The sequence below is a fragment of the Leishmania major genome, chromosome 32 (assembly GCF_000002725.2).
Source record: "Leishmania major strain Friedlin complete genome, chromosome 32".
NCBI classification, from domain to species: domain Eukaryota; phylum Euglenozoa; class Kinetoplastea; order Trypanosomatida; family Trypanosomatidae; genus Leishmania; species Leishmania major.
This window is the reverse complement of record NC_007273.2, coordinates 392480-495840: the sequence shown is the minus strand read 5'-3', so window position 1 is coordinate 495840 and position 103361 is coordinate 392480. Positions and strand designations below refer to the sequence as shown.

General features: G+C 59.0%; 29 protein-coding genes across 29 annotated transcripts; all 29 read right to left on the bottom strand.

Moving 5' to 3' along the window:
* Positions 1–245: 245 nt before the first annotated feature.
* Positions 246–2549, bottom strand: LMJF_32_1270 (conserved hypothetical protein; the record flags this gene model as incomplete). Its single annotated transcript, XM_001685391.1, has 1 exon — positions 246–2549. One exon carries the CDS (start codon positions 2547–2549, stop codon positions 246–248), a length of 2304 nt encoding a protein of 767 aa, XP_001685443.1.
* Positions 2550–8306: 5757 nt separating this feature from the next.
* On the bottom strand, positions 8307–9743 carry LMJF_32_1260 (conserved hypothetical protein; the record flags this gene model as incomplete). The annotated part of the gene is made up of 1 exon (XM_001685390.1): positions 8307–9743. One exon carries the CDS (start codon positions 9741–9743, stop codon positions 8307–8309), a length of 1437 nt encoding a protein of 478 aa, XP_001685442.1.
* A 1033-nt stretch (positions 9744–10776) lies between these two features.
* On the bottom strand, positions 10777–12006 carry LMJF_32_1250 (putative ubiquitin hydrolase; the record flags this gene model as incomplete). The annotated part of the gene is made up of 1 exon (XM_001685389.1): positions 10777–12006. One exon carries the CDS (start codon positions 12004–12006, stop codon positions 10777–10779), a length of 1230 nt encoding a protein of 409 aa, XP_001685441.1.
* A 1678-nt stretch (positions 12007–13684) lies between these two features.
* Positions 13685–16468, bottom strand: LMJF_32_1240 (conserved hypothetical protein; the record flags this gene model as incomplete). Its single annotated transcript, XM_001685388.1, has 1 exon — positions 13685–16468. The coding sequence occupies one exon, from the start codon at positions 16466–16468 to the stop codon at positions 13685–13687; it is 2784 nt and encodes a 927-aa protein (XP_001685440.1).
* A 1212-nt stretch (positions 16469–17680) lies between these two features.
* LMJF_32_1230 (putative ADP-ribosylation factor GTPase activating protein 1) lies at positions 17681–18889 on the bottom strand (the record flags this gene model as incomplete). The annotated part of the gene is made up of 1 exon (XM_001685387.1): positions 17681–18889. One exon carries the CDS (start codon positions 18887–18889, stop codon positions 17681–17683), a length of 1209 nt encoding a protein of 402 aa, XP_001685439.1.
* A 1279-nt stretch (positions 18890–20168) lies between these two features.
* LMJF_32_1220 (conserved hypothetical protein) lies at positions 20169–22562 on the bottom strand (the record flags this gene model as incomplete). Its single annotated transcript, XM_001685386.1, has 1 exon — positions 20169–22562. One exon carries the CDS (start codon positions 22560–22562, stop codon positions 20169–20171), a length of 2394 nt encoding a protein of 797 aa, XP_001685438.1.
* A 1168-nt stretch (positions 22563–23730) lies between these two features.
* Positions 23731–26136, bottom strand: LMJF_32_1210 (conserved hypothetical protein; the record flags this gene model as incomplete). The annotated part of the gene is made up of 1 exon (XM_001685385.1): positions 23731–26136. The coding sequence occupies one exon, from the start codon at positions 26134–26136 to the stop codon at positions 23731–23733; it is 2406 nt and encodes an 801-aa protein (XP_001685437.1).
* Positions 26137–27213: 1077 nt separating this feature from the next.
* On the bottom strand, positions 27214–28038 carry LMJF_32_1200 (putative proteasome regulatory non-ATP-ase subunit; the record flags this gene model as incomplete). The annotated part of the gene is made up of 1 exon (XM_001685384.1): positions 27214–28038. One exon carries the CDS (start codon positions 28036–28038, stop codon positions 27214–27216), a length of 825 nt encoding a protein of 274 aa, XP_001685436.1.
* Positions 28039–28775: 737 nt separating this feature from the next.
* On the bottom strand, positions 28776–30476 carry LMJF_32_1190 (conserved hypothetical protein; the record flags this gene model as incomplete). Its single annotated transcript, XM_001685383.1, has 1 exon — positions 28776–30476. The coding sequence occupies one exon, from the start codon at positions 30474–30476 to the stop codon at positions 28776–28778; it is 1701 nt and encodes a 566-aa protein (XP_001685435.1).
* A 1240-nt stretch (positions 30477–31716) lies between these two features.
* On the bottom strand, positions 31717–33699 carry LMJF_32_1180 (conserved hypothetical protein; the record flags this gene model as incomplete). The annotated part of the gene is made up of 1 exon (XM_001685382.1): positions 31717–33699. The coding sequence occupies one exon, from the start codon at positions 33697–33699 to the stop codon at positions 31717–31719; it is 1983 nt and encodes a 660-aa protein (XP_001685434.1).
* A 786-nt stretch (positions 33700–34485) lies between these two features.
* On the bottom strand, positions 34486–35730 carry LMJF_32_1170 (conserved hypothetical protein; the record flags this gene model as incomplete). The annotated part of the gene is made up of 1 exon (XM_001685381.1): positions 34486–35730. One exon carries the CDS (start codon positions 35728–35730, stop codon positions 34486–34488), a length of 1245 nt encoding a protein of 414 aa, XP_001685433.1.
* A 1681-nt stretch (positions 35731–37411) lies between these two features.
* Positions 37412–38557, bottom strand: LMJF_32_1160 (long chain polyunsaturated fatty acid elongation enzyme-like protein; the record flags this gene model as incomplete). The annotated part of the gene is made up of 1 exon (XM_001685380.1): positions 37412–38557. The coding sequence occupies one exon, from the start codon at positions 38555–38557 to the stop codon at positions 37412–37414; it is 1146 nt and encodes a 381-aa protein (XP_001685432.1).
* A 4816-nt stretch (positions 38558–43373) lies between these two features.
* LMJF_32_1150 (conserved hypothetical protein) lies at positions 43374–44291 on the bottom strand (the record flags this gene model as incomplete). The annotated part of the gene is made up of 1 exon (XM_001685379.1): positions 43374–44291. The coding sequence occupies one exon, from the start codon at positions 44289–44291 to the stop codon at positions 43374–43376; it is 918 nt and encodes a 305-aa protein (XP_001685431.1).
* A 1546-nt stretch (positions 44292–45837) lies between these two features.
* Positions 45838–47892, bottom strand: LMJF_32_1140 (conserved hypothetical protein; the record flags this gene model as incomplete). The annotated part of the gene is made up of 1 exon (XM_001685378.1): positions 45838–47892. One exon carries the CDS (start codon positions 47890–47892, stop codon positions 45838–45840), a length of 2055 nt encoding a protein of 684 aa, XP_001685430.1.
* A 1398-nt stretch (positions 47893–49290) lies between these two features.
* Positions 49291–54114, bottom strand: LMJF_32_1130 (conserved hypothetical protein; the record flags this gene model as incomplete). The annotated part of the gene is made up of 1 exon (XM_001685377.1): positions 49291–54114. One exon carries the CDS (start codon positions 54112–54114, stop codon positions 49291–49293), a length of 4824 nt encoding a protein of 1607 aa, XP_001685429.1.
* A 1414-nt stretch (positions 54115–55528) lies between these two features.
* On the bottom strand, positions 55529–56542 carry LMJF_32_1120 (mitochondrial carrier protein-like protein; the record flags this gene model as incomplete). The annotated part of the gene is made up of 1 exon (XM_001685376.1): positions 55529–56542. The coding sequence occupies one exon, from the start codon at positions 56540–56542 to the stop codon at positions 55529–55531; it is 1014 nt and encodes a 337-aa protein (XP_001685428.1).
* A 1004-nt stretch (positions 56543–57546) lies between these two features.
* On the bottom strand, positions 57547–58509 carry LMJF_32_1110 (putative mitochondrial carrier protein; the record flags this gene model as incomplete). The annotated part of the gene is made up of 1 exon (XM_001685375.1): positions 57547–58509. The coding sequence occupies one exon, from the start codon at positions 58507–58509 to the stop codon at positions 57547–57549; it is 963 nt and encodes a 320-aa protein (XP_001685427.1).
* A 1439-nt stretch (positions 58510–59948) lies between these two features.
* On the bottom strand, positions 59949–63062 carry LMJF_32_1100 (putative exportin 1; the record flags this gene model as incomplete). The annotated part of the gene is made up of 1 exon (XM_001685374.1): positions 59949–63062. One exon carries the CDS (start codon positions 63060–63062, stop codon positions 59949–59951), a length of 3114 nt encoding a protein of 1037 aa, XP_001685426.1.
* Positions 63063–64714: 1652 nt separating this feature from the next.
* On the bottom strand, positions 64715–69601 carry LMJF_32_1090 (conserved hypothetical protein; the record flags this gene model as incomplete). The annotated part of the gene is made up of 1 exon (XM_001685373.1): positions 64715–69601. One exon carries the CDS (start codon positions 69599–69601, stop codon positions 64715–64717), a length of 4887 nt encoding a protein of 1628 aa, XP_001685425.1.
* Positions 69602–71718: 2117 nt separating this feature from the next.
* LMJF_32_1080 (conserved hypothetical protein) lies at positions 71719–72285 on the bottom strand (the record flags this gene model as incomplete). Its single annotated transcript, XM_001685372.1, has 1 exon — positions 71719–72285. The coding sequence occupies one exon, from the start codon at positions 72283–72285 to the stop codon at positions 71719–71721; it is 567 nt and encodes a 188-aa protein (XP_001685424.1).
* A 1343-nt stretch (positions 72286–73628) lies between these two features.
* LMJF_32_1070 (putative small nuclear ribonucleoprotein) lies at positions 73629–73874 on the bottom strand (the record flags this gene model as incomplete). Its single annotated transcript, XM_001685371.1, has 1 exon — positions 73629–73874. The coding sequence occupies one exon, from the start codon at positions 73872–73874 to the stop codon at positions 73629–73631; it is 246 nt and encodes an 81-aa protein (XP_001685423.1).
* A 1657-nt stretch (positions 73875–75531) lies between these two features.
* On the bottom strand, positions 75532–77337 carry LMJF_32_1060 (putative dynein; the record flags this gene model as incomplete). Its single annotated transcript, XM_001685370.1, has 1 exon — positions 75532–77337. The coding sequence occupies one exon, from the start codon at positions 77335–77337 to the stop codon at positions 75532–75534; it is 1806 nt and encodes a 601-aa protein (XP_001685422.1).
* Positions 77338–78888: 1551 nt separating this feature from the next.
* LMJF_32_1050 (vacuolar sorting-like protein) lies at positions 78889–79503 on the bottom strand (the record flags this gene model as incomplete). The annotated part of the gene is made up of 1 exon (XM_001685369.1): positions 78889–79503. The coding sequence occupies one exon, from the start codon at positions 79501–79503 to the stop codon at positions 78889–78891; it is 615 nt and encodes a 204-aa protein (XP_001685421.1).
* A 1777-nt stretch (positions 79504–81280) lies between these two features.
* On the bottom strand, positions 81281–83095 carry LMJF_32_1040 (conserved hypothetical protein; the record flags this gene model as incomplete). The annotated part of the gene is made up of 1 exon (XM_001685368.1): positions 81281–83095. One exon carries the CDS (start codon positions 83093–83095, stop codon positions 81281–81283), a length of 1815 nt encoding a protein of 604 aa, XP_001685420.1.
* A 647-nt stretch (positions 83096–83742) lies between these two features.
* On the bottom strand, positions 83743–84408 carry LMJF_32_1030 (conserved hypothetical protein; the record flags this gene model as incomplete). Its single annotated transcript, XM_001685367.1, has 1 exon — positions 83743–84408. The coding sequence occupies one exon, from the start codon at positions 84406–84408 to the stop codon at positions 83743–83745; it is 666 nt and encodes a 221-aa protein (XP_001685419.1).
* A 785-nt stretch (positions 84409–85193) lies between these two features.
* Positions 85194–87629, bottom strand: LMJF_32_1020 (putative protein kinase; the record flags this gene model as incomplete). Its single annotated transcript, XM_001685366.1, has 1 exon — positions 85194–87629. One exon carries the CDS (start codon positions 87627–87629, stop codon positions 85194–85196), a length of 2436 nt encoding a protein of 811 aa, XP_001685418.1.
* Positions 87630–89524: 1895 nt separating this feature from the next.
* On the bottom strand, positions 89525–90796 carry LMJF_32_1010 (conserved hypothetical protein; the record flags this gene model as incomplete). Its single annotated transcript, XM_001685365.1, has 1 exon — positions 89525–90796. The coding sequence occupies one exon, from the start codon at positions 90794–90796 to the stop codon at positions 89525–89527; it is 1272 nt and encodes a 423-aa protein (XP_001685417.1).
* Positions 90797–94495: 3699 nt separating this feature from the next.
* LMJF_32_1000 (putative chaperonin containing t-complex protein) lies at positions 94496–96112 on the bottom strand (the record flags this gene model as incomplete). The annotated part of the gene is made up of 1 exon (XM_001685364.1): positions 94496–96112. The coding sequence occupies one exon, from the start codon at positions 96110–96112 to the stop codon at positions 94496–94498; it is 1617 nt and encodes a 538-aa protein (XP_001685416.1).
* A 1073-nt stretch (positions 96113–97185) lies between these two features.
* LMJF_32_0990 (conserved hypothetical protein) lies at positions 97186–101721 on the bottom strand (the record flags this gene model as incomplete). Its single annotated transcript, XM_001685363.2, has 1 exon — positions 97186–101721. One exon carries the CDS (start codon positions 101719–101721, stop codon positions 97186–97188), a length of 4536 nt encoding a protein of 1511 aa, XP_001685415.2.
* Positions 101722–103361: the final 1640 nt, after the last annotated feature.

Below are 103361 nucleotides of genomic sequence, written 5' to 3'. Positions count from 1 at the left end.
ACTGCGGTGCGCAGGCAGCGCAACCCACTCCCTCAAAGGCATTCCTCCTTTCCAGTCCGCCCCGTCCTCTCCCCACGCTCACACCAGCAACCAAAGACCAATCAACACGTTGCTTAGGGCGAGGCGCACGCCTCCACACTGACAGAAAAATCGACGCCGTCGGCCCCTCGTCTCCGAAAGTCCTTATCCTAGTCTTCTGGAAAAGGCGTCCGTGCCGCGGTGCCGCGTCTTCGTGCGCCGCCTCCTCACGTGGAGGCGACCGAACGCTCTCCGCGGTACACCTTCAAGCTCAGCCGACATCGAGTAAAGAAGTGGTGCTTGTTGCACCACTCAAAGATGACTGTCCCGATTGAAGGACTAATGTAGTGGCCCGCCTCATTCTGCACGCGTCGACGCGGCACCAGCGACAGCATCGCGCCGTCGTTGCCGGCGGAGACGAAGACAGCCGAGAAGAACACATCTTGCTCGTGCTTCACCGCGAATTCCCAAATAATTTCGCTTCCAGCGTCCATTGCAAAAGACAGCTTGCGCGACTCTCGCGCCTTGAGCACAAGCCTCTCGGCAGTGTAGTGGAAAGGGTGAAAGAAGAGCTCCTCCTCACCCAACTGCTGCGTCACCTGCTCGGTGCAGGTGTCGCCGCATTGCGTCGTAACGCTCGAGGGCGCGTCAATGCAGCTGTGGCTGAGCGTCGTGGAGCGGGCGTCGTCCGGCGTTGCATCCATGGGCGAAATGCAGCCTCCGGGACACTGGCACTGGCCACCCAGCTCCTGCGGTACCAGATCGCTGCGGATGCACTCGCACAGCGTGGCAGCCGTGTTGCTCTTGCTACAAAACGTCACTTTCTCGCGCGCCGCTCTGGACAGTATGCCGCGCAGCATCAGGTACGATAAGCTCACAACGTTCGTGCAGTTAGTAACATACACATGATGCAGCAGCTCCGGGAAGTCGCACATGTTCATTCGAACAATCGAACGCACCATAAGCAGCAGCGGCCTGTAGAGATATCGTCGAACCTTTAGCCCAGCACAGTCGATGACAACAATACACGAGCCGACAAGTGGCCTTCTGCGAAGCATGGCACCGGTGCTGCTGGCTGGGCATGACTCACCCTGCTGGCGCTGTCTACTCCCGCGCTGCGGCTGCGGCAGCCGTTCATCGCGAACCTCATCCCCCTCACGGTTTCGGCGGTTGCAGTAGCGTATGAGCTGCTCCAGCACTAGTAGAGCGTACGTGCTAAAGAGCAACGCCAGTGCACACGGCTCGGCATCGATCGGGGTCAGCGCAAACAGCTCCTGCATCAGCTTCTTCGAATGCATTCTGCCAAGGCGGCAGTACATGACAGGATGCCCCTCAAGGTCCCAGTAGTGGAATGCGAATGGCGCGTGCTTGGTAATGACTGCAACAATCGGCCCCAATAGCCTATGGACGTTAAGGCAGTCGGCGTAAAAGGTGCTGGGTGTTGCCGTCAACGGCCCTGCCACACCCGCCGCGTTGAGAGGTTTCTCCTCCTCTTTCATTGCCGGTGTCTCATAGTTCTGCTCGCGCGCGCCGCTGTTCCCGCAATCGCTGCCGCTGCACGTGGACAGGATCGAGTGTAAGCCACGGTGCCTCCTTGTTTCGGATGTAACGGTCGACATGTTCCGCAGGTGAGAGCCTGACGCGTTTGACGGGGAGCCGGTGCCTTGATGACGGAGAAAAGGAATGAGGGACATGAAGGAGCGCCACCTGGATCCGTCCCTTTTGTTTTCATCACTCTTGCGCCGGTGCTCCTTCGGCGAGAGGGAGCTCCTCTGCAACGCGGCGTCTCGCTCGCGTTCTGCAGTGCCATCTCCCTCAAGGGTCGCCTTCCCGTTTGCAGGACCGATGGGGAGCGTGGGCGAGGAGGAGGCTACTTGCGGCGCACTCATGGCGGGTTGTGAAGACAGGCAGTCGCTGCCGTCAGGGCTCAGTGGCCTTGAGTCGGCCGCCGCGCCAGTTGTCATGAGACTGGTGTAGGGATCCTCGTAATGCGCGTTGCCGTAGTCCAACTGCTCATGCTCCAGTCGAAGTCGACCCTCGGGGTCCAGGCAGGACTTGCCGGAGGAGATGTTGCTAATAAACGGCAGCCGTAGCTCATAGCACACCGTCCGCTGATTAAATCCGCGCATGGGAATAATACACGGGAACAGCGCCATATTGTTGAGGTTGTGCTTCCTGCGCCGCTCGGCGGATCGCATCATTTGCTCGAGAGCCCGTCGTATGTTCATTCCAGTGGCCTTGAGGAACCGGTACACAATGTAACGCGCCTCGCCGGGCGTCAGCCCATAGGAAAAGTCGGCGAGGTATTCCATGGCAGCTGCGCTGTCCGCGGCCGCGTCCGTGGGGGTCGTCGGCGTGTTGTCATTCACCGTAGACCTCTTCAAGAGTTGCTGGAGGGTCTTGATCGCATCCGTTACCTGATGCTCATCCTCGTGATTGAGGTCGATGCTGTCTGTGGCGGACGAGAGCAGGTCGCTATCCTTGTAGGAGGTGTGGAATCGCTCGACCGCCGGTGACTGTGTGCCGTTCATCTGTGAGCGAAGTCGAGCAACACACGAATGTTAACACATCCGATGAGAATAGGAAGGCGGTGCTTCTTGTCGAAGAGGCTCGCATACCGTACCTCGTCCCCTCACACAGACACACCAACCCCACCACCGTGTAATACGCCAGTTGGTAGCAGCAGCACGGAAGCGCCGGTGGCGCGGGAGAAGAATAATACTAAGAAGCGGAAAGAAAACAAGCGCGCACACGCGCGCCTGTGCGCACAAGCGGGACGAGACCAAGTAGCGACAGAGAACGACAAGGAACGCCGCACCGGTTGTAGTAGTGACACAGAGGGAGTGCGCAGCGCAAATATGAGTGGCTAGCGCGAAGGCTGAACAAGTTCATGAGAAAGGCGAAAGAGAGAGGAGGGCAGGATATATATGCGGGTTGAAGCAACGCTGTGGTGCCGTCTCGCACGTACGAGAAATAGAAAAGGGCGAGCGGAGCACAAAAAAAAAGCGAAGAGGAAGCACAGACACCACCCAAAGAGCCGATAGATGCGATGAGAGAGCACAAGTGAGAGCACGACACGACCTTGCAGACCGCTTCTGCTGTCATTGACTCACAACTAACGAATTGGTAGCAGACCCACTTGCCGGGCTATCCATCTCGCACCCGTGCGAAGATCGTCAAAAGAAAAAACAAGAAGGAGAAGAGGGTGGGAAAAAAGAGGAGGGAGTAAAGGCACGTAAAAACAACAACTAAAAGAAGATAGCAGAGAGGCGACTGCTGAAAGAGAGCCACATGCAGACGGTGACAGAATACCACAGAGAACGTTGGCGAGCTCGTCACAGAGGACACCGTGATCAATGCAGGAAGGAGGCAAAGGGTTTTTTCGCTCTGCCGTGGCCTCTGCAGTGAGGAGGCAGAGAGGAATGGCTGCAAGGCAGCCAGCAAGTCAGACAGTGATGCGTCCTCCAATGCTGCTTCGCGCGTGCCCCTTTAGCAGATATGTGGGAAACAGAGACGAAGAACACCTGTCGGCCCATGCGAATCGGCCTCCCTATACTTGGTTTTCATTTTTTTTTACGAGCAGGTGGCCCACGTCATTGTAAGTATAGGGCAACGCAAAGACAGGGCGGGGCTCGGGCACGGAGAGGCTAAGCAACGGCGTCCCCACGCAGAAAAGGCGCGAACAAGAACAGCGCGCGCGCGCATTGCAGCAACGACAAAACAAAATCGATAAGCAACCAAACAAACGTGAAAGGGAAGCAGCGCCCAGTCATCCGTAAAAGGGCCCCACACATCGGTGTTGAGAGCCAAAAGCAATGAACACATTGACTGCAGCTGCACGTCAGCCACGCTTGAGCAACACTGCCGTCGCTGTACATAGTCACCCCTTCTTCCCTAGAAGCCGGGGCCACGGAGAAGCCATGGGCCGGAGAGGACACGCACGCATACACTCTCAGCCGAAGAAGAGAACACCGACAGCAAAACAAACACAAAACGAAATGTGACAACAAGAGAAGCAACGCACGAAAGGGCACACGCGTGGAGAGCTACCATCCTGCACCCCTGCCGCGCGTCATGGTGAAACGCGGAAGCCGAACGCTTGGGCTCGTCTCGGAAAGCCATCTGACATTCTTTCATGAGCGCGGGTCGCGCACACAAAACGCGAACAGAAAACAGAGACATGTGCAGGCGTCCACTCGGTTCCTCATAGGGTACATGTCCCTCTTTTTTTTCGCACTAGCGCTTCTGTGCACACACACACACACACACACACACACACACACACACACGCACATACACGCGAAAAAGTCGCACCACGGAGTTGAGGAAAGGAAGGAGGGGGGGGGGAGAAGGAGTCAGTGGCGAAGCACGTAGACGGCGTCACAACTTTCCACGTGAACAACTTGGCGAGGCACCCGTGCTGCAGGACTAAATTGTTTGCGAAGATGTCCACACAGAGACACACATCAACACCCCAAAATGCAGGCGCGGTAAGGAGACCTTTCACAGGGGCGACAAGCAACAGCCGAGTCCTGATGCAAAGAGGGAACACCACGTCCGCAGCTGCATACAAAGCACAGCGAGGACACTACTCAGCGCTAAGCACGTCAGCCTCCTTTGCCCCCCCCCCTTTGCACCCACACACGTGCCGGCACGCGCTTCAGTATGAACCACGCCTTGCGGTTGTCCCAAGTGAATGCCAGCACGCCTAGCTCCACAGCAACGTACGAGCCTGCGTCCTCTGTCGGCGTGTCCGTCCACTAGAGATGGTCCGCAGTGTGCCCGTCGCGCACCGATATCGCAGGTGGTGGCTCGCCGCCATTGTCCAGCTTCTTTTCAATTCGGTGCTCTACAGACCGCTTCATCATCTCCGGCGTCTGTTGCACATTCCAGTCGCGCACCAGAATGGGGCGAAAGCAGGGCACACGATTCTGGTTGTGCGTCGTCGGCGCGCCTGGCGAGGTCGGGAATTGCGGATGTCCGGCCGCATCACCTGCCTCGGGGAAGTACCAAAGGTCTTTTGCATGCGATCCGCCAGCTCAGTGATTTTGTCCTCCCGCTCTTGTGTGAGACGCAGGTGGCGGTGCATCTTCTTTCCGGGCGTCGCCGTCACGGCGTGGGCGCACCTCTCGGAAAGGTAAGCTCAGCTTTGTGCGTTGATTGATCGCTGGAGGGGAGAGCGACGCGCTGTATGATGAGCGACGATGCTTGTACCTGCCGCCCTGCCCTGCTCCATGTGCATGAATGGGTGGTGTGGGGTGGCAAGCAAGACTACTTCTGCGGAAGCGTGAGGCGGTGTGCCCGCACAAAGTGGGGAGACGTCAGAGAGCACATGAAGGAAAGAACGAGAGAGACAGTCGACGGAGAAGCGAAGAAGGCGCTGGACAGCGAGGACTCCTTATTCGTAATTTTGAGCGCCGCGGCCTCGTTGAGCCCCCGCAGCACACAAGTGCGGTCATATTGCCCGTACGCACAAGAGTCTGGATGCCTCTTCACAATATGGTAGACGGGGGCGTGTCCCGACAGTCCTCTGTACGGGTGAGAACGTGAGGTTCGGCTTGCCCTACTGACGCACGCCGTGACAGTTTTCAGGCTCATCGCTCGCTGTATCGTCCCTGCGTGACCGAGGATATAGAGAACGACTCTCCGCCAACTCGGCGGTGGACAGCGAAAACTCAGGGAGCCTGCTCGCCTCTCATGCGGCTATTTTTGTCGAGTTTAGCTCGTCACAGCGCCTCGTTTCGTTGCGGGAGCAAGGCCGTGGTAGCCCAGAGCGGTGCCGCACAGGACGGAACAGATCACAAGTGGTGCCGCCTCCTTTTGTGTTTTCGTTTCATAAGCCATCGTCTCTTCTTGTTTTTCCCCTCCTCTCCATGGGGAAAAACAGAGAGCCCGTCGATTATCTTATGACTTGGTGGGGAGGATGTACGTCGCGTTGCGTCGCGCTCTCCTTCGGCAGCCACAACTGCATACATGCGGGGTGACGCGCACACACATATATACACACGCCGAGATATTCGTCGAAAAACACATTTTGCGCACAGGCCTACGTAGGTTCGTGTGCGCCAAGCATTCACATCATTCAAAGGAGATGCCCGCACGATACCACACCCACCCGCCCCCAAAATGAGATAGACGGACAACCACCCGCACAATGAGCGTCTATCCTCTCCTCCCCCGAACTCGTGCTGATCGCACGAGCGAGGGGGCGGGCTTGAGGAGAAGTGCGCAAACACACAAACAAAACGAAATAAAGTTGATACGCACATCTTTCGACGCCCCCTCCCCTTTAGCCCCCGCCCCGAATCCCAAAACAGGAGGAGAAGGAGGAGCGGTAATCATGCACAAAAAAAAACGTAAAAGGATGTGGAAAGGAAAGGAAGCCAACGGGACATAATGGAGGCGAGTCGAGCAAAGAAACGAAATCGGAGCCAAGGAGAGAGAGAGAGAGAGAGACGGAAGGAGGGAAGGAGGGAAGGACGACGTATAGACAGACAGACAGAGAGAGAGAGAGAGAGAGAGAGGAGAAGAGGAAGGAAAAGCCTCAACAACTGTGAAGTCGTGTGTGCGTGCGTAGTATGAAAACGGTGAAGTGCCGCAAAGGACCAGCAGGTATCAAGAGAACGAGATGCCCTTCGTTTGCGACACCGCCGCATCGTCAAGTACTCTGGTCATCATGCCCCAGATGTTCGGCGCGGGAGGACGCAAGTATGCACGCCGGCACACACGTCGAGAACAGGCCGAAAAAAAAAAACAAGAATGATAAAGATGAATGGGTATGCACATTATGAAGACATGGAGAGACGCGGATGCGGACGGAAGGAGGTCATAACAGTAAAAAAAAAACACGAAACGAATACATAATCACAAAAAAATACAGGGCATTCGCCAACACGTACACATACGGGCACGAGTATGGATCAACGATGGTACGCATGGCCACGCACACACAAAAGCTGAAGAAAAAAGAAAGGGGTTGCGTAAGCACATGAGCAGCACACAACAAAGCAAAGAAAAAAGGAGTATACACAGAGAACGGCACACGGGCCCAAGGACGTACATTTCGCCTCTTCAGCGTGTCATTCCTCCACGAGGAGTTCGAACAGCCCTGCCGTCTAATCGAGGTCATGCGCCTAACAAGAGGTTCTCGTCCCTTCTTTGCATACGTGATGCGCACCAGGCGTCAGACGGAGACTTGGGTGCATCGCACGCCTTCATCCAAGCCAGTTGCCTCCAGGGTCCTGCTCGAGGGCGGAAAGTGTCGGCGTCTGCCGTGCGGGGAATAGGGGCTGGGCAGAGGCGCGTGCCGGATGAACTCCAGGAGGCACTTCGCAAGCTGCAGACCAGGGCGCTCGGGGAGCCTGCACACCCTGCTGGAATGCCACGCATCCCCCCACTCGACTCACTTCACGCTGCTGCGTTTCGTAATCCAGCTGGAAAAGTAAAGAGCAAACAAAAAAAGATACTGCAAGCTGCACGGAACACAGCACACGAAGCCCCCACACCCCCGCCAAAACAAAACATACTGCCACACCTCATATCATACATTCCCACCCTTGTGCGCAGAGCGAGAAGGACGTTTGCAGAAAAGATCACACACACACACACGCATAAAACAACAAAACAACGGGAAGACTCACACGCGCACACCGCCAGCAAACACACCGGGCACACGTACACATGCACACACAACGTATCCCACTCCGAGTTTTTCACCGGTTCATGACAAAACGCCTGTTCACCGTATGCGTGTGTTCTCATGTGCTAGCAGCGAAAGCAAACAAAGGAAAATACGCCGCAACAGAAATGAAGAGGTCATTGTGAAGACGTAAGGCGAATGAGGAGGAGGGACGCGTGCAGAAAAGATGAGGTGTGTTGGTGTGCGCACGTGTAAGACGGCGGTTGTCGTACAAGGAAGTGCGGTACAGCGAAAACGGTCAACCTTGCAAAACTGAAGGGGGAGACACACCTAAACAAAGGGGAGGCGAGGTAGGACGCCGCAACGCACCCCGTGGTCAACCTGTGGAAAAAGGCCGCCCTGGCTTGAGCGCGGCTCGCTTGTCTCAACGTGCACCTCCGTCTCCAGCTCTTGACTGAAAGCGTGTCGCGTGAAAGAGTGCGGAGGTGTAGCTGGCCCCCCGCGAGGGTGGCGCTGAAAGTGCCCAATGAAATACACACCCGCACACACATTACACACGCAGACACCTTTACACGGGAGAGACCCGAAAAAGAGCTCAACAGCGACAGAGCAGAGGAAATACACGCCATGCATTGCGTACTGGACTGCTTTACTCAACGGGCGACTCCATCATCGCTTCCGACTTGTAGACGCGCATCTGAATGCCCTTGTCGCTCACGATCGACTTCGAGTTGTCCCAGACGAGCTGCAGAATGCCGTCCTCCGGGGCCATGTAGCTGTCTGCGCCGTCCTTCAGTTTCTCCTGCTTCACCACCGGGTTCTCGGTCGTTGTGCGCTTCACCGACGTGTCGATGCGCACCCTCACCTTTCCACCCTTCGACTGCGCCGTCACGCCCTGCTGCTTCGGGTAGAACAGGACTGAGAAGCGCACATCGGTACCCTTCGTCGTCGAGAACTCCCAAATCACCTCCTCGCCCTGCTGCAGCTCGAACACTCTCTCGTGCTTCTTCCCAGGGCCCACGCTGATGTTCTCCGTGGTGACGTCATCCTCGTCGTCAACCTCCTCGGTCGTGAAGACGGCGTTAGGGTTGTAGGAGGCGATGCAGCCGCCCTCACATTGGCAGTGGCCGCCGAGAAAGGCCGGCACACGCTCCAGACCGATGACGCTGTCGAGCGCCGCGGTCGTGTTCTCGGGGGACACAAATGTGATCTTCTGCTGCACGCCCTCGCCTATGGCGGATTTCAGGAGTCTGTAGGCAAACTTCACCATGGGCGGGCAGTTCACGACAATGATGCGGTGGATGCAGTCCGCAAACACGCAATGCATCTGTTGCAGCGTCGCCTTCGTCTTTTCCAGCAGTTGTCTGTCGATAATCTTATAGCTTAGCCCTTTGCAGTCCACGACGACGGTGCAGAAGTTGCGGCGCGGTGCGCCCATGTCGATCTCAGGTTGCGGGTGGGCTGTGAGAACGGCGTCCTGGTACCTGCAGAGTGTCCACCCCGTCTCGATGATGCCGCCCCCAAAGAGTTGGAAGAACTCTTCGATCGTGGTGCCAACCGGGACATGCGGCTTTAGTTTCCGGAGGACCGAGCGCGTTTCCATGCGCCCGACGAGCCAGTAGACCACCGGCAGGCCACGGCGGTCCCAGTAGTGAAACCCGCCATGCACCAGTGGCGTCATCGTCTGCATGCACCGGTAGAGCGGCGTGTTCGTTGTTCCGAATGGCTGCTTTGTCCAGGCCGCCACGTTGGCCTGATCGTAGCCACGAATCGAAAAGGCAGACGGCAAGATCCAGTCATTGCCAATGCGGAATTTCTCGAAGAAGAGGCACGCATCCTTCGCCATCTTCACCGCTTTCTCCACGTTCCAGTGCCGCGCGACGAGGAAGGCGTATGCCAGAAGACGAAGGTCATTCTGCGGGGTGGGCAAGTCCGCTGTGCCGCGATCCAAGGCGCGCTGGAAGAGCAGCGGAAACGCTGACTTGTGCTGCGCCCTCAGCGTGTCCAAAACCTGCGTGATGCGCTGCTCTGACGCGGCGGTGATGGGCTGGAAAAGCGGCAAGGGCTCGAGGGCAAACGTGGACATGGTGCCCTCACGGGATGGCAAAGCGGGAGGTGCACCACGTCGGTGGGACGGGAGAAGGCGAAACCCGCGGCTGCGCTTCTACCTCACCGATGTCTGTGGTCTTCTGCGGCTGTTGTCTTCGAAGTAGGAATGAAAGTGGTGGTGATGTATGCGTGATTCGACAGTTGCTGTGACGACAACACCAGGCAAGCTCGAGCAGACACGCACACACACACACACACAAAGACTCCTTGAACTACGGTTAGAGCACGCACGCGCAAAAAAAAAAAACACAGAGCGGGAAAATGTGGAAAAGACGGCGGTCTAGGGTCGAGGCGATCTGATGGGCCAACAATCAAGCACGGAGAAGCGAGAACATGTGCGGCACAGTTTTGCCGTTGGCGTCGAAAAGGCGTGTGCGTCGGATACAATAGGCGCATGAAATAATGGGGGCAGGGAGGGGGAAGGAAGGAGAAGTGGAGACAGTATAGACGAAATTGATGAACAGCAGCGAAACGCAGAAACACTTCTGCACACACACACACACGCACACACGATTCTGTGTGCAGAAGGCCTGTTGACCATAACGCTCGCTGCGGCAGAGCGAGCGAGCGAAACATCACTCCTTCTCCTTTTCGTGATTTCATGTGTGGAGAGAGTAGCGAACGAGCTGCGAAGCGAGCCGAAGGGAAACGTAAGGAAAGCGGTAGCTTCATCCCTCCCTAAGCAAGAGCGCGGTGCGTTGTCGAACGCGACGGTGCAACGAGATGTTGAAGCTCGAAATACAGGTACACAATGTATGTGGCCGATAAAGCAGCCGCGCAGGCCCGTAAACGAAGAAAACCAAACCTTTTTTTTTGCTAAGGGACGAAGACGCGCACACAGGACGTCCACACCACAGTTGGACAGCGACGAGCACAGACACGTACGCGACGCGCAACAAACACAACAGCCATCGCAAAAAAAAAAGCACACAAGATAACAAAAACAACAAAAAAGTACAACTGTTGTTGTTCAAGGTTAGAGGGTTTGCGGCAAGCGGGGAAAGGGGACATCAGCTTGTCTTCTGGTAGACGAGAAAGTACACGGTCTCCTTCTCCATGTTCTTTGCTGGACACACGGAAATGTTGGCGTCATTGCAGAGAATCACTGTCGCCGCGCCAGGCGGCGAGCGCAGGATTGCAGTATCCTTGTTTCCCGGCTCACTCGCCTGCACCTTCAGGGCAGCTGGGGTCGCAGCGTGGTGCATCAAGTAGGTGACATAGTGCCCCCGACTAACGGCGTCACCGCGGTGGCACACAACCGACAGGAGACGGTACATTCGCTCGGTGTTGCCAAGTGTATCATCAGCGCAGATAGTACGAGGAATCAGCAAGGTGCGCGTGACACGCACAACATTGTCGAGCTTCACGAGCTCGCCCTCGCGCGTCACGGCCCAGCGGCGCAGCTGCAGAAAAAGAATGGAGGGTAGATGGCCGAGGCGGAGCGTCTTCTTGAGGTTTTTCTCGTGCTCGCTGTCATAAATGCGCTCTGTCATGAAGGTGCGCTCGAGAGCTTGCTCAACAGTACACTCCGGCGCAAAGCCAACGTCGACGGGGAGACAGTAGTACCTCTCGATGAGCACTGACACGCGGTTTCGCTGGCGCTGCTTCCCTTGCAAGTGGCTCTCCAGCGTTCCGCCAAAGATACTTGAGAGCAGTTTTGACTGCCCTCGCGTATCCTCGTGCTCCCGCACCGCCAGTTTCTCCTTTCCCTTCACAAAGGTCCAGCCCTTCTTGGGAAAGGTCGAGGTGGTGGCGTCGTCCGGAGCATCGGTGCGGCCACCACCACTGGCGGTGCTCGCCGTGGCAGCAGGGCCAATCGACCCCATTTCACTCTCCGTAGCCGCTTCAGAGGCGTCGGCCTGCTGAAACGCTTCCTCGAGACCCACCAGCTCTTCATGCACACGCTCCAGCAACTTCTGCAGAAACTCCTGCGCATCCTCCTGCACAGAGCCGTCAAGGATCCGCTGCGAGGCGGGCACCACGGCCGACCGAGGAGCGCCGCTGTTACTGTTGTTGGCGCCAGCAGGCACGCGTGGCATCAACGTTGGGGCTATCATCGCTAGCCGCGTGAAACCGGGCTTCCAGTACTGAAGTGTCCACTTTCCAAGGGTCACCAGGGTCGGGCACAGCTGGCGTGCCTGCGCATCACAGCTGACGGAGACGGTCAGTTGCGCAAAGGAGGGTATGAACATGAGTGCCTGCAGCATCGAATTCATGAAGCAGAAGTTGCTGTTATTCATTATCCCACGCGGGTACGGCAACTCGTTGAAGGATTGTTGAAGCGTGAAGGGGCGCCTTTTCTCCTCCCGCCTTCGGTGTCGACCAGCACCGCCCCTGACACTGCTACCGTGGGAGCCACATTCACTCACTCGAACTTGGTCGTACAGCTCTCGCAGCGGCGCGCAGTCGGTGTAGACGTTAGGCTGGCGTGGTGGCTGAAACGGTGACGACGACGCCGCAGCCTGCGTAGCTGTGACGCCACAGCCATTGGAAGAGGCGAGCGCCGCTGCTTCCTTGGCGCTGGCACCATTTTTGCTTACACCCTCCTGTTCTTTGTTCCGTGGTCGGTTTGATTTCTTCTGCGCCACCTGTGACCCCGGTGGCCCACCCATCGGGGCTGGACTACACCAGAAGTGTAGGTTCAGCGTACCGGCAGAGGGAGAGAGAGAGACACACACACACACAAGAGGGCGGCGGTTGACCGCCAACCGCCCAGTACGCCCGTGTCCGCCCTGCTACACTACAAAAGACCGTTTACGGTGCACTTGTATGGCTGCACGCCTCTCGAGTCCTTGTTTCTTTTTTGTTTTCTCTTGCGTGTGCGGACCCGTATGTACGAATGATACCGTCCACCGCACATAACTGGTGTAGCAGGCTCACATCGGCGTTGGCACAAGCGTTTTGTGCACCCAGATACACAGAGACCCGCACGTACACAAACACACCATCCACCGCGGGCCAGAGAAGCACGCAAGCACATCACACAAGAAAGGGGAAGAAAGGCGCCTTGGAAATGCATGTCCGCTAGAATAGAAACCGCGGATTCACATCCGTGACAAGAAGGATACGCACGTCCTCCTTGAAGCACGTGAATGGGAGGGGACGGTGTGTGTGTGTGGGGGGGGGGCGGCGACTTCAAGTCGTCGTTTCAGCAAACCTGTGGAACTGCGTTCAGCAAAGGAAGCTGCACATGACCGCAGAGCGAATTCCTCGCACCGTCTTGGGAGCCCCTTGCCTGTCTTCGGTGTCAGCACGCTTGCGTTCGTTTTTTTTTTGGCAGGGGCGGAGAGAGGGTGTCCGACGGTGATCCACACCTGTCAAGGGCTACTCCCACGAAGCAGCAATAACAGGCAGCATGGATGCAGAGTCGGCGGTGACCTCTCTGTCTCTGAGCCATCACCTCTTTCCTCTTCAGTTGGGGTGTGCCGTTCACGTTCTCGACTTGATCGAAAGAGTGAGAGGGATGACACCGTACACGCACGCTCCTGACCCAGCGCAGGCACGCCCGAAGAGGGATACATCACGTCATCGATGGAAGGGCCCGAGGGCGTGAAAACGCCGGTCGAGCGGCGCAGAGAATGCATAAAAGGTCATGCCGAGCAAGACCCGAACACACACACACACATATATATATATCAACATACAAATGTCGACATCCGCAACGACAACTGCAGACGCCCCATCAGGCACAAGGACCCACCGCCGTTTTTCATTCCTCTATTACCGAAGCTCCAAAACGTGCGCCCTGCGGCAGACGCTGGCGAGGAGGCGTCGGGAGGAGGGAGGAAGGGAGGGTGAGTGGGGTTCGATAAGGGGCACTCGGTTCCACACCGCTAGGCGTCCGAAATGGCACCGCGAGGACTGTCGTCTTGGGGGGAGGGGGGGGGAGTAGCCATTGCATTCCTACCCAGAGTGCGTTCAAGCCCCTCCACCTTGTGCTGCGGAACCGAGCTTCTGGCCAGACTGTACCATACGTATTAGCGTTCCAATGTGCTTCTTTAAGTTCGCGGTACTGGTGGACAGCTCGAGCGTGTTACTAGGCACCTTCTTTGCCTTCACGTTCAGCACCTTTGCCAGCACCGCCTCCGTTACCTCCTCCCAGCCTCCGTCGTTTTCATCAGCGACGGAGCAGCGGAACAGCGTCGAAAGGGTCTCCGCGTCTTGCGGGGCAAGCGGTGGAGATTTGATCTCCAGACAGAACCAGAAAAGCTGCGCGCAGCAGTTCAGCATGGCCGAGGCCTGTCGCAAACGTGTCTTTGCCCGCGTCACTGCGTCTGCCCTCTCCCGGAGCAGCTTGTAGCCTTCTTGTAAGAGCACGCCCAACGCCGTCGCGTCAGCTGGGCTGCGGTCGCGGAAGCGCGCCAGCAGTCGCTTCTCCACGGCGCGGAAAAGTGCGGCAGCGTCGTCGAGCGCCGCCGAGGCGGCCACCATTTCCCGCCGAATCGCCCAGTGCGTGTCCACCACCGCGAGGAAGTCAGGCACCGGCAGATCATCCGGGACCTCGAGCTTCAATGCAGCGGCGCCACCGCAGCAGAGTCGTACGCGTCGCGTGAGCTCCGCAGCAAGCAGCCACAACCCCTCCATCGTGGATCCCTGCAGCTTAAAGCGCGCCGCATTCTTGGACACGAGCACCGTTGCATCCGCGCCGTTCAGGTAGTGCAGCGACAGGACGTTCACCGTCACATGTCCGAGAGGGGCCATGTCCGCAAACACGTCGATGAGCGACGGCGGCTGGGTCTGGTCGGTATTGAGCTGCATCGAAAACGCCGTGTTCTTGATAGGGGCGACGGGGCGAGCCACCAGTGGGAGGGGCGCCAGCGCCACGTGTTGCACCGTCTCGTACTCGCGTCGTTGACCGCGGTACACCGCTACAACCACCACATCCAGCGATGAGGGAATGATCAGGTCCCTGTTCTGAAGGGCGCGGGCCGTGAAGGTGCGCTGAACACTGCTCTCTGGCGTAATCTGCTCGATGACGCACTGAGACGGCGTCACCAGCAGTGGCGGTACAGCCTGCAGCACGAGAGAGACCGCCTCGACGTGGTTATGGAACGTCTGCAGCGTGACGGTGAGCTCGGCGCTGTTGTCAGTGGTGCTCAGGCTCGAAAACGCGCTTGTGATGGATAGTGACGTCGCGACAGCGGCATTGCTGGGACTCGGCGGTGCTGCCGTCTGGATGCCTGACGACGCTGCCCCCTCCTCCGCTTTGCCGGCACCACGTTTCTTTGTGCGTTTTCCACCCGTGGACGACAGCGACATGGCGGGGATGGCGAGCGGGTCATCCTCGTCGCCGTCCTCAGTAGCGCTTGCAGCATTGCCCGAGCACTCACGAATGAGCTGCTCATACTGCTTCAGGTCGTTCACAATCTCTGTGTAGGGGATGGACTTCGTCTCCAGCGACTCCGGTAGGTGATCGACGGGGTCGGTGCCAAGGTAGTTGATGCTAAGGGAGCTGTCGGAGGCCAGATTTACAATCATGCCTTCAACGCCGCACAGCGTCGCGACCGTGAGCTGCAGCGGCGCGGCGCCACTGGCGACAGCGGCGCTCCACTGCAGCTCCGCGTCCGAGTAAACTTGCACAAGACCGTTGAAGGTTCCGACGAGTAGGTTGTCGTACGGGATGCCTGGCAGCGAGTATACGCACAGGGTCGACGCCTCCACGTCAAGTCGACGGAGCATGCGCGGCTCGCCGCTCTCGCTCAGCACGTACAAGACCGAGGTGCAAAGAACCACCACGTCGGCCTCCTCACGCGTCAATCCACGCGTAAGCCGGCATACGGCGATGTCGACCGCGTCCTCGCCCAGATTGAATGTCCACAGCGGGCAAAGGCTGGAGGAGCGACTTGCGGCCACGGCGCCCGCCGTCGTCGCCGCCGCCGCCGCCACATCTTCCGCGGTACTGTTCAAGACCAGAGAGCTGAAGCTGTAGCTTAACAGAAACATGGACATGTTGCACGTCAGCAGGGCATCGCGGTGCATGCTGTACTGCATCGGGCCGGGAATAAGAAATTGATTCTGCGGCAAAAAAGTGCGGTATAGCACGCCGCCGTAGTCCAGAATCGTCAGCAAGCCATCCATCGACTGAACACAGACCATTTTGTAGTCGCTGTTGCCGAAGCAGCCACAGGCAAAGTTGTAGGCAGTAGACTGAAGGTGAGCCTCGCGCTGAACCGTTAGGGTGTAGAAGGCGCCGAGCTCCTTGAGCGACGAGAAGGCGTCCGGCACATTGGAGCTGCTGCCGTGCGGGGAGCGGTGGGGCAGCTGCGCGTCCGCGGTGGACGACGACGTCACCTCCGCAGCGAGCTCGTTGCCGGCGGCGTCGCTGCTCGTCGGGTTCGGCGCGTTCATCGCATTCGCGTTGTCGCTGCCGTGCGCGGCAATCTCGAGGAACATGAGCGTGCGCGGAAAGAGCACTGCCAGAATGTTGGGCGGCACGCCAGATTTGAAGGGGCGGAAAGGGCCGCAATCCAGCTGCAGGATAGGTTTGTCGTACTTCTTTTCAAGTAGCACATCGCCGGGCAGCATTGGGCCCTGGGTGGCACTCGGGTTCAGAATGCGCAGCATGCCTTGGTAGGATCCCAGTACAATCTTGTCGAAGAGATTGCTGACATCTGGGTCGGCGAGGACCATGGCGGAGGGGCTGAACTCCTCCCCTGGAAAGGAGGTGTACCAGAAGTCGCGCAGCTGAAACAGTGAGCCCATCTTCTTGGCCAAGCGCACAGTGACCCACTAGAACAGGCGAGCAGAGGCGTGGAATAGCAGAAGCAACAGCAGCGAGGAAAGAATGCAGTCTTTAGCGGTGCTGCTGCGTGTGCTGCTTCTCGTGCCCGTGTCGGTGTTTCAGGGTAGGTCATAGACGTACACGTGCGCAGAGAGAGAGCGAGAGAGACTGAGGGCCACCACTTCGTCAGCGTGGCTGCTTCCTACCATACTCTTGTTGTTTTGGTCGTGCGTGCGTGTGTGTGTGTGTGGGTGGGTGTGCACACCGATGGATGAATGGCTGCCGACTTTGACGAGTGCAGCGCATGAGCTGCTCACAGGGCGAAGAGAAGAAGCGTGATATGATAGAAGAGCGCAGAAGTATGTTTATATATATATATATACATACATGTGTGTGTGTAGATCATCATATCGTGATGGGATGGCTGTGAACCGAATACGCGATCATGTGGGGTGGGTGGCTTTCGCTGCTGCGGTACACCTCTCGCTACTTTATCGTCTGCCGCTTCCCAAACGGGACACACGACAGGGGGCTGTTCATCTGCGAGCACAGGCAGCCAGTCTCTACGACACCGGAGGCGGCGTAGCCCGTCTGCATCATCACGAACAACAGTTGTGGCGCTTCTTCTTTTGCTCTCGTAGCACTTGGAGGAAGAGGACGGGTGTGCCTTGTTACCTCTCCGGTGCCTTTCCGTTTGTTGTTTTCTCAATACACTACTCGGATGCCTGTCACACGGACGAGGGCAACAGCGGCTTTCGCGACAGCAACGGGGAAGGGGCTGCCACGGTTCACACAGAGAGGAGAAATCGCTGCCCTACACGACACGCGGGTACACGGGGAGAGATATGCAAAGTAGAGATGAAACACATCGAGCAGGCCATGCACGCATACACATACACTGACTTGGAGGTAGGAGGACGTGCACCCAGCGGCCGGCGCATGCGCAACCCACCTTTCATGTGCACCATGATGTATGCACGCACCGCGTTGCTGCAGAGCCCGCGCTCTGCTGTAAACTAAAGGAGCAGCCGCAGGAGGAAGACGATCGCGACGTGGCGCAGAGAGGGGGAAGCGACACACACACGAGAATAAAACGTGTATATGCACATACACATATATGTGTGTGTGCGTTCCACCCAAACCAGCAACACGCGGTCAAACTCCTGGTCCCTTTTCATGACTTGCACGGCGCATTAGAAGTTCTCGTTGTCCCAGGACCACTCGTCCTTCTTCGTCGACTGCGATGCAGGAGGGGAGGCACCACCACCACCAGCATCTCCACCGAGCGGGTTCACGGGGCGGCTCGATGTCGGTTGTGTTTGAGGAAGTGCGGCACTGGGACTGGCTCGACTGGGTGAGTCCCAACCAGACGAGGCAGAGGCAGTGACGCTCTCCGTTGGCGAGCTCTCGGATGCGCTCTGCCGCAGTACTCGCCCTTGGTATACTGTCGACGACTCTGGTGACGCGGCACCGACCGGCCTCGCTTGCACCGCGATGCGAGAGCCTGGGCCGTTGCCGCGGCTGCCTTCAATGTGGCCATATCGAGTCTGGCCAGCAGCACGGTTGTCTACGCTGCTCTCCGTCTGCGCCTCACGCGCGTTTTGGAGCATGCGGTCAAGGCCGTCGTCTTTGTCGCGGCCGCCGCCTTCCGCTATTCGCTGCTGCAGGTCCGCGGCGTAGGCAGACACTGTGGCAGACACGCCCGCCCACGTTTGCGCCAAGCTGCTGCGCATCCCCTCCACGTCAGCGCCCTGAACTGCTTTCGTGGCGTGCTGCGCCAGTTCGGCTGTCTTCTGCGACACAGCGCTCCACCCGCTGTAGAGCGCGGAGTACCACTCTCTGTCGCCTTCGCTGTTGTCTGACATCACATGCGGCTGCCCGTTCGAGCCAACACCGGCGAAGCGGTTCAGGTCGGTCTGCGGGTACGATGACGTTGGAAACGGCCCTGCGAGGCTCGCCGCGGCTTGGAGCCGCGTGTACCAGGCTGGCGGCTGCCAGGACGCCTCGCTGAAGGGTTTGCCAAGCGCCTCGGACTCGAGCATGTCTGCGTAGCGGAGAGCTGGAAGAGACTCGTAGCGGGCTTTCAGGGGGGTATTGGGCACTTTGTGCTCCTCAAAGTACAGCCGCGCGCGGCGGTTGCCGCCCAGCTCCATCTGACGCAACTTTTCCGGCTTCCAATCTACCCAGCCGTCCATAGTGGAGCTGCGGACAAACGAGAGATGCACACCGAGGCCGCGGTGCTGCCCGCTACAGTTTAGGCAAATGAAGGTGCCGTGCATGACATCGCACCACTGCGGGGAGGGGGCTCCGCACTCGAAGCACTGGCTGCACTCAGGGTCCTTGGCGAGGATGGCAACAAATGCCCGCTCATCCTTGGGACTGACGTAGCTGCGGCCAGCCATGGGCACAAGAGTAGCAGAAAGGAGATGCGTATGCTCCACAATGCACGTTGGGTGCGCGCCAACGGTGAAGGAGGAGCGGACTGGATGGGTGGACGCGTGGAGAGATTCCACGTGCCCGCATGCGACGTCGAGTAAGCTTGTGAGAGCAGCGAGGCAAGACTATTACCTGCCACACGATGGACGCACGCAATAGGTCGAAGATGATGTACAGCGAGTCGCCGACGCCGCAAACAAGCCAAAAAAAAGTGGGAGACTTAAAAAACAGCAAGGGAGACAAGATGATAAAAACCACACACGCACACACACACACACACACACACACCATAGCAAGTGACCCCTAATGAATGACAGTGGATGATGACTAGCGAAGCAACGAAACGAGTTATAGGGCGAGGACAAACATTCGCTTTCCTTCTTTTTTGTTATGCGCCTACGCAAGACTTTGCCGAATGCGAAGAGCAGCGGATGCGGCAAAGGGCGAGAGGAAAGAGAACGGGGTGCGAACTAAGCTCCACGTGCTGTAGAAGAGAAGGATAAAGGCAACAGAGGGAGAGAGAAGTGTGCAGCGTTTTGGAAGCATCGCGTAGAAGGATGCGTACCGCGCAAACGCACAACCGGACGGTGATGGTAGGCGCAAGGAGACATCTGACTGCTGTGTAGTTGACGCGCAGCCGACAATAGATGCGAGGACATCTATCTCCCATGCGCGGGGGGTAGGAGGTCTACTTGCAAGGGCGTTGGAGCATGAAGACGACCGCTGAGTCTCCTAACATCCGCAATCGGCAGCTAAACCAAGGCACTCTCTGCTTTTACTCACCGTGAGCGAGTAGGTGCACCGAAGTCACGCGTTCGTTGTTTCACTCGTTTTTTTGTTGCGCATTTTTTTCTGCTCCACTCATGCCGCCGCATATGTAGTGCGAGGCAGTGGCAGTCACCAGGGGTGTGCACGCCCGCATGTGCCGAAGAAAAGGGGGCGTTTATCATGAAACACTACACAGCCACAACCACTGATGGGTGCCACGAACGCGGCACACGGGCGCCACTAATATATACATTGGCTTGGTCGTAAGATGCAAGGCAGAGCCCGGTCTGTCAACGCAGCGCAAGATTGTTGATCGCTGTTTGTGGCGAAGCGAACGACTGACGTGCATGATTGAGTATTTGAGCTGCTCTCCGCTGCCCTCCCTGTGTGTGAAGGAAGCTGTTGTAATCCGAATGAAAACTGCAGAAGCGAGCCTTGACCCGTCGCGTAGATGGGCAACGCACGCGCGCCACCCCATCAGAGTTTCTCGTCCTTCTGCATGAGCTGCAGCTGCTCGGCTGTGGCCTCGCGCAGCTTTCGATTCGGTTGCAGTTTGCGCTTCGACTGCCTCCATTCCTTTCGCAGCTTCGTCAGTCTCTCCTTGTCACCCGGGCTACTAGACACCGGCGACTCGTCCTCGCCCTTCCTGACCCCCGGAGACGATCGACCGCTGCCGCCGTCTCCCGCGCCGCGCTGGAAGGCCGAGCCCCCTACCAGGCCCAGCCGTTTGCTTACTGTCGTCTCTCGCACCTCCAAATCACCGATGCGCGCCTCGTAGACCTGGCGCAGAAAGCCCACTTTCGAGGTAAAGTCCTCCTGCATCTTGGCGATCTGCTTCTGCTGGCGCTGGAGCTGCACGGCCTGGCGAGCCATTACAGCCTCGGAGGAAGCGTTCTCGGCACGAGCGCCGCCACGCGCCTCTGAGGACGTACTCGGGGTGCCCATCTTGGAGAACAAGGACGAGAACGAGTTGGCCTCCAGTGCCGTGATGCTCTCGTTACCGGAGACGACAGACGCGGAGCTCGGTGCGCCGCGGGTGCCACCGGGGCGGCCACCAGTGGGTTGCAAGGCCGTCTCCATGTTGTACTCTTGCCGCTCCAGCAGTGCCGCACGTCCGGTAGGGTCGCCCGCGATCTCCAGGGCGTCGGCGCGCGGCGTTGTCGACGCTGACAGCGTCAGGACTTTGAGGAACGCGGCCATCTCGTCGTCAAGCACCAACGCGCTCTGCAGTTCATCCATGTCGTCATGGATATCGTGCATCAGGTCGACAAAAGTCGAGACGGACTCGAACGGCAGCACATCGGGGTCATCGCTCCGTACGCTCGTGGGGGCGCTGACGGGCGCTGGCATGCCGGTCGTGCTGCTTGACCCTCGCGCGCTCGCCAACTTGGAGCCGCCGCGGCTCGGCGGCACTGAGGTGCGAAGTGGTGGAGGGCTGACGCCAGAGTGGGACGCTCGCATACTGCGGAAGCCAGGCGACAGCGCCAGACCCACCGGTGTGACACTGTGCACGCCTCCGTCAATTACCGCCATCTCGCTTTCCGCTGCCATAATCTGTGACTCCGTGAGGCCAGGTAGCGTGCGTGAGGCTCCCGCGGTCAAGGAAGGTACAGCAGTGCTGCTGCGGGCAACTTCAGACATTTCGCCCTCGCCTTGCTGCTGTTGCTCCGTCAAGTTGTATCCGCGCAGCGTCGCCAGCGTGTATCCACCGTGCCACCGCTGCGTTCTGATATTGCCGAAGCGATCGACAGAGGTGAGGTTGCCGCTAGGGAAGGTGACGCGTATGCGGCGCACCACCTCGGACGTGTTGTGCTGCAGCTGCGCGAGGATGGCACGGGCGTTGCGCAATTTCGCATTTTGCAGGTCGTACAGACGAATGTGCTGAAAGGAGAGGCAGAGAATTTTCTTGCGTTCCTGCAGCGCGTTCATCAGCTCCTGTGCCGTTTCCACCACCGTGTCCTTTACCGCCGTGAACCGGCCCATGAGCTGCTGGAAGTTTGCCTCCAGCATCTTGAGCTTGAATCGCACGGTTGGCTCGACTGCCGCGTACGCCTCGCCCGTCCGTCGTCCCTGGCTGCAGCTCAGCAGGACTTCCCGAACGTCCGTGATAAGCCCTCGTGAGCCGCGCAGCTGCTCGCTGAGGCTATCCATGGTTTGCCGGAACGTGATGCGTGCGGGGTTGAGACTCTCCTGCACCATCATCTCTCCCGTCACCTGCTGGTACGCGCTCTTGCAATGCCCCTCGAGTCCCGTGTTGAGTTGGTGAAACAGCAGCGCCATCTGGTCCTCCAAGGCAGTGCTTTGCTTCTTGAGCACCTTGTTGTGCGTCTCTAGCAGCTCCACCGCCCGTCCGTGATCGTATGCTACCTGGCCGACATTGTCGAGCATCTCCTTCAGCCGTCTCCGCTCCTCCTCCGACGCGCTCAGCTGCCTCTTCAGCTCACGGATCTCGCGCTGAAGCAGACGCACCTCAGCGAAGCGGAAGTGCTCGTCATTGCGGTCGTCTGCAAAAACGACGCCAAAAAAGCAGCTCAGCAGCCGACCAAGCTCAGCGGTGCGCCGGAACAGTCGAGAGGAGAGAAGCAGCAGGTCGGTGACAGGCAGCGACGACGGCATCTCACTCTCCAGATGGTACAGAATATCCTTGAAGCTGACCACATCGTAGACGTCGCCGGCCACGAGGGTCAGGCACGAATGGATCATTTGCCGCAGTTCCACAAGATTCGCGTACTGCTCACTCGCGAGCGGATCATAAGCGTATTCAAGACTGCTGCAACCTGGCACAAAGGACGCCTCTGTCTGCACCTCATGTTGCGAGCGCCGACGACCCATGAAGGTGCGCCGGCCTCTCGCGCCGGTCGTCTCAGTCATGGCGCTAAGATGACGATGGAGAAAAGAGGTATCAGCTACGAAGTAAAGCGTGTGCGTGTGTATGTGGTGTCGGCCTACGTAGATCCGTTTTACTTCCCATCCGACACCTCTCTGCCTCTCACTCTTTTCTCCTTCTTTGTCCGAAACCGTACAAGCCGTCGTGCGCACTCTGGCGACCAACGGGTGTTCAGTAGTCCCGCTTGAAAGCAAGAGGGCAGCCAAACATAATAACGTGCGCAGACGTCCTCGCTATAGACGGCAGCGCAGTGCCTCCACAGAAACACCGACACACACACACGCACGAAGGAAAGAAAACAGTAGACGGGGCGAGGGACAATCAGCCTCGTGGGTCGCGCCTGTAGTACGAACAGCCAACGAGTGAGAGGAGGAGGGAGAGGCGACACGCGAGAGATGTCAAGAGAGCGTTTGAAGTGCTTGAGATGTGCCCGTGCACGTGTACGACGGACAGCATCCGCACTTGGCTAGACTTGTGTGGGCGTGCGTGAAGCCTGGCAAATGAGCGAGAGGAGGGCGGAAGAACAGAAGGCCGATGCATCGGCGGTCCTCTCGACTGCGCCCCCTTCCGACATCGGCCACCCACTCTCTCAACCCTTTCCGTTTTCGCTCCCACCTGCGTTGACCGCCCGAGAGGGGCGCTCATCAACTTGTGGCGACACACGCACACACGACATCCCTCTTCACCAGACAACAACCCGAGAGAAAAAAGACAGAGATGAGGATCCAGGGCGAACAGTGCCAGTCACCGCGCTGATTGGACGAGGGGGCAGCACCACACTTTCGACGACGGGAATGTCCCCAACTGGCAGGGGCAAACCCATCATCACGCCGTCTCCGTGTGTCCCAGTGATTCGGAAAGGGAAAACGACCACAAAAAAAAGCGGAGTTCCATCTGTTTTGTTGACTCTTGTGCGTGCACAAGTAATGTACATCAAATAACATAGCACCACATAGGGATGCCCACCGCCCCCCCCCACACACACACAACAGACACACACCTACCCCCACAAGATGACCTTTCCCACGGGGAGACAAGCTCCGAGACGCGCGCAGGGTGAGGGCGGGAAGGGCCTGCCTCCTGTCCATTCTATCACCCTTGCGTTCGGCTTGTCATAAAATTGGGACGAGCACTGCGGCTTCTTCATCTCTTTCATCCCTCACCTCGCACCTTCATCTTCTGCAGCGTGATCGGCGGCGGCGGTGTGTAAAATAGGGCGCGAGAAACGACCTCCGCCAAGACCCGGCGTCCGTGCGCGTCCGCGAGGAAGACGGCCATCGTGCTCTCTGCTGGCGGCACTCGATGCTTCTTCATGTCGCTGAGCACATCGTACACAAACGGCTCCTCGTGCAGAACGAGGGTCTTCAAGATGCTATTGTAGCAAAGCACGTCTAGAGGAATGCAGTTCACGCAGGCCTGGTGAAACACCCGCCTTACCGCAGTGACGTCGCCTTGTCGACCGGCCACTTCGAAAAGCACATAGTAGGACTCGGTGCTCGCCTCTAGCTCCGAACTACATTGGATCCTTTGGAACAGCTGCTCCACCATATCGTACTGCGCGTGAGCGAGGTAGTACTGCATCAGAATCGTGTAGCATTCCACGTCCGCGGCTGGTGCGCTGCCATTGGCGGTGCTGCCGTACTCCGCGCTCAGTCGATCAAACCAGGCTTGAATGCGCGCATCGTCGCGGACCAGAAAGAAGCGCAGGACTGAGTGATAGAAGGCGACGGTGAGGGGAATGCTATTGTGCGTCACATCCTCCACGAAGGCGACTACACTGTCCACCGGCACATCCATCTTGCCTGTCAAAGCGTCGAGGCGAATGCAAAACGTCTCCTCGTTGGCGGCTGCGATGGAGTAGGGCTGCACCATCATCGTGTACAGACTTTCGGCAAAGGCGGCCTTACTCGGTCTCGCGTGGGCGTAGCGCAGGACGATGTTGCACGTATCCGTGTCGGCCCACGCGCCGGTCGGGTGAATGCCCAGGCGCATCTGCTCGTACTCGGAGAAGATAACCGCTCCGGCGTCCACCGCGCAGAGGACGCGGAGAAAGGCGTTCATGAGCGGCGTATCGATGAGGACGTCCCGCTCCTTCAACTCCGCGACCACATCCTCGGCCCAGTTAAGGTCCTTGGCTGCACAACATACCTCCAGGAGAAGCAGCCCCAGCGAGGCATTCAGCGTCATGCCGCTCTTCCGCATGTCTGCGCTCACCTCCTTCGCGAGTGTGTAGTGCTGGTAGAAGAGACACGCCTTCATCATCTGCCGCCAGGTCTCCAGGTTAGGTCGGACGGCATTGCTGCGCATGTTACCCACTTCCTCCTCGTCTTCTGCCTGGAGCGCCTCTTCCAAGAGTATGCCGGCATCGGCCCGATGCATGTCGTCGTCACTGCTTTTCGCTATCCCCCATTTACGTGACGGCAGAGAGAGTTCACGGCCAGCGCCTCTGGGCCTGTCCACGATCTCGCTCGTGTGCAGTACCATGTCGTTGTACACAACGAATACCCGCTCGTCCTCACAGCTCTGAAGGATGCTGAGCGCTTTGTTGTAGGTGTAGGTGTCCGGCCACACCTGGATGGAACGCATCTCGCGCAGGAGTGTCATGACGAGCTCGGCAATGGCCTGCAAGCCTTGAAGAATCTGCTCCCGTGTGCGGCGCTCTGCAGAGTAGGCGCCAGTGCCGCGCACGTAGTCGAGCCGCTGCTCACACACGGTGATCAGGTAGTTGTACGTCTCGACATTCGGGATGAGGCCCTTCTTCTTCATCTCCTCCACGAACTGGAAAGAACGGTCATAATCGCCATGGCGGCACGCCGCCTTCAGGATCGTGTTGTAGCTCCGAATCGTCGGCTTCAAGTTGAGATAGAGCAATTCCTGAAACACCTTCAGCGTCTCCTCGTACGGCGCTGATTCCATCATAACACTCATCAGGCAGTTGTACGTGTTCACGTCGCGCGGCACGTTGAGCTGCTTCATCTCCTCGATAAGGAAGGTTGCCTGTGCGACGTCACGGACGGCCGCGCAGTACCCCAGCAGGGTGTTGTACACGGCCGTCTCGGGCACCAGTTGAAACTGCTGTCGCAGCTGCTGGTAGAGGAGGAAGGCTCTGTTGTACAGCGCGCTGCGCTCGCACGCGCGGAACAGCAACATATAGCTCTCCATGTTGGGCCGCACGCTACTGTTCTCCTTGAGCCCCTCACTCTTGAGCTCATCGTAGAGGGTGAAGATGGCGCCATCGGTGAAACGGGTGACGCGTTTCATGAGCAAGTTGTACGTCTGCGTGTTCAAGGGAATTCCCTCAGAGTGCATGCGATGATGGACGAGGGCGACCATCTGCCGCGAGTCTTCATGCACTGAATCCTTGGCGAGAAGGGTGTTAAAGCTTGCGGTATACGGCGCGCACTCCATGACGATGTGATACGTCTCTTCGTGGTCGTCGTTCGTCGCGGTGCGCGACGCCTGCTCCACAACCGCTGCAGCCGGCTGAACGAAGCGGTCTTCGGTGCCGTCGCGGCGGCGAATGATCAGCTCCGCCGGTGGTCGCTTTGTGAGGTGCATGATGCCGTCACGCGTTCGAAATGCGGTTGAAATATCTCGTGTTGGTGTATGCGTTCTACGCAAGGGGGTGTACGTGCTTCTTGTGAAACACCGAGTAACGGTGTAACACCTACCGGCAGCGTGAAGTGCCTGTGCTCACCCGTTCGGGAGACGGTGGCAGCGTTATTTTCGCTTCGACAGCGAGGATTGAGGAGAAGGGAGGAGGTCGTCGTGAGATCCGAGAGCGGGAGAGGCGCGTAAAGCCCTAGTGGTGCACATTGTTTCAGCGGAAGACGCGGACGAAGGAGGGGGGGGAGCAGGTTAAGGGACACCACTGTGACATCCTTTCTTTTTCTAGTTGCTTGCTTTCCCTTGACTGCAGAGGCATTTTTTTTCCTTCTCTTGGGCGCCTGGAAGTGCCCTCATTGACTCAAACGTGGCACGTTTTGCTTGTGTGTGTGTGTGTGTGTGAGAGCAATGCAGCCGCGCAATGCTGCCGACCAAGGCTGTACACTCTTGCACGCACCTGCCCAAGCAGTACACAAGGAATGACTGTCACCACCGCGACATCATCCTTACACCCAAACACCGGAGCAGCACAAGATTCGGTACCTTCAGTTGCTTGGACACAGGCCTTTCAGACAACGCCGACAATGAAACATCTGCAGAGAAAAGGGAGTTGGAGCTGTCGAGCAAGAGGCAGCGGAAGGAAAGCGGTGCGCGCGTGCCGACACTCCTTCGCGAAATTCCGCACACACGCGCTCACTCCCCCCCCAAACACACAGACACAAAGCACAGCCTGGTTCGACGAGGTTTTCACGGATATAAGGTGGCCTGAGTGGGGGACGTGAGAAGTGGGAGGAGGGCCCCGCGTACACGTCGTCTCGCGCTCCTCAAAAGCCGTCTGAGGCGTGAAGGACAGCGCTGACACAAGGAGGAGAAGGGCATGCACTAAATACGAACCGAAGAGGAACCGCACCGATGACCTTCATTGCTTCCGTGCACGAAGCTCACCGTCTTCTCACCGCCCCCCTCCCTCTCATCAAGCCCTCGCACATCAATCAAGATGCGCAGAGCGCACACAATGCAGAGAGATGCTCACACAATGTTCTGCAGGTCGGCGACAAAGTTGATGTGCTGCTCTATCATCTCCTTGAAAGGGATTTCCTTTTGCAGCGTGTCGTCCTCGCGGGTGAAAACAAAGTGCGTGCCGTCCGCGGACAGCGCCCATTCCCGCTTCGCGCCAATCTCGCGCACCTTTGCCTCCGTGTCCACCATGAGAATCCGCTGCGCGGCCGGGATGGACAACTGCCTGTACGACTCAGGAATGCAGTTGGCGACCTCGTCTCGCACCGTCTGCTCCAGCATCTCCACGACAGGCAGGTACTCATTCGACGGCACTTTCTTGCGTGAAGTGAGGAGCTTGTTGTAACTACCTTCCATCAGGTACCGCTCGAGCCCGACGGCGAAGCGGATGTACAGGTTCGAGCCATGCGTGGCAAACGGAATTTTCTCCATCTCGGAGTGGAACTCAGCAATGCGGCTGCAAACAAGGAGGCGGATGAGGTTCAGGCCGAGCAGCATGAGGTACTGTGGCGACTCTGGCAGTTCATCGGCGCCGATGTCGCTGTAGTACAGCTGCAGCTGGTTGAAGTATACCTCGAAGGAAGCAAGGTCTTTTTGGTGCGCCGAGGCCAGGACGCCGAGCTCAAGGTAGTCACGTGCAAGCGACAGTTCCTCGCTCCGGGTGTTGCTGGTGGCACCAGGATTCAGGAAGCTGGGAAACACGATGATGCGACGCTTGATGTCCGCCAGAAGCTTGCTGCACTGGTCATCGTTTTTGGCTTCGTAGGCGGCCTTCAAGCTCTTCACATCCTCGGCAATCTTTCGCACGGTGATCGACAAGTCGCCGAGGGCGGACATGGTGCCCGGGGAGAGCACGCAAGGAAACGCGAGAAGGACGACGGAGGGACACACGGCGCGCGTGACGGAGAGGCGAAATGCAGAATTCGTGCGCCAACACAAAGTTCGCGAGCTCAGCGACGATGACGACGACCGAGACACGAGCACGAGCGACAGAACAGGATGAATAAGAGCTGCGCGCCAGTAGGACGAGACGGTGATATTGAGGGGTAAGAAAACCAAAAAAAAAAAACAGAAAAAATTCGATGAAAAGAGAGGGCGAGTGAGGAGCAAGCAAAGCCTCTTACCCCTTGCACACGGTGCGCCGGCGGCGAGGCAGATTATCGGCCTGGCTTGCGTTGGTGCATGTATGCCCCCAGCGGTTGAGACGCGATGCGAGCCCACAAAAGCATCGAACAGAAGAGAGTGAGAGACAGCACGGGCACTGCACGCTTTCCCTACCCACGCCCCTCCGCCTCACCGACCGCATAGTCCCACAGTTTCAGTTGAATGAATTGCCTTCTCCCAGGAGGACGAGTACATGGCCTCATATCTGCTTGCCGTTCTCTTCCTGATCAAGGCCGATGTCGGTGTCAGCTTTCCCTCCTTTTTTTTTTCGGTTAGTTCGTTTGCATAGCAGTTTCAAACAGATAGCACTGTAGCAGAGTCCTTCACGCACGAGATACCACCACGGTGGCGGCAGTCCTCCCAGCGCTACCACCACGAATACCTCAACCCACTAATGCCAATAGAATATCTCAATCAAAGTAGAGTGTCGGCCCGCAAGCTAGGAGGATGCCAGCACCAAAGCCCTCCTGCTCGCAACACAACTCGGCCGGCATCACGATTGGCACACCGCCTACGGCCGGTGCAGAAGCGGAGGAAGGCGCGGGCCGCCAACCTGGACGCCGTCGCTTGCATGCGGTCCCCGAAGTACCTTTGTCAGATCGCTCGACAGACTCACGAAAGCGTACACACTTCGTCAGCTTGTGGACGGTCACGGCGCTCTCCTCACGTGACATCGGCAGCCTTGGTGGCGGTGGTGCAGACGATTTGGGGGGCTGGTTCGTGATGTTCGTTAAGAGCGGTGACTCACAGGAATCTTGGGTGGACAGGCCAACTCTCCGCTCGGGGCGGCGCAGAAAGATCGGCGAGTTCTCCGTGAAGCACACAGAAGCCTCCCACATAACAGGGGCTACAGGCACACTACTTGGCACGGGCACAGCCAGACCAAGTGCACCGGACATCGTGGTGGAGTTGATGCCGACGGCGGCCGCACCAACAGACTCGCCGAGGTCACGAGTTCGCACCAACGTCCACTGCTTGGCAGGCGTCGCGGCACCCTCTCTCTCAACCTGCTTCTCCATCACCGACGGCTGCCCCGACATCCTCAAATCCTGAGATCGCCGTGCTGGCAGGCGAGTGTCATCGTCGAAGCCGCGCCCACTGTAACGGGTGTCCGATGGCGCCTCTAGCAACGAGTGGCGCAGTTCCTCGATCTGGGTTAGGTAAGACGAGACAGTGGTTCGTGGTGACAGAACAGCGGAATACCGCGAGGAGGCGAACGGACTCATCGCGAGACTAGACACCCGCTGGGCAGCGGTGTCGAGAGGCGCAGAAGCCGCCTTAATCAAGTCGAGCTCCGGGCCAAGTGTCTGTTTTTCCCCATCACTTGCCGGCGTCCCTGGCGTTGCGGCGGCCGCAACCACCATCGCATCGAATCCCTCCTCGAGCGGAACGCAAGATCGCTCCACTGAGAAGGTGGCGACCTGCGGGCTTCGGCTCGAAAACCGCACGTGACGAGCACCTTCGACGTCACCACGGCCGAGGCAGCTCATCCCTACAGGGTCACCGAATAGAGCAGAAATGCTGCTCCAATACGATCCAGCGGAAACATCAGCCGGACCTGCGGGGCACTCCGCCGCAATCGGCGAAACATCCGGAGAGTCACTTAACGGTTCTTTAGTAGCTGATACTGCTACCGCCTCCGGCACAGTTGCCGCGCCCGACGCGGAGGCTTTGTGCAGGCGAGACAAGCGAATCGCAAACTCCTTCGACGGAGACGGTCGATTCCGAGTGAGTTTCGAACGTGCTCCCAAGAAGACAGTGCGGCTGTCAGGGTTCTGAGGCGCAATTCGAGGACGCAGGCGGCGCCGTTCAGATGTAATGGTGAAGGCGACGCTCTCCGATGGTCCGATGCCACTCGGCGACGGCGTCTGCGATGCTGCACGGTGTGGTGGCCGCGCTTGCGCAGGTGACCCTCGAATGCGCAGTTGGGGTTGATCTCTCATCACTCGGGCGCCCTTGAAGTCTTGCTGGCGCAACATCGCGGCACGCACACGGCACTGCCGCTCGTACAGCTGCTTCAACTGGATCTGCTTCTCTTCGATTACACGCTGCAACTCCTGCTGGCGGGGTGCGAAGCCCACAGAGCCAGCGCGCCCCGTGCTGCAGTGCATCGTCTCACGGCATGTGAGACGACATCAATGGCAGGCTTCGATATTCGAGTACCCTCGTCGTAGCGCGCGCAGGCTTTTGTGCGTGGAGAAATGAGGGACAGGGGGGGGGAAGAGAGGAGAGCCAACAAGCGCAGAGAGTGGTTTAAAGCACCCCCACTGGTGTGTTCGTCTGATGCAGCCGCTAAGTTCCAAGCAGTCGGAGGCGCGGGGGGGGGGCGGGGGAACGGACGCAAGAAGATGTGAGTGGTAGTCGGTGTTGAATGGGGCCTTCTCCTTTCCATTGCCCTCTCTTTTGCTTGCCTTTTTTGTCGTTGGGCCCCACTATATGTCTGTCTGTACGTATTTGGAGGGGAGTCGTGGGGCCAAGGGAGAGACGGGGGGGGGGGTGCAAAGAAAAGAGGAGACGTGCGCGGCTGCTCTCTGTCCGACATTCACCGTTTCGCAGGAGCAGAAGCTGTCGCAAGAAAGAGAACACACATTAGCCTGAGCCGGAAGGGGTAGGTGCAGCACTTCGCTTGACGCCTCCAGCAGAGGTATCGACGCGGAGGAGCCCACATGTCGATGCTGACGGGACAACCGTGAGGCGAATGTTGGTCACCTTCGCCCCTCTCTTGTTACCGCTGCCTGAATGGCAAAAAAAAAAAACCAACGCCCCCTTCACTTTTCGCTTTGTTTTCGTCTTCAGCCCCCCCCCCCCTTCCCACTGCTTGGCGAGTTCCGTGACCGTATGTGTGTCCGCGTGTGTGTGTGTGGGGGGGGGTAGAAAGGGTGGAAGACGGGGAAGAGGATGACGCAGAAGTAGCACAGGGCAAACGCAAAACAAAAATATGCAAGAGACAATCACATTACAACAACAAAAAAACACACATCATGACGGCACATATACATACAGATAGACAGACAGAGGCGGAGAGATGGGATCTAGGCGTGGCGGCCTACGCGCCGCGAGCAACGAAAAGCAAAAAGGGGTCATATGGAGACCTGCGGGCTGTAATATGTACATCAAATTCGACATTGCAGGGAGGTGAGGGAACAGAGAGGACGACAACGAAGAAAAAACGACAACAACAGGCAGCGGCCTTTGCAAGATAAATCAGAAAACAAGGAATATGCTCCCCATAGAACAGCAAAATGTTTTGAGAGCTGGTTAGATTCATATGGGCAATGCCACGAATCGACGTCAGCGCAAGTGCCTTGGGCTTCTGTTAGCGTGTGTGCCAGCTCCTCTGCCCGCCGCGCATTAGCCACCGGAAGCACCAGCAAAGAGCCGCCCCTGGCGTTTGTGCAGTCGCTGCAACGCCGAGTCGCGCAGGAAGCTGTTGTACCTAGCTTTTTGTGTCTCTGACAAGTGGTACCGCTCATCCTTTTCTAGAATAACGCTGGTGCCGTCGCGTAGAGAACTGACCTGAGGCTGCGTATGCACCGTCGAGGAGGCGCCTGATACGGCTCTGTTCACGTCGGGCGAGGAGTGCTGGCGCAGGTGAACACAAGCGTCATCTCGACTGGGCTGCGAACGCACACCCGTAGGCGCGTGGTTCGCTACTGCACTCGCAGTCGTGTCCTGCGCCGCCTCCGCGTCCGTCTGAGTGGGCGTCTGCTCCGGTGATACCGCTGGTCCCGTGGCTGGCCAAACCCCCTGCACAGGACTGATTTCTTGCATGTGGGCTTGCGCAAAATGCCACCCATCACCATCTTTTTCGTCCCGCCGCGGATGCGGGTGTCGCAACGCAAGTCCGCCCGCCAGCGTCGCGGGGTTCGGAGACCTCGACACGGGTGGGGTCAGCTCATCCCTCACGGAGTAAAATTCCTCCGGCGATTTTAGTTCACTCGCTGCGATCGGGATGAACTGCTTGGTGGAGACATTCAGCGACACTGCGCTCTCTGGGCTGGACAAGTCCCTGCGGGGCAGCATCCGCAGTTGCTCCTCGAGCTGCTCTCGTTCCATGCTGTCGAGGGGGCTTCCACAGCCACCGTTGCTGTTCAGAATCGACGGGGTCGCAGCAGCCTTCACGCTTACGGAGTTTGTTAACCCGTAGGTGCGGCTGTAGCGGTCGATGTAGGCGACCACCACGGGGTCATGGGCCACGGAGCTGAAGGGACACCAAACTTCAGCGACATGGGCGCCGTCCACGCCGGCAGGCTCCTTGTACTGCACAAAGAGTTGGCGACCGTCCTTCATATCAAACTTTTCGCCAAGCACCGCAACGACGAGCCCGACTAAGCCGGCGTAAGTATCATCGCCCTCGGGGTTCCCCACCCCGCCAGCAGTGCCCCACCAAGCCGACGAGGCAGGCATCTTCGAGTCGACATCCACCTCGTCCCCTTCGTCGCAGGTATACGGAGACCAGAGTGGATCACACAGCTCCACGTGAATCTCCAGACGTGCTTCCACCTGCTCCTTTTCCAGCTGGATGCGTCCCACCTCCTCACGAGAGACAAATAGCGCGACAGCAGCTTCCCTTTCCGCCGTCGCGCTGCGGAGGGACGCCGCGGAGGCGGCGGTAGCAGACGACGCAGACTCCGCTGCTGCGGCGTGTGACGACACCAGTCGCGCCGACCGCTTCTGCGAGAGCAGGTGACCGCCACCACCATGCGGAGTCAACCGCCTAGCTGGTGCGCGTGGGATCGGCACCGCGCGCATGCCTACTGCTGCGCACGGGCGCTGCATACTGCTTCCTCGACCTTGGCCCAGTTGCTGTAATTCTTCCGGCGCACAGAGCAGTGGGGTTACGGCCCTGATTGACGCAGCCGAGGGGAGGCTTGATGAACCACCAAACCGGAACAGCAAGGGACTGCTGTCACCATTCTGCTGAAGCAATGCGCTCAGCTCAACCATCCATGTCCAAACTGCTTTCAAGCCCCTCGACGCCAATAGGGACCCCACCCCGGTCTCATTCCGGGAGCTAAGTGGGACGGTCAACGATGCACCATGCTGCATCAAGAGTGGGCCCATCACACCCATGTTTGGCGCAAAGGCGGCGGCCAAGTGCAGCGGTGTCGCCCCGTACACGTTGCGGGCATCCACCTCGACACCATGCTGAAGTAGAGCATAAGCGGCAGCTACGTTGCCGACAGTAGCGGCCCAGTGAAGCATTGTATTGCGACTCGCATCGCGCATGTGAACATCCTCACAGATGTCCAGATACCGGCGAAAAGGTTCTTCTAGCGGCGAGAGCAACAGTTCCAGCACGTAGCTGAACGCTGACGACCCGTCAGAGTTCATGGAGGTAGCGTTGGCGGTTGAGCAAACGAAATGGAAGACAGCGTGCGAGCAGGCGGTACCCTCGGCAAAAACAGACGACGCAGCCGTCTACGTGAGATCACGCATGTGCGGCGTTACCGAAGAGGAGGGTTCTTGCTGCCGCACACACGGGAGGCAGGGGCGCTCTAGGGAGGATAAAGAGAGCAATGCACACACGACAATCCGAAATCGCAGTGTACACGCAATGAGAGAGAGAGAGAGAGAGAGAGACAGAGGAAGGGAGGGTAACACAGACATGCCTTCACACAAGCTGCTTCAGTGTCCGTGATCGCCCAAGGAGGGAGAGCCGTAGGTGCTCGCCGTGTTGCGGAATCCCTGGAAGGCGTGAATACGCGTTGCTGGCCCGTCGCTCAGCATTTTGTATCGCGGGAACCGAAAGAGAGGGAGAGAGAGCACCACACACCGCTTGCTTTGTGTAGACAAATGAGCGAGCCTGGATGTGGTTCCGTTCGCTTTTTCGGTTGCGTGCTGACTCGCTCGCGTGTTGTTGGGATCACCCCCTCCCGTCCTCCTCCTTCTCCTCCTCCCTGATAACGGATGCAGCACACGTATCCCGTGTGGTGCGGGGCGTTGGTGATGGTGATGGGATCGGAGCAACTGGAACGCATACGCGCGGAAAACGAAAAAAGGACCGGAGACAGCAAAAGAGCGGAGGAGGGCGGTACCCCGGGTTCCCGGCAGCGGTGACGTCCATTCGGGGCAAAAAAGTCCATGGCGGGCTCAGACACTCTACTCACCCCCTCTCCGTTACACTGTGACCAGCATTACCATGACAGAGATAATCACAATGGCTGCAGGAAAGAGGAGGATCATGAGGAGTGGCAGTCCGCCAACAAAGGCGTAGAGTGTCGCGTAGACGGCGGTCGCAAGGGATGGCCAGCACCGCCATACAAGATACGAGGTAGGCGAAGCAGGAGCGTGTGCAGACATGCCCACTGGATGCGCAGACCCTCGTTGTCGGCTCAGGTGCTCGTCTTGCTGTCGCCATCGCGCCTCCTCGGCGATAGCCTCGGGGCTGTCTACCCAGGAATCATCACCTGGGGCCTCCGCGGCGTCGAGTGCCGTGGTGAGGTCGTCTGTGCGCATTGCCTGCTCCTCCCCCGCGCGCGCTGGCTCATCAGCGACAACTTCGCTGGACCTCGTAGTGCCCGACGAGGCGGCGCTGCAGAAGAGACGACGCAGGAGCGCGTACAGCCCGTGCAACGCCACCACCGCCACCCAAGTGATTGCAAGCGACGCAAGACACACGCCGCGGTAGAGCCTCACCTCAGATGGTGTAGCCGGGCTACTCACGTTCAACACCGCGTACTCTGGGTACTGGTCATAGGCCAGTGCGCCAGCCAGAGGAAGCTTCCAGCCTGCGCATGATGTGAGTTGTGCCGCCGCCGATGTCGTCGCGGAGGGTGCACAGAGAACGTAGAAGCGCACCCAGTTCACCCACTCCGTCCACAGCCCATCCCACAAAAAGTCGCTACCCAGTGGCAGCAATCGACGCCGAACGAGCATGTGGGCCGACAACACGCAGTAGCTGCAGGTTCGGTGCACCACGTCGTAAAGCGCGCATGTCCACACGGCCACCAGCAGACGCCACAGCCGTCGAGTGTGCGCAGAACTGTTCGCATCATCCGCAATCACGCACGCGTTGTGCTCTGCCGATGCTCGCACGCGGCGAATTGCTGCCGGGCGCACCTCTAGAAAGAGCACTGCTGTGATAAATGACAGAAAAACCCACGACGACGTCGCCACCATCGTGGGAGGGACTCCAGCATCCTCAATGCGGAAGTTCCAGCTATCCTCGGCGTGCCCCTCGGTGACAGCCGATGATGAGCTCATCTGCGGCCTACTGGAAAACGCAATGTTGCGAACGGCCCACAGAAGGGCGAGACGGGGTTGCTCTTCGGCAGAGATGGAGAAGGAAGGGATTGAACGATGGCCACAGTGGTGATCGAGAGAAAGTGGGGAGAGCTGCTGTGAAGGAGCACGGTTGCACATCTGCACACGCACACGGATAGAAGTGCATCCTGGATGGCAGCCACAGAAAAACGGCGCACTGGCGCTGTGCTTGGGGGAGGGTGGGAGGGGGGAGAAGGGGGCCTAGTGACCATGACAGCGCAGTCTCCTGTCACGCACAGCCACGTGCAATTGTCTGGGCACCCCTACCGTTGCCGTTCACGTGGCGCATGGGTTGCAGTGAGGGGGGAGAGGGCGGCCTGCATCCCTAGCCTCCCCTGTGCGTCAATGCGCAAAGTGATGCTAAACAGAGGAATGTGATTCGTTTCGCAAGCCGGCATACATGGCCGAGAAAAGACACGTGCACATGAAGAGGAACAGACAGGTCGGCGCATCTGCTAGAGTCACTGAAAAACGTGGGAGGAAAGAACACACGAAGCTGACGCAGAACGAGAGAGAGGAACAGACAAGGTTTAGCATCTGTGCTCGATGCACGTACACACGAGCGACGAACACACATGGCTTCCTGCTAAAAGGCATCATCAGGACACCCCAAGGTGGTGAGTTCGTCCTCACTGGCGCACACCACAGAAAGACAAGAACAGAAGACGAAGAGTTCTCCGCTTCCTCAACTTTCGTGTACAGAGAGCACGCTTTCTGAAGGAAGAAGGACCGCGAACGCACGTGGCCGACGACGACACACGGTCGTCACGGCATCTGCCCAAACCCATCACAGTGCACAACTCCGTCATCCACCACCATGTTCCATTTGAGCACATCGCGTCGGTAGAGAGAGAGAGAGAGCACCGAGACAACGAAAAACAAAGAAAGCGAAGCGACTCCAGAGAGTGCGTCGACGAGGTGACAAGCAGCTGTGCCGTGAGAAGGCCAGGCGTAAACACACACAGGGAAAGGGAGATGCGACATAAGCACGAGGGACAAACGCGCGTAGCCCCTTCCCACGACCCCCTCCTCACCTCTCGACATCAACGCACCACTCGCAATACGTGTGCAAAGGAAGAGCGAAATACGAAACACATGTATACAGGGCACAGGAGAGGGCAGGCATATCTGGCGCCTCATGACACGTCTTCCCCGCCCTCGCCCGCCATGCAAAACAAAAGAAAAAAGAACCTCAACATAAATCGAAACACACACACACACACTTACACACATGCACAGAGGATACACGAAGATTCATCAATGAAAAAAAAAGGCACTACAATTAAAAAATATATACGACAAGTACTTCGACAATTTCCATCACCGCATCCGTGGCACAAGGCGCATCCGTGCTGCCACTAACCGCTCGGCCATGTGCGAGTTCCCGCCTGTGTGAGTGTGAAGAAGAAAAGGAAAACGGAAAGCTTACCCGCACACAGACACATCGACTCGTTCTATGTAGCCCAAGAGCGAGAGACGCATTCACGCCTTCGCCGATATATGGTGCTGCAACAAAACAACGAACAACAACAACAACAACAAAAAAAGCGTGCTCGCTGTCACTGGGACACACACACACAAAAAAAAAAAACAAAAAAAAAACACACAACACACAACACACGGAGCTAATGAAGCGCTCTGCTTGGCGCGCACGGTGCAACACGGTGGCGAGGTAGCCGACAGTGGAAATCTAGTGCAGACGAAATCATCCCACCCACCGCGGGGGGTCCTTTCTAACAGGAAGCACTGTCTTCCAGGACTGCGGAGTTCCAGTCGCCGATCATCGACTGCCTGCCATGGCCTGGAGCGACGCTTTTTGTCCGTTGCCGTTGCCGTTCTTGCGCATCAGCAGCTTCATCTCCGTGGACTTCTCATTCTTCAGCCTCTCCAGTTGCATGTTGGTCATGCCAGCCTTCACACGGGTTCTGTGGGTGCGGTCGCCGTGGGACCTCGCCGCCGTGTCCTCCTTCGCGCCCGAAGCAGTCGCGGCATCAACGCAGCGGCGGTGCGAGAACTTCTTGTTCTTCACCAAGAAGTTGCCAAAGAGCGCCAAGAGGGAGATCATGTACCAGAAGAGGATCTGCAGCAGCTCCGCGCTGTACTTGAGCTCTTCCCGCGGCACCCACACGAGGTCGTACGCGGACTGTAGGCAGTTGAAGACGAACTGCCACATCTGGCCCTTCGTAATGGCAAACTTGAACTTGCTCAAGACGTCGCGCACGATGCCGGATGGGAAGAGCAGCGTGAGAAAGTAGTACCCGTACATGAAAACGTGGACGCCAGAGTTCACCATGGCGCTGTAGTACGACTCGCCGCCAGGAGCGACCAGCAACGCCAGCCACCACAGCACAAAAACCGTCGTGTGGTGATACACGTGCAGGAAGGTGACCTGGTGGTAGTTCTGCTTTAATAACATAATTACCGTGTCCACCCATTCCACCACCTTCGAGACATAGAAGAGCCAGATCAGCTTCGCAATGCGCCACTCAGCCGGGGAGGTGCCGACCGCGTTGTTCCAGAGCGAGTACCCCGCGGCGCGCGCGCTGATCATGAGACCAAGGCTCATGTACAACGAGAGAAGATGGAGACCGAGGTTGTGCACCAATCCGAGAGTGCGGCACGAGAACTTACCGAGTACACGATGCAACAGGCGCAAGGTGACAATCAAGGAGAGGTAGGCCAGTATCGAGGCGATAACGTGCCACGGATTCAGGTACGGCAGGCGCTCCGCAAAAGGGTGGGAGCGCGCGCGCATCCACGCCTCCACGAACGCATGCTGCGCCGGGAAGTTGATCTTGATACTGCTTTCAAAAGCATTGGCGGCGGAGCCGAAGCAGCTGTACACCAGCGCCGCAGACTTTGTCAAGACCCAGTCAGGTACCTCGATCGCGGCCGCGATCTGTTCGGCCTGCTCCAGAGAGACCATGACTGCTTTCCCGAGTCGTCAGACACGCTGTAGCGTTGAAATGCAGAGAGAGGGAGCGAGAGAGACGAAGAAGAGCGTAGACCGGTGTAATGCGCAGCAAACACACAATTTTTTAAAAAGCAATAAAATGGTGATCAGTGAGCTGAAGGCGTAGCCATGCACATACGACACAGAACTGTCGCACAACCTTCCAATCGCCACGGCGATGAAATGAGAGAGAGAGAGAGAGAGCACGGGAGAAACGGTTGGAGGACGAGGGAGGGGTCGAGCAGACGACGAAGAAAACAATAACTTGACGGGCTTTCCTCTCAACCGATACACCAAACGATAAGAGGTTAATGCAGAGATTCCAGAAGGCGCGTGGAGAAAACGCGACGAGACACGTATGTATGCGAAAAGGAGGCAACGACCACGAACAACGACAACAAATAAGCGGGTGACCTTTACTAAGGCAGAAAGAACGCGAATTTAGGGATACTCGAAAAGACGACAATGAAGAAAACACAACTGTTCGTTAGATGGGCGAGGCGTTGGGTATGCACGCATGCAGATGTGATACGGCCTACTTCCTCGAACGGAAACGCTGGGCAAAGGAAGGACAGAGAACGCGCGAGAGCAGTGAAACACGCGCGAGACAAACCCAGATTTTTCCTCTTGTTAGTCGTTCGTTTGTTTTTGTCACGTTTCCACCTCTCGGCCGCCTTCCGTGCGCATGAACTTCAGCCTCTGATATTACCAGGGACACGGAGACGAAAAGGGCTGGCCGTGTGTGCTCCGTGTCTGTGTAAGAGGGTGTCAGTTCAGCGGAAAGAGAGGTGGGTAAGGCTTAAAGGACGGTGTTGGTTAACGGCCTAGATACGTACAGCAACAGTGATGTGCGCACAGTTGGGAGGGGAGAGAGGTCCACCGAAGCGATACCCAAACACGCGCACGCACGCACTAGACGCCTCAGATGACAAGCCACGTTCCGCGTCAGAGGCGGAGGCCGAGGACGGCGAGTGAGGCGCAGGAAAGAAAGCGAGGAACAGAGACTCACTCGAGGACAGCTTCACCCGCGGCGAGCCTGACCAGGGCCCGTACAGAGAGTGGTACAGGCACAATGCAATCGAAAGGGGTGCCGTGAACCGGGGGCAGTGGTATAGGAACAGACAGACAGAGGCACAAGAGAAATCGCTCGCAAGCCAAAAAGTACTCCGCGCAGTTCACAGACTCGTGTGTGTGTGTGTGTGTGTCTGTGTGTGTGTGTGTGTGTGTGTGTGTGTGTGTGTCAACAGCAGAGAGGCACGGGAGGCGACAACTATGCACCAACGAAGCTGCAGTCGCAAGGGGTACGGGTAGGCGCAACCTGCAGACGGTTTGGACGGGTGTGTAGAAGCGAAATCCGGTGGCACCGGAAAGACGAAAGGCGACAAGGGGGAATTTGAAGACTCTTGCAATGGAGGTGCGCCCGACGCAGGCAAACAGAGAGAAAGAGGATGGAGACGATGGGGAGAATAAGGCATGCCACAGATGAAGTAGTGGTCTGCTTGTGTGGAAGCGTGCGTGAAGAGAGAGAGCGAGAGCGAGCGAGAAAAGCGTACATTCGACTAGGGCAGTCGTGTCGTGCGTGCCGGACGATGGGAGTGCGCACAACAACCCTCTCAGCTCGCACCGTCCATCAATGTCGAGAGTGGCAATGAGGACACGAACGGCAAAGGCTTGGTGGATGCACATACGTGAGCTACAGAGCCAGCCCCCTTGCTGTGCAGGCATGGTTTTCTTTTCTCTTACCACTGGCTTGCGTCGGGGGATTAGGGCAGCGAGAACTCGACTCGTCTCTTCGCCCAATCCGCAGTTCCAGCACACACTCTCTCGCGGCGGCCCGCCCACCGCATCCGTATTCGATGATGACCATGTGCATTGGAAGCGAGGAAACAACCTGGAGAGGAGAGCAGGAAGAGGGCGAGAGGTGGTGGTGCGTGAGGGGGGAGGGAACCACCACCCGCGGCACACCCTTCCATGCACATTGACTCCCCTACGTGTGTCTATGTCAGGGGCACGACACATCGGCCGGTACGTACCCCATGTCAGCACAAACACACCGACGTCTCCGCTGCACAACGCAGCAGTTATCATCATGGTCAATGTACAAACCGGCATACCCCCCAAAACGCCCCCGAAAGCTCGTGCCCTCGCACCTTCTCCTTCGATTCGCTTTTTTCCGTACCCATTCTGCGTTCAAGTCCGGAGGCAGGGAGGACCAGCAATCGACAGCTACTTTTAGCGCGCACTGGCTTCCCACCAAACGCGCGCACACTGCGGACACCCGCTCCTCCACAAGCGAGACGTCAGCCGCACGAATATTAAAAAAAACGCGCTGTCACGTCACATCTCGATAGGAGAGCCTTAACAACTCCGTAGCAGTAGCCCAGATAACCCAAAAGAAGGGCACACGTGAGAGAATCTGACAGGCTGCCGAACGATACGTGGGGAGGGAGGGTGAGGGAGGGGATGACATGTAGAGACTAAGCCTGTGCCTCTCCGTATAGCTCTCCGGCTTTTTCGTCTCGTTCCTCAATGCATCGGTTTTTTCTGATGGGCAACACCTCTGTGCGTCGCATCTCAGCGTTTCGTACCGCTGCTCGTTCTGGAAAAGCCAGGCAGCACCCTTCCCCGCTAGCCCTTGCCCCTGCCGAGCCACCTGTGGTTAGGAGAGGGTGAAGCCAGAGCCGCTTTACTGCTAACGGGTGTCGGCGGCGCCCGGTCCTGGGCGGCGCTGCGTCGGAGCGGCCCGAGACGGTGCGAGCACGCTTGTGCCACCTATATGGTGGGCGAAGTGCCAACGTGACTCGGGCGCATCCCGCCCCACGGTCCTCACACGGTCTACCGGTGCGGGGAGCCTGAGTGTGACCGCGAGAGAGGTGCGCCAGGTGGCGACCGGCATGGCGGGAGCCGCGGGTGTGAGGCAGCCTGCGGAGCGGAGGTGGGGATGGTGAGCCGAGGTCGGCGCAGAGGCCGCGTGCTCAGCTCGCTGAGCCGGTGCGTTGCTGTCACGCGCGTCCATGGTTGCGTCGGCACATACGCGATCGCGTCTGTGACAGACCGGTGGGTAGCGTGGCGTGCGACTCACGTGTTATGGCAGCGAAGTGGACTGCTGAAGAAAAAGGAGCAGTCAGTTGTTGCAGAAAAAAAGGGCTGTGGACGGCACGCCTTGACACGCCTACTCTGCCTGTCATTCAACCGCTATGTCAGCACACCATCGCCGCACATAGCAACAACTACGAGCACTTTGTTCTGTTAATGCACACATACCGCGTTTCCGGAGGTAGGAGCAGGGAAGGGGGAGGGACTATTTAAAGAATGTGTCATTTCCCCACAAACGGGTCAGCAACAACCATGCACACACACACACACACACACACACACACACAAGCGGAGCTCAACCACGTCCACTGCACCTTGGCTCAGTCCTGCTTCACCAGGAAAAGCAGCCCTGCCGTCTAATCGAGGTCATGCGCCTAACAAGAGGTTCTCGTCCCTTCTTTGCATACGTGATGCGCACCAGGCGTCAGACGGAGACTTGGGTGCATCGCACGCCTTCATCCAAGCCAGTTGCCTCCAGGGTCCTGCTCGAGGGCGGAAAGTGTCGGCGTCTGCCGTGCGGGGAATAGGGGCTGGGCAGAGGCGCGTGCCGGATGAACTCCAGGAGGCACTTCGCAAGCTGCAGACCAGGGCGCTCGGGGAGCCTGCACACCCTGCTGGAATGCCACGCATCCCCCCCACTCGACTCACTTCACGCTGCTGCGTTCCAGAACACCGTGAGGCGACTCTTCAGAATGGGTAGTGGGGCCTCCACTTGTTCATGTATCCGCTTGTGTGGGCACGGACATGCAAGCGCCGTGCTTCTTTTCACTTGCCATGACGGACTGCTGATAACGCGGCAGACCAGACGCCTTGGCAGGCTCGTGGTGGCGGTGGAATGCGTCTTGTGGAGAGTGAAGACTTGCAGCGACGATTCGTTAGGGAACCGGGAAAATCAACACCACTTGGCGTCGTTCACACAACTGCAACGGAACTGCACACATTGTAGCCCAAGTACAGGCTAAGGTCGAGATCACCACAGCGCAGCAAAGGCAGAAAAGCTGTACCTGAAGGCGTATCATTGTTGAATCCGTGGCAATAGTCCGAGTCACCTGATGCAAGAGTGATCATCATCACCGCACGCCTATTTGGCACAGCACCAGCACCCGCCTCCCCGCCGACACCACGAAACTGCGGCCGTAACCGAGGGCGGGTTGCAGGCTGCTCAACTTCTTCACAGAAGTCGCCCGAGACCCTGACGCCACGGTGAAGTGGCCCACAGGATCAGAAAATGTGGAAAAGAACAGCGACAGGCAAAAAAAAACGAAAAGAATGACAACAACAACAAAAAAGATATGCTGAGGGCAGAAAACGCGCACCACATTACACACGTCCGCACACCAGAGAATAACCGGAGGCGAGGCGGCAAACGAAGGGAACACGGACAAGGGAGAGAGAGCGCCGCCCCTATGCGAGAGAAAATAACAGCCAAGAAGAACGGGTGCCGCAAACACACACAAAAAAGGAAGGCGCAGGTCTTGAGCGATCAGACCCGGCTGGATTCCACCGCACACACAAACACACACACGCTTGCCCTCCCGGGGGCTCACCTATCCGCCTCACAGGCGGCGTAAAGAGAAAAGGAGAGCAACAGACAAGGGAAAACTGGAAACAGGAAAGCCCGCACGTACACACATGCACAAAAGACAACAGAAAAAAAAACGAAGCGACTGTGCCAGTGAACACCCTCTGTCGATTATGCCTCCGAGTTCACGGTATTTAGGGCTGCTGCCTCCACCACCTCGTCCACGGTAAACAGAGGAGCGAGCGAGGTCTCGAAAAACTGAGCCAGCTTGGCCTCATCGCAGTAGGCCGTGTCCATGTCCCCGTTCGCAATGCGCAGCGGCGGGAAGGAAGGGAGCTGCTTCTTCAGCCATACGAGTTCTTTGGGCGATAGGGAAGCGATCAAGAAAGTGCCGACGCACTTCCACACATGCTCGTGCAGTGTGCGAGTTGCGCTGCGCGCACCCGCGTCCAGCTCGCCCTCCGTAGCCGTCAACCCGTCATCTGTGCACATTTCCGTTTCAGTTCCACAACTACCCGCTGAAGCGGCGGACTTTGCGTCGTCGCAGTGCACGGCATTCAGCTGATTGACAGACGCATTACCGCAGTGCTGGCCAAAGCGCACTCGGGTGAGTACAAACGTCTCGAGTTTCTTCGTGTCTGCCGCCAGCGTGGGGTCCAGCAGGGGGCACTTGAGGCGAAACGCGTTCAGAAACGGCTCTGACGAATGACACTCTGGCGGCTGAGCGAGCTGCACCTTGCATTGCACTGTCGCCAACTGGGAGGCGAGGTCCACGGCAACCCACTCGCACACAAGACGGTGAACGTCATCGGCGGCCGTGGAGGAGTGCGGCGCCCGGTGAACAAAGAAGGAAACATAGCCAAACTTCTTCTCCAGTGGTTCCTTGTACACGTGCAGTTGGTGCGGGACAACGCGGCAATCGGCGCTTGTGAGCCGCTGCACTATATTTGAGTCCTTGCAGGGTACCACCTGCGCCGCGATTTCCCGCACAGGGAGATCAAACAAAATGTCGTACAACACACAGTGGTAGTAGTGGTGACAGGTGGACCGTTCCAGCACCAAAGAGTGCTGGTGCGACGGTGCAGCCATGATGGACAGGTAGACGTGCGTGTGTCCGTGCGTGTGCGTGTTTGAGCGCCGAATACCGCTTCTTTGCGAGGATTCCGCAACCGGAACAACTACAGGGAGAGGGACACAACAGAGTAGAAGCCGGTGAAAGCAGAGGCGAGGGGGTTTCTGGAGGAGGTCGATGGAGTTCACGGCAGCTGCGGCAAGAAGGAATTTGAGTGGCGAAAACGATCAAACATGGGCTAATAAGCAACAGAGGAGCAGGAAGAAGATGACGCAGGCAGAGGGAGAGATGAAGGGGAGAAGGGAAGGGGATAATACAGCCGGCAAGGAAACGTACAAGAGACACTAGCTTTTAAGTCGCCGCTGCGGCGAAAGTTTGGCAAACCGGAGGCGTCGGTAGAAGACGCCGATGTGAGCGGCGGGTCGGGAGTGGGAAAGAGCCCAAGGAGAGTCAACCAAAGTCGCCTTCTGACTGTGCCGTATGATGAACGATAGTCAAGGAGAGCGTTACCGCCAGTGCTCTTGTCAGACCTCGTACGAATTGGTTTGTGCACGCGCGTGGGCGCGAGGAACGATAAACACTGCGGTTCACATGGCACGCAGTGCAACGAGGAAGAGGAGGAGGAAGAGGGAGGAGAGCAGGAAGCAGAGGTGAAGGGTGCATGTGGGGAGGGCGCGCACATGGACTCCGCATCCCTATTCCCCTTTTGGAGCTGCCATACACGACGCCTCGCGTACCGACCACAGACAAAGTTGTCTGTCCCGCGAGCACCGTTCGCCCACACGTCTCTGGGACTGTTTACATCCCTCGTGTACACACACAAACAAGAAGCCCTCACTGACAGACGCACCATCCCTGATATGGGATGCAGCACCCTCTTTTTTCTCCTGTCGCCCTTTAACGTTGCGCGCCACGAGCCCACTCCAGTGCAGTACTCGAGTCTCCTCCTGCCGCTCTTTCAGATCCTCCATTTCGCTGCCATAGCACGTGAGTCGCACGCCACGCTACCCACCGGTCTGTCACAGACGCGATCGTGTATGTGCCGACGCAACCATGGACGCGCGTGACAGCAACGCACCGGCTCAGCGAGCTGAGCACGCGGCCTCTGCGCCGACCTCGGCTCACCATCCCCACCTCCGCTCCGCAGGCTGCCTCACACCCGCGGCTCCCGCCATGCCGGTCGCCACCTGGCGCACCTCTCTCGCGGTCACACTCAGGCTCCCCGCACCGGTAGACCGTGTGAGGACCGTGGGGCGGGATGCGCCCGAGTCACGTTGGCACTTCGCCCACCATATAGGTGGCACAAGCGTGCTCGCACCGTCTCGGGCCGCTCCGACGCAGCGCCGCCCAGGACCGGGCGCCGCCGACACCCGTTAGCAGTAAAGCGGCTCTGGCTTCACCCTCTCCTAACCACAGGTGGCTCGGCAGGGGCAAGGGCTAGCGGGGAAGGGTGCTGCCTGGCTTTTCCAGAACGAGCAGCGGTACGAAACGCTGAGATGCGACGCACAGAGGTGTTGCCCATCAGGAAAATGTATTGGAGTCACTCCGCCTTCTAGGCGCACCTCACGATTGCCACCGATTCGACCTGGACCGCGCCCTTGTCCACGCATTAACGACGTTGACCGTTCCCGTGAATGAATGAACGTCGCTACCGTTGCGGCGCAGCTCTTCGTAGAGACGGAGGAGAAAACTCGAGGCACCATCGGAATTGCCGGAGCGCTCGGCAGCCAGCACCGCCTGCGGTGGGTGACTGCGAGCCTCCAAGAGGAGCACCTCGTACACGCGGGCGGTGCCGTGAACACCAGTGGCAATCATTTCCTCGTATAGTGCCCACATCACTTCCCATTGGTGCACGTAGCGTGCGCGTTGGATGAGTAGCTCATATGTCTTTCCATTTGGCCAGGTAGACCATCGAGGAGCAAGAATGGTGACTGAACCGGGCGAGGCGCCGCCGGCGGCGGACGCGGACGGTGGCACACCTTCCCCTGCTTCACTAAGCCGCTCCGGCCACTCCGTTTCGGTGACCACAGCGTTGCCTCGAAGCTGCACGAGCACCGTATTGAATTGGCACCAGTGCGACTTGGCGCGAAGAAGGTAAAGCAGCTCATTGAACACATCCGCCGTGCGGTGTGCCGAGTGACACGCCGCGAACCATGCCATGCCAGCCTCAATGCGCTCCTGTCTGTACGCTTCGTAGGAAGTCTTGGTCCCGGAAAGATCAACCGAGTTGCTTGTGGGGCCAGACGCCTGGCCCTCCGTCACTGTGCCTCCACCTTCCCCCACGTTCGTGTGCTGCTGCGAGCTAACCCCGCCGGGTAGGTGCGCTTCCAGCTCTTTGGCTGTGTGTCCCGGCAGCACATATTGGGGGTTGTGCAGTGCGGCGATGAGGCTCGCGTATGTGACGGCCTCTTTCTCAATGTTCAGGTGCTCCATCATGCGCAGAATGCGTTCGGTCGCCTCAGAACTGCGTGCACGGCGAAGCAGTCCATTGAAGTCGCCCACCACGACCGCAGCTTCCTCTAAGCGGGTGACAACTGCCGCGTCCGCTCCGTTGTCGGGCGTGGCACCGGCGTCAGCGGTGGTATGTCTGCCGTCATAGCCCTGGTCGGCGCGCTTCAGCGCCTCGGCGATTCGGATGCCCTCGGCGGTGCGACGGTTCAGGCCCGCCAACTGAAATTTCCGCGCTGCAGCGGCCTTCTCCAGCTCCTTCACGAGCTCACGCAGAATCCCCTTCTGATGCGACGTCGTCTCTGACAAAGGGCGGCCAGGGGGCGCGACTGTGGCTATCACACGCTCGACAGGGTGCGACGTGCGGCGCAGCAGCGCCATCATCGCGTTCACCGTGCGCTCTTCCATCTGATACTCCACGAACCCGGAGTGCTGCATCACGGACCAGACCCTCTCCACCTCCTCCACGTGCCCCGCCTCCAGCAGACACTTCCACAGCAGGTAGTAGTGCTGACCGGTCCACCGCATGATACCGCGCATGTTCTTGACATTCGTCGCGCGCGAGAAATGCGTCGCCCGATCTCGGGGCTGTCTCGGAGGAAGGGCTGCCAGCATCTTGCGTATCGCCACAAAGCACTCCGATTCGGCGGTGGAGTTCACCGATACACTGCGCGGGTCTGATGCAATAGCTGCTGCTGGAGCTCCGCTGGCGGTGACCACACCGGGTGCCATGCCGCCGGGGACCAGCACCTGTCGACATGCCTGGTCCACAGCACTCGTGAAAAGGTGAAGCGCTCGCGCCCACTGTCCGTCGGCCGCGCAGTCCTTGAGCATGTCCTGCAGAGAGTAGCGGGCAGCCGCCCCATTGCGCCGAAAAGGGCGCAATGGAAGTTGCGCCTGCTGCTGCCCTTGCTGAGGTGGCGCTGGAGAGGCATCGTCACGAGAGCGCTGCGGTGATGGTGCAGAGTGAGACGCAGGTGCAAGCGCGTGACAGAACCGCTCCGACGATGACGCCAGCGCCGGCCCTGACGCTAGCGCAGACTGCTGCGGCACTGCGCTCGTGCCGGCCTGCTTCTCCAGCTCCTGCTCTCGTTGCTGAAACAAATGTCCGGCACCGCGCTCACGCGCCATCGCGGCGTGTGTCGCCCTTGCCACTGCCTCGAAGTCCATCGTGGCAAAGTTCAAGCCGAGGTCGAGAGAAGGAGGCGTATGGGATGCGCCAGATCCGCTGTTGGTGATGGGCGACGGTTGTGTCTGTGCCTGCTGCGGCTGCTCTGCTGTGGGCGACGGCGAGGGGCTGCTGCACCATCGGTAAATGTTGGCAGAAGCAGAAGATCCGACAGGGAGGCCCTGCAAACACCTGTTGAACGACTTTAGAAGAGGCATCGGTTTTGGTGCCCGTGTGCACCGGATATAGTAATGTGGAAAGCTCGGCAAACAAAACGTGTTGGCGGTGGGCAGTCGGCGCTCATGCTGTCGCCCATACAGACACAGAGAATGAGAGGGAGAAGGACGACTCACCGTTGGCGTGAGGGAGCGGGCCACAACAATGAAGGGATAAAGGCTGCTGCAGGGAGGTGAGAGAGAGCGCCGTGAAAAAATGGGGAGCAGTGGTGTCATGCAGCGGCATGTGCGTGCCGATGGGCAAGCGCCCTGAGAGAGAAGCGCCAGACCGCACCCCGCGGCACCGCACCATACTCTTGGACGTCTGTGCGCCTCTGTCTACGAGCGGAGAAGAGGGGGGGGGGTAAGGGACAGAGCATGTGTGGTGGTGCGAAACGACTGTGACACACCCTACTGAAGGCGCGAGGACTCGTGGGGAAATGGTGGGTTTCAGCCAGCATCAAGAGCGCCCACCTCTGCGCACGAGACAAACGCCTCTTCCACTCTTGCCCATTGAGGAGGGGAGCCGAAATTCTAAGACGTATTCAAAACAGCGCTGTGCCCGCTCGTTGCCTTGCCGTTGTACGTGGGAGCCGCCTGTCGTGTTACTCTAAGAGAAGGGGTGGCCGGTAATGAAGAAAAGGGCAAAACGAACAAGACACACACACACACACACGCACACAACAACAACAGGAATGTCAGCATGCCAGCATGCCAGCTATTTGTGTCGTACTCCGCCCTCCCTGCGGTGCACGCGTTGCGCACCTGCGCGCGCGGGGGGGGGAGAGGGGGAAGAGGAGGAAAAGATCTAATGGGAGTGGAGACACAGCACACACAGAGAGGGAGAACGAGAGAGAAAGTAACACCTCATGCGCCGCCGGGAACGGAGACGCACGACACCCTCTTCCCTTGCATGGCCGTCACAAGCAACAGCGATAGCAAATCGAACACAGCGCGGACATGACAATCTGGTGCGATGCGGATGCACTTGATCGGCGGCGGCGGCAGCAGCAGGAGCGCGCACTACTGCAACATCAAGGGACTGCCACTAGAGGGAAGAAGGTGGCAACGCCACGTCGGCGTCATTCTCTGCGATGCGCGCGACACGGAACCTATTCCCATCGTCACGTTCAAGACCCGACCTGGGACCTGCTCTACTTGGCTGTCGCATGCATCCGCAGACCGCTACGCTTTGCCGTGCTTCGCACCGCGACGCGGCCGCCGCATCGACTTGGCCGTCACAAACTTCTTCACGGACTTCTTGCCACGCGTGGACTGCGTAGGCGTCTTGGCTGTTTTCCCTTTGGTCGTGGATGAGGGAGAGGGTCCGCTCTTTGGGGAGGGGGTCGGCGACTTCTTTGCCGCTTTCGTCGACTTGGTCGAGGCATTCGGAGAGGCCCCGCGAGGACCGCGCTGCCGCTTCGGCTTCGCCGGAGAAGGTTGCTGGAACAACGCCTTCTGGAGCTCGGCAGACAGACGCGTAGAAACCTTCAGCTGCCCGCGGCCGCCCACACGGGTCGGCGACGGCGTCTGCGGTGACAAGGTCACCTCCTCCGACGCATGCTTCGGCGACGCCTTCGCGCGCGCAACAGCGCTTCCACCGCCACGCGGGGACGCCGACTGCCTGCGGCTGCCGCGCAGCGCGGGAGATTCGGCGGGGGACACCCTCGCAGATGCCGGCGACTCGTCTCCGCCGGCGCGCTGCACGATTGTCTTCACCGTGGCGCTGGCGACGTCCTTCATGACAGCTCGATGTATGCGGCGACCGGCAGCTTTGCGCGCCTTGCTGGCACTGGAGGTGGCGATGCCCTCGAGGTACTGAATGTAGTAGTCGTCGTTGTGATAGACGCGCCGTGGCCGTTGCGAGACACGCTGAGAAATGGTCGACAGTAACCCGAGCGTCGAGTCCCCGTCGGAGACGCCACTGAGCCGCCCGTCCGATGAGCCAAGAGACGGCCGCAGACCATGCGAGTCGGCTGACGCCGCCGCTGCTGCAGTGGCTGCTGCCGCAACTTCCTCTGCTGTTTCTATACGGGCCACTTCCGCCACCACTTCGGCAGGTAGCATCTCCAGCAGCTCCTCCGCTTGGCTTTTACGCCCGCGTGTCGAGCTGCGAGGGGTCTGTGACACGTGCGAGGGGGGCGTTGCAACCACATGCAAAGATCTGCTGCCTGACAAGACGCCGTCATCCATCGTAAGCGCAATGCTTGCCGGCGTCGTTGCAGCCATCTGCCGGCTTGCAGCGAGTGGGGTCTGCGCGCTGCGGCTACGTTTGCGAGAGGAGGACGGAGATACACAACCCGCCGGCCCCTCGCGGTTTCTAGGGAGATCTATCGAAGAGTGTTCCGTGTACACAACACTGCCGCCTTGCGGGGACACTGTAATCGTGTGCGGCCGCAGCGGCTCGACAAGGTCCATCCAATCGTTCTGGGAATCCAGCAAACCAGCTTGCTGGTCCGGGTCCTTGTCGCGCTTCACGGCTGCGGCGTAGTGCGCTGGCGGCCGCGCGCCCGTCTGAAGCAGCGGTGCGCGCATGCCGCCATTCTGTGGAGGAAAGGTGCACGATGCGCCCCACGCCAGTGCCGGACTGCGCGAATGCTGGTGACCGTGCGACAGCTGCACCGGCTTCACCAGCGACACCTGCGACCGCAGCGAGACAGGACGTGGCAGCGGCGACTCGCAGTGCTCGCCGGTGAGGAACAGATCCTGCTGCAAGGGGCGCCGCGGCTGCGGCGTCGGCGCGCGGGGCACCTGCACCGGGCTAATGCTGGGGGGAGCGGCAGCGGGCATCGGTTTGTGCGGGTGCTGAAGGAGTGCCTGAGGTGCTGCGGTCGGATGCACCAAGATGAGACTGCTGCGACGCGCCATCGCCTCCTCTTCGGCGTCTTTGTCCGCTGCAGCGCTGCAGCTGCTTATCGCATTGGGTGGGTGATGCAGTGGTGCGCTGACAGCGACCTCTGCCTGCTCCATCGACGCCTCAGCGCGCGGGGTGTCCTCCTCCGCCAGCGGCGTCGTTGATACCGGTAACGGGGATCGTAGCTCACACACTTGCACCGGCGGTGGCGTGCGAGTGCGACAGCGCCCCTCCGAGATGGCGGCCACCTCACGCTGCAGATCATAGAACTGTGGTGGCACGTGCGCGCACTCGCGCCCGCGGATGGTCGACTCAGGGCTCCCAAGATCCCTCGTCGTTGCCTCTACGTTCTCCAAAGCCGGCGTCGGAGGGACGCTCACGCAATCAAAAAACATCGCCGACGCCACGGCGAACTCCGAAGGCACTGGCGATACCACAGAGGCCAGGGCAGCCACTTCGGGAGAGGGCGCAGGGATCCTGCTCATGTCCTCCGGGGCGGCTGCCTCTGCCACCTCCATAGGAGAGACGACGCTGTCGCATAGCCGTGTGGCGTTCGGCTCCTCTGGCGAGATGTCAGCCACTTGCGGCGCGCGCGAGGATCGGGAATGGTATCGCTGGTCGCGCTCGAGGGTATCCAGCGTGATGTCGACATTCTCCGCTGTCACCACCGGCGACGCCGACGAGTTCCACAGGTCCGCGCCGCTTGCGGTGTTTGCGATTCCCTTCGGCGTCTCTGCCCACGGCCGAATCGGAGCTGGAGCGTCGGAGCGGGCCGCCTGCTGCTGTTCCCTCATGAGCTTCTGCATGCTGTCCTTCACATTTTGCGGCGTCAGCGTTGGTGACTGGTAGGAGCTACAGCTGGGGCTTGTCGCCGCCGCGGCGGAGGAGCCCCCGGGCCCACTGGTGGTATCAAGGGCGCCAGAGCGCGTCCGTTTTTCCGCGGAGGCCTGCAGGCTCGCGATGACGTGCTCCGGCGTGGGTGTTGGTGAGGGAGTGCGAAGACCTGCGAGGCGTCCGGCGGCTTCTCCAGCCGTTGCATCGCCGGTGCCACTCCCCTCCGCCTCCGAGGGCCGCTCCGCTGGCTTACAGCGCTGACCGCCCTTGTCGACCGACACCTCTAGGCTGTCGAGAAGGTGGCTGGCACACAGCTGCGGAGATGCGCTTGTGGTGCGATCCGCATGCCCGTTCGAGTCCTCAGGCGTTGCGACGGAGACGTGGCGCTCCGGCGGGGTGGGTCGTCCGCAACGCCGCTTCTCGGCGGAGGCGACTACGCTCTGACCGTATTGCCTGTCCGACGGGACGGGCGACGGCGTGTGTGTGGGAGCGTGGGCCTCTAGTGTGGCTCGGAGGACGTCACTTCTGATGTACGCCTCATCCCCGTTGTCGGCATTCGTGCCGAGCATCTCTGGCACAGTCACGGTGTGCGAGTTGGTGTGCGACACATTCGCTTCCTCGCACGAGGACCGCTCCAAGGCCCCGCCGTCGTCTTCACGTGGCAGTTCGTGCGCGGCTGCTGCTGCTGCGCGGTCCTCTCCGCGGCGCCGCTGCCCTTCGCCGCAGCCTGCCATAATGCTGTTGATAATGTTTTCCGTGGTGGGCCACGGGGAAGCAGAGGAGGCGCCAGAGATGATGTGGCGTACGTCCCCGCCAGCAGGCTGCGAGGAGAGCGACGCAGGCGTCGGGCGGTCGCAGCACTTCTGCGTGGGCGCGCCAAAGTCTGTCATGGGCTCGTCAGAAGTGGGCACCGGCATCGGCGGCGGCGAGCCCGTGCGCGACGGCGTGGCGGTAGCACGGCGGGAGGGCCAGTTTTCTGGCGACGGCGTAGCTCGCTCGCAGCCGCATGGGCGCTTCTCCGCCGAGACCTGCACGCTGTGAATGAGGTCCTGCGCGGTGGGTACCGGGCTCGCTTTGTTACGATGCGGCGGCGACGAGGTCTGACGATGCGGCGATGCGTCGCCAGCGGTGAGAGAGAAACAGGTTGCATCATGCGGTGCGGCTATCTTGGTGTCGTGATGCTGTGTGCTGGTGTGCGTTTCACCGTCACGGAGAGTGGGCCGCGCTCCTTGCTGCAGGACATCACAGGCGTCTGCGCTGACACGTGCTTGTGGGAGCGGCACCGGGATCGGGGAGGGTGTGGGCCTCGTTTCTGCCTCGTCATCCAGCGCTAAAGGTACTTGCTGAGCGACGCCCTCTCCGGGCACGGATGCAGGGCAGCCAACGACGGGGGTAGCGGCATTAGAGGGCCGCGCCAACGGACGCGGTGTGCGGAACTCCCCAACGGCGAAACGCGCGGGTGTGCTGTGCTCCCCCTCGCTCGTTTGCTGAGCTCTCTTGGCGTCTGAAGCAACGACAGGCGAAATGGGGGTGAAGCGGGGTACAGGGAACGTGTTGGAGAAGGCCGCCATACCGGTCGTCTCGTCCTGCTCATCTACGAGCGCTTCCTGGGAGAGGGGTTTCGGCGTACTGGTGTGCCGCTCCACCGCTGCGTGTGCCGGCGTTGCGCCGTGCGTTGGCGTTTGAGAAGCCTTAGTTTGGGTTCTCTCAGCGGCAGTGGCCTGCCCAGCCCTCGTAGCATCGGGCGCCAATAGGTGCGCAGCGGCGTTCTTGCTCGACGCACAGTCGTGCTCCACCCGGCTCCGCTGCGACACTGGCGAGCGCGGCGACACTGTACGCGGTAAGGAGGGCTCCTTGTGAAGCCTGGTTATGATTGTATCCACTTGATCTGATGTGTTCACCTCGCGCGGACGTGGCGAAGGCGGAGGCGGCGTGTGGAAACTGGTGGCGGAGCGCGGGCGCGTCAGCCCCGCCGGGGTCGGTGACGGACGAAGCAGCGTGGAAAAGCACACCGGCGCGCGCTCCGCTGCCTTTTCGTTCTCGGAACGGCCCCAGTTCAGCTCGCGGTGAACGCCACTGCTTGGCGGCGGCGGCGGCGGCGCCGAATGCGAAGCGTGGCGCTCACACGCTGTCGACGGCAGTGCAGCCGACCGCCCGTGGCGCCCTGCGCCGCGTGGCGGTGTGTTCGTGCCAAACCGCATGGCCGGCGGCTTTGTGCTCTCGCGCTCCAGCATTTCTCGTCGCTTGCGCAGCGCCTCCTGCTGGTGCAGCAGCTGCGAAGTTGTCTGCTGCAAAAAGCGCGGCTTCTTGTCCTCTGCCATTGTCGCTTATTTTTTGTTTACGCAAGTTTGTGTGTGTGTGTGTGTGTGCGCGTGTGCGTGTGCGTGCTTGTACGTACTTGTGTGCTTGCCACCCCGTATTCGGTGGTGATGGTGAGCAGAAATCGAGTTGCTCGAGTGAAGGTTAGTCTAGTATATGCCAGCGAGCCTGTTTCCGTTGACGCGCGGTTTATGACGTGAATGACAAAAACCGCGGACAGGTCAGTCTCTCTCGCCAACGCCACTACACTCTGACGGAGAAGGCGAGGAGAGGGAGTGCATAAAACAAGGAATGGATGGGTACCGGACGGCTGCGGTGAAAGTGAGGTGTGGAAAGACGCCTCGTAATACAAGGTACACCACCCCGTAACAACAACAATAGACTTCTCTAACGGAGACTGACTTCACGAAAGGCGTGCGGCGATGTGGCGTATGTCAACGACAAGGCGTGGTGAATGAGAATGATGCACACACGCACGGGAAGGAGCCCGGTCTGCCACAACCTACGCGACGAGCAGAGAAGCAGCAAAGGTGACGGTGGGCAGAAAGGATAAAATGTTTCTGCCCTATTTGTAGGCAGGGGCGAAGAGGGGAGGGAGGAGGACGGTGAGAGAGGGCACCTGCTGCCACGTTCGTTCTGTGCAGACAGGGAAGCCAACGGTACACGCGCGACATCCCACACACCCAGACAAGTACACACGCACACAAACATAATGCGTCATTATCCCGCATACGTGCCAGGCGGAAAAAAAGGGGAAGCAGAGAAGGGGGTGTGATTCGCCATCAGAGAGCGACGACAACATCATCGACGCGACAACATGTCAAGCCAAGAAATTAGACTCAGGCCTGCTTGTCAGTGAGCGCGAAAAGCCGACATGGCGCGAGGTGTCGCTGAAGACGGGTCTCACGCGCACTGTGGTATGCATCAGGGAAAACCTTCTCCGAAAGGGCTCAGCCGCCATTCTCTGCTTCTCCACACGACCCGAGAAATTGGCCGTAATCCGCCAGCACACGCAACGGGCGTCGTCGCGTGTTTCTTGCACGATGGTCTTGAATTCAGGTACGACTCCTCACACCAGGCCTTCCCGGTATCCCCTCGCTTTCTCGTCGACAGCACATATGAGAGGTGACGGATCGAGTCCAACACCACTGTAGAACGAGCAGGCGATAGAAGAAGAGACGCAAGCGTCCACCTACCGCCGCGACCCCATGTCGTCGTTGTTCCCTCCCAGCTAGCTTCCACGGGCGTGCGACCCTCGGAAACGGGAGCACACAGAGATAGAGACCCACAGTAAGCGCCGGGGAGGGCAGAGCGGCGACGAAGCACGCAGAGAGCGACCGAAAAACGACGAGGCATTCGACATCTACGCGATAGTGGGCCGAGACACAGCGGAGGTGCAAACAGCGTAGAGAGCTCTCAGGGTGAGATGTGCTGCGCCGCCTTCAGAAAGTGCTCGTAGAAAACGAACATGAAGACAGAGCGAGGGACTGTCTGGCACATTGACGGCACGGTGCCGCGGTAGAAGGCGGCCAGTCCACCCTGATTCCACATCGCCCGGATGGACTGCAGAAAAGACCGGTATTGAAGCTCCCCTGTGCGCGCGCGGTGGTCCTGCAAGCGCGTCTTGACGACCAGCACCGGTTGACAAACGAGTGCCAGGACAACCTTTGTCACGGTGGAGCAAACGCACACGTCGAGCACGGACACCTCGCCCCTCCTGACACCTATGACGGCGGCCTTGATTGTGTCGTACAAAGGAAGGTTGAAGGCGTTCGGAACGGCAAGCACCATCTGAGCCGACACGCCGCGCCACAGCGAACGAACCCCGGTAGTCTGCACTGTGTTCAACAGCCCCCCGCGGAACGTGCGGAAGTTGCGCGGCACGTCTGCTGTCCGCGCGGAAGCTTCCTCCAGCTGCATGCGTGTTTTGAGGAGCCAAATGGGATTGCACACCACCGCCGAGGTGCAGCTGGCGACTATGGAAAAACCGAAGCGCTCAAGAAGGTTCTGCCACGTCGCCGCATAGCATGCGGCGGGCGACCCCGGCTCCGAGAACCTCGACCCACCGCTTCCACTGCGGTGAGCTTCACGGCGCTTCGCCTGCCACGCTTCGTACCAGGTCCACTGGCGTCGATAAAGGTACATGTAGACGCCCCATGCGCAAGCCGTGCCACACACAGACACGTGGCAGCCGCGAAAAAAGGCAGGCAGGCCGCCCTCCTCGCGGTAGATGAGCTGGAACGCCTTTACGATACTGCGATACGTTTGTCCGTTGTGTTCACGCGTGTGGGTGCCATCTTGCGAGGTGAACCGAATCCTTACCACATCTACCGGATAGAGCAGAATCGTGCTCGTGGCACCGCCCAGCTGCGATGCCACCGTGTGCTGCAGGGCGGTGGCCTTGGGCGCCGTGAACTCTTTCTCCGCCATGGCAAGGTCCAGGTACGCACGGAGATGGGCAGAGAGCTGATGACCTCTGGAGAGAGGCTTGCGCGTGGATCATCCCGTGCTGTACCTCTGCGACGGCGGAGCGCCGGAAGGCGACAGACAGAGGGGAAGCAGAGGAGGGGGAAGGTGTGGAAGGTGAGCAGAGACAAGGGAATGCCACACATAAAAAAAAACGTAAAAGAGGCGGCGCTCTCGCCACATACACAGTTGAGACATGGTCGCCGCCTCCGTGCCGTGCTAGCATGGCCGCATGGCGACACTGGTCCAACGTGTGGTGGCGCACAGCGCCACGCAGACCACAGAGCAGTGGGCACGGTGCTTGACGGCACCGATGAAAATTGCGTCTCACCCGGGCTGCTCACGGATTATGCCAGACCTAACCAGTGAAACACAGCCCGATTCAGCCGTTCTCATTGGCATTAACTTTTCCCTTGCCTAAATGTGATGATTTTTTTTCCATCCCCCTTGCTCCCTCCCTAGCACACACACGCACAAGTCCGCCCAAGGCTGCGCTTCGTGTGAAAACAGCGGTAGACAAGGGGGGAGGGGAAGTGAAGGCGAGGGGGGGGGGAGAGTGTTGCCAGCGACGGAGAAAGAAAATGGAACGGCGGAGCCAAGGATCGGGCGAGGACGGGAGGGGCGGGAAGCAGACCCTCATCATGTTACACATTTGCGTCTGGGAGTGTGAGAAAGAGAAACCTCACGCAGACCTCCTGGCAAGCACCAGTCTTCACGACAGAAGGAGACCGCCTCAGGTGGTCTGTCCCGCAGACGGCCCTCGGTCTCTTCACCTTGACAGGTGACGCTGTGAACAGGAAGAAACGAGAGGGAATCAAAAGGAATTGGGAGTAGGGAACAGGAGGAGGAGGGGGAGGGTGGCAACATGTTAGGCCGCCTTGCCAAAGGACATTCACTTGTGCGCCCCTGCCCTCGGCCTCTCTGATGTCGATTGCCTTTTCCCCAAAACTATCCTCAGCCCGGTGGCGCTACGACGACGGAGATCGCCGACACAGCAGCGACAGTGTCTTCTCATAGATGCAGTAGTGAAGAAGGGAGCGGGGGAGGGAGTGGGCGAGGGCCGTTCGGAAGCCGCGGTACATGCCTTGCAGCCCTTGTGTCTTGAGCACGTTCGAGATGCTCTGCGCGACGGAGCGGTACTGGTATTTGCCGAGCGTGGCCCGTTCATCTTGCATGCGCACCTTCATCACGACGAGCGGGTGCGACAGGATTAGAATCCACACCTTCGTCAGGGTGGAGCAGACGGCAATCTCGAAGAGGTTCAGCTCTGTGATCTCAGCGTGATGCCAGCGGTACCGCAGAACAAACCGCTTTAGTGTGTCGTAGGTGGGGATGCTCAGCGCGTTGGGAAAGATCAAGAAGAGCTGCGGCGACAGCCCACGCCAGAGGGAGCGGGCACCAGTCGTCTGCACCGTGTGCCGGACACCCCTCCAAAAGGAGCGGTAGTGCGAGCTGCGATTCGCCTCCTCGAGCTGCATGCGGGATTTGATGAGGAAAATGGGGCAGGTGACGCAGGAGGAGATGGCGCTGGACAGGACCGAGACACCCGAGCGCCCAACGTACGACGTGTACTCCGTAAAGTTGCACAGATGACGGTACAGATACATGTACACACCCCACGCGACAACGGCGCCGGCAACGGCCACCGGGCACCCGCGGAACAACGTGCGCAGGCCCTCCTCTCTATAGATGAGCGCCAGTGAACCTCGAATGGACGAGTACACGCGACCATTGTGCCGGCGCACTGCCGTGCCGTCCTGTGACATGAACCGGGTCTTCAGCGTGTCGAACGGGTAGAAGATACAGGTGCTCGTGGCAGACGCCAGCTGCGAGCTAACGGTGTGGATCGTAACCGGCGCATGCCGACCAATCGCATTCAATGACGTCGGCACCCACCCTGTGTCCTCGACGTCATCGTTTAACTTATTCATGGAGATCGTCGACTGAATCGGTAGTGACGCGCAGAGCGTTGTGTTGCCCCTAAAGGCAGGAGCAGCGATTAGTGTGTCGTGCCGCACAGTCACGGCTTCTAAGTGTTCCGGTGCTGCGACAGCAGCGGTATCCATTACGCGAAGCAACACGAGCTCCACGACCCGAAAGGGTGAAAAGAAACAGTAGAAGGGATTAAAGAGATTCGTCTACGATGGGGACGGGGTGGGGGCGGCCGAAATGAGAAGCACCTCGGCTAGGGTAGCGACCGCTGCGGGGCCACGTGTATGTATGTGTGCGTACGGAACACAAGATGACCGCGACACGGCCCAGCGACGAGAAGTGCAGGCGGGGGGGGTGGCACAGGTGAGCGAGTGCGTATCCGCGGCTGCCCGTGCGCTACTCGCCGTTAAAATGTACGGCGGCAACGTACACCGAAGCAGGGAGTAGTGTGAATGAGCGAGGGAGCAAGCGAGTGCCGCAGAGAGAGGTAAGACAGTGGACTGGGAAGGAAGTTCCACACCTCCAGGTGCTCGAGGGAGAGGAAACCGGAGAGACCGAGATGGGGAGTGGGCGACAGCCGTAGCGATCCATGCTCCATGTACGGTGGTGCATGTACGTCAGCTTGCAGCAGTAAAATGCGCCGACAAGGAAGCAAACGCATTTGCTTCCCGAAGGGCACATCAACGCAGAGAACAAGAGGTTTGTGGTAATGGCGCGGAGGGGTGGGAGGAGGAGGAGGAGGAGGGGGGGGTAGAAGAAGGTGATTGACACTGAGAAAGTGGGCGCACCAGGGATAAGCTCGAGCGCAAAGGCGACGGGCGCAGCTCGAAACCGTTGCCGCGGAAAGTCGCACATGCCGCCCTGCTCGTTTGGTTTGGCGCATTTTCTGCTGTTGCGCTTTTAAGGCGACTTTAACACACAGACACAGACAGACAGAGACACACAGACACACAGACAGGCTGAGCGCCGTATCGGCATTCACGCGGGCCAGCTCAGCACCGCCCGTGAAGAAGTGTCTCACCAGTCCACAAACGGTGGGATGCAGATGAGCGTGAGAGGGCAAGAGCACGCGCGTGGTTTGTGCTTTGTTCGGCTTTCCTCCTTGCTCTTTTCGTCGTGTATCAACTGCGTCATTCAAGAGCAGCGCGTAACGGACGGCATACATTCTGTGCCACCGCCCCTCCACCCTCCTATCCTCCACCCGGGCCACTACTCAAACCCTCGACTCCGCCGTGGCTCTGTATTGTATCATCCACCAACGCAATCAACGAAGTAAGAAGGACGCACATCCCTCACAGCAGGATCGGCAGAGGGATTCTTGAGAGGGAAGAGAGATAGAGGTGTGCATGTGTATTTGGAGGGGTGCCGGTGGCGACGACAGTGAAACCGACGAACGGAGGCTGGTCCCCTGCCCTGCCCATCTGCGCATCTGCCTGGGTCAGAGGGAGGTGAACAGGTTTGCCGGCGGATCTTCCATGGACAGGTTTGAGAAGCCCGGAATAGTCTCCTCGCGCAGTCGACGCTCGTCCTCCTCCTGCATCTTGTTCTCCTGTTCCGCACCCCAGACCTTCACCTCGATCAGAAAGTCGGCAAACTGGGTGCGAAAGCGCTCGTCATCTGTGAAGGACTCGTAGCACGTATCCACAAAGCTGAGAATGGAAGTCGTCGTCAGCGTCGGGATAACTGTGAGACTGTCCAGCAGGTAGGCGCGAATGACGTCTTTGCCAATCGTTGGCGTGTCCGGCGGCACCATGGAGGACACGTTGAAAAGCTTCTGGAGAATCCGGACATGGTGCTGGAAGCCAGAGGCGTGCAGGGAGTCCATCGACGCGACCATCACGTCCACCAGAATGCGCTGCATGTAGGCCTTGAAGAACACCTCCGCGTACTCGGACTTCGACACGTTCTCGAGAAACAAGTCCAGCGTTTCCAGTCCGGTGGACATGGTCGGGTAGTCCGTGTGCTTGATGGCCCACAGCATGCCCAGCAACACATCCTCGTGAGTGGATGTGTAGCAGATAAACGCCTCAAAGCAGTGCGCGTTCAGCGCCTGCAGCAGCTTAAAAAGGTTAACACGAAAATCAGGGTGACTTTCCATGTCCTGGGCAATGATGGCAACGGTGGTGTTGAACGTGTGGTCGAGGATCGCCTCGCAGTTGTTCTCAATACACCGACCTAGAGTGCGCACGCACGCGGTCGCCAGAGCCAGCGCCCCGGGCTCCTTTGCCGCCGCAATCGCGTTCTCGTAGTCGAGGAGCACGACTGAGAACATGTCCGGTAGGCAGGATTCTGCGATGAACTTCAGCTGCGTCGCGTGGCTCACGAAGCGCTCAAAAATGCGCAGAATCTCACGCTTGGCAAGGCGCACGTACTTCATGTCAGGGCGATGCAGCGCCGCCTCGCCGCCGTCGGCGATGGCCCTCACCTGCGCCTCGGAGAACATGCGGTAAAAGCCGTAGAGGTCTTGAGTGATCATCATCATCTCGTACACAAACACGTCGCCGCACGAGTCCGCCACGTTGCTGAACACACGCAGGTAGTGCAGCAGCTCCACCATCGCTTCCTCGCTTTGGCAAAAAGCGGTCCCAGCGGCGGCCGCGGACGCCGTGGACGCCTTGAACCTGGCGTTCGTGTCCGTCAGGAATGTCTCGAGCAGCAGCGCGCGCTGCTGCTCCGTCGAGCCCGCAGCGATCATGTAGCCGGCGGCGTTGAAGCATGTCTGCACCTGCTGCAAGGAGAGCATCTCCGTAATAGAGCTCCAGGTCTTCGCCACCTCGGACGCGAGGCTGGTGCTACCGTTCACCTCCGCGTACTTGGCGTCGAGCTGCTTGCTAAGCTTCACGAAGGTGTCCACGGCCATGTCTTGCACGCCGGGAAACTTTTCCCGCATGAACTGAAACACCTTCCGTGTCACGGTGGAGAGGAAGGTGGCGTGATTGCGCAGGTAGCGGGGGTACTGGCCAACAATGAACATGACGTCGCTCGCGATCACGGCCCGGTTGTCTTTCCCGCTCATGGTCTTGAAGAGCGTGAGGAGGTCGGTGATGATCTTTACAAAGAGGTCACTCTCGTCCTGCTCGGAGAGGGCCATGGAAATGGAGCCGACGGCCCAGCAAAGGGTGTTGCAGTTGTGCCACGACCACTCGCTTCGGTCCAGCTGCCGCTTCATCAAGTCGGTCATGATATTGCGCGTGTCCTTCGGGTCCAGGTGGGTGAAGAACACCAGCGTCTGCCGCATCAAATTGTAGAGCTGCAGCTCCTCGACGTCGGTGACGTGCTGACGGCGAATCTCGCCTTCCTCTTCTACGATGATCACCTCCTCCGGCTTCGCCATGCGGCGGATAAGCACAAAGCGAACGTCGGAGAGAACCCGCGGCAGCTTCGACATGAGATTCCGCTTCACGACGCTGGCGGGTGCCCGCAGCAGGAGATCGCCCAACCACCACCAGTATTCCACGCACGCCTTAAAAAGCTCCTTCTCGTTGATGTTGCTCATGCCAACGAGCATCTCATGACAGGTGACGAGCAGCATGTCGTCGTACGATATGCTTGTGTAGTAGTGTCTAAGGAAAGCAATGAGGAGCAGGTTCAAATTTACCACGTACTCCTTGTCAACCAGCGACCCCTGCTCGTACAAGGTGACGACGCGCTCCATGACGGAGGAGTGGGTCGTGGGGAACGCGCTCATGATGTTCCCGAGCGCCGTCTTGAATGTTTCGAGAATGCAGCGCATCTGCTGATCGCCGGCGGCACCGCTACTCGTGGCAGCAGAGCACATCTCTGTCAAGCACCGCACCGCCTCGCTACGGACGTTGCCGTCGCTGACGACCAGACGCGAGATGCTCTGCAGCACCTGCTCATTGAATATGAGCTCCGGTGTCATCCACGGCACGTACACCTCCAGCGTGGAGAGGGCCGTGCGGAGCAGCACCGTGTCTTCTGCGTTGACGATTACCATGACGCATAGCTCCATGATGAAGCGGAAGTCCTGCGCCAGAGCCTGCTTCTTACGCTCCACCCACCGCGACGTCAGCGTCTTTTCGCCGAACTCGAACACCTCCTCTCCTACAAGGCGAAGTAGGTTGAGGTTGTTCTCCACCATCGGCTCCGATGGCGACGCGCTTGTCGAGATTTCCTGCACAAAGTTCGGCCACCGCACCGGCCACTCGCGCTTCGCGATCGACACGAGTGTCATGTTCATCTTTGTCAGCAGGGTGCGGTTCTGGCGGATGTGGGAGAAGCTCGTGCACTCACGGACGATCAGGCTCACAACGAAGTTGCGAATCGCCTGCTGGTTGTCGGTGGAGAGGGTGTTCCAGCGATGCAGAATCGTATCATCCAATACCTGCAGCGCAAAGAAGCGCGTGTTTGTGTTGCGTGACTCGGTGAGCAGCTTGTCGACGCGGAAGAACGCCTCTGGGTTCGCCTTGAAACGCGTCAGCACCTCCTGCGCCTCCATAATTTCCGCCGGACTACCGGAGGACATGGCCGTCACGACCTGTTCAAACCGCTGCACATCGACCGGCTTACTGAAATCTAAAATGGCGTCCATGTCAATTAGCGCAGCTTGGCTGCAAGAACTCCCAGACGGCCGCACAAGAACGACGCAGAAAGACAACAGCAACAACAACGAGAGACGAAAACGGAAGATGGAGTATTGACGGGCAAACAAGAAAGGGAAGACGGACGTCGCGGTCGAGCTCTGCGCACACCATACACCAACACAGCACACAAAGAGGCGCGGAAAACACACACACACATACACACAGGCAAAATTAAACACAAAACCCCCACGAGAAACCCCACTCACGATGATGCAACGTCCACTTGACGGGAAAGTAGAGCGCAGGAGGAGGAGCACGACTACAACAGATAGGCCCAGAGGGTGAGGAGGCAGTGAGCAGAACGGATTAGCACATACACACACACATAGAAACAACAACCACCAAGAAAAGTGATGCCTTCAGTGTGGGAAGGCGCGGCAACGAGGGAGAGAGGAGAGGACAGAAAACGCGTCCCCTTGCCCGGTATCGGCGTGGTGTGCAAAAAGTGACACACACGGAAAACTTGAGAGGGGGACCCCTTCCTCAGCACTCCCCTTCTCAGAGAAGCCACACGTGTTCGGTTGAGTGTGTGTGTGTGTGTGGTGTATGTTCGGGTAAGTGTGCCTGGTGGTTGGAGAGGGGAGGACACAAATGCGAGGCAGACACGATGCCGCTCAGCGTGCGCGTCCTTTGCCGACGTTTCGTCTCTTCCGGCACTTCTTCCTTGGAAGACGTCCTCTTTTGGCAACGACGTTATATCACTGCCGAACGCGTGGAGAGAGAAGAGAGCGCAGAGGGACACGAAAAGGCGGGAAAGGCGCGGGGCGGAGGGGAAGAGGGGAAGGGGAGGGGGAGGGGAAGAGGGGAAGGGGGGAAGAGGGGAACGTGCGCCGAGCGCACGACAGAGATCCAGAGAGCGAGGGGTGAGAGAGAAGGTGGTGCGTACAGGCGTACAGTAGAAGAGACAGCGCAGAGGGTGTTCACAAGTATGCCAGGCGGCATGGCCCCCTAACAGAGCACAGACGCAGGTGCGCACCCTCGTGCCGAGACGGGAGCTCGGTCTCGTCAGCGGTGAGTACAGCACCGCAGACAGGGTCTCATGTGTCTCTCTGTGGAAGCTTCGCCGTCCGCCACCTGGGTCAACACGGCAGCCAGAAGAAGGGAAAGGACACGCTGAGCCAAGCGGCAGAGGCGCTCCTTCTGCCCCCCTCTCCCGCTAGAACCACGCAGGGACGTTCACACGAATCGGAATAGATGTGGGTGTCCGTGTGTGTCGGTTCATTGTGGACGGAGTTGCGCCGTGAGAGAGTGCGCTGGAATACGTTGATTGTCGCCGGTAAACTCACCAGGAAAGAGGAAGAGTAGGTAGCGGGCACCACCGCCCTCCTCCCCACCGCACTCTTTCCCACTCAAAAGCTCCCTCCTCCACCTCGAACAGCAACACCCGAAAGTTGGCACCAAAGAGGTCTGCCAAAAAGGCCCCCACGACGGCAGCGTTACAGGAAAACAAAAGACAAAACCACAAAAACACGCGCCCAAACGTATCCGCAACAACCGCATCAAAGAAGAGCAGGTCAAGAGACCAGGCATCCTCGAAGACAAACATCTATACGTTCTCATATGTAGCTGCTTCCACGGCCTGAGGCAACCGCTGAGGTACCTAGGAGAGCAAGAACACGCCGCTGCCCTCGGTCATGGCGAAGCGAAGCTTCGTTTCCATCTCTTCTTTCGTGTTGTACTGTGGCAGCTTCAAGTAATTCTGGCACGTCATGGCGGATGGCAGCATGTCCTCTTCCTTGATACTGGCATCCTCGGACGTTTTCCTCACAATGGTAAAGGACGGCCGCAATCGACTCAAGCCGCCTACAGGGAGGTGTGCAGAGCCGGTGAGGAAGAAAAAGAACTGCTTCTGCTCCTCCACCGTGAAGGCGGCAAGGATGTCAAAGAGCCACTGTACATGCTTGCAGCTAAGGGTGTACCCGTAGTTCGCCTCGCTGTACTTCTCAAAGTCGTCGCGCGTGATTGCCGTCTCGTGGCCAGCGATGAGCTGGTACAACTCGTCCACGCTGAGCATCTGCAGCGCCACCAGCGGTATGTACCAGTGGAAACCCTCACGGAGAGCATGGACCGCCGCGGCCACTCCGCGATCGAGCAAGAAGCTCGTCACAGCGTCACAGTAGGCCATCATGTTGTTCGCTGTCACCGCCGTCTTTGCCCCATCCGCACACAGCTCCACGCTGTCGTCGCCCGGGAGCGTGAAGTCGAGGGCGAGGTCCTGCACCTCCACCGCTTTCGTCTGCCCTGGCAGCTGCACGCGCGTGTGCCCACTTGCGGCGGCTCCCGCCATAGCAACCAGCAGACGCCCGACCTCATCGCTGACGTCCTGCACATCGTGGACCCCGCACACGTCACCGCGCAAGAGGCGGAGAAAGACCGGTGAGAGCGGGAGGCCGGGCACGTGCTCGTCAACGAGGGCACGCCCGATAAAGCGGCCAATAAGACGGAAGAAAGGCACCAGGTGGTCTTTCTGAGTCGACCCGGGCGGCACCGGTTTCGGGAACAGGCCATAGGCGGCGGTATTGTACTCAGTGTCATCCGCGGCCTCGTTGCCGTCGCGCCAGAGTCCCAGCTTGCGCTGCCGCAGCTCTTGGCTGACGAGGGTGTAGAATTCGCGCGTCGGGCCATCGCCCCAGCCGTTTTCGTTGTAGAAGTGAAAGCTCCAGACACGGTTCCGCGCCCGCGCGTCCTGCGCACCAAGCACCTTCTTCGCGCACTCCAAGACGTCCTCACGCCACACCCGCTTCGTCTCCTTCTTTAGCTGACCGTAGATGCCCCGCATTTGCTCACTCGAGATCTGCGGCTCATTCAAGCCAAACAGTTCCCTGTACTTGCGCATCTGAATCAAGCAGCGATCTGTCGACGTGAAGCCGACGTCGAAGAGGAACTTGCGCGTCGAGTAGCTAAAAAGGTAGGTGCAATCCAGTGCGAGTTTCACCGCCCACGTGCCACGTTGCTGGCCAGCCAGCAGCATCTGAGAGCACTGCTGAATCGCTTTGCTGTTGAGCTTCGCGTGCTGAAACTCAGCGATCGAGATGGCAGGGGCGAAGGTGTTCAGAATGCAGGTGGCGTCGATGCCGCGCAGATGCTTCGACCCAGTAGCGGCTTGCGTTCGCACATAGTTGAGAAGCACCGCCCAGTTTGCTACCGCGGCGTGCAGCGTGCCCAGCAGCCCCAGTACATCCCGCTGGCTATCGGAGAGTACGTGCTTGCTGTAGTGGAAGGCGCCAGCAAGCTGCTCTTGAACAACCCGCACCGCGCTCGGCCTCTGGTCCTGCGACGGCAGGCACACCTGCAGCGGTGCTAGCGGATTGCCGCTGGCAGGGAATGCATTGGGGACCTTGTACAAGGTGTAGTACTGCGGGTTGTATGGGGTAGTGCTGTAGTACAGCACGACAGGTCGCTGCAGCGAGTACCCAGCGGCGGTCGATGTGTCCAGCGGAACGAGACGGCTGTGGGCGCCGTGACGGGCTTCTTCCGCCTCGTGTGCCCCCTCCTCTGGCGCCGTGGTGTCGTGGCGCTTTCCGCGCCGCTGGTGACGCGACTTCGCCCTTCTTTCGGCGTTGTCGTCGTGACTGCCTCGCGCCTCATCTTCGGAAGCCGCCGCGGCAGGAAGGACGAGGTGCTCCATGATCTGCAGCATCGTCATCGACAGCGGCAGCACATGTGCGCCATAGCGAATCCATACGTTGCTGTTCGCCGGTGCTGGAGCAGGGGACGAGGGACCAGCTGGTACTGGTGTTTCTGCGTCACGGGCCGTGGGGGAGTGCCGCGGGTGCAAGTTGGGCAGGACGTTTGTCACGGCTTCACCTTCGTTGTCGCCGTTGTCTCCGTCCTCACTCTCCTGTTGCAGCACCTCCTGCTGCAGAGCCTGCGCCATCGCGCTCACGCTAGAGATGGGTCGAATGCGGGCCTTGATGCACTGCCGCGGCGAAACAGAACTGTCGCCGTCGCCGCGTGCACTGGGGGTGGAAGTGTCCGCCGTCGTGTCGCCAGCGACGGCGACAGACGCGCGATGAGGCTCGAAAGAGACGACAAAGTAGTTGTGAACGCCGCCGATGAAGTCGTACGTGGGCACGGTAAAGTCGTCGAGGAGCGTCAGTATTGTGTGTAGGTGGTGCACAAAGTGGGAAAGCAGGCTAGCACTGCCGGGACCCACCCGCCCAGCGGTGGTGGCAGTCAACGTGGGCGAGGCCCCAGCACTCTTTTTCGCTTTCCCACTTCTCGTCGTGGCGGGAGATGTGGAGAGCGCAGCGACCAGGTGCATCACTGCGTAGATGCTCTGCTGGCGGCTTAAGCAGTTCCGCAGCTCCCGCACAACGCCGCTCGAGAAAAACTCGAACGCCGTAACGTCACCAGCGAGCACGTCACGCAGCAGGCCTGCCGCGGTGCTGAAGTGGTCTTGACGGAGCTCCTCGACGACGCGACGCAGGGACTCGGTTGCCTGCTCATCCTCAACGTCGAGGAAGCGCTGGAGCAGCATCGACGCCTCGGTGCCGATAATGGTGCTCCACCCGGCAGTGCAGGTCGTCAACGCCGCGCGCGCCTCACGCGTGAGTGTCGCCCTTCCCTTCACCTTGCAGCGCTGCTTCAGCACTTGCAGGCTCAGCTTCACGCCCTCGCGCACGAACTGCACTTGATAGATGTCACTCAGCTTTTGCAACAGCCGTCCTGCCAGAGCAACCGCGAGTGCATTGCAGACGAGATCGGCGCCGCGGAGATTGTTGTTGAGAAACTCACCGAGCGAGACCTTCGTGATGTCGCTCGCGAGAAGCTGCTCCTTGGAGGCCATGTCAACCGCGCTAACAAGAAAGTCGAGGCACGACGTCCGCACGGTAACAAGCTCAGAGGAGACGCACACACCGACAACGGTGGGAATGGCTTCCAAGACGCGCTGGAGCCGCTGAGGCGACTTGCGGTACAGTTCCAGCTTGTCCCGATTGCGCGCCGCGGCCCCCACTACCTGCTCCATATCTGTGTAGCTGTGCTGGCCACCGTGATCGTCCTTGTAGTGCTCCAAAACGCAGGCCGTGCAATAGTCCTTGTCGGGGCACTCGTTGCACCGGTACCAGTCACCGGGAGTGCAGTTCTTCCCGCATCCATCGCACATAAAACCGGAGGCGCGGCACCGGGCGTACGCCAGCTTGGTCTCGATCTTGAGGCCCTGCTCCTGCGCCACCCTCTGACGCAGGTGCGTCAGAGTCGCGTCGGCGTCGCTATCCTCGTCGAATTCATGCATCTCCTCACCGTTCTCGTCCTCTTCCGTCGTGTAGTCCTCGCCTTCGTCATCGCCGTCGTCCATGCCCGACCGGCTGCCATGGGCCCTGGCGCCCGTGAGCAGTGGCCGCTGTGTCAGCATCTCCAGCCGCTCGAGCTGCTCAGCAGCGCCGGTCCTGCACGGAATCAGCAGAGAGGCCAAAAGCCGGCACACAATGGTGCGCTGGTGCGAGGTGAGCATCGTCGTCCGCGCAGCTGCTGGCTCAGTGCCAGCGCCACCACCAGAGTCCGTTGTGGAGTCACGTCCCACCACCAGTTCGGCCGCCGCGCTGCGGCGAGCAACCCTTCCAGCCCCCGCCGATGGGGCGGTGTGCTGCTCCGCCACTACCGCGGGAACCGGCGTTGATTGAAGTAAGGAGAGCAGCGTGTTGAGCAGGTCGCTTTGGATCACCGACGCGGCGATGCCGGCGCTCCACTGCACACCCGCGTACAGCAGGGACAGCGCCGACGACAGCGTGTCGTCGTTGACGTCACGCTCGTGTAGGAGGACTGCGATGCGGTCTGCCGCGTCGCCGAACACGGTCTCTACGATGGCTCGGTCCGTCTTGACGCCTTCGATGGCCTGCGCCAGTGTGGCGATCGCCTTTTGACGTATCTCGGAGTCGCCGTTCGTCATGCCGATTCGCAGTGTGGGAAGGCAAGCAGTGATGTGCTGCACGCTGCTCTCGTCCACCTCGCCGACGAGCCGTTGCACAATGGTCCAAATTTGACGCTGCTTGTGCAGGGTGAAGAAGTCGGCGAAGCCAAGCACCGCCTCGACGCCGTTGTTGTGCAGCAGCTCACGGCTTCCCGTCTGGCTACGCGTGATCATCTCCAAGCACGTGATGCACTGCTCCGACAGCTCCACATCCTGGATGGAGCGGAGGTGCTGCAGCAGCACTTCGATCAGGGTGTCACGGGTCGGGAACGTCTCAAAGGTGCGAGGAAAGGCGTCGATGATGTAGGTGAGCGCGCGGGCTGCCGTGATGAACACCTCGCGCACCTGCGACGACGCGATGCACCGAAGCAGCGACGGTAAAACAAGCGGGATAGTGGTCATCGTGGACGGCGAAATGAAGGAGCTCATCGTGAGTTGATCGCACAACATCTGCAAGCCGCTGTGCTGGACCATCGGATCAGGGCTGTTGATGGCGCCGATAAGCTCAGCGTTCGCACGCCGCATGCTCCCCTCCGGCAGGCTGATCCCCTCCATGTAAAGGCGAAAGCCGTCCATGTTGTTGCGTCTAGGGTGAGCACGTCACACTAAATGTACCGTGGCTGAGGGGTGCTCGGAGTGGCGCACAAAAATCGGCACCAGCAGCCGTCAAAGGCAGGGTATACGAGGAAAACAGAGAGAGAGAGAGAGATGGGTGGGCTCCAAAGCAATCAAAAACAGCAGCAAAACGAAATGGCCTTGTCGCTCGACAACCACACCGCAGGAAATGGCAACGCGAGCGAGAACACGCGAGGCGATACGATGCACTTGCACGGCAGCAACGTCAGACGGAAGCCGTTGAGAGAACCGAGAGCGAACAAAATATAATATCAGTGGCGTGATTCGCGAACAACAACGTCGCTGATAAAGTAGCGAAAGTCTCCAAGCGACCTGAACTTCAGCGACAGAGGACAACAGTTCGCCAGATGAAGTCGAAGAAGCAAGCACCAATGAAGGCGGTAAAACCAAGGAAGAAGACAAAACAGAGAGGGAGAGAAGGAGGAAGGGGTGAGGGGAGTGGGGGAGTGGCAGGCAGCTCTGGTCTTCTGCGCATTAAGACTTCTGAAGCAGGAGATACACACAAACGAGGGGGCACCCAAGAAACAAAATCAAAATGAGGAGCGCGCGTGATGACGAGGACGAGTGGCGAGGAGGGGTCCTTAGCGGAATGGTATTGAAAGGATATCTTCAGCAAGCGATTCTCACTTCTACGCGTCTGAGCAGTGGCGACAGCTGCCCACTGCACACTACAGCGAGAGGGTCGACAATGAACCTCGGTAGCAGCGGCTCACTTATATGGTGCAAACAAAACAGGACAAAAACAAGGGATCGACACAGCTGTCGATGGCGCATGCACAGCAACCACACAGTTTCGCAGAGGCGCCGTTTCACGTGTGCACCCACCGAGCGAGCGAGAGTAGAAAAGGGAGGGCCGCCCTGCTGGACTGAGAGACGCTGCTTCGCGTGTCTGTAGAGAATACCCTCCTCGCTAGGCGTGAGAAAGCCCTCAGACACACGAGCACGCACTGTGGGGAGGCCCACAGCTTGCAAAATGGATCACCCCTGGGGTGTGGAAAGAGAGGAAGGAGCGGGAGAGTGAAGGCGTGCTCGTCTGGCTTGCGTGATAGACGGGGACGCCGATGACACGAGTGCGAATATTCAACAACAAAAACGAGAAGAGAGACCGTGAGTCCGTACGCAGCGAAGTACAATCACTTAACTCGACTTGGAATGTCAAGTCGGTGCACGTGCGCGTCGGTGGGCAGATGCGTTCAGAGAGTGGGTGCGAATCGGTTAGAATCCGTGAAAAAGCGAAAGAAACATGGTTCGCCCGTTTGACGTTGTTACAGCACGACCAACCGCGCAAGGAATGCAGCACGTGTGAGGTAACAAGATAGAGAGAGAGAGAGAGACGGATCAGGGGGAAGATTGCATTGAGAATACTGTGTGCCAGCAACCGGTGTTCAGGTAGACGCGGTGATTCTCGGGCGACGCCCTACAGACCTGGTTCCGCGGATTTGGAAGCAAGCCACCGACATCAATAGGTGTGTGCGCGTGCAAACTCGAGACAAGGAGGGTCAATGCTTTCAAAACAAGGGGCACAGAGTGGGTTAGCCGCGTTTGGGGAGGGGGGGGAGGGCTGTGCGCACAAGGCCTCCGCTCGTAAGCGCCGCTTCGCTTGGCATCTCATGCTCTCTTCGTTGTTTGGTTTCTATTTCATTCCTTGGCAGGCAGACGAACATGGAGGGGGTGGGGCTGTTGTAGGGCGCACATCGTCCACCACAGTTGCGCGCGCGCACACGCATGAATAAAACTAGCAAGCATTCACGAGCAGAGAGAGGGATGCACATCAAGCACACGGAGAATGTCTAGAGCAGGCTGCTACAGCGTCCCAGAGGCCCCGATCACAAAGCAACAACAGATGCTATGAAGAAGGAGACGACGCTACCGCACGAGCGCAACAGCTCCGCCACACACATACCCTCACTCTTGAAAACGAACCAGGAAGAGAAGACAAACGTAGCTTTCGCATTAGGGAGGGCAACAGTACATACAGGCGACTAGAAGAGAGAGAAACAGAATGCCATCATGAAGACGGTCGAGCAATTACATGTTCGGCTGGTGCTCCGTCCTCTTTACTCAATCGCCGGCTTCGCCTGTGCCGCCCTCAGCGCCTGCTCACGGCGTATCTTGCGCATAATCTGGTAATGATAGTTCTTGTTGAAGCCCTTTGCCTTAGCCTCCTCGTACTCTTTGCGGGCACGCGCCTCGCCGCCCACACCCCACGCCGGCGCCTTCCGGCACGCGGCATCGTCGCCGCGCAGCCAGGTCTTCTTGGGCCAGTTGAAGATGAAGGGGCCGTAAATGTACCGCCACCAGGGACTCACCTCGCCGTCCTGCTTTGCTAAGTTTCGACGCAGGATGTAAATGGTACGGTCGTAGGACTCCGAACTCCAGTCCAGCCACGAAAAGAACGCCTTGCCGGCCTCGCTGTTCGGGCGGTCGAGGAAGCGCTTGTAGTATACCTCCGTGTCGCGGTTCCATTGGTACTGTGGACAGAAGCTATCATCGTACTTGAGATCCTCGTAGCGGACGAGACCACCACGGCTGTAGTACGAGTATACCTCCATCAGGGTCGGTGGGATGAGGTACAGCAAATACATCACCGTAAACGGGATCCAGGCAACGTCTAAGCCGGCCATTTTCGTTGTTGTTGTTGTTCGCGCTCTTCGAGTCGCGCCCGACGTTAGAGACAGGTACGCGATGAAGCGTGTGAGGCGATGAACGACGCGAGAGAATGACCGGCACACATACGAGAGTAACTGCTAAACGGGACGACTAGAAAGAGAAGAGCAGCGGTCCGTGGTTGGGCTTGCGTTTCTACATGCTAATGTTATGCGCAGAGTTGCGAGCCTGGTGAGTCGAGGAGGGAAGAATATCGACTGTCTGCCGGCGCGCGGGCGTCGGAGGCTCCTTTGGTGCTTGCACCTTGTGATCCCTGGCCGGTGGCGGGTACAACGGACAGAGAAGAGCAAGAGGCAAGCGACTCGGAGAGCGCCCAAGGAAGAAGAAACAAAAAAATAGCTAGAGAACACAAAATGAGACGAGTGCACTCGACGTCCTGGAACTCTGTTCTTCGTGGAGGCACGTGCGACACTATACGGCGATATGGATTTGTCGATGTGGGCGGCTGATAAAGTGAGACAGACAGACAGACACAGAGAGAGAGAGAGAGCAGCGGGTAGAAGCAGTGTCGAAGAACGCGGGAAGAGCAGTCACGAGGAACGTCACGGAGGAAGCAGACGTACAGAGAGTATGTGAAGCATCTCGCGAGCTTGGTATCCGAATGGTGAGTGTGCGCACTTTGTCACGCCGCACGACACGCGGTGACGGTCATCACGCAACGAGCCGAGCGCCAGCCTTGTGTCAGAACAAGGATGCGCGGAGATCTGAAGGCGGCGCGCGGACTCTCCCGCGCTCTCGTTCTGCTGAACTCCGTGTCGAGCCATGAGTGGATCCTTCCATCTCCTCCGACGATTCGTGTTGCCTGCATTGCGGATTCTGTTTTCTTGCAGAGTGTACGTCGTCCCGTCACGTCTCATTGCATCCGCGGGCAGCTTTCGCCTGCGCAGCCCGTGTCCCTCACCCGCGTCGGCACGCACCGTTCCGTGTCTTGCGGTGGCAAAGGGAGATGACCGGCAAGTAGGAAGAGGCCGAGAGATGAGGGAGAGCAGGAGTTGGGCTGAAGGCGCTGCGCAAGCACCAGACACGCAGAGACGGGGACATACGGAGACACACACACACACGCACACACACAGACACAGACACAGACACAGACACACAAAGAGCTCTCTCATCATCCACATAGACGACACTCACCCAGAGAAGAAGACACACGCGCACACCGACTTCTCATTTATTTTAGAAAACGCATGCTGTTCCGGTGGCCGCGTCAGCCCTCTTTCCGCCGATGGCGCGGCACGACTAAAAGATCCTTTACATGCGACTCCAGTTCGTCCCGGTGCACAAACGCTGTCTGACCTTCTCAAACATCGGCGCTCACGATCTCGACGATGGCGCTGCCACGGATCACGGTGGTGCCGAGAGCCAACCTGGCCTCCTCGCTGACAGCTGCGTTGCGGGTCTCATCCATGGCGTCGTGTAGCACGATGCTCATGTGCTCGTCGACACCGCGCAGCACGCCGGAGATGGAGCGGCCGCCTTGTATCTTCACCACAATCCGCTTCTCCATGAAGTGGTTGAGGTTGGGAAGCGTCTTGTGCGCCGGCATTGCTGCTAAAAAAAGCCGTGAGAGGGTACAGGTTCTAAGCGTTGCCTGTACTTTGTTATTTTTGTGTATGTTCTCGAAACGGCGAACGATTCAACCGTGAAGTGGTGAGGAGGGCTCGCTGCACAATTTCAGCACGGACGTCTGACAGAGCGTCGTACACAGCTGACCACCACATCGGAATTGCGTGCGAGCACGGTGGGTGGCAGGTTGGTTTTGACGGTGGTTCATCGTCAGGAGAGAGGGTGGGGATGCATGCCCGAACGAGACGATGGAGAGATAGTGGCAAGTCAGCACTATGGTGCGGAGAGAAGGGCGGTAACCCTACCGGAAAACAGCGCTGATAAAGTAATACCGGCTTTTCGCAAACGCGTTTTGCAAGGCAGGGAAACGGGGGACTCTATAACGGTCAGCCGGAGACGAAAGTCGTACCCCATTCTGCTTCCCGCAACCTTGGAGCCTACACGACGCCTTCACTCAGCATGAGCGCACTTGTTTGGTGTCTCACGCGCGTCGACGTTTCACCAGACTGCACAGGCACCACTGCCTCTATAGTGCAGGCCTACCGGATACAGGCACGGTGGGCTTCGCTGCGACCGCGCCATGCAGCAGCTGCTTCGCCTTTTACCAAACGACACGACGCACGTGATGGCCCGCTTCCGGTAGTCTCTTTTTCATTTTGCGTGTCTATTGTGTATCCACATCAAAACAACAAAATTGTTGAGGGAGGGTTTGCGACAAATGTAGAGATGATGAGGAGTGGGTGGTCGGCAGGGGAGAGGGGGGGGGAAGTGGAGGCACGCCGAGGGTCCAGACACCGACACACGCACCAAACCGACACGTCAGCGCGGACCGCACTATCAGTATTGTGTGTGTGTGTGTGTGCCGCCAAGAGAAAGAGCGCGTTTACGTGGGACCATATATCGCTGTGTGTCAGTGCCACCTATGTACATCTCAAAGAACCGCAGGAGAGAGACGACGAACAAAGGCAACGTTGACGGGAGGCGAACAAAAAAGAAGGCGGAGGGGGCGCGACACAACGACGTAGCCTCTTCCGTCGATGCATCCCGAGACGCCGCACATGCACTCCTCCCCCCACCACCTCCTCTGCCGAACGCCCTCTTTGCCACCGTCATCCACTCCACTTGACATTCCCCCGTCGTTGTGTATAGTACATGAACAAGCAACGCACATCGCCGTGTCCGCTTGTAGAAGGAGAGAGAGAGAGAGACAGAGAGACGGAGACTCGCGCCGAGTCGGCACACGCCTACACACAACAAGTGAGGACGGAGATGAAAAAAAAAGGACGCGGCACTGTGTGCCGAGTGGCCCAGCCAAGACAATAGGACACAGAGGCGCCTCCTAACCAGCAAAACAAGACTTCCACAAGCAGCGCAGCCGGGGTTTCAATCACGAACCAGCACACAAAACAGTGTCGCCGCTCCTGCGCAGCAGCAAAGGAGCGGGGGCTGACTCCAAAATGGGAAAAGCAACACAAAGAGAGAGGTCATTTCACTTTCAGCAGGGCAGTCTCCGGTGTTTATCTCACCAGCAGCCAGCACCCCCGCACCAGTGGCTCAACCCGCTATGGCGTCTGCTTATCCTAGCCTGGGCGGGCAACAGCAACCACAAGACAAGCTGGTCGGGCAATACCAGCAGACTAGTCGTAGAGATCTATGCCGTCCTCCAGGTCCTCCAGGGCCTTAAGTCGCAGAGCATCAGTTTCTTCGCGGGTGTGGATGTCCTCGGCCTTCTCGGCGTTCACCTTCTCAATATATTTCGCGGCAACGTCGTCCAGCGCGGCTTCCTCGGTCGTCGGCGTTCGGGTGATCGCGGAGAGGTGCGTGGTGCGACGCTGACGCTGACGCTCCACTGCACGCCTCTCCTTCATGGCGCGATCAAGATTCTTGTCCCGCAGGCTTTCGTTCTCCAAAAGAGTGCCGATGACATTCTTCTCATCGGGCGCCAGCGTGCACAGCGACGGAGACAGCTCTATCAGCGACACATTGCCGTCGATGCCGCCAGTGGCGACGTAGTTGCCGTTCTGCGAGGGCTTGATGGTGTGCAAGGCATAGTCGGACACCTGGAAGGACACGGAGGGCGTGGTCTGGCGCAGCATCAAATCCCACACATCCACGTACCCGTCCATGCGAGTCGTGAAAAAGACGCCGGGCCGCACCGTGTGCCACATACCACAGGTCAAGTATGCCTTGTGGTAGAAGGTGCTAAACATGGGCGTGAACTTGAAGTCCTCGAACCACAAGCGCGCCGTCCAATCGCCGACGGTGAGGAAGTACTTGGAGAAGACGGGGTTGCGCTGCACGCTGTAGACCGGCCCGTGGTGACCGTTGAAGGTGTTCGGCAGTAGCTTCTCGTGCTGGGTCTTGCCCTTGCGATTGCAGGACAAGATCGTACCCTGCTCAGTGCCGATCATGTACTTGGCTGGTCCACCCACCTGCGGGTCGTAGTCAAGGCACAGGCCGCCGAGGACGCCTCGGGCGCCGCCGTCGTTGCTGCGGGGATGCAGCACTAAGTTGTCCTCGGCAATGGAATGGATTGTCATCGGCTTCTCCGGCAGACGGCAGTCCCACACAAAGACGTTTCCGTCCGTGGAGACGGAGAGTAGCTCGCCAGACTTGCTCTGCAGCCACTTCAGGGCCCATACCGGATCCTTGTGGCTCTCCTCGATGAGGGAGCGGGCGGCCGGTCGGTTCGGCTGGCGGGTGTCCCAGAACTGCACGACACCGTTCCAGCTCCCACCCGCGATCAGGTGAGGATCCTTTGAGTAGTACTCGATGCTGCACAGTGGCGACGGCGTGACGAGCGTCTCGACAGGTTCGTTGTGGTTCATTATGTCCCAAATGTGCGAGTTCGTGCTCATCGTCGGCGTCTGGCTCTGGAACTTGAGTCGTGAATAGGCCACGGCAATCCGGCGGCCCTCGTTCTGCCACGAGAGAGCCGCCGCCGTGCGTTTCTCTTCGGATGGATCCTTCAGCACCGCCCAGACCTTCAGCGACGCAGGCCCCATCGTCTCCTCCTCATCAGGCAGAGCTTCGGGGAAGTAGTGGCCGTATATGTCCATTGCCGTGTTCTGTTTCACGCAGCACTCGACACACTGCTCGGCGAGTCGCGCGCACGTCTGCAGGTAGACTTCCTCCCGCTCCACTTTCTTGCAATACTTCATCTTCTCCTCGAACTCGGTCGGGTCAACGGCGTGCGGCCAGCCACCCTCACCGTGAAATTGTGCGTGATTTTTGATGCGCACCGATTCGGTATTCGTACTCGCCTCGGACAGTTGCGGCACATTCTGCACCTGGCTCTCCCTGGGGTTCTGCGATGTGAAAGTGTCCTTGACCACCTCATTCGGTGCAATGTCGGCAATGATTTCGCTGTCGTTCGCCTGAAACTCCGGCATGCGGCCAAATTCGCGGGCCAGCCGCGAGTAGCTGTACGTGATCTCCGTCATCGGAGCTCGGTAGCGGTGTGGCTGAGGGAGGGGAAAATAAGCCTCTGCCGTTCCCAAACGACAAGGTGTGGTGACGAGGCCACGCTGTGTCGCTGTGTTTGCACGACAGCAGGACGAGAGCGGCCGCAACAAGCACAACGCGTGGCTCAGAGAAATCTAAAACGAAGAGGACACAATGAAGTAAGCCAAACGCCTCAAACGTGTCTCCAGTGAAAGGTGCGAGTCTTCCGTTTTTTTGTTTGGGGGGAGGGAGGGGGCTTTTCTGTGGCGGGCGGTGTTCTGCACGGGCAACACGTGAGGGAGGGCGTCCGGTGTTACAGGGACTCTCGTCTGGCGTGGCAGTCAGCTGCACTGAAAAGACACTCTTTGCCAGCGATCGACGAATAAAGAAAGCGGGGGGGGGAGAGGAAGGACGGGAGGGAGGGGGGAGGGCGGCAAGATCACACATAGAAGAATATGTGCGGGGACGCGCCGATATAGAGTTCGTGCAAGGCGTCGGTAGACGTAACGGTGTGGAAAGGAAACGAGACGGGCGAGGAGACAGATGAAAGGAGGGCGAAGGTGGAACACTAAGGAAGATGAGCAGCAAGAGCGCTGCGTCGTTGCAGGGTTCTTGCGCAGGGGACGGCGCGGCACATACATACGGAGTCGGTGGTGCTTGATGAAGTGCTTGTGAGTGTGGGCAGATGGGGTGTGGTACATGGGTGCAAATCACGAAGCGCCCTTTTTGAACCGAGACAGAGACGTGCGGTCACAGAGCTGCTCTCTCGCCCACACGCGCACTCGACTGTTGTGAACTCACCAGACTGTGGCACCGTCAGTACAACTCCCACATGCTGCTACGGTACCGAAGGTCGCTCAACCGTCTCCCGTCGTTTTATTCGCACCCTGGACTTTCATTCTCTGGTGACCACAGACAGAGGCGGCAGAAGCTTTTCGGGGACAAGGCGGCGGCCATCGGCTAGCCGCACGAGTGGTTGACGCTGATTCGCAGAGAACCGAATGAACCGCAACCCATCGCCGTCACCAAACGTTGAAGAGGGTGGAGAAGCACCACAAGAATAGCCAGAGGATACAAAGCACAAGATAGTGGTAGAGGGGACGGGGAAGCAACCGAGAGCGAAGGAGGCAACGTGAAGGAACGGAGCACAGACAGGGATCGAATCCAAGCAACAACAAAATAGAACGCTGCCAAGGTGGCTTCCAGACAGGGAAGACAGTAAAGGCGAGGAGGTGCCCTGTATTGGCTCCGCTGCGCATCACGCACAGACAGACACGCGCTCAACCACAAGTCGGAGCCTCCTAAAGACCTGACGACTCCACGAGGCGACCAACTCCAGGGCACGCCAGATATCACCTTCGCACCTTCTCCCCGCTGATGACTGAAGCACTACAGCACAAGAAACGTGCTCTCTGCCCGCACAGACATGTCATAGAACGAAATGGAAATGACAAACTCAGAGCGGGGCCGAGGGCCGAGCACCAGGCCACAAAGGAGGAGGAGGAGGGAGAGAGCCGCATCAAACGCTGAATTGCAAACGCGCAGGAGGGTCACTCCTTAGCCCATTCCTTCTTCTTGATCCTGAGGCCAGGCACCATCCCAGCCGCTGCCAAGTCCTCGGTAGCGGTGCCGCCGCCGCCGGTCTCGTCCTCCGGGTGAAACTGGTAAATGAAGGTGACCACCGACTTGTCTTGGATGTCCAACAGCATGAAGGAGGGCACAACGTTCACGTCGTACTCTGTGTCCGCGCCGCTAAGAGAGCCTGGGTTGACAAAGAGGTGGGAATCAAACTCGAAGTACTTCGACTGGTGTGTAGAGCCTGACACCAGCACGTCCACATCCAGCTCCCGCTGCACGGCCGCGAGCGAGTCCTTGTCTCCCACTGGTACTTGGTGGCCATGAATGAGCCCGAGCTTGAGGCCTTCAACCGTCAGTACGACGCTCTCGGGCATGTGATCTGCCCATTGCCGGTCGACGCTGCTCGTCACACAGTGCACCTCTGGGGCAATTGTGCGCAAGTAGTCGTACATTTCCTTGCTGCCGACGCCACCCGTGATCAACAACTTGTGAATGCGGCCAGGCGAGAACATCTTGCAAAACACCTCCGGGACGCCACTGGCCCGCTGCGGCACCCACGTGTCACCCACGACGAGCACGAGAACCATTGCTGACGCTGCTCTCCAGGCACACGCGTCGTTAATGTCGTTGACCTATACCTACCGAGAGACAGTATAACAGCCGCGCACACAGTCGGAGCGTCGATTTGTCTTCGGTTGCCTAGTGGTTGGTATGCGTACAGGAGTGTGTTCGAGTGACGCTTGCGCCGACAAACATCCCGCTCACTCCTTTCGTTGCACGTCTTCTCGCTTCCTCCGGGGTGATATATATGGAGTGGTGGTGGCGGTGCGGTACACCCGTGTGGTGGGCGTTGTGTGCGCCGATGCGCTTTTGTTGTGCCGGACCGGCCGGCACATTTGGTGTGCGAAACGCAAACGAAGAGGAAAACGTGCGAAGTGAGGGCGAGCGAGGACGACCAACACGAAAAGCGTGCCATGGAGGGCCACGGGGGTGGAGGAGGGTACAGCATGCACAGCAAAAGACGTGCGCCGAGGCACGCCAGCGCCGCGCTCACCTGGACGTTTCGGAACAGCATCGTCCCGTGATGGCAGAGACTCGGGTATGTCGTGAGAAAAAAGGGCTTGCATTCGAAGAATGCCGCGACTGCCAGGAGACACATCAACGGCCTACAGAAAGCACGCGCCGGCTCTACGTGACTGAACTCGGCACGGCGAACAGATAGCGGAGAACAAAGAAGCCCCTCCTCACAAGCGACAAGTATATCGGCATAGGAGCAGGAGAGCTGAGGAAAGCAGCGAAGCAGCTTCCAATGCACATGCAAAAGATAAGGACAATCACATACAAACACACCTGAGGCAGGCTCGCCTCCTGGCGGATGCACACGCATGCACAGAGAACGGCGCGTAAGGTTCAACACGTAAGACACAACCACCTGCAGGGCGCACCTCCCCATCACAAACACCGCGAAAGAAACAATAAGGAAGCACGGCAAGTATATGCTGAGAGAGGCTACGGATAAAGAATGAGGTCGTTTGGCGCGACGCAAACCACGGCAACAAAACGCTTCGTACAGCTCCTCCATTTAGCTGCCATAGCACGTGAGTCGCACGCCACGCTACCCACCGGTCTGTCACAGACGCGATCGCGTATGTGCCGACGCAACCATGGACGCGCGTGACAGCAACGCACCGGCTCAGCGAGCTGAGCACGCGGCCTCTGCGCCGACCTCGGCTCACCATCCCCACCTCCGCTCCGCAGGCTGCCTCACACCCGCGGCTCCCGCCATGCCGGTCGCCACCTGGCGCACCTCTCTCGCGGTCACACTCAGGCTCCCCGCACCGGTAGACCGTGTGAGGACCGTGGGGCGGGATGCGCCCGAGTCACGTTGGCACTTCGCCCACCATATAGGTGGCACAAGCGTGCTCGCACCGTCTCGGGCCGCTCCGACGCAGCGCCGCCCAGGACCGGGCGCCGCCGACACCCGTTAGCAGTAAAGCGGCTCTGGCTTCACCCTCTCCTAACCACAGGTGGCTCGGCAGGGGCAAGGGCTAGCGGGGAAGGGTGCTGCCTGGCTTTTCCAGAACGAGCAGCGGTACGAAACGCTGAGATGCGACGCACAGAGGTGTTGCCCTCTCCTTCCCTCTGCCATCCGGGACGAAAACAACGCCGCGAAAGAGACAGAAATAGAGATCATGGAGCAGAGGGCTGAGAGCCGATCTAGTTCGACACACTCAAACCCGACCGTCTCGTGGCGCGCAAACACACAAACCCCCACACACGCGCAGATGCACATAGGCGGGTGGTCAAGTAGGATGCAGGAAGGAAGTAGAAACAACAAAAAAAAACATTGTGCCGCGTGATTCGCTATGCTGTATAACGGGCGCGCCTGACCGCGCGGGCGGAATCCACGCACAGGAAGAGCAGATAAATGAACATAAGGGTGACGAAAATGCCGCCAAGCATAAGCGGCGCTCGTGGGCCTCGTCGCAGCACCCCGCTTCCTTGGGCGCGTGCTGCACTCTTGGCGTTGTGCACCTGAGAGCATCGAAGTGGGACTGTGTTCAGCCTCAACTCCTTCCACCACCGCGCTGCCCCTCGCGCACAGTCTTTCCAGGTGGCGGCCTTCTCGTATGGGACGCTCTGCTCTAGTATGGAGGCGTTGAGAGGCAGCCTCACATGTACCGGGGCTGCTAGGGTAATAGATATGCCTGTGCTCAGCCCGCTCGGTGCCACGAGGGACGCCTGGCCGGCAGCTGCAGCGTTCACAGCCTGCCGCAGTTGCGTGACCTGCTCACGCAGCTTCTCTTCGCTAACGGCACTTCGCCGCTTCTCGTCTTCCAGTTGCCTTGCACGGTACTGCTCACACGACAGCTGCTGCGCAAGCTCATCCATCTTCTTTTGACAGTGCCGCAGCTCCACCTCTTGTAGGCTTCGGTTGTCACGGTAAAGGTTATCGAGTGCCTCCTCGCGTGCACTGCAGTCCCGGCTCAGAAGCTCCAGTTTCTCTGCCAGTGCGCGGTCACCGACGACAAACCCGAGTGCCGCGTCTCCTTGAAGTGGTGCGCCGGTGACATCGTGCGCACCTGCGGTTTCGAACGAAACGAGGAAGTGCCTATCTTTGGCGACGTGCGGCAGCGGACTGGCGTCGCTGACGTCCTCGTTGGCTGGGTGCTGAGTAGCGTTTGCGGAGATCGGACTCGCTGTTTGAGAGAACCGGTGCGGATCCCCCGAGACATTCTCCATGACGGTGCGCTCTCCACGTTTCCACTGCTCGAGCTCCTCGCGAAGTCGTCGCAGTTCGTCAGACTCCGCAGCGGAATTCGGCGCTGTTGCCTCTGCACGGCGTTCCTGCTCCTGCTTTACACAGCCACTCAACAACGCCTCTCGCTCAGCATGTTTTGCAGCGTTCTGCTCAAGACTCTCAATAAGCGACTCGTAGTAGGCCCGCTCGTCACCCCACTGCGCTACCAGCTTCTGCACCGCCGCACGCACCTGCGCATCAAGGTGCGAGGCGGTCAAGCCGCTTGCACGCAGCACTCGCTGCACCTCTTCGTATTGCTTCTCACTTTGCAGCTGACTCCGCTCCTCGCCGCTCCGCATCACCATTTCCTTCAGTCGCTGAATCTGCTCACGCAGAGAGGCAACGTAGGTGGCATCAAGCAAGGGGGTGTCCGCAAGGTTGGGCGAAACCTTGCCCGAGCTGCTGCCAAACGCCGTGCTAGGCCTAGCAGGGGCGGTAGAAGCGGCGCCGAAGAGCCGGTGCTCGACTAGGTTCTGAATCGAATGTTCGAGACTCGTGTTTGTGGACTCCCACAGCTTCCGCGCGGCGGCGAAGCGGAGGCGCATACGCGTGAGTTCTTTTTCGACGGAGATGCTTTCCCCCCTCAGCTCCTCGTAGAGCTGCACCTGGCGGGCCAGTTTCCGGCTGAGGGTGGAGATATGCTGTCTCAGCACCTCTGGATTAGATTGCTCGTCTACGTTGCCGTGCTGCGATGGTGCGAACGCCCCTGGCGACTCCTCCTCGCCGAGCTCCACAACATTGCGAAATGTTTTCAGCAGCGAGTTCATGCTAGACAAAAGAGGGGGAAGGGGTACAACGAAGCAAAAAAGACGCCCTCGCGCCAGTTTATACTTGTGATGGAAGGAGGAGGAAGAAAAGCTGAGCTGCCGCAGCTGCATACTTGCGTAGCGTTGCGCTTGCGTTGCAACTCTGCGGTGCACCTCGGCTCGCCAACAGCAGCAACAACCGCGGTGATAGGCAGACGGAGGGATGGGGTGGAGAAGGGTTGAGAAACGGCGAGCGTCATCGCTTACCGAACACACAGGACACCGAAAAGTAAAATGGCAAGTTGCAACATGCACGCGAGAAGAACCAAGACCATCAACAGCCCTCTAGATTCGATCTGATGAATTGCGTGGGCTATGAACGCAGAAAAGGAGGGGGATAGGATGGCCGCATCAGGCGTTCCCACGCGTACAACGTGGGCATAAGCGTGTACTTCACAGCACGCCTGCCCCAGCTTTAGCTCCGATTAGCACGTCGGTTGTGATTCTTGTTTGTTGTGCCTCCTTTTGGTCTTCGCCCTTTCCCGGTCATCTGGCGGCAGTCAAAACCGGTCCTAGCGCATGCTACGGGAACGAGCCAGAGCGCGCGGAATCGCTTCTTCCCCCAAAACAACACGAAGAACAGCAAGGGACGATACACGTTTCCGTGACGGATACGTGGGGTGGTGTGGAGTCGCAGAGAGCGTGTGGGAGCGCCCCGCAGGCCGCTGCGGAGTACCTTTGCCTCCGCCTCGACATTGCGTGCCCATAACCCTCACCCCTCACCTTTTTCCATCGCTGCAGTGGTCGCTTTGTACCCACGGCCTCTGCACGCCCTCCAGTAGAGCACGAACAGACTTCTCGCAAAAGCCGCAGACCTCCTCCTCGGTCCCAGGGTCTATCTTGATCTCGCACCGCTTCATGTCCACATCCTCCACCACAAAGCCACCTGCGGTGCGCAGGCAAGCGCCGCGCTCGACAACACGCGCCACGGTCTCATCCGGGATCTCGCCGTAAAATGTGAGGGTTGTATTGGGCATCGATACCTGCTTCCCCGTCCCGAAATCGTACAAGACGGTCGTCATGACAGTGCCCAGATTGTCGTTCGAGTATGCATGTATGAAGGCCGCAGCTTGCTGCTCAGACGCGGGCTTTTCGCGAATCTCGCCGTGGTAGTCGACAACCTGGTCAAAGGTAATAGCGACGCTGCCCGGCCGCTTAGCAACACGGTCCTGCAGCGCTGCGTCGCGAGCCACCTTGACTCGAAGCTCGTCCATCTTCGCTTGCGCAATCGCACGCGTCAGGGTAAAAGGGTCCGAATCGCGGATTTGTTTCTCGTCTATATCAGGTGATAGGTACACCAGGTCGTAGGTGGCACCGAAGTGGCGCTGCGCAATCTCGCGGCGGCGTGGCGCGCTCGTCCCAACGATCATGATGGGTTTCTGCATTTTTTCCCAGGTCGATTCATGTCGTCTTCTTGGATGTGTATATGCCTGCGCTGTCGTCAGCGCCTTCCCTTGTTGTGCAGTTTCCCGCGATGGCAATCATTGCCATCGTCGAGAGTCGGCAACGAAGCGACAGAAAGATAGAGGTAGCAGCGGCATACAATTGAGAGGGAAAGAATAGTGTCGAAGGGCAGCCGCGCATCCATGCAAAGACCCGCTGACCCGAGGTAGGACAAGGGCAGCCGCCGCTGGCGCAACGAGTGCCGCCGTTGTATCATGATCGCCCCCTCTCCTATTTGTCGTTGACTCGGGGTCAAGACCAGTGCCGCCACCCGCATACGCACACACACACACACACACAGCGGGAATAACCACCCGCCTTGGCAGCCCCGAGGCCCTTCGCATTCTTTGCCATTCAAGTATGTGGGCGTGTACGTGCGCTTCTCCCCTCCGCCGACGCGCTTCATCAGGAGCAAATGGAAAGGAAACACACAAGAGAAGGCGGAGAGGGGGCAGGAGGTAGATCCGACCCCTGAGCGGACGCACCACAACGGGGAAAAAAGGTAACGGCAGCGAAGAAGCCTCTCGGCAAGTGAAAACTACTGAGTGTATGCCTCGCATGCACTGCCTTCCTCCACTACGATCCACCTCCCCACCGCCACCAAACATGCGCACACGCACACTCTCCAGTGCCTCAGGTGCACCATCACACCAAGAGACAGAGGCCCCCATGCGACCGCCCCAGCAGCGCCTCACACCCGTACCGCAAACCACCCAGTTCGCCCTCGCTACGTGTGACGCAGCTCCGGGAACATGGTTTGGTCCTTGGTGGGCGGCGCCTGCTTCAGGTAAGCGGTGTACGTCGACCACACCTTCCTGCTCTGAAGTTGGAACGTGTCTTTGTGCCGACGCGTCGTGCTGAGCAGGATCTGCTCCTTGAGCAACTCGCTCTGCTGGCGCTTGTGGAACGTCTTGCTGTCGGCCTCCAGGCGCTGCACGAACTGCTTCAGCTTCTCGCGCGGCACGTGATTGAACTTGATGACAAACGGGTGTTTCAAGAGCTGCTGCACAGACCATCGCAGTGACACATCGACACAAACGCTGCGGAGAATAAAGTCGTAAAACGACTCTGACCAGTTGAGCGGTTTGGTCATCTTGGAGAGCTTCAACATGGTGCCGTAGTTCCAGAAATCAGACTTGAACTGATCGCATGGGTGAATACCAGCCGCCAACTCCATGAGCATGATGCCCAGGGACCACACGTCCGCCTTGGCCGTGAACACCACCGCCTCGCCGGTGCCGCCGTCGTCGATGTCGGCGATGCGGTGTAAAATGTTCGCTGCGAACCGCTCTGGTGCCTTGTACAGTATTGTGCCGAGGTCGATGCCTCGCCGCTCGACGTGCTGCCGGTCCTCCATCACAGAGCCGCAGCCGAAGTCGGCAAGTTTGAACTTCTGCTGATCACAGCAGAGCATCACGTTGGCCGGCTTTAGATCGCAATGAATGATGGAGTAGTCGGTGTGCAGCTCGTTCAGACCCATCAACACGTCCCGAGCCAGCATTGAGAGTAGCACCTCCGGCATCGGTGTCTCACGCTTCACGTTCTTTTCCCATGTGGCCGGCTCCTTGTATGTGCTGCGGCCCAGAGCATGCCGTGGAGACCCATAAAGCAGCTGGTCCTTGCAACACTCCCTCATTGCCTGCTGCGCTGACGGGTCGCCCGACATGTAGTTTCGAAACGTCGACTGAGTGACCCGCATCAACTCCTCGCTAGGGATGCGAGAGACCATCTGCTGAATGTTCTCCACTGTGAAGGACATCAGCTCCATCAGGATGCTCAGCTGCTTCTTCTCTGCATCGAGCGACGCCACTGCGTTGAACATTTGCATGAGGTAAGCCGGCGGTGGACGCGATCGTTGCAGAGTGATCATGGTCAACTCCTTCACGAGCCCTTTCTTGTACCCCTGCCGCTCCACGTCGTTCGTCGCGTTCATCGCCTCGTCAATGTTCATGCACTTGAGAGCGTACAGCTTGCCATCCAAGCGGACTCGGAACACCGTTCCCTGAGTGCCTTTGCCAATCATCACCTCAACCACCACCTCATCCATGTCAAGCGAGCAGTTGCTGTGGCCGATCTCCTCCGCCGCAATTTGCTTTGCCCGCCGCGCCGCTGCGCCGCGGCTGGCGTGCCCGCCGTGGCGGTGACCGGCGCCCGAGGTTGTTGACAGGAGGGAGGACGAGCTGTCCTGATGACGCAGACTGGAGAAGCTGACGGAGTGTGTGAGACGGCTAGAGGCGTTGAAGCCATTGGTGGGCGACAACGCTGATGTCGGGGTGGTCACCGTCACAGGCGAAATCGTCGTCGCAGGCGAGGACAACGTGGCACCCGTTTCGGCGCTCTCACACAGCTGCGTGCTGTGCACAGGAGGAAAGCCGTAGCTGCTGGTGCTGCCTAGAGACTTGGCCTTGAAGGAGCGAAACAGAGGCGAGCCAGGAGGCACCTTGGCGTCTTCAAACAGCGACGCCCACGGATTCGCGATGGGGACCGGCTTTGGGGGCGGCAGCGGCACAGGTACCGCAGTTGGGGCGACGGCGCTCTGAAGCGGCGGCGCGCTCATTCGGAGAGTGTTCGCTGTGGACTGCCCTAGCGATGCCTTTGCTGGCACAACAGGGGAGCCGGAGGGGACGGCAGATACCACTGGTGCTGTTTCTTTGCGGCCGCAGTGGTCAGCCGACATTTGAATGTTCAAGATTGCCTCCTGAACCGTGTCCACGGAACGGGCGAGTTTCTTCTGCCGCAGTCGTTCTACCAGCAGGCGTGCGTCCTCTGTCCCGGTGAACGTGCTCTTTCCTTCCACAAACATTGAGATGCCGTCAATCAGTACGAAGATGTTGGTGTCATTGACGTGAATGAACTTGGCCTCGTTTTGCGGGGACACCATCGTCCTCTTCTCCACCGACGCGTTGCCGCCGATGCCTGCCATCTCCCTTGCCGTCGATTCGACCGTGGAGTTGTTGCTCGACGGACCCGCCGTGTTCGTCGTGCGAAAGCTCGGGCCTGTCGTGATCATTGGTGAAACAATATTGTCATCCACGTCGATGAAGAACTTGTTGAGCTCCTGCTCATTCTTCTGCTGCACCTGCAACTCAGGGGCTGCGTGATCCATGAGCCCGGCCAGGTCGAAGTACAGCCCCGACTTGCGGAGCGGCCGCTTCGCACGCATGTTTCTTGCGCCCTCAATCCAATTATCTGTGAAGCAACAAGAGCCGCACTCCAGCACCTCAGCTCCCCGAATGAGCTCAGTGACAGACTTCAGCAGAGACCACAATAGCAAAAGAAGTTCGAATGAACGCACGCTGTGGGATGGTGGTAATACGGGCTAAGGGGAGGGGGAGCCCACCTGAACTGCGCGCCGCCTCCGAGTATGAGTACGCAATCGCACTGCCTGGAGCGAAGAGTTCAGCAGTTCTGCTGCGAAAACGGTGGCGCCAGGCGTCTTCTTTTTCTCCGTTTTCCTGTTGTTTCGCTGCCGTTGTGGATACCCACCCGATTACTGTTCGCTCTTCCTTTGCCAGCCCTCCCTCCCTGCAACACATTCGCACACACTTAACGGGGAAAAAAAAAGAAACGAACGCATACACCACCACCAAAAAGGAAATGAAAAAAAAGAACACACACACACAAACACACACACACACACGTAAACAACAAAAGCGCCCGCGCGCGCCGACTGCAAACTCCCTTCACGTCTGGTGTATTGTGTACGTGTATGCGGGTATGCGGGAAAGACGCATAAAAGCGGCCACAGCAACGGCACAGCGGCCTCTGGCTCGACGACGCGTCTCAATCGACAAGCTTTAGCGTCGTTGGGCCACCTCCGACCAGCAGCCCCACCCCGTCCGCGACAACTACGCAGAAACCAGCAAGCGGAGAGACAAAAGGAAAGAAGAAGGGGCGGACAGCACGAGTCAGTCTCAGAGAAGAGACGTCCGGCGTCACTGCCGCTGTATGAGCGTTTATGTGGGTGTGTGTCTGTGTCCGCTCCTGCGTGTACCCGCCCGGCGACGTCAACAGCCGGAAAGCTTTGAGGCAAGTGCCTGGCTATCGACGCACTGGGGAAGGGAGTGGGAATGCGGTAGAAGCTCCTTTGCGTTTTCTATTTTACACAGGACGGCGACGCTGCGGCACCATCAGTGAGAGCGCGAGCACGACAGGCAGCTAGTCCCCGGGGAAAGACTACAAGAAATAGCAGCCAAGTGGAAGCGTACGAGGGAGAAGAGGGTGAGAGACGAGCGGAGACGGTTGGCGCAGCTCTGAGAACGACGCGCATAAAATGCTGACGCATTCGTGTAGCGCGCAAAGCGACTGAGGCCCCACGAGCGAAGCATCTCCTCCACCCCACCCCAGCCTCAGGAGAGGCCATGCCTTTGCGCTCGTGTGTATGTGTGTGTGTGTGTGAGTGTTCGTGCGTACGATACACAGCAGGCAAAGGAATGAAAGCCGTGACGCATGCTCTGAGCATATACAACTGCAGAATAACGAAAAAAAAATAATAATATGCACGCGGCACGATACACAGCACACTTCACATCAGAGTGGTATACACTGAAGAAAGAGAGATCAGGAAGTGAGTGTGAGGGAGGAGGGCTCTACTTGCGGTTCGCGAGGAAGATGTTCACAAGACACCCTGTCACACGTCCTTTACGACTGCGCTGTATGTTTTTCTTTTTCGTTGCTGTTTTTTTTTTTTGGTCCATGGTGGCAGCTCGGACGCTCACACCCGGTATGCCTCAGGACAGCCGGAGAGTTGAAAAGGAGGTGCACGCAGAAATACCTAAACCTGTTGGAAAAAGCCGACACACGGCCCACACGCGGCAGGGGACGGAGTAGAACAACAAGCGGAGCCCGAGGGTCGCCCTCCGTGCGTGCCTGCAGCGAGAGGACGACGATAGAAAAGAGTAGCGGTAACGTCCCACTCTCCCCACCACGTTTTCTATCTCCTGCAGCACACTCAGAATGACGACGCTGCGCGCAGGGCAGCACACACACGAGGAAGATCGGGAGAGACAGAGAGAGACAACTGCCCCCCTCGCCACCCCCCCCCACACACGACGCGCCCTAGTCATCATCTTCCTCGACGATGGACTCCTTGGTGAAGGTGGAGCGGGCATCGAGCGCGGGCGGATTGCGCACGCCGGCATAGAGCACATGCGGTGGTGGAAGCTCGGCTCCGAAGCACGCATCGGCACCACTGTAGGACATGCACGGCGAGCTGTATGTGCAGGCCTTCAGTTCCTCAGCGGCACGAAGGGCTTCCAGGTACCACTCTGCCCAGATCACGCCGGCCACCTTGCCCTCCTCCATCTGCACAACACTCGCCTGCTCGTCTGCTTCACTCGCTGACGCTTTTTTGTGAAGCTGCTGGTCCTGCTGCTCGCGGAGTCGCGCCGCCGCGGCAGCGGCAGCCGCCCGCCGCATCATCATTGGCGGGCGTTGTCCACTTGTCGAGATGAAAGCGGCGTCTGGGTTCGGCACCTTCACTTTCATCGGCAGCGACGTCGATCTTACACTCACCTCACTAAAGGTCCACTGTGTGGACGAAACGGTGCTGCTGTGCTGGCCGTCTGCGGAGTTTTGGTCAAGTAGGTCGCTCATGACGCTCAGCGGTGCCTCCTGCTCCACCTCCCCCGCGGAGTCTTCGAAGGAGTCGGATTCGCTCGTTCTGTCGCGGTCGTGGTCGAACGCGGCAGCGTGCCGGTGCTTTCGGCGATCCTGGTGCGCACGCAAGCGCTCCCGCAGCGCCATTTTGCGATTACGGTACTGAATATTCACCGCACTAACGGGGTGATTGGCGGGGTCCCAGGACTCAATGAAGAGCAGTATCGACTGCCGCAGAGTGCGGCACACGCTCGTGTAGAGTTCACACTCGCTGAAGATGGCCGAGAGGGCCCAGTGTTGGTAGCGCCTCATGCACCCGATCAGCACGTTCGTTTGTAGCTCGCCGAGAGGGCAAGCGAAGAGCACCGGATGCCATCGCCGGTCCACTGCAAAGTCCAACGCACGGGTCACGTCGCGGGGGCTAAAGTCGTCACCACTATTCACCCCATCCGCGCGCCAGGTGCGCATGTCCACAATATTAATAATGCGAATGGGGCCACGCGTGAGGCAGTTGGTGGCGGCCTTCCCGGTAACCTCCGATCCGAGCAACCGCTTCACCGGGCCCGGCAGCTGCTCAATAGAGAGAAGCACAAGATTCGTAATGCCGATGTGGCGCAGGTAAAGCACATTTTCCTCCGTTGGGTAGGCGCTGCGGTAGACGCCATCCTCCACCATGGAGAAATTCGATGGCGGCACAAGCAGTGGGCCATTCGCTCTACTTGAAAACGTCATGATCGGCGAGGGTTTCGTACCAGGGAGGTGAAGAGGTGCGCAGATAGCCCGCGTATGACCAACCGCACGTGTCGCTGTCTTTCTAGGTGCTTACATGACGGTCTGCTGCCCCGCGCTAATGTGGCATCAGAGAAGAATGGGGAAACGGAAGAGGAACGTCGATGATTCGATGAGGGTTTCATCGACATGCTGCACGTTGCCAGGCAGTCAAGAGGGGGGGGAGGGGAAGCTGAAGTGTGTAGTCCACTTTTGCTGAATTGCTGTTTCGTTTTTCTTGGTGGTGTGTGGAGGGGGGGGGGTTGGACGACAGCGCGGGGTGCGCCTTTTCTTATCCATCACCACCCACCCCTCGCCACGTCGTTAGCCAGCACCCGTTTTGTGTGGTAAGCGGGGTTGCGGCTTGCGTTGTCTGCAGGGCTGTCTCTACCGCCTGTCGACCACCCGTCCGTTGGATGCTGTCGATGGAGACCTACACGTGAATTTCGGAGGCGGGTCGCTTGGCCCGCATAGGATGGCAGGCCGATGTTGCTGTCACCACCCGCATCACCTCTGGGCCAACGGCCAAGCTCATTCGGGTGCGCTCTTCGCTGATGCACGGAGCCGTCCCTGGTTCGCAGGCTCAAGAGCGGCCGCAGATGCACGGAAAGAAGCACCTGGAAAAGGTGACCTTGCCAGATCCGTCCCCCCCCCCACCACCACCACCACCGTTCCCCAACACACACAGTCGTCGAGCACGAGTTCTCCCCTGGCTGTGCATCCAGACCCACCCCCGCGTTGTAACGCTGCTCATCTGGCCAGCTGTGTCGACTTGTCGCAGCCAGAGAATGAGGGGGGCGCCATCTGAGACGACCTTTCTTCTCCTTCACGATGGCGATCGCCCATTCAAGGAGAGGGGTCGGTGCTGCGCTCGGCACACCATAATGGTTGCTGCCAGTGAGGGGAGGGGCCTCGACATCCGCGTCTGTCACTGGCGGTGTGGGAGTGACACTTTCTGGGAACGCGCGGGGGCACTGGTCGGGGGTACTTCCCACGCACCGCATCCGTTGCTGCCTCTTGCTCCTCATCTCGCCGCACAGATCGGCAATGTGCATCGCTTCGACCAGTGCCGTGTGCAAAGGGGCTCCCCTCCGCTCTTCTCTGGCCGCTGGTAGGCGTCGATGGGCTGGTCTCGGGTAGAATTTGTAGGACGTGCAGGATGGCCCCTCCTCCTCTTCAGGCTGTGACAGCCGAGTAACCTGCACGGGAGCACGATGGCGCGTATTCGAGGCGTGGGGAGCACATGCGTGTTCTTATTCCGCCGCTTGCCTCTGCTCGCGGTCACCCTTCGGGGATGCGGGCGCCATCGGAGCGCCCTGTGCCACGTAGGCGTCGCATTGTGGGTGCGGCAGCCCCGTAAGGCGGGGGCCATTGTATTGGAGGTGGGAAGGCAATGACCGGGGCTGCTGTGTGAGGCGTGTGCGCGCAGTGCGCAGTTGGACCGTCTCAACCTCACACCCCTTCCAAGACGGAGCGGAATTCCTGAACCGACGCGAGCGTCCTGTGCTCGCCCTCTTCGTGCTGCGTCATGCACGCCCCGGCGAGATCTACGTCGTTTCGCGAGAGATGCGTATGATGGTTGCGTTGGGGGTGCAACAACGCGATCCATCGGAGTCTTCCCAATGGGGGTCCCCCAACGACACCTCTGTAATGCCACACTGATTGAAGGGCATGTAGTCCTCACATCAAAATCTGTGAGCGACAGGGTGGAAGTGCCTTACTTTAGCATAACGAGCCCGTGAACAGGTGGGGAGTGCGTGCATATTCGCATCACAAAGCCACCGTGACCGGTGCGGCATGCGTGTGTGAGGAGGACGTCAACATGGCCTACACGATGCGGGGTGACAATTCGGCATTTGGAGATGTCATCGATCAGCTTTCGCGTTTGCCTTCGGTGAGGGGGGGGGGAAGGGATGGGGGAGCTGATAGCACGGACGAGCTGCGGGAGAGGAGGAGAAGAGAGGCGGGATTCGTCAGCACTCCCTCTTCATGGGTACAACTTTTATCGCAGCATTACCGTCTCGGCGAGCGCCAGCGAAGTCATCCTAGTCGTTTGTGTCAGCAGCAGTGTTAGGAAGGGGTTGCTGGGACGGAGCTACGTCGCGCCTTCTTTCAGTTGCTGCTCAAGTGAAAGGAGCACCAAACACATTCCCCTGTCATCTGCCCTTGACGCCTGTGCGATAGAAGCATTGCCATGAAAGTGAAGGGAAGGGGCAGGCAATGTGTAGCGCGAGGGGCGTGTGTGTGGGGGGGGGGGGGAAGGACCAAAAAGCAAAAGAAAGGAAGGTGAAGGAACCGCAACAGAACGCGCTGCGAGTGAAAGCGCGCACGACCACAGCCCCCTGCCAGCCCAGGCAGACACACACACACACAGAGAGAGAGAGAGAGAGAGGGAGATATTCGGTTCGCATTCGTTTTTTTTTAGCATAAAGAGAGCTTGCATGCCCGACTGCAAATCGACGTAGAACGACCGAATCTCATGGAGCCGACTGCAACCGCACGTTCCTCCCTGCGTCCCCGACGCAGGCGGATACAACCGCATTCAAAGGGGCCAACGCATGCACGCGGCTCCATCGTTACTACGGCAAGCACAGCTACTCTTCGAAACACACTCATTAGGTACGTTGCTCTTTCCTTCAGGCAGCTTCTCTTCCTTGTTTTGGTTTGTGTTTCTTGCTTGTTCTTCTTTTCTCATTTACGCTACGAGTGGCTTCGTGCATGGGGCGCCACTTCCCTTTCTTTTTCACCCATTTCCTCTCCTTTGCCTGTGTGTGTATGTGTGTGTGGGGGGCGGATGTATTGGTCCGATATATATATATATATGGTAGACCGATGCATACACACGCACACACAGATACATGCGGGACTAGCGCACACAGACATCCCCCAAACCGAAACAAAGTGGGGACACGTTGCACCGGCATTTTCTTTTCTTCTTTACAAGAGAGAAACAGCACACGAGAGACGAGAGGCTTGCCATCGCTCTTATCCCCAACGCCGCGACACATCCTCTTTACGGGGTGTAACGTTACAACAGTATCTCCCTCTCTCTCTATATATAATCTACCTTTCCACCAACACACGCCCTCTGCCGAGAGAAGGGGAGAAAGGCGGTCCACCAACGCATACACGCACAAATACAGTCACTAACACTGCTGCAGGTGCACGCCAACACCCACACCTACGCGGACACAGACACACGGCAACACGAGAAGCCACCGTTGCCGAGACACGGCCGCGTCAACACACGCTGACGTGAAGCGGCTGCGCGGAACGCGAGCGAGCGTTGAGGGCAGCAACGCAAAGGTGTTAAAAACGCGATGAGAGAGGCGAGGTGGTGGAGGAGGGGAGGGGGCGGCAAACATCATACACCCTCTGAATCAACACACGCACCGTCTTTCTCTCTTCCCTTTACGGGCATCCCCCTGGGACGGTCAGCGATGCCGCCATCCAGCACTTTCCTCATCCGTTCTCCTTGCTGACAACGTTGCACGCCGCCTCTATGCGACGCATGTCACATGAAAGGTGAAGAATGTCGGGCGGAGGGCGAGGCAGGGAGTCGATGAGCCACGAGGTTCCGGCAAGGCAACTTGAGCTCCTAATGAGCACCTCGACACCTTCCTCGCTTTCCCTCCGCTGTGTCGACCTCTGTTAGCCAGCGTGTTACTGCTGCTGCTCCTCATCCGGCTTCGTGACAATGACGTCGTCGATCTTGAGGATCATCTTCACCACCTGCGTTGCTAGGCGCAGCTGCGAGCACTTTCCACTCAAAGTCTCGAACACCTCCTGCTGCTTCATGTCGATAGTGCCGCGGTCCATGCAGTCGATGCCGGCGTACGGATTATTGCCCTGGATCTGCGCCTTGCGTGCATCGGAAAGGGCGCGAATGGGGTCGAGACCGCTATTGAGGGCCAGGTTGATCGGGATCGACTCGAGAGCGTCAGCGAAGGCGCGAATGGCGTACTGGTCCACCGTGGACACGGCGTCGGCGTGGGCGAGCACCGCAGACGACGCCGCCAGCTCCGCCGAGCCCCCGCCGTAAACGATGCGGTTGTCGCGGATGAGGTTGCGGACCATGCAGATGGCGTCGTGGAGTGAGCGCTTTGCTTCCTCAATCATCATCTTGTTGCCACCGCGGATGAAGACGGTGACGGCCTTGCTATTCGGGCAGTTCTCGACAAAGATCATGCGGTCCTTCGTGGTGCCAAAGCCGACCTCGCGGACACGGCCGCATGTGCCGAGCTTCTCCGCCGTCAGATCCTCAAAGCGAGGGACGATGCGGCCGGCAGTGGCGATAGCGATCATTTCCAGCTCCACGCCACCGACCCAGCGAACCGCCGGCAGCTGGTTACGATACAGTAGGTAGTTCGCCTCATCATCAAAACCCCACTGGCAAATGACGAGGTCGGCACCGGCGTCCTTGCAGCGCTGCACCTCGGAGCGGAAGTACTCCTGCTCCTGCTCGTGCAGCTCACGCATGTGTTCGGCGCTGTTGATTTGCAGAGTGTGCTTCGTCTTCGGCTTTGGCGGCTCGAAGGCGCAGGTCAGGATGGCCATCTTCGGGTTCGTCAGCTCCTTTGGCATCTGCGGATGCGAGAAGTCCTTGTCAAGAACAATGCCATCCACGAGGCACGTCTCTTCCAGGCGGCCGCCAACCTTGCCCTCAACCTTGATAAGGTCCATGTTCACGTCACGCCGCTCCATGTCCGCCACGGCGAGCACCGCGTCCACGCAGATCTGCGCCAGACGGTCGCGGTCACGGTTCACCACTTTAGAGTTCAGCGTCGAGCGGGCCGTCTGCAGCAGGACCTCCTTCTTCTCCAGAGAGATGGATTCGGCCACCTCCTCCAGGCGCTTGCACGCCATCTCGCACGCCTTCTCGTAGCCCTCCGAGATGCGTGAGCTGTGGATGCCTTTGTCCAGGAGCGCCGTTGCCTGCTCCAGCAGCGCGCCTGCAAAGCACACAACACCAGTGGTGCCATCGCCGATCTCGGAGTCCTGCGACTTGCTCAGCTCCACCATGAGCTGGCCGACCTCGTTGTCGATGTCCATCAGGTCTAGGATGGTGGCGCCGTCGTTTGTCACAACCACTTCGTTGTCCGGCGTGGTAAGGATCTTATCCATGCCTCGCGGACCGAGGCTCGACTTTAGCACATTCGCCACGCCGAGTGCAGCGAGTATGTTCGCTCTCTGCGCCTCGACGCCGCTCACGCGCTCCTTCTGCTGTTGCTCCTTCACCAGCAGAAAGGGGCGTCCGTACTCATCAAACGCAAGAGACATCTTGCTCAAATACGAATCGAAAAAGTCGACTGCGAAGCGAACGTACGGCGCTCGTGCACAAAACCCACACAAGGAGTGTGTGTGTGCGTGTGTGTGTGTGTGTGTCTGTGTAGAGAGAGAGAGAAAAGAGATGGAGTACGTGCACGGCAGAGGGGTGCGTGTTCACTTGATTGTATGCGTGTGAATGCGCCACCACAAAAGGACGATGGTCGCCACTGACGTGCACACACACAGACAAAGACAGACGAAAAAGGAAGACGGACTCTGTGCTCGGGGTTGTGCGGCTCTCCTTTGCGCACTTTTTTTTAGTTTCTTCTTGGCCTGCTTTGTGCGCGTCGTCGACGTTGCGCGGGGGAAGGGCGAAGGAAAGGCAGCGAAGGTCCGGCACGACACACGAACAGCAACGGAGGGAAAACGGAAAACGCACACGAGCAACCAAGGACCAACACACCTAAGAACAACACAATGAAGTGCACTAATGAAAGATCGAGGAAAGGGGCTTGCACAAGTTGCGTGATCACGTGTGCATGAGAGTTTGTACATGTACATATACATGTGTGTGTGTGTGTGTGTGTTGGTTGTTATTGCACGTAGCGGGCGAGGTGAGAGCGGTAAGGAGGGGAAGGGATGGGGACGGCTCTGCAAAGATCGAGAAGGAACCAGCATTTGGGAATCGCGAAAGCGTGGGCAAGGAAGGCCGTCGCTCTTTGTCCGGCTACGCTGCTCACATGCAAAGCGCCTCCCGTGTGAGGTGCTTCCCGCAGCATTTCGCTTCTCCAAGACTTCCCCGTCTCCCTTCCGTGGACTCAGATGACCGGTGTGGGGGAAGAAGACACACACGCACGCACACACACACAAAAAAACGCAGGAGCCCGCTCGTGTCTTGTGTTTCCTTCATTGAATGCACATCATCTATGTAGCAGACCCAGGCCAGTGTGTGTCGCGCACAGTAAATCACCGCCTACGTTCCTCCACGTTCCACTTCGACAGTGCTCCACAGAAGGCGATGCGTTCACCCCGTGCCCAGCAGGAGACGCACGTGAAAAGAAAGAGAATGGGAGGTGCGCATGCTCTCATAGAGCATCTTCTATATTTTCAATGTACTGCAGCGCACGCCACGCGGCAGGCTGCGTGCCAAACGCGTCGGCACTAGAGGAAAATCGCTGGGAATCCTGTGGGCGCGCTTCCGTGCGTCGGTGCTGACTAACAAGCCCACGCCAGAAGTTCACGATGGCGCTCATGCGCGCCCCCTTCTCTGTCGCGTCGTATGGGATGCTGGTAGCCACCGGCGTCGCAAACAGCGCCGAGAGCTCGGCCGAGGCGGTTGTCGGGTGCAGCCGTGCGTTACGCGTTGCGCGCTCAGCCGCGCGCTGGTGCATTGCGCGTTCCCGCTTCGCCAGATAAGTCGCCTTCCGCTTCGGCTGCACATCACCGCCGAACATCGCCACAAACGCATCGGAGGAGTGAGGGTCTGTCTTCAGGAGCACAGTCGACTTGCGTCGAACCGTGCCTGCGACGGTGATCAGCGTTGCCTCGGTCGGTATGTCGCTCTGCCGGTACTGCTGCTCCTGACGCCGATAGTGGAAGGCAGCTGCGCTCTGTCCGGCAGCCGGCTGCATTGGCCCTTGCGTATAGCGCGCCATCTCCCCCTCCGAGGACGGTGAACGACTCACGAAGACGGCGAGCTGCTGCGACTCTGCCCACGCCATCCGCGCTACGTTGAACAGTGGAGAGGCCTTGGCATAGCCGGAGGCAGGAGTGCACAAGCCGCCATCAAAGCACTCCCATGCAAGGAGTCGGCCTGGGTCGCCCATGACCGCAACGAACGCCTCCCCGTCGGGCAAAAGGTGAAGCGGCGTGGCAAACGAAAGTCGTGTGTTCACGACGCGCAGCTGCTCGCACGTGGTGGCGTCAAAGACAAATACAACAGGAGCACTTCTGCAGGTCACAATGGCGTACTCACCCTTCACCTGCACCTCCGCCGCGCCGCTGCAGTCGGCCGTGTGCCGCGCCGACATTTGCCACAGACTCTCGCCCTCGCCGCGGCTCGCAGTCTCTGTGGTGGCGCGCCAGCACACCACAGAGTCGTTTGAGTGGACGGACCACACTCGATTGCTGTGCTCGTTCGAGGCAAGGCTGAGTGTCATAGTCGATGCGCACTCCCGCGCCGCCGTAGCCCCGGCCGTGTCGACCCGCTGCACAAGCTGCCCGAGAAGCGCCCGAGTCGAGCGCGGCGAATCCGTGGGTGGGGCTCGTGTGTGCTGCGCTGGAGTGAATGTGGTGATGAGACGCAACGTTGTGTTGCCCGTCGTTATCATCGATTCCATCTCCCCCTCGATCGTGGGCTCGTAATCCCAGATGAAGAGCTGATCACTGAAGCCGCCCGCAATGATCTTGTCCTGGTGGAACACTGCCGTATACACCGGAAAGCCGTGTGGCAACGTGCACACGCACTGCATGCTGTCAGGCCCTGCGCTCGGTTCAGGTGCGAGGACGCCGTCCGACGACACGGGCTGCCAGACCCGTACCGTCCCATCAGACGAGCACGAGAGCAGGTACTTGTCCTCCTTCTGAAACACGACACGGTGGACATGACCGGTGTGGCCGACAAGGCAGGCAACAACGGCCATGTCAGGGAGCAGGGGATTGCGCAGCTCAACCACGTGCTGGAGATGGCGACAGACGCCGAGTGCGACCAAGGAGCCACTATGGGCGAAGGAGACGCACGTGACCACCCCCAGCACTGCGGTCGTTTGCAGAATCTCGTGCGGCAGCAATGACCGCTCACCGTCCATTCGGTAGTAGTTTTCGGGGACGACTATCGTGGACCAGGGGCTCGCTGGGATTGCTGCCCCGCGGACGCCGTCTTCCTCCCTCATCCGGCCGAGCGAGACCTCGTCATTGGCGGCTGCGCAAACACACCGGGAGGAGCGCGGCACCGCGCCACTCCCACCATCGGACGCCAGCATGGAGAGGAGGTATTCCTCGTAGAGGAGCATCTCCGTCGTGTCAGGAACGAAGGCGGTGTTGCTTGTCTGGCGTACGCGGAGCACGATGCCGCCTTCGTACGGAATCTTGCGGGTGTTGGCGTTTACAAACACAGTGTAAATGGTTGGCACGTCGTTTGCGATGGAGGCTCTGGGGCCGCTGCTGCAGCAGGGGGCTGCACTTGAACCATGCGGTTCAAAGGCCGCGCCCGCCGGGGACCATGAGCCGGGGATCAGCGCGCTAAGCAGAGACAGGTACCACGGCGTGCGAGAAGGGTAGCGGTAAAGCTGTAGATGCAAGTCGTCTGCCGCGAGCAGGTTCGAGTGACCGACGCAGTCGCGTAACATCAGAAATCCCCAGCAGATGGGATAAAGCCCCTCACGCATAAGTGGAAAGCCGTGGATGGTCTCGTTGCCAAAGTCCAGCACTTCCAGCAGAAGCATCGCGTCGTCCGCCGCGGTGCGCCTTCGCTCCGCACTCAGCCGCAGAGCCACCTGCGCGTTCCACCACGGCGCGCGCGTCTTGTGTGCGCGGAGATCAAACGGATGTGTCACGGCGCAGGGGACAGAGGTGGATGCCTGAACCAGGCTGCGCCCCGTCGCACAGCTCACGACCCACGCGCGCACCAGGGGGTGCACAACGCCGGCGTCGGCGTGGAGAGGGCTCATCCCGCGTATTGTCAAGACCAACACAAGGTCATCATCGTCGGATATGTCGCCAGCAGTTAGCTTCGACGAGGTGGTGTTTTCAGCGCTCCCGCTTCTTTGGCAACCGCCGACGTCACTGCTGCTGGTGGGCCTTGGTGGTGCCCACTCGTCATCGCCGTTGAAAGCACCCGTGGCGCGGAATTGCACCGCGCGCTCCCTACCCACGCCACCGGCGGCGCCAGTGTCAGCACCATCAGCGGCAGCGATCACGTCACTCCACCTATTCGTCTCGTGCCGTCGTCCAGCGTCCGTGCTCGCCAGGAGCGATCCCTGCGTCAGTCGGCTTGCCTCTGCCTTTGTGAGCCCTTTGTTTTTAGTGCTGTTTTGGTATACTGCATGCAAGCGCGCTGCAGGGCTCGTGAAGAGGAGAGGTGCGTCTGACCCGTCCCCCACGGTTGGCGAGGCACCACCTCCGGCCAAAGCGGCAGGCGCCGCCCCATCCATGCCCGTGACATCCGTGACCGTTGTGTTTCCACTGCCCCGACTAGTTCCATCACCACGACCCTTCTTTCTGCGCTTGGTGTCACCATCCAGCGCCAGTGCGGTTGTGCTTTGCGATGACATGGATGCCTTATCTCGCAACGCCGACGACGACCACGGCCCATGTCGACCTTCGCCCTCGAAGAGACGCACAGCAGTCGGACGCTGTACCTTCAGCAATGCGCCATGGGAGGAGTGGGTGTTTCGGCGCCTACGCGAGCAGACTCGGCTTGCGGCCGCTTCCGGGTACGCACCACCACGCCGCTGGCGCCGCCTCCCTCGGGCGCGAGTATGACTGATACGCGTTGTGCGCCTCACGCACACGCTGTCGCCACCTGTGCTGCTCCTGTCACTGCTACGTCCGCACGAGGAGGTTGATGTGTCGCAAATCACACGGTCCTTTGGCTCGTTGCGGGCGGAGAGCAAATCGCGCACCCCTGTTTCCAAAGTCCCTCGCTGGGGGTGAAGGTATTGTGGCCGACTATCTGTGACAGGTGATGGCATAGCCGTGAGGGCGGTCGCAAGCGCAGGAGCACCTACCAGCGACGCAGGTGTGACATTCGCGGACGGCGACCGCAGCGGCAACGCTGGCACGACGACGGCAGGTGTCGAAGGAGCCGGCAAGAGTGATGTGACGGCGTGAGGGAGGTTTGCCGGAGCCGCAGAGGTGGTGGTATCCATCGAACGCACTCCCTCCCCACATGATGGCGTCGCGAGCGCTGCAGCGGGCGGATGCAATGGATACAAAGGTATTTTCGCAGGAGCCGCGTCGTCGGCGTGCTTTGACGTTGGTGGTAGAGCTGGAGGCGGCCGCGGAGCGGGCAACGACAGCGCTGTCGCCTCGAGGGGCGGCGTAAGCATCGGAGACGTATCTTGAACGAGAGGCGACGCGGAAGGCCCTGCTGAGGAAGATGGAGGGCCGTGGACGGACGGGCACGTTTCCGAAACCGTTACTGGAAGCGCACCGAGGTCCACTGAGGGCGAGGCATTCTGCTGCCGGCTCGCAACCGGTGGCGGAGCAACGGAAGAGACGGCAATGTCGGGGACAGGGATCGCTGGCAACACAGGCAGTTCACTCAACGTCGACGACAAAGAAAGGGCTCCCCGCACGCGCGTGACTGACGGCCGTCGAAGGCGGGCGACATCCCTGTCGGAACCCCCAGGAGCTGTGGCCAGTGATGCAAGCGCGGCGGTGTGATTGGGGCGACCGACGAGGTTTGACCAGCTTGGAGACGGCGGTGCTACCGCAGGGTTCAGCACTTGCACCACACGCGGCGGAGGTGGAAGTGCCGGAAGCGGCGCTGGCGGCCGCGACGCGGCTGGCGAGCTCTCAAGAAGCTGCGGCCTGGCTTCGTCGTCATCCTGCCTCATCACTGATACCTCAGCATCGTGCGGCGGTGGCGGCGGGTTACCGGAAAGAGAAGAGTTGCTCATCGCTGTAATGTGTGTGTGTGTGTTTCTCTTGCGGGGGCGGGGAAGCGGCGCTGTGAACGAGACCACACACACGCACACAAGTGCAAAAAAACGCACTGGGGTCTGTTGTCGAGGTCCGCACCCACGACACGGTTACTCTGCGGGGGTGGTGGCTCGGTTTTCTACTCGGTGCACTGCAGCCTCAAAGACGCATGAGATCGCGTGGAAAAGGAAGAGGAGAAAGGCGTGTGTGTGTGTGTGTGTGTGTGTGTGTATGCGTGAGCATACGATGTATGTGTCTGCTGCGGCTCGCGTATCGATAGGTATGACGTTCTCGTGTATGGGTGTGCAATGTGTTTCTGTGCTGTGCCTGTCGGTGTCTGACGACGCGTGCCTGCAGCCTTGTCGTGCATGGAGATGTGATCCTTCGGCGAAAGGGCAGGTCGCAACCAAGCAAGGGAGCTGCACGATAAAGAGGAGGGATGGTAGTGCGCGTCGAGAGCGGAGGAGCGACTGGGTGAGGCGCACAGGAAAGACTCGGCAGACATGAGAGCACACGCACTCAAATCTAATGTTGAATACGCCTCGTCGCCACAGATCGGCGAGAGAACACGAAGCAACTAAGCATCATCATCCGCAGGTGGAGGCTAAAGCTCAGAGGTGCGCCGCGACAATGAGTCTTCCCCTTCGCCATCTGATAAAGATAGAGCGCTGGGGGAGGGGGTGAAAAACACAGCTGCATAGCAGAAGGCCAACCCAAAGTCGAGATCCGACTTCACACCTCTCCGAGATGTGTGGCGTGCCATACCCGCTACAAACGCCACGATTCACGGATCGTTTTTCAGCTTCTGTTGCTGCTGCAGCCGCTCTTCCCCGCACCTTTTGCTCTGGGTACGGGCGTGCCCCCCTCAGCGGGGCTTACACGCCCACATCCAATCAAAAAAAGTAGGCAAAATACACAGAAGCAAGACTCACCAGGAGCAGCGATGCATCGGCCACCTGAGACGCTTCGCACCATCACAAAGCAAACGATACGCATCCACGCCACCGAAATCACAAAACACCACCGGGAACATGATGACCTTTGGCCACCGTCCTCCGAGAAAACAGAGAACATGGGTCCGAGACGCGACACACAGTCCAACGGCTTCGAATGCGAAAAAAGTGAAGCCACATCCCAACGCCACATCCGCGACCCGCAACCGACGATTGAAACACAGAAGACAGAGGAACAATAGATGACTGAACACACCCGACACCCCATAGTCAGAGGCGACTCAGCCTTCACACACACCTCCAAGAGAGGCGCACACCCCTGATACCTACAAGGAACACGTTTGCTTCTCGCACAACAGCGTGCCCACTCTACCGCCACCAACAGGTCAGCGACGAAGCCCACACCACAGCCACAGCTCACCCGCCCCTCTGCTGCACCACGGCGCAACCCTGCGCCTCCGCGACGAACCGCGCTGCCGCCAGCGCGCGGCCATGCGCCGAGCGGGCTCCCCGTCCTCTTCCTCGCCCACTCACCGCCTACCTGCCGCACCGCCGGCGCCACACCGACCCGGGTGCACCGCACGCCTTGATGCAAACGCGGGCCACGTCCACGGTCCTGCTCGAGGGCGGTAAGCGGTGGCGTCCGTCGTGCAGGTGGCAGGGGC